Consider the following 144,179-nt stretch of genomic DNA (forward strand, 5'->3'; position numbering starts at 1 on the left):
CAGGTGAAAACCAAAGAATAGCTGCATTCTAATCCACGTATCACATATTAGGCTGAATTTGGACAGTTTGCTTGAAAATGTAGACAAAACATAATCCTAGGGCACCCCTATTTATGATCTCACACTCCACCATTTTATTGTAATATCACAACAATATGTTATATTATTTCCTTAATATGAATGGGAAATCCTGTCTAATTCAGAATTATTCTGAACCACCAGATTTATTGGCATCATCCAGTCCATCAGTTTGTTTGGTTACCAAGGCTGCAAATAACACCTTTTCATTTCCCATGGCTATCTTGGAAACTTGAATTTTTTGTTAAGAGCAATCTAAATAATTGTTAATCTGAATGCTATTGTGGGGGGAATGCAACTCGTGTGAACTGCTTCCATGCAATGTCCCATCTGGTCTGACAGGACATGGAGACATCCACACTGGAAGTAGATTGCATGAGGGCAATTAACTTAAGGAGGTAATAATACATTCACAGCCTCACAATAAAATGCAGCCCAGTAGGAACAAGAGAAGACAAAGGGGGAGGAGGAAGGGTAAAACATAGGGGGGAAACTGTATCTGTACACAGGCATAGGCAAACTCCGGCCCTCCAGATGTTTGGGACTACAATTCCCATCATCGCTAGCTAACAGGACCAGTGGTCAGGGATGATGGGAATTGTAGTCACAAACATCTGGAGGCTTGGAGTTTGCCTATGCCTGTCCTTACATAAAGAAGTAACCTATGATGAAATGGGATAACCAAACCTTCTGAGCAAGGCCCCACCAGAGCATCTTGGAAAATAAGAGACCATCTGGAGAGCTGAGGGTGCTTGGGATGTTAGGCAGCGCAACCTTGAGAGCAATCATTTGAAATCGTGGTATATTTCACAATAAATCTTGCTTTGGCTCTTTGCTGTTTAGCCCTTCTGGCAGCAAAGGAAGAGGCAAAATCTCCAGCTGGTACCGAGTGGGGAAAATCTCTTTATCAAATAACAACAGCCCTAGAGTCTTAATAAACATTTATGTTTCTTCGGCAGGAGGACATTAGTCTTGTGCCCCTGGGGAGGTTTGTCATCAACTGAAACATTCTGGATATTTAATTTTAATTTTAATTAGGACTATTATTATTTGATAAAAATATTTTTTTTTCTAGTACCACTTTGAGGCTTTGCCTTTCCTTTTGCTTCCGGGTGCTGTTACCTTCCCCAGAAAACACAAATTCTCCACTAAATTTTGGCAATCAGTACAATGCAGGGGAGAACAGGCACTGTATTGTAAAGTAGCCTGCATGCTGCAAGCTTTGATGCAAATCTTCTAAGCGCTGTGGGTTCCTATCCTCCTAGGTGTAAAGAAAGGAATGGGTGAACACAGCTACACACAGATCAATGCCAGGCTATCTAAAACCCTCCATATTAGCCTAAAATTCCACAATGCAGCATGCTATCAGAAACATTTCATTCTAAAGGCTCACTGGAGGCTTAGCCTTTGCCTTGAAGCCAAAGAACCGATAGCCTTTGCCATTTATCACAAGTAAAATTACACTGCAAGTGCTTTCTGCTCATTCAGAGCATATTTCATTGCAGCATTTGCCATTTGAGTTGGGAATACCATGGGGGAAAGCGAGTTTCAGTTCAGAGCCATTCAGAATGACTATGTGACATTTTAGACTGGTATAGGAGTTTTCCCACTGGTTGTGGTATGAGTGATCCCAGAACCATGTCAGTCCCCACAAAAGGCAGAGGTTTCACAAGGGACTGAACTCAACTCTCAGTTAACACTCTGACCTCAGCTTTTCCATTACACCTCGACTTTAGATTCAGGAAATATCTCCACTGCTGGCATTTGTGGAAAATGTTAATGTTGATTTCCTTAGATTGCTACACACAATTAAATACTGAACTCACATTGTATGCAGTGAATGAACTTTCCTGTCAGTATTGACTTAGTTTAGCAAGTGGTCACACATAACATTACTGCATTTGGTTGAAAGCATGACCGATTATCGCCTGGGTGCCACCTGTCAAACTGACCCATAAATATTTATTTGCATCATCACCTCTGATACATTTCCTCTTTCATCTCATAATTGATATCTACTGCAGGTGGATTTGAGTCTGAAGATTATCCTGTTTCCCTTTTTCATTTACCCACTGTGCTTCTTTAGGCTCTCTAGGAAGTTTGCAATAAAAGTTAAAACTGTAAAATGGAACAGTACCTTCACTCTAAAGCAGGCTAAAAAACAGTACAAAATAAAAACAGAATAAAATGAGCGACAGAGGACAACAGCTGCTGAAAAGATCTAAGGAATTCTAAAGACCCCCGAGAGACTAAAAAGGTCTTCACAGGGTGCTCCAAAGACTACAGTTTGGCCACCAGGTGAGCATCTCTATGGAAGGCATTGAACTACCAGGGCGCTACCTAGTGGATGTGGGGATTTTTCTCAGTTGAGTCAAGGCTTGAATAAGAAAAGAAACAGAATACAGTCGTACGTTGAAAGTCAAACAGAATCCGTTCCAGAAGTCCATTTGACTTCAAAAACGTTCGGAAGCCAAAACACAGCTTCTGATTGGCTGCAGGAATTTGGGTTCCAAAGAACGTTTGCAAACCAAAACACTTACTTCTGGGTTTGCAGCGTTCAGGAGCCAAAATGTCCGAGTAAAAAGGTGTTCGGGATCCAAGGTACGACTGTACACATTTCTTCCCCTGCCTCTTACCTTACCTACACTTTTGTGCAAATGAAACAAGGTGCTTTCTCTCATAGCCAGGAAGGAAGTCTCTGTGCTTCTCTGCTTCAGGTGGAGGGGAAACAACTGAAAACCTGAGGGTTACATTTTTTGTTTTTTTTCTTCATTTTTCCTTTCTATTGTTCTACTTTGCAGTTCTCACTTATTTCCTCAGATTATATAATGATGCCTGAATAGCATGATGATGATGATTTGTGTTACAATTTAAATGGTTGACATTCCTGAGTGTGTTTTAAGGTTAATCTCCCTTTTTAAAAAATACTTCTAAGTAGCAATTTACAATGATAGCTTTCACTGAGAATGCTCAAGAAATGAGTTATAGACTCATATGTTGCTCAGCTCTGCTGGCACAGAAGCCAGTGTCACTATTGTGTGGATCCTCATACACCAAGCCAAAGGGTTATTAGTGCTGTCCCGCAATTAGCCAACTCAGCATTTCAGGACATACAGAGGCTAAACGCCGATCCAATATTTGAACGAGGAACATTGCTTGGTCTTCCTGCTGAAAAGCTCTGACATTCCTTTCTCCGCAGATCTCGGGAGACCATGTGGTGCCTTTAATTGTGAACAAGCAAACATTAGTCTGGTGGCTCGAGAATTCGGCAGATGAAATGAAACAGAAGCTGTCGCTGCAGGTGGGTTAACAGCTGCTGCCAAGTACCTCTCCATCTTCCAATCTTAGAGAACAAGCTCACACGGAGGAAGAGGATATCTCCCAATGTCAATGGAGGAGCAATGGGCGAGATGTAATCTGCTTCACCCGAGGTGGTGGAGAAGATATTGTGGATGACATGTGTTCCTTAAAGGATCGAAATTGAGAGACAGAGATGAATCCCTCTTCTTAAAAGGGGGCTTTATATAGCATAATTTGCACCACCACCTTTGGAAAAGGTTGAACTGCACCGCCACCTTGAAGCTCATTTCTGAGGTAATTCAGCTATCCAAAGACTCTGGGCTGATATTATATAGAAAAGCAGCAGCAGCAGCAGCAGCACTCCCAGGCAGCCACCTCAGGTGCAAGAAACCCACGGGTGCCCTGCCCACCCCTAGTGCTGCTGGAGTTGCACAGTGGCAGTTTCTTTTGGTGAGATCTCACAAGTAAGTAAGACTTTGGCAGGGGCAGCTTCCCGCCTCAGGTGGTATCAGTGGCGTAGCGTGGGGGGTGCAGGGGGGGCCGGCCGCACCGGGCGCAACATCTGGGGTTAGGGCAAATCCACGGGTTAGGGGGCGCAAATCCACGGGTTAGGGGGCGCAAATCCACGGGTTAGGGGGCGCAAATTACTTGCCTTGCCCCGGGTGCTGACAACCCACGCTACGCCACTGGGTGGTATACAGGACAGGCAACCCCTCACGCCTCTCTCCAGTCTATCTCTGTCTTTGGCTACATTTAAAGCACTATTGTACAATTATTATTTTTTTAATTGGGTTTTATAAACAAGAATAATGTTATACAAAGAAGTATGCCAAGTTTTCTCATGTCATTTGTATATCACATACTAAATGTGGATGTGGAGACTTTTGAGGAAGCTGAATGTCTTTTGCACAAAGGAGCAGTTAACCGTCAACCATTATAAAACTAAAGTGGTGATTTTGGGGAAGAAGAGAAAACCTCACAGATGGAGCTTGGACAATAAACGTATTGAATAACAATGCGATTATAAGTACCTGGGCTTGGGCTTTAATTCAAAACTGTCCCGGAAGCCACACCTCCTCGCAGCTAAATTGAAATTCTCTCACTCTACTCATTCTTTATAATGGGTTTCCAGAGATCGGGGGGGGGGATGAGTTTAGTTGCCCCCACAGTTGAGGTATTTCAAAAGAAGATTGTGTCACAATTATTGTACGGTGCAGAGATTTGGGGATATAGTAATGTCCTCCCCTTAGAAGTGGTGCAGAACTCTTTCCTGAAATCGCTGTTGATTGTCCCCAAAGGTACACACTCCCCCTTTTTAAGAGCTGAAACAGGGCTAATCTCCATACTGTGGGGTATGGAGTAATACTGTGGAGTAATATCTACAACACAGTCATGGTTTCCGCCAAGGAATCCTAGGAACTGTATTTTGTTAAGGGTGCTGAGAGTTATTTGTAGACTCCTACTTTTCTCCGAGTGCTACAATTCTCACAGTGGTTTAATTATCAACCTCTCTTCCCAAAATACTCTGGGAATAAGTTCTATGTAAAAATCAAAGCCACGACAAATACTTTTCTGTATAATTGTGCTTTTTTTATAGATGCTGTAAAATGGGTTTGTTTGTTTTGTAGGGGGCGGAGCATGCCTAATTATTTCTAAATCAAGAGAGGGAATTAGCTGCTTGCAAACCTTAAGAAGATACTATATCCTATGGGGAGTCTGACACCTGATCCTATCCATCAAGGGCTACATGCAGCAAAGCATAGATTTACTTGACAGGTAGAGGTTCCCAGCCTTGTTTTTATAGGCAAATTCTTATTCTTAGGATAGGATGGAATCAAATTGTAAATGAAAAGGAAGGATTAAATATTCCTGAATTATAGATGCAAAAACTTCATTTTAGATCTTTGAATATGTATAACAGCAACCACTGTTTATGGCAGTTTGCTAATTTTAGCTTTATTTGGAGATTTTGGCTACTGTATCATACATTTGCATATTAAGATTGAAAAAGTACAGTTAAAACAGTCACTCTGTATATTTCTTCTTTACAAACCCTCTGCCATTCACCTAAATCCCTTGGACTAGGGAGCTATGGCGATTATTCTTCATGATAAACTGCTCCTGCTTTATCTTCTATAATCTCATTTTCAGCCTCTAATTTTATCTAGCACGTCCTCCCTTATCTAATCTTCTCTTATCCTCAGATCCTGATCATTTATATCTCACTTGACACCCAGACACATGACCACATACATAAATTACAAAAGAGCAGACTTGTTTATATTCTAGGGATACTGAAACAGTTTGCAGGCTTCGCGGTTCAAGGAGAACACAGCAGATTGTAAGCACCTCTCCTATTTGGAAATCTAGGCATGCTAAACCTTAAGAGTGCAAATTTGCAATGTTCACATTGTGTCTTGCTTCTTTCTGATCTCTGCCATGTTGCTATAACTCTTTTGTTTTGATCAATCTATTATTATTATTATTATTATTATTATTATTATTATTATTATTATTACCCCATATTTCCTCCCAACAGGACTCAGTCAATCAAATTTGGTCCAATTGATTAATTAATTGTGCTCCAATTGATTGATTCATGTTGTTTACATAAATTAACCCTGTTGCTGTCTTATATTTGTTCATGGCTTCTCATGAAACACCTCAAAGCAACTTACAAAATTTTTAAATACAGGATTTGTCAAGTGCTTAAAATCCAAAACACAAAGTAAAATGTAAGAATGATGAAGGTTTTCATCCATCAAACAAATAAAAAAGATGACTCCTACCCTACCACTACTAAAAGATGAATACTAAAAACTGCCCATTTTATATAAATCTGTATGAACTTTCTTTTGTGGGGGGGGGGAGGGCAAAACCATTCCTATCATTAGACAGTGAGGCGAATTCTTCAGGCAGCTGATGGGGCTGGGGGCAATTGTACCAGTTCCTAGCTGTTCCTCCAAAGCCATTCACCTCTGTTAAACTACAGAGCTATGTTAGCCCATGGCCTGTCCTTGGCCTTCTAAACTAGTCAGCTGACTCAGGTGTGGTGCAGGAGACTATCTCTTCACCTGGCTTCTGGATGTGGAACAGGGAGGTGTCTTGCCTTGTCCCTCACCTCTGGCAACATAATGTCTCAGTCAAGTGCTCATAGAATGGTGTTCAATTGAGTTTGAGTCAGAGCAGACTGAAATTACTGAACACAGTCTGAACTTAGTCTGAAATTACTGAACTTAGTCATGTTAGGCCCATGTGAGGACCAGGACATTCACAGGGAAACCAAAATGCTTGTTTACAAAGCTATTGTACTACCAACTTTACTGTACACTTGTGAAACATGGACTACTTATAAACGCCATTTCCAGCTCCTTGAAAGATTCCATCAATGGTGTCTTTGAAAAATTTTACACATCACTTGGGAAGATAGGCGAACTAATGCCAGTGTACTGGAAGAAGCAAAGATCACCAGTGTCAACATCAACTTCGTTGGAGTGGTCATGTTGTGCAGATGCCTGATTATCATCTTCCAAAGCAACTACTCTATTCTGAAATTAAAAATGGAAAGTGTAATGGTGGTGGTCAACATAACATGTTTAAAGATTCTCTCAAGACAAATAAAAAAAAATGTAGTACAGTGGTGCCTCGCAAGATGAAAAGAATCCGTTCCGCGATTCTCTTTGTCTAGCGGTTTTTTCATCCTGCGAAGCAAGCCCATTGACGGCTTAGTGGATTAGTGCTATTAGCGGCTTAGCGGCTTAGCAGCTTTTAGCGGCTTTTAGCGGCTTATCGGCTTAGTGGATAAGCAGATAAGCGGCTTAGCGGCTTAGAAAAAGGGGGGGAGGAAAAAAAACTCGAAAAAACTCGCAAGACATTTTCGTCTTGCGAAGCAAGTCCATAGGAAATTCGTTTTGCGAAGCACCTCCAAAACGGAAAACCCTTTCGTCTAGCGGGTTTTTCGTCTTGCGAGGCATTCGTCTTGCGGGGCACCACTGTATAATCACAGACAACTGGGAAACACTGGCCTGCGAGAACTCCAATTGGAGAACAGCCTTTACCAAAGGTGTCATGGGTTTTGAAGACGCCTGAACTCAGGGCCAAAGGAAGAAACACACTAAGAGGGAGGCATGCTTGGCAAGCCCTCACCGTGATCAACTCCCACTCAGAAACCCATGTCCCCACTGTGGAAGGATGTGTGGATCCAGAATTGGCCTCCACAGTCACTTACGGACTCACTGTTAAGACCGTGTTCACAGAAGACCATCTTACTCAGCTACAAGTGATTGCCAAAGAAGTAGAAGATTCATTCCAATAGGTTTCCTCTGTATAAAACTTAGTTTAATACCAGCCATAATTATTTAAATATGACCCTGACACACAGTGTATTTGGTTGATACAGCATCACACATGAAAACCATTAAGAGTGTGTGGGGGGGTTAAAAATAGCCATCACGAATAACAGATAAACTGGAAGCAATGACAAGACCCTCACTGGGATGGTGGAGATTCATTTCAGTGTTGTTGTTTTTTTAACAGGTAATAAATCACAACCCTTTCCTTTCAGCTGCAGACAGCTTGTGGGGAGGGAGAAATGTCTAGTGACAAATGCGGAAAAGCAGCTTTTCTGGGGATGATATTTACTATTTGGTATTTCAAAAACCGAATGGAGAGGGAAAGACCAGTCCCTTAGATGAGTTGCTCTCTAGACAATTGCTGAGAGAGTTCTCTGCAGTTTCCTATTGCTGCAAGAATGCTTTGCCCAGTTCAAATAAAGGCCTATGTTAAAGGAAACCTATTTACCAGGCTTTGTTAAGCCACAGGAACAGACAGACTAATATGTCTATATTATAAAAGGCAGACAATGCCTTTCAGAAAGCAAACAAAGACATTCCTATTAGGAGCCCAGACCTACAAAATCTCAGCTGTTTGCTGGGGAACAGAAGGTGTTAGCCGAGAATTTCTAGCCCTGTAGGGAAACCCATAATATCGTTTGCATTTGAGTTTACACTGCTCCCTCCCACCACATAAAACTAAATACATAGCTGCACCCCTCAACTCGTCCCCCCCTCTCCCAAATCACGTACCGCTGCCTGCATCCATTTTATTTGAGGCTCCTAGCTGCCCATTAGAAACACAGGCATGATAAAACTTACAAAAGAAAACAGTTTTGTGCCTCTGAAGTTCAATCAGCATTTTCTAAAAATAACTCTTGCCAATGGGGAAGGGTTGAAAATTGAATAGATGAGCACAAGCTGGTGTCCTGGCTGTGATTCAGACATAAAAAGCTTTTTAAAAACAGCACAGTCCCCTGAAGGCCACCGCCACACACATTTATAGCTAGTTCGGTGTTTATAATTTCATTTATATCTGGTATATCCACAACTCAAAGTGATAAGAAAACAACAGGACACAGCAGCTGCACAAGGTAAAGCGCCACAGAAATTTGCAGAAATTTGAAGCTAAAACATACTGGTTGCCTGTCCTGAGGGTGGGTTCAAACATTACTATTCCCAGGGTGAACCAAAAGTTCTTCCCCCTGGCATCGCAGTAGTGATGAACATGACCTTTCCTATGGTAGCTCTCCAACTTTGGAAGACCTCCCTAAGAAAGACTGACTGCCATTGACATTATCAACTTTTCTTAAGATTTCCTTGCTTGCCCAATAATCTTGAACATGTTACATTTGGTGTTTAGCTGTTGCCTTGTTTTCATTGTTTCATGGTGGTTTATATTCTGCTTTTATTGCATAGTGGAACCTCGGCTGTCAAACGTAATCCGTTCCAGAAGACCGTTCAACTTCCAAAACATTTGACAACCGAGACGTAATTGCCGATTGGCAAAATCCATTGAAAAAAATGTAAAAATGGGCCTCAGAAGCCGTTCGACTTCCGAGGAGCGTTCGAAAATGGAAGCATTCACTTCTGGGTTGTCGGTGTTCGAAAACTGAAATCTTTGACTTCCGAAGCGTTTGACATCCGAGGTTCCATTGTATTTTATTATTGTTGCTGTTATTGCCCTACAATGCCCTGGGACCCATTTATAGGAAGGGCAATTCTAAATCTAGCATGAATGAATTAAATCTAATAAACACTCCTTACTTCACATGTATGCGCATCAGCATCTAAAGGTCATAAGCAGTTGTGCCCTCATTCCCACCAAAAAATGGCATGCAGGTACCGCATGGGAGAATCAGGGTTCATGTCCATGTTACCTAATCAATATGGAAATGTAGGAGTGCTGTCAGGACTCAGCATTAGGACACAAAGCCTTGGAGCTGCACAGAAGACAGCCAGCAGCATTGCAGGAGCAATACACTAGAAAGTGAAAAATTGTATCAGCTGCCGGCCATATCAGTTCAAATCCATTTCAATGCTAGGGTGAAAGTAGCTGTGATTTCAGCCAATCTTATGCTACCTTTGGGTTTGCAAAGCCAATGAGAAACCTAGAGAATGGAAGGGCTAAGCCAAACCCACTCAGTCGTCCCGCCCCCCTTCTGTACCTCAACACTCACACACTTCTTCCTGTTTCGGAGGATCTCATGGCCAGTCTACGTGGGCAGAATCAGGCTAGATCCTCAAGCGACTTCACTGAAGAGTTGTGAACTTTCAGTCCAGTAGTTCACCACATGGGCCAGTTTGATAATGGAACACAACTGCTTTCCCCATTGACAATGGGATGCCTCTCCCCCCCCCTTCTTAATGCAGCAACTGTTTGGTATTCATGTTTTCATGCTCCTGCAAATATTTAAATTTCGTAGGATACTTGTATTGTGATTGTTTTTTATTTTTAAAAAAAGAACTTTCCAGGATTGGTTGCTTTGTGTTCTCATTACAGCTAGCTATCTTCTTATTAACTCAATTTATCTTCCAGCACACCTAATATTAATTTATTTTTATATATTGTGGTCCCTCCCCCCCACACACAGAAGAGAAAATGCAGAGTAGTCTTTTTATAGGGTTCCCAACCGTCTCCCAGCTGTGAACTGATCAGATTGTCACCCTCTTAGCTTCAACAAAGCTGAAGTCTCAGGTGATCTCAGGCATGTATATACTGTACACACACAGCACATGTCTACCACCTTCTCTTTCAATCCGGCTGATAAAATAGGCTGTTGGCTCACAAAAGCTCAAGCTTCAGCCAATCAGGCAATCTCTGAAGTGCCATGGCACTCCTTTTCGTATGCACACATCAAATCATGCCATATACAACCTCCCAGAGCAGACACTCTTGCCATCAAAGGCTATTGAAGTCGGTTTATTTATTCCCCTTTGTTCACTGTACATTTCCAGGACTTGATGTAATAGCTTTCGAAAGCAAAACGACTTTGCTAAATTCTGCAGGTCGGGGCTAAGGCACACAGCTCCTCTCAGCTGTCACCCTCTTTGTCTCCCAGACAATTTCAAGATACGCGGTCAGCTTTTCATGCTGCTAACGCAAAAAAGAGGAGCTTTCAAGAGCGACTTTCAGAAGCCCGCGGCTAAGATGAGAGAGACCCCAAATCACAACGGCTCACAGACCCACAGCTTGCAGAGTTGTTGCATAGGGGCAGTGGGAGAGAATGAAACGCCAGTATGCCCCTGTTTAAAGCCAAGCAGTTCTGTTGTACGCTCTTTAGTCAACTGGAATCCCACCATGGCACACAATTACAAATGATCCTTCCAGATAAATAAACATTCTAACCACCAGCCTCGAATGAGAGACACCGTTGTCCTGTGCTATTAAAGGGAATTAATCAAAGTCTCAAAGTGGTTTAGAGAAAACAATTCGATAGAGCAGGATTACCAAGCGGCTCCTCAGTTAACACTAAGCATTAAGACACCTGCCAGTGTCCTAAGGAGCGCATTCTGCTGGGAAGCTGTTTCTCTCCGAATCCCCATCTTTCTTGTGCTCATGCTAGAGACATTAGCATGAAAACAGAAGGGCTTAAAAAAGAAAGAAAGAAGGAAAGCAAAGCCCAATTTTGCAGCTCTTTCCCCCAGTATAATCAAACATGCATAGTCGCCACACAACCCATTATTTGGAGCTTTGTTTCCATTTTCCTTTCTGTTTTCTCCAGTGTAACATAAATCTCTTTGAGGCAGGACTGGGCCCCATCTGCAATACACATTTAAAGCAGTGTACCATGGCTACCAATATTTGGCACCGGATTTAAAGTGGTGCAGGTGGTTGCCCCGCATAGGGAACTGAGCAGAGGGGGCACCAAACTAAGAAGATCCATAACTGAGAAGATCCATTTGGGGGGGCACAAAATTTTGCACTCTCACCGGGCGCCATATTACAAAAGGTTACCAAACTCTGCCCCTGCCAATGGTCATGGCTTCCTCTCAAAGAATACTGGGAACCCTATGTATGTAAAGGGTCCCAAGAGTTGCTAGGATTCCCTGCACAGAGCTGCAGTTCCCAGAGTTCCCTGGGAAGAGGGATGAATCCTTAGACTATGCTGGGAATTGTAATTCTTGTGGGATGTAATCCACTGAGAGCAGTCAAGTACAACATTCCTTGTTTTCCTAGAGTGGACATGCAAGGGAATGTTTGGTCCTGCCAGTTGAAACTTCCTGTTCCTCCTGGCCTGGAGCATCCTTGCTTGCATGTGACTAGTGGGTGGTCGTGACCTTTCCAGACCTGGTAAAAGGCCAAGATATGCTGCCACTCTCTCTCTTTTCCATCTTCCTTTCATCCTGTGAACTGCTGGACTGCTAGCCTGCAGTCACTAGGTAAATTTCCCTTATGAGGTAAACCTGTTTGTATATGTTTGAAACTTTAAGCCTAAAGCCTGCCTTCAGGGATCACACTGTGCTCTGCCTGATCATGAGTAAACTTTCTTTTTGTTACTTATGAACAAGACTGTGGTGTCTTTACTCTTTTAGGAGGGATTCAAGGGGTCTTACCAGGAAAATATAAGAACACATTTCAATCTGGACAATCCAGATTGAATTGCGTATTGTCTTAAGAAACTCACACGAGTTTGCAAATAGTTTTCCGCTGTGTAAAGGGGAATGCACTCTGCTAAGTAAAGAAGCTTGCTAATGCAAGTTAGGAAGGATATTAATAAACAATATATCCTCTCCTGCCACCGTGAACATTCCCACAATTTTGTGAGGGGAATAATGGTCTCCTAATAATGCTCAACACCCTTTGACAAACTACAGCTCCCAGGATGCTTTGGGGATGCTGTTTCTGTTTAAAGTGGTACTGCTTTAAATGTATAGTGCAGGTGGGCCCTGAATTGCAGAGCGGAAGCTGGAAGTTTCAAACTATGTGTCATTTCCAAGGGAGCATTTTCACCTCACTAGGTTTCATATCATGGTATTTCTCTCTCTCTCTATATATATATATAAACTGTGGTTAACAATTGTTGCATCTGTGTGGTACTGAGCTGCTGCTTATCACTGCTGTGCTGCATCACTTTGAACAGCTACATTGGTAAAGAAAAAGCACTTTATATGCGTTGTTTATACATTCTAACAACCTAGACAGCATCTTAAAAAGCAGAGACATCACCTTGCCAACAAAGGTCCGTATAGTAAAAGCTATGGTTTTCCCAGTAGTGATGTATGGAAGTGAGAACTGGACCATAAAGATCGCCAAAGAATTGATGCTTTTGAATTATGGTGCTGGAGGAGACTCTTGAGAGTCCCATGGACTGCAAGAAGATCAAACGTATCCATTCTGAAGGTAATCAGCCCTGAGTGCTCACTGGAAGGACAGATCCTGAAGCTGAGGCTCCAATACTTTGGCCACCTCGTGAGAAGAGAAGACTCCCTGGAAAAGACCCTGATGTTGGGAAAGATGGAGGGCACAAGGAGAAGGGGACGACAGAGGACGAGATGGTTGGACAGTGTTGTCGAAGCTACCAGCATGAGTTTGACCAAACTGCGGGAGGCAGTGGACAACAGGAGTGCCTGGCGTGCTCTGGTCCATGGGATCACGAAGAGTCGGACACGACTAAACGACTAAACAACAACATGCATTCTAACACTGTGACACTAGATGGCGCTGTGGAGTTCCAACCCGATTTCTCATACAAAGTTTAAAACTGAAACGTTTCTTTGTTGTGTCTAGATCCAACCTTTGACAGTGCCCCTGTCAGTCCCTGTTGAGATTCTCTTCTATTGCCTTAATGGTGCTAAGGATTGAGGCTTTAAGGCAGTATCCAACAAACTAGTGCCACCAGTTGGCAGTGGTGGACCTTGGGGGTCTCAAATTTCAGTTGCATCCTGTGCAATACCAAAATTTGGTGCCCCCTGCCTCTCACCTTCCATTCTACAACATAGCTGCAGCGCCCCCTGCAGCACCCCCGAGTCTCTATGCCCAATGTGACCAAACCATCCACCTCTGCCCTGGGCTATGTGATGGAATTTCCTTACCTTCTCATCTCCATGCCCAATGCCTCCAAATCCATACTGTACATGGGAAGAGAAGAAGGAGGAGAGGTTGCATTGCATACCCAAAAGTGCTGGCAGTAGCAGAATTATTGAGATGGATCGTGCCTTTAGTCTTATATTACCATCAATGGGGCCCAAGTGCCGTTACGGACAATAATTAATTGTGCAAAGACTTTGCTGGGTTCAAGCTGTTTGTCCAGGGAAGAGGTCTGCAGAAAGGAAACTGCAGAATTACAAACAATGAACTTCTTCCATACTACAGAAAACCATCTTAGCTTTGGCCTCCTGTGCATTTTTTCAATAAAGCCCATTCCCCACCCCCACCCCCACCCCAGATAGTGACAACACTAAATTCTGTAATAAAAATATCTGACAATCTTTAACGTATCAGAATGATTCCAGTATATATACTGTAACCTAATTGGGATTTTTATTGCCTTTGTCCCCACATTTATTTTGGGGAGCCTTTTCCTCATTTCTCTGAAGGTATTCGGTTTATGAACAACAGCATAATTTGGAGCTTAAAATTGTTGTTGTTGTTTTATTTCACTAGCCCAAGATGATGGATGAAGTCAATATTAAATAAATGAATCAATTTCTAGACAGTCTGGGTTTGTTGTGGTGGTTGAGGTTGTTTTTTCTTCTTTCCAGAATGCACATGTATTGAATCCATAATTTCTCTCACTCAGAAAACTATGCATGACCAATAAGCAATAAGCAAATGGCAGAAAGCTGAAAACCTATTAAGGGATTTGCTGTGGCATTGGGGTTTATATAAGTCACTTATAAGTGTAGAATTTATTCATTTTACTTACTATGCTTTATACACCACCTTTCTGCAAGTTTCCAGTGCATATTGTAGTTTAAAACAAAGGCTCATTGTCTAAGGCTGCAGTTCTTAGCATACTTACCTGGAAGTCTCATTGAACTCAGTGAGATTCACTTTGTGCAGACTTACACAGAACTGTAGAGTTGGAACAGACCACAAGGCTTACTGGTACAACCAGTAGATTGTGATCTACCAGGAGATCCTGGTAGATTGTGGGATCCTTATTGTGCACAAAAAACTATGGGGGGGGGAGCTAAAAAACCCTCTGTGCAACCCTCCCCCCAAAAGCTCAACAACTCTGGGCAATCCACCCACCCCACACATGCTCCTTCTCCCTCGAATGACAAATGGGTAGATCACTGCCAGTTTTTTTATACTGGGAGTAGATCACAGTCTCTTGGGAGTTGGACATGCCTGATCTAGTGCAACCACCTGAAACGCAAGAATCTTTTGCCCAACGTGGGGCTCAAACCCACATCCCTGAGATCAAGAGTCCCATGTTCTATCAGCTGAGCTATCCAAAGGGTCATAGGAATGCGCTGTGAAAAGACATGACATGAAAGGGGGGGGGGGCAGAAATGGCAAAATGAGTGGCAAATAGCCAGTTTTAGGTACCAACTCTTTCATCCTTCCAGGTAGGGCTAGGTAAGTCTGGAAGTCCTGGAGAGTTTGACAACACAAAGTTAGATGAACCAGTGGTCTGACTGATAAGGCAGTTTCTTATACTGTGAAAATGAACTTAACACAATGATCTGAATGGTAACTGCAGAAGGCAGTTCTGGGTCAGGAAGAGACCAATGGCAGTTGATCCCAGCCAGGCCCATTGAAAAGGACTTGCTGTCTAACCTCTCCTTCTGATCCAGGGTGGAATGGATGCTGACCAGCTGGGGACAGTTGGCCCTAGTTGAGCACTGATAGAGAGAGCCTTGCTGCCTCATTTCTCCTTCAGATGTAGCATGGAATGGTTGCTAAGGGACACTGATGTGCTTCAAACACACACAAATGGTTCAATGTATGCACCCCCCAAAACTTGGCCTATGCTAAAAGTTATGGATGATGTCCTCTCCATGCAACAGCCATGAAGCAAGCTTTTAAGTAGCTGTCACATGATTCTTAGTAGGAGTGGACAAATCAGACTATGGGCACATCTGCACCTTGCACTAAAAGCATTATATTGTTACTTTAGCCATCATGGCTTCCTCAAAAGGATCCCTGGGAATTCTGGTTTGTTAAGAGTCCTGAGAGTTGTTTAGGAGACCCCTCTTCCCCTCACAGCTATAAGGTGAAAACTGCTGAACCAACCAAACCAGTTATTTTGTTAAGGTATTGGCTGGCAAGTTAAGTCCGAAGAGGTTGCCCTGTTGCTATAGAGACAAATGGGTCCTTGTTCAACCTCACCTGTCATCCTATGAGGAAGAACAGTAGGTCAAAGGGTCTGTATGTGAGAAAGAAAGTTTTGTAAGAAAGAAAGTTTTGACTAATGCTGGAAGCTGGAGGCCTAGCAGCTTGCCTTGCTTTGTGCTGAAGCCAAAGCTATGGCTTGTGGATATTCCTGGGAACTTACTGGAAAGGCGAGACCCCTGTTTATGCCAGGGGTCAGCAAGGTTTCTCTTGCCTGGGTCGGATTGGCCCCTGCAATTTCCAGCACCGCAGAAGCGAGCTCCTGCACTGCACTGTGCCAGTTTAGCACAGTGCGCGAGCGGGCAACTCAGTTCGGGGGCGGCTTGGGGGCCGGTCAAACAGCCTCTGCAGGCCACTTCCAGCGCATGGGCCTTAGGTTGCTGACCCCTGGTTTATGCTGTGCATCCATCCTATGCTCAGGTTGTATACATCTGTAAATAAAGTCATATACCCCAAAGGCAGCACAGTCCACAATGACCTTCATTCCAAGGAACCGAACCCCAGTTAAGAACTGGAACCCTGAAGTTCCTTGTCAGTTGCAGATTGGGATGCATGCAACAATATGTTCATTAGAAACTTTCAGAGCAGGCAGCTTGATAAACTGCTTGATAATATTTATATTTACGCTGTTCGTTTTCACTCTTGTGAAGCAATGCAGCCATAAAAACGGATTTGCTAGAATGAGCAGCCTTGCCACTTGAATGCCACATGTAATTGAAAGTCTCTTATGGTAGCCAGTTTAGATCCAATTCCTTCAGGATGCTGCTTTCCACGCTGCTGAAACCTCACATAGTATTGCGGCAGAATCGTCAAAGGGCACATGGGAGAAGTACACTCATGTGAAAACAGCCCTGTGAACACCAAATAACACCCCTCAGTTAAGCTCTGTCACAACTGTCTGTGACACATTTCACCCACCTACCATTTAAACTGTCAGAAAAGGCTAATCAGTGCTCTCCGAGGAGGCAATTAAATAGGCAGGAAAATATATTTTCCAAATAATCTGGCCTTTTAAAGTTGGTAAATCAAGAAAGCAAGCACTTAATGACTTTAACTGAAATAACATATTTACTAATTGACAGGGCTAGAGCTAGTGCCTCTCATCCTCTGTTGGTTAAATAGATAGGAACGGTACACGTAGCACTGTCTTGCTTTGCACGTAGTGAATTAGATCCCACACTAACACTCTGCAAAAGGCTGCCTTGGTTACAACATCCTTACTGAACCGGATAGAGTAAGTACAGGATTTGTAAGAAAGGAGAAATGGGTCTCTAGAAATGTCTAGCTTGGCCCTGACACGGAGGACACAATAGGAAGTATCTCAAACTGGAAAATGAACCTACATGTATGGATTTATTTTTTGTTATTCTAGCCCACCTTTTCTCCAAGGAGCTCAAGGTGGTGTGCATGATTCTCTGCCTCCACATTTAATTCCAGTAACAACCCTGTGGGGCCATCCTGTGAGCTTCATGGCTGAGTGGGGATTTGAACCCAGGCCCTTGTCCAGCACTCCAACCTCTCCACCAAACTGGATCATTAGTTCCTTTTACAAAGGTCCTGCCCCATCTCTATTTTCTTCTTTCTCGCCTTCTTCCTGAGCATCTTGGGAATGTCCCATTCAAAACTCTAAAGTGAGGAACCTCAGGCTCTGGAGCTGAATGCATCCGTCTGGGCTTCCACAAAGGTGCACATCCATCACTCTGGCCACCTCTGGCTCCTCCCAGTTTTGTCTCAGGCCTCACTCACCCTGGGAAAGTTAGCCAAGAGGGAATGTGGCCCTCGGGCTGATGAAGGTTCCCCACCCCTGCTCTGATTGGACAAACTTCTCAAAGCAAAGTACAGAACAAAGTGCCTCTCTCTATTTTCAAAACAGTGATATGTACATAAGGAGTTGATCACACATAGTGGCTATTATCAGAGCTGACAACAGCAGCCACCTGTTCAGCAACATACTTAAAGTTCCCGGTACAATGTTGTAGAACCCAAAAGTTGTCTGCCCCAAAAGTTAAAGGCAGAGATCCAACTGCAAGAAACCAATGCATAAAATATTTTATGCACAGCTTGAAAATTGCTTCTAGGTCAGTGTGGGGAATTCTAGGAACGTACACACACACCCCAACAAAGGCTGCTGCGCATGCCACTAGAATCTCACTGAAAGAAGGCAAATGTGTTCAGAATCAGGGCATTAACGGCATTAAATGACACAGCTGTTTTTTGAAGTCACATTTTCTCTGCTAAATTGTGAGCAATGTTTCCTATGCTTAATTATGTCTTCCTAATTATGAAGCCATTGTCAAGTGCAGTTTGCTACTTTGGTCTGGTCCTGTTGGTGTTGATACTAAGAACCAATTCACACAACCATTACGCCAGTTTAGATTTTCCGTTTAGGGAGAGTAGGAGACTCCCTTCTCAGTTCAGACAGCATATATTTGTTCCTCAAAATCATCTGAGCCAGGTTCTCAGAAACAGCACATAAAAAGGTAAAGTAAAGCCTGGAATGTACCTCTTAAGACCACAGCTGAGGACTCGCACCACTGAATGCAGTAGGAGAGTTTTTACACATAGAGCTAAATGCAAGGGAAGATAGAACCCTTCACCATAAGGCCTACTTCATTATGTGTAGGGAAATGGTTATTAGTAGTGGTATTATTAGATTATATTATTAGAGGACGCAGATGGTACTGTGGTCTAAACCACTGAGCCTCTTGGGTTTGCTGATCGGAAGGTCAGTGGTTCGAATTCCCATGATGGGGTGAGCTCCCGTTGCTCTATCCCAGCTCCTGCCAACCTAGCAGTTGGAAAGCACACCAGTGCAAGTAGATAAATAGGTACCGCTGCACAACCTCCCGAGAGAGTCCGTTCCCCTGCTAAATGACTCTTACCATCAAAACTATTTTCCTAAAATTCACCACTTATTTTTGCATTTTAATCTCACGTATAACCCCAGATCACAATTTGCTGCAAATGACATCATGCCACACACATCTCTTTTCCTGGCTGGCTTCAATCTGAAGTAGTGTTCCTGCCTTAAGCATATCATTGGCCCTTTATGTTTTAAGGGTTCCATATTACAGCGAGTTATGGTTGGTGCCAGCAATGCAGTGGTGCTAGCTACAAGTGCATTTTAGACCATTACCTTAGACAGAAAGTAAGTGATTAGCTACACACTGTGAAATGCTTTACTGTGTATGATTTTCTGAGTAAAGCTAATGACCCATCTACTTAGAGTTATATGCCAAGAAGTGACAGGGCATTATTTCACTGCCATGCATGCTCATTCAAACAAAAATGTCAACATAAATGTGTTTTTTTGTGTGGGGGCACAATGAGGGATCTTTATGGACAAAGCACCCAGTCACCTTCAAATGTACATGCCAAAAAGCAGAGAAAATTGCAGAAAACATGAAGGCCTATGCACTCTGGTCTTCTTCTTCTTCTCTGGTGAACACTCATAGCTGAGTAAGATTGTCTTCTGCACTCTAGCATTAGTGGGAGGGAAGACACGAGCTCTCTCAATTTAAAGACATACTTTACAAGATGCCACAGTAAAATTTGGCAACCGGTCCTAATCATGAATTCATAATATATCTTAAGAACTCAAAAGAGAGTTACATAAAAGAAAGAGATAATGTGGAGATTATCTACATTAGCTGCTTTCAAACAGGGCTGTAGCATCACATTTACAGCATACTCCCTATTGTATTATTAGGGCCTCATTATATTCTCTTTTCTGGCTTCTATCTTATTTGAAAGAAAAATATATTTCAAGAGAAAGGTTTTGGATAGACTTCATCTTGCACAATAGAGCCATCAAGGGAGCTTTAGATTTCAATTGGACGTTATATAGGGTAGTTGGCAACTAGTCATAGCATATCAAAAAATGCTGAGCCGCAACTTTCAAGCTGTACCATGTTCCACGCTACATATATCACAACAATGAGAAATGTTAGTGTTTAGCCCAGCATTAGCCAACATGGTGCCCCCCAGATGTGGTTAAACTGCAACTCCCAAGAGCTCCAGCCTGCATGGCTAATGGTCAGGGTGATGGGAATAAAATTTTGAAACATATGGAATGTGCCATGTTGAATACCCCTCTATGGCAAGGGATCTGCCAGATGTGGTGGGACTATCAATCCCATCATCCCTGACCATTAACTATGCTTGGTTGAGGCTGATGGAGGCTGGCTTTCAACAACAACATCTGGAGGTCCACAAGATTCCTACTACAAGGCAGTTTTCAAAGGCCTAGGATAACAAGGTAAGAAAAAGGTGGCAATCCTACATGAAGAGAGGAAGAAGGAGTCCTACCCAAGAGAAAGAAAGGTGGGCTGAGATAGACAATTGGGACCACAAGTCATCCAGCCATCCAAAGGCAGCCCACTTCTATGGTACCATTTTATAACGAGCTCAGACAGTTACAGTGCAATTCTGTAGCTTTCACTCAAAATACAAGTCCCATTGGCATCATTGGGGCTTCCTCCCAGGCGCATCGAAAGGAAAACTGGGAGTGATGTTCACGCACACACTCAGCTAGAATGCACCTATGTGGTCAAACTTCTGTACATATTTGTGTAGACCACTTTGGGGTACATTTGTTTTTATTGCCAAGTAAATAATTCAACATCCATTCCATTTAGTGAGCACCATTCTAGTCCTAGATAAAGACAGCCAAAGTTCCATTGTGGGACTTTACAGTTGCCTAGCCAGGTGTGGAGAACCTACAACTCTCAAGATAGTGTCAGCCTCCAGCTCCATTATCTCTAGTCTGCATGGTGAATCATCAGGGCTGATGGGAGTTGGAGTCCAGCTGTGAGAGATGATGGTTTCCTGGTCTATGTGGATCACAGGCCCAAGGTCCTGCTGGTAAGCTCCCAGGGGACAGTCAAGCATCTGTTTTTAGAAGGAGTCTTGTGTCACCCAAGAAATGGGTCCTGAAACTCAGGGCAACTTAGAAGCGGCCTAAAGCATGTATTTCTCTCTCTCTCTCTCTCTCTCTCTCTCTCTCTCTCTCTCTCTCTGTGTGTGTGTGTGTGTGTGTGTGAGAGAGAGAGAGAGAGAGAGAGAGAGAGAGAGAGAGAGAGAGAAATTAAATCTCACACAGATGTCTGGTGGGAAGTGACATCAGACTGACTGCAAACAGTGCTGAAAGCTAACTACATTTTGGACTTTATTTTAGCTAACAAAAAAGAACCCAGGCTCTTTATTAGTTTTCATCTATCTCTCTGTTCTAAACTTTATGGTGCAGTCGCACCTGTCACTCTTGATGATTAAACACTGTCTCCATTAGATCATTTCAACGAGATATTTTTGAAAGGGCAAAAAGTACACTTGATGGAGCTAAGCCTGAAAAGGGCTTTGCAATATTGAGTTCTTCTTTCAATACCAGGTTATTGGCAGACGGAAGATAAATGGCACAGAAAACTCTCCTGAAGCTGGAATCTTCCTGGGGGTTTGGGGGCTTGCTTAAGTATATCGTTAAAAATCTTTCTTTAAAAACTACCCTTTACTGAATAGCTCAATCATAAATTGATAAACTGGGATTCCCCCAAATAGGCAGATATTCAAAGAGGGAAGAGGGACTACATTAAGCTTTGGTGATGTGAACCAGTTTCCCTATTTGCACATTAAGATATCACATGCATTTCCAAAGGACTTCCTTTTCATTCATTCTAAATTTCTTGGGAAGACTGATGCCTGCGATCATTGTAAGCAAAAGAAAATGTGCAGAAGAATCCCAGTGCTTATTAAAAATCAAAATAAAGCTGCAGTCCTCTACCCACTTACCTGGGAGTAAGCATCATTGGACTATTCATGAGTAGTTATTTATAGCATTGCACTGTAAGGAAATTTTCACCCTCAATAATGGATCTTTAAAATCATCTCATATTGTTTTATAACTCTTTTTATTGATTTCCATTTATGAAACAATTTACAAATGCAATTTCAGATAATAGCAAGGGTAAGTGAGAATTGGTTCAATACATAACCAGTTCTCACTTATGCCCAATTCAGATACCTATTCAGTTTTTGATGTACGTTGATTTAGTCCTAATGAGTTCAGCTTAATTGTACTGCCCATTTCTGTGAGTCTCATAGGAGCCCAATACCAATATTTTCAGGTGAAACTTGCTCTCCTTTGACGATCATGATGGGCTTTCTAAATGTAAAAATAAATGCTGAACTTGTTCTCTCTCTCTCTCTCCCCTCCTCCTAGGGGTGGCGTTAATGATCTCTGCTCCTCTCACATTGCTGAAGGAAGGTTTGTGAATTATTACATAATTAAGGCACATTGTTTCAGTTAATTAAGTGGTGTCCTAAACTGCACTGAAAAATACTTGAGATGCTGGCCTATATAGCTGTGATAAAACATACACCTTATAAACCAGGGATGGGCAGTCATGCAGATAAATACAGTTCCAGAGGCTGCTTTTTCAGCAGTTTTAACACTCTGAGTAATAGCCAAAGAAAATATTCTGACATCTATGTGTATGTACTGCAAGAAAGTACAAAGGCAATATAAATTGAACAGTGAACACTGTAGGTATTAATTTGTTTTCCAAGACTTGAAATTGCAGACTTAAAAATCTGTGAATACTCTTGGCTAGTTGAACAGGAGTCTAGACATCACTTAATAAAAATCCACTGAAATCACTGGATAAAACATTTTTACAGCCTCTCTTTCTGTTTCTCTGCATTGGTATAGTGCATAATATTTCATTACCTTGGTATTGCATGGGCATTCCAAATACTCATTCTGGATGACTCTGCACAGCGGAGTCTGACAAATATAACAAATAACTCGTATATTTCTCTTCATATTGATAATCTCAGTATAAGGAAACATGTCTTCCTTATATAGGACTGTTTAGGTTTAATTACCATCATGGGCAAGAGTAATTGTTGATCCCAACAGTGATTCCATGTGGGCCCATCTTGGGTGTAAGACTGCCTTTGGCCCTACTTCTTCCAAAGTGACAGGTGGAAGTTGCCTGGTGTGTCATGTAGAAGTTGCATAGGAACTGCACTGTACAGAAGTAGAGTAGGAAGAAATATGGCATGGAGACTCGGGAAAGAGTCATTCACACACACACACACACACACACACACACACTGCTGCCTAGCAGATAAATTAGCATCACTGCAGACAATTTAGAGCTAGGGCTTCCTTTAAATTTACTTGTAGTGCCACCCCAACCATTAGGCACCTGCCTCAGGTGGTAGATACTGACTGGGTGGAATATTGATCAACAAAGTTATATGTGCTACACTGCCTGCACTGTGTCTGCTAAGCTAGCCTGCTGCCCTTAGGTGTGATCATAGAATCAATCATAGAATCATAGAATCATAGAGTTGGAAGAGACCACAAGGGCCATCGAGTCCAACCCCCTGCCAAGCAGGAAACACCATCAGAGCACTCCTGACATATGGTTGTCAAGCCTCTGCTTAAAGACCTCCAAAGAAGGAGACTCCACCACACTCCTTGGCAGCAAATTCCACTGTCGAACAGCTCTTACTGTCAGGAAGTTCTTCCTAATGTTTAGGTGGAATCTTTTTTCTTGTAGTTTGGAACCATTGCTCCATGTCCGCTTCTCTGGAGCAGCAGAAAACAACCTTTCTCCCTCCTCTATGTGACATCCTTTTATATATTTGAACATGGCTATCATATCACCCCTTAACCTCCTCTTCTCCAGGCTAAACATGCCCAGCTCCCTTAGCCGTTCCTCATAAGGCATCGTTTCCAGGCCTTTGACCATTTTGGTTGCCCTCCTCTGGACACGTTCCAGTTTCTCAGTGTCCTTCTTGAACTGTGGTGCCCAGAACTGGACACAGTACTCCAGGTGAGGTCTGACCAGAGCAGAATACAGTGGCACTATTACTTCCCTTGATCTAGATGCTATACTCCTATTGATGCAGCCCAGAATTGCATTGGCTTTTTTAGCTGCCGCGTCACACTGTTGGCTCATGTCAAGTTTGTGGTCAACCATGACTCCTAGATCCTTTTCACATGTACTGCTCTCAAGCCAGGTGTCACCCATCTTGTATGTGTGCCTCTCATTTTTTTTGCCCAAGTGCAATACTTTACATTTCTCCCTATTAAAATTCATCTTGTTTGTTTTGGCCCAGTTCTCTAATCTGTCAAGGTCGTTTTGAAGTGTGATCCTGTCCTCTGGGGTGTTAGCCATCCCTCCCAGTTTGGTGTCATCTGCAAATTTGATCAGAATGCCCTTGAGTCCATCATCCAAGTCGTTGATAAAGATGTTGAATAAGACAGAACCCTGTGGCACCCCACTAGTCACTCTTCTCCAGGATGAAGAGGAACCATTGATGAGCACCCTTTGTGTTCGGTCAGTCAGCCAGTTACAAATCCACTGAGTGGTAGCATAGTCAAGACCGCATTTTACCAGCTTCTTTACAAGAATATCATGGGGCACCTTGTCAAATGCCTTGCTGAAATCAAGGTAGGCTACATCCACTGCGTTCCCTTCATCTACCAGGCTTGTAATTCTGTCAAAAAACGAGATCAGGTTAGTCTGACATGACTTATTTTTCAGAAATCCATGCTGACTATTGGTGATCACAGCATTCCTTTCTAGGTGCTCACAGACTGTTTGCTTAATGATCTGCTCCAGAATCTTCCCTGGTATTGATGTCAGACTGACTGGGCGGTAATTATTTGGGTCCTCTCTTTTCCCCTTTTTGAAAATAGGGACAACATTTGCCCTCCTCCAGTCTGCCGGGACTTCGCCTGTTCTCCAGGAATTCTCAAAGATGACTGCCAGTGGTTCTGAGATCACATCTGCCAGTTCTTTTAATACTCTTGGATGCAGTTCATCTGGCCCTGGAGACTTGAATACATCTAAACTAGCCAAGTATTCTTGTACTATCTCCTTAGTTATTCTGGGCCATGTTTCTTCTGCTCAATCATTTGCTCCAAATTCTTCAGGTCGGGCATTGTTTTCTTTATCGGAGAAGACTGAGGCAAAGAAGGCATTGAGGAGTTCAGCCCTTTCTGTGTCCCCTGTTTGCATTTCACCATCTTCTCCTCTGAGTGACCCCACTGTTTCTTTGTTCTTCCTTTTGCTACGAACATACCCATAAAAGACTTTTTTGTTGCTTTTAACCTCTCTAGCAAGCCTGAGTTCATTCTCTGCTTTAGCTTTTCTGACTTTGTGTCTACACGTGCTGGCTATTTGTTTGAATTCCTCTTTGGTGGTTTCCCCCCTTTTCCATTTTTTGTACACATCCTTTTTTAATCTTAACTCAGTTAAAAGTTCTTTAGATAGCCACCCTGGCTTCTTTAGGCACCTTCCATGTTTCTGTCTCATTGGTATTGCCTGAAGTTGTGCTTTTACTATCTCCCTCTTAACAAACTCCCAGCCATCATGAACTCCCTTTCCTTTTAATATTACTGTCCATGGGATCTCACCCAGCACTTCCCTAAGTTTTATGAAGTCGGCTTTCTTAAAGTCGAGAAATTGAGTCCTAGTATGCTTGGCTGCTCCTTTCTGCTGTATAGTAAACATCAGAAGAGCATGATCACTTGCACCTAATGATCCTTCCACTTCTACCCCACTAACCAGGTCATCAACATTGGTTAGGACCAGATCTAAAATGGCTGTTCCTCTTGTTGCTTCTCCCACTTTCTGGACAACAAAGTTGTCTGCAAGGCCAGTGAGGAATCTGTTTGACCTTATGCTCTTGGCTGAGTTTGACATCCAGCAAATATCCGGGTAATTGAAGTCCCCCATTACTACTATCTCCCTTCCTTTTGCAAGCTTGGCCATCTGTTCCAGGAAGGCATCATCTATGTCCTCCGTTTGGCTTGGGGATCTATAGTAAACTCCCACAATGAGGTCCCTGTTATTCATCTCTCCCTTAATTTTGACCCAAATGCTCTCACTTTGGCTTTGAGGTTCTAAATCTTGGATCTCTTCACAAGTATACACATCCCTGACATATAACGCCACTCCTCCTCCTTTCTTGTCTGGTCTGTTTCTCTGAAATAGATTGTAACCCTCCATTATTACATTCCAGTCGTGGGACTTATCCCACCATGTTTCAGTGATGCCTATTATGTCATATTTAGTTTGCTGTACCAAGAGCTCAAGCTCATCTTGTTTATTACCCATGCTTTGCGCATTAGTGTACAGACATTGAAGTCCATTAATCATTCCCCCGTGTCTCTTATTTAAGGATTTTTTTCCTCCCACCACTAGGTCTGCGTGCTGTTTGCTCCATTTGGTCTATGACATTTGGATGATCATCTTCATCAATTGAAAGACCCCTACCTTCAGGAGCACTGTCTTCCTCCCCCACATTAGTCAGTTTAAAGCCCTCCTGATGAGGTTTCTGAGATTTTTGGCAAAAACATTCCTCCCAACCGTTGTGAGGTGCAGCCCATCTCTTGCCAGAAGTCCATCTTCTGTGTGATGGAGGCTGCTGTCCCATAGCAGTACAGTGGTACCTCAGATTACAGACGCTTCAGGTTACAGATGCTTCAGGTTACAGACTCAGCTAACCCAGAAATAGTACCTCGGGTTAAGAACTTTGCTTCAGGATCAGAACAGAAATCGTGCGGCAGCAGCGGGAGGCCCCATTACCTAAAGTGGTACTTCAGGTTAAGAACAGTTTCAGGTTAAGAACGGACCTCCAGAATGAATTAAGTTCTTAACCCGAGGTACCACTGTAGATGCAACCCAGTCTGGCTGAGTTTCTGTTTGCTCTTTGCCTTCAGGTAGGAAGAGCTGCATGGATTTATCCCTGTCAGATGTTTGGAATCCCTGTGAGGAGAGGTGACAGAAGAGCCTAGAAAGGTGAGGATAAAAGGGCCAACTGCCCTCTGCTTCTAATTTATTGAGGCAGATGAAAGGAATACGCTGTGCCATTCCCCCCCCCCATCCAGTCTGCATCATTTAATAAGAAAAGAAATTGCATGCAAGATTATCAAAGGGAAAATAAAATTTCAGAGAAATTCTTGTGGATCCCAAGGTATCTGTTGCACTTACCTTAATTTTTCTGATGGAGGTGCTTAGTTTTTGGTGAGTGTTCTGTCTTTCATTCCACAAATCACCTCAAGGGTGATCTGCTTCAGTAAACCTTCCATTCCAAAAAAGGGTGTCTCCAAACTAAGTGAATGGGTGGTAAAATAGCAAATGAATAGTAAACGTGTGTAAAGTGATGCATGACAACAATAATTTCACATATGGTATCTGAACTGATTGTGATTGACCAGGAACAAGACCTTGGGGCTATAGTGGATAGCCCAGTGAAGATGCTTCTATACAAATCTATGATAGGGCAACATCTGTAATGCAGTTCTGGTCCCCTCATCTAAAAAAGGATATTGTAAAAAGTTTAGAAAATGGCAACCAAAATGATCAAGGGGGTGGAGTGACAGCCCTATAAGGAAAGGTTATAGCATTGGGGACTTTTTAGTTTAAAGGAAAGAAAGAGGTGACATGATAGAAGAATATAAAATTATGCACGTCATGGGAAAAGTGGGTAGATTTTTTTTTTTTTTTAGGGTGGTTTAACAATCAACCCTTCTTCATTGGAAACTCTGGGAATTTTGTCTCTGTGAAGGTAATAGGGATCTCTTAACACCCTTCAGCACCCTTAACAAAGTACAGGTCTCAGAATTCTTTGGGAGAAGCCCTGATTGTTTAACATAGTGTTTTAAAGGTATGGCGTGACTATGGCCCTAGCTGAGGTCCAACATCTCTTGCAGGAAGCCTAAGCAGAAAAAAACAACCCACCATGGTAAATGACGCCATCTTTTAAGACATATTTTCTACATGAATACATTTTAACTAATAAAATATGTGGGTTTTGAATGTTCAAAACATGTTCAGAGTTGCTAAGATTGTAATGTGCAATGCATAAACCAAGCATGACATTAGAACAAGGTATGCAGTGATTGTTTCTGCTGTTTTTGTAAATTAGAGTTGTTTGTAATGAAGCAGCGTAATGGAAATATCAAACCTGGTGATGCCTCTATTAACTTTTCTCAAATCAACGGACGAGAAAGTTAATTTGAGCTTTATGTAAGACATTTGCTGGATGAAAAGAAAGCTACTTCAAGAATCAGATAAACAGTCTGGAGCTGGGGGGGGGGGCATCTCTCCTCTCTACCCTGTCCAAAACTCTTGAAGTATAGACCAATTGACAGAAAGTAAAGGAATCCTAGTTTGGTTTGAACGGGTGACTTTATGGCAGAGAATGAGAAGGGTCCATTTCTTGCCCCTGCATGAATCACAGTGATTAAGCTATTTGTACCCAGGAAAGGGCATAGTTGGTGTACCAGCTTAAGCTGCTATTAGGTGCTCCTAGTCAGAGAGGTAACCTGGGCCTCCAGTGACAGAAATGGATCTACCACACACCTTTTCCTTCAGAGGGAGTGCAAGCCTGTCCAGAACTGGTGGACTCTCCAACTCCCTGATCATTTCGAAGCAGTGGTTGCGTATCTGGAAGTGACATAGTGGGAGTGACTGTTGTGCTTATACACTGTAGCATTAGAAGTAGGACAATTTCAACATTATACAGGGATCTGACAGGTTTGCATTTTATTAACGTCTCATAGGAGCCAACTCCTAGGGGCTGTGGGGGCTTTGGCCCTGAGAATAAATATTTGAGGGGGCCTGGCCCCCACAAAGTTGATGGACATTCCCATTCAAATGGCATGTGTGCACTGCGTCATGTGATCAGTTATGAGAGGCGGTGCTTACCTGGGCCGCCACAATATTTTATTCAAGTTGGCACCCATGGTGATGGCTCAGTCAGAGTATGATGAAGACAAGTTACGCTTCACCAAGTCCCCCTTTAACATTGAAGGGCACAGGACAAATTTTGGACTCGAAGGGACCACCTTGTAGCATGAAGTCCATCTGTTGCAAAAACATAAGGACACATGAAGTCTCCTTATACCGGTCTAGCTCAGCATTGGCCCATCTAGCTCAGTATTGTGTACATCAACTTGCAGTGGGTCTCCAGGGTTTCAGATGAGGGACATTCTCAGCCCCACCAAAGATGCCAGGATCGACTCTGGGGCTATCCAAGCACAAAGCAAATGCTGTATCAATAAGCTATGGCTCTTCTCATGGGAAGGCAAACAAGGAAAGACAAAGTGGGCAGAGAAACGTTTTATGTGTGCAAGGATATATGCCATTCACACAACGCTGAACATGGGAGGCTGAGACTTGCTTTTGCACTGTATTACATGTGCAAGTGGCCTAAGCAAACAGCCCCCAAATATCACATTGTTGCTTTCTGTTATATGCATGCAATATGTAGTGTAAATAATTCACTTACTAACTTCTTCTGAATGCAGCTAAAGTTACAGGGATAGCCAAGTATGCAAAAAAAAAAAAAAAACCCCACCATGTATCTGGAAGGGTCAGTTCTGTGTCCAGGTGAAAGAGAAGATAGCATAGCAATCAGGGAACAGGAAAAGTGCAAAAGCATAAATTGAACTTTCCCAGCGCTGAAGGGTAAAAGGGATCAGACACACTTTATGTCAGAGCTGCCACAATGTTACGAGACACTGAAAATGATGCCAGGAGAATACAACAGTGTCAATTTCCAAAAGCTTACAATGATGCCCCTAAGGCACAGAATCAACTTTTGCTAGCAAGATGCTTTGGTACGCTGACTCAGAGGACACCTTTGAAGTTTTAGGATGATCTGCACAGCAAATGCGAGATAACAGAAGGAGTTAATTAAAATGCTTATGCCACCACACATGTTATTACATTATGCTACTAAAAAGACAAAGCATTTGAGGCTAAAATCCTAGGGACACATATCTGTGCACATTGAGTGGAATGGAACTGTTGAGTAATAATAATAATAATAATAATAATAATAATAATAATAATAATTTATTTATTTATTTGTTTGTTTGTTTATTTATACCCTGCCCATCTGGCTGGGTTTCCCTAGCCACTCTGGGCAGCTTCCAACAAAAGATTAAAAATACATTAAAATATCAGTTATTAAAAACTTCCCTAAATAGGGCTGAAAACTTGTAAATGATAGCCGTATAAAGGATAGCACCATAAGACTTTTTTAAAAAACAACAACAGCCCTTTGATAACTGGAATTTGATTAGCAGAAGCATTTATCAGAGGTGCTGTACTCACATTCAGCAAAATACACACTCTTGTGCATCATGTTGGCAGCAGTAATGGGGACATTTCTCCAGGCACAGAGCTTTGTACTATTAGTGTGAAGCAGAAATATTTACGTAACATACGTTCGTGGTGGCTTGGCAAACTGTCAAGTGATGGTGGTAGTTGATCCAATCTCTCCAGCCCCATTTTAAATCAAATCATCATCTTGGTAAAATCCCCATACTGTAACACAGGCATACAACGAAAAGCATGATATAACACACTTTCCCTAAGTATGTCGTCTAGACTGATCATAACTTTCAAAATTTAAACCAAATCTTATTATGTGGCACATAATTGCACATATGCTGCTCCGCGCACATTCTCAGACTAATGTGCCTTATGCTGTGAAAAGGATTATTATGCGGCTTTCAAGAAATCTGATTCAATATGTGGATCAAAATGCTGCCCATTTTCTTCCCTTAATGCAACAGCAAGGTGTCCTCTGTAGAGTTCACACAGGGTCGTTCTTTCCCCCACTGAGAAACCATTATTTAAGTAGCACATTTAAAGATTTATTTTTTATTTTTTTACTTATTTGATATTAGCCTCTGATTTACTTGACTTGCCTTTGTTTAGCATGAAGAACTTGAAACAGCATTCATAAAGAATACGTATTGGTAAAAGAACAATTCACTGTCTTCCATGTTGTAAAGCAATGGGTTTTTTTGAGACATCACAGATGAGAAACCAAATCTTTGGTGGTACAAAAGGGTTTAATTTAGAGGAATTCTATGGCCTGGCAGAAAGGAAAGGCACTTGCAGATATGCTTTGAAGTCTATAGTGTCCTTTTGATAACAATGAAGCTCTTGCGTGCAAAATAAAGACCACCAGTGGGTCGCTTCCCTCCCGTTCAGACACATGTCAATACGAATAGATAAATGTCTCTCCCATTGCCACTGACACATTACACAATTTTCTCATCACAGCAGCCCATGGAACAAGGGAGGATCCTAGTGGCAAATGACTGGACCAATAAATTCCTTTATCTATCAACCCTATGCTACAGAACAACAAACTGGGAGGCAGATGAGATTGATATGCTTCTTAAATGTAGTTGATAATAGGATACAACAGCCTGATTGTTATACTGTATTGGCACTGAGAGGCTGTAGTTACTTTGTAGAATTCTTGGGATGGGGAAGACAGCATCTCACACTTACAGAAAACAATGTGAAACCCACTGTGGGGACCCACCAGAGCACAACAGGGCCAGGAGTGCATTGGGAAGAAGTTGAGATGTTCAAGCATATTCAGTGTGTTCCTCAGTTGTTGCTGCATTCAGTCTTCCAAACTGGCTTCACCTAGCCCTGAAGCCAGGATGGGGCAAATGGAAACACAGTCTCTCCTTGACATGTGCTTCACCACCATCCCCTAGCAATTTATTGGAATATTATCTTATTTTAATTTGTGGTGGGACAGACAATGAGTGCTTACATTTAAAGAATGACAGCTTGTTTTAAGAACAGGAATAGGAACATTGCTTTGCACACTATGGTTAGCTGACTGGCTGGCTACAGAGTCCTAATTTCTTATTTCCCCAATGTGTGAAGCTCAGCATGAGGCCTTTTCAGGGTTTCTGCTCAGAAGAATCAACCCAGCAACCAGTAAAACAAATCCCAATAGGTTTCCATTTGCTTAGCCTTTGATATAGCAACCAGTGGAAACATTTCCCCTTGATTACCCAACAAGGAGGAAAAGCTAAAGGGCCCTTTCCTTGTAGAAGAGGTAGGGGCAAATTTTACTGACTCTCAGATTCCCAGACCATTGGATTGAGAGTTAGGAAAAGGAGAATACACTCAATTCTTGTGTTTTGAGTGGTGACCAAACCATACATGCACTGAAATGAATCTAGCTTTCAAAATTCACACTTCTCTGAATTTTGTGGCACAACTCTGTACCCGAAACCTGTTATTTAAATGTTTTATATTGGGAGTGGCAGGGCAGGTGGAATGTGCATAAAAATGCATATATGTATTAATAAAACAACATAAAAATTTAATACACCAATGATATCCTGATAAAAGGGAATTCATGATAAAAAGAGAATCCATTTTCATTTGTGATGTCAAGGAGGGTTAGCTCCAGGGCCTGCAAAGGATAAACATGAATGGGTACATTGCTGCTTCAGTCTTTCACAGCAGTTATTACTTTCCTGGTATGGCATTTAATCCCAATCCTTGGAAATTTACACCCAAGGTGATGTGCAAATTGGGGGGGGGGGAATCAGGTCATATTGGGATTATACACACACACACACACGGAACATACTGGAAGAAAAACTAAGAAACCATCCATTTTTGTTTTACTGAAATGGACTTTAAACCATTTCTTTTTTAAAAAACAAGCTCATTATTTCTTTGTAAATAATTATTTTATTTACCCGTAAAATATGTAGTCAGTAACAAAACTGATATAAGACAGCATTACCTGGTTGCCAGTCTTATAAACAGTAAACTTTCAGCTGAAATAAAATAGGAGAAGACTTGAGAGAAGGCCATCTCCACTTTAGATTGTAGAGAGTTGTTGTTGTTTGCAATGATTTAACTAAATCTTAGCTGGCAATTTGGCTGGTAGAGCCAGAGATTCAAAAAAGGCCTTTTAATATTCCTTCAGAGAGGAAAGAATGCAGGTGACACGCTAAGGCAAGTAAACACTGTTCGAAAGGCCCAGCTGCAAAACATCTTTTAAGACAGGCCTCCGCCTCACAAGCTTGCAATTCAAACTGAGGACAGGTGCACAAACAAGAGCAGGAAGGTTGCATGAGTGAGCTGCAGAAGGAGACGGGGCAAGGGGATGCTGCTTCATGACCCAAGCTAGGTTTTTTAAAATACTGTTTGCTACAGTTTCCATTTCAATAGAGCCACCCCTGGGGTCCTGGCAAACTTCCCTCCGTCTCAGCAAAGCAGCTTGTAAAGTCCATGACTCTGTATGGCCTACTGCTGAGTCAAATAATGGCAGTGGCGTTTGCCTGCGCAATTGCTGCAGCTTATTGTGTTCTGCGCCACTGATGAAATCTGCTACTGTACATCAACCCCCCGAGAGAACAATTACCTGTTACATCTTCCCCGCTCCTCAACCCAAAGTATTTGGTTGAGTTTATAGTTCGGTCAGCAAGCAGCCATATCCACCCTTTATCTTAAAAATAAAGCATCTCTTGTTTTTGTCTATGCGCTGGAGATGGTGCTGATCGTTAATCGGGAACTTCTGTTCCTCAGAGCCCATGGAAATGAATGGGAGTGAGACAACTGGGCTTTTGGATAACCTCTGTTCATTTCGGAACAATTCAGTACCAACCTCTGATCAACTGTACCCCTTTTGCCGTGATCAAAACCTCCATCAAGTTCTGCTGTGTATGTGTGCAAAGAGGGCACCTTTCTCTGCAGGGACTTTGCTGTTGTATCTGCAAAATGTTCTTTGAGAAGGCAGGAGAGTAGGGCAAACCCAGCGCAGACAGAGGTCTATGGTCTAATTTTCTGCAGCCCTGGGGTACGCTGGGAGCACAGAAGGCTTAGAAAAAAATCACAAGGTGACATGTTTGCCAAACTGCAGGACAAAAGTATATATTTGAAATGAAACTGGAAAAATCTGTGGAACACAAGCTGCAGCAGCAAAACTTTTAGTGATATTAATGTTTGAAAGTAAAAGTCTTTTATGAATTGATGGATAATGGGATTCTAGATTAAGAAACTGTGCTTTAAATGTGCGCTGCTAGAATAATTTAGGAAGGCAGAGAGAGGCCTCTGGCAATGCTTCCTTGCAGCCAAATCCTTAAGCCGATTAGGAGGTGCTGGCCTTTCCCCGTTCTTTATTTTCACTTCTAAAAGAATTCAGTGCCACATGCCACAGACATAAGTGTATGAGATCCCTCTATTGACAGGTTAGCCTTGGATGCATCTCTCGGGCAAACCATTGCTTGTAGCTGGAGGAAGAATATAGATCTTGGCCATCTCTTAATGCAGAGCCAAGTCATCCAGCCTGAGCTTCCACAGCTGCTGCCCACCAGGAAACCAGTTGGCAGAAATGGCAGCAACAGCAGCAGATACCATTCTATGCTAATGATAATATGTTATTCTTTGGCCAATTCTGCTGTTTTAAATGTGCATTTTATATTTGACTTCCTTTAGTAATGCTTTCTTTAGAAATGGTTGAGATGATTTTTAAAAAACAAAAAAACTTCGCTGCGTTAGGTTAAATGTGAATCCCGTAGTTGACCTCCTTTGCAATGTTTTATTTTGAAATCTTTTGAGATATTTTAGTTTCTGGTTTAATTAGGTTGCTGTGAATGTACACTTCACATTTGACTTTCTTTGGTGATTTTTTTGTTTGTTTTAGATTGCATTATTTTATGTTTTGTAGCTTGTAAAGCACAGTACAAAAATGAAATGAATAAATTAATGGTGACGATGATGTCAGCCAAGGTCCTAGGTGAGATCAGTCAGTAGCCCTGTTCAAGAAGCACTTTGTAAATCTATAACTGCAAGATCTCTGGAATATATTTCAGGTTTCTCTTCTGTCTTTTACAATGCCTGATAGCACTTGGATTACAAAAGAATGCTAAAGTTTTCCATGGCAGATAATGATTCAGGTGTAATGAACTCTGGAAAAACAAATTAGGCTGTAAAAGGATAGGTCTGCATTGCAGATTGCCATACTTCAATCTGCCTCTTGGGGTGAGCAGGGCTAGCTAGCAAATTGTACGAACTGGGCCATTTATTATTTTATGCTGTTAGCCCTGCACCTCAGTAGCTCTCACTTAAATGTGGGCATGTATCAAAAATGAAGCTGCTCCGACTTTGTAATGATCATAGGATGCACACCCCACCCTGAAAGCACTCTGATGTCACTTTAATTGCCGGGGCTTCTGGCAAAGAATCCCGGGAACCATGCTTTGTAAAGGATGCTTGGAATTGTCGCTCTGTGATGCTGTGGGACAAGTCAGTGGTCAGGACTGCAGGGCGTGTCAGGAGTTACAGACATACCTGGAGGCAGGGTCAAGGAGGAAGCCAGAGCAGGACTGAAGACTAACCAAGAAATACTTCAGCAGACATGAACACCATGGTGCTCAAGAAACAAGAAGTCGTTTACACTTTGTTCTCTCTGAAAGTATCCAGTGTGCTGGAGACAGTCTAGTCCCTGTAGGTAGTTCACTGAGAAGATGCTCATGTGTGGTTCAGCACGTTGGAAAACTGCACTCAAATCCAGCAGTGGGTGGACCTAAATAAATCAAAGATATACAGTGGTACTTCGGGTTAAGAACTTAATTCATTCTGGAGGTCTGTTCTTAACCTGAAACTGTTCTTAACCTGAAGCACCACTTTAACTAATGGGGCCTCCTGCTGTCACTGTGCCGCCGCTGCACGATTTCTGTTCTCATCCTGAAGCAAAGTTCTTAGTCCAAGGTAATATTTCTGGGTTAGCAGAGTTTGTAACCTGAAGCGTATGTAACTTGACGCGTATGTAACCCGAGGTACCACTGTAAGTGCTTTTGAGGAATAATAGTTGCCTTTGCATAACCCTTGGGATGCGGGTGGCACTGTGGTCTAAACCACAGAGTCTAGGGCTTGCCGATCAGAAGGTCAGCGGTTTGAAACCCCGTGATGGGGTGAGCTATCGTTGCTCGGTTCCAGCTCCTGCCAACCTAACAGTTCAAAAGCACGTCAAAGCGCAAGTAGATAAATAGGTACCACACCGGCAGGAAGGTGAATGGCATTTCCATGCGCAGCTCTGGTTTGCCAGAAGCGGCTTAGTCATGCTGGCCACATGACCCAGAAGCTGTACGCCGGCTCCCTCGGCCAGTAAAGCGAGATGAGCGCCACAATCCCAGAGTCGTCTGTGGCTGGACCTAATGGTCAGGGGTCCCTTTACCCTTTTGCATAACCCTCAATGATGTTCCCACCTTCTAAAATATGGATGGTTGAAGATCCTCCAGAAAGAGGCACCTAATTGTTGGTGTTCATTTGAAGGCATAGTCTATTCTTGTTCATGTCCCTCTGTGTGGCAGCATTATCAGTGCAGCCTTTGTCACTTAGGCTCTTAGTGATATACCTGCATCTTATTTAGCCTGAAATGGGGTGGTAGAGATAAGGAAAGAAAGTGTAGCCTGTGAACAGGTATACTGCAAGTTAAAGTTCAGCAGGATTTCATTTTAAAGTCTGTTTTTCCCCCATTAGACTTACAAACTGCAAGCCAAAAGTTCCACTAAAGCAGAAGCAACTGGAGTGATATTCCACAGTTAAAACCTCCAAATATGTAATTTAACAAAATAGAAACTGGAAGAGTCTCATCAGAAAATCGCTGACTGTGCTCTTTTCAGAGCAAAAATATTGCAAAATTGGGACATAAACGAAGCAAAATCACTGGCGTAGATATGAAAAGATTACCTTATTAGTGTCGTTCAGAAAATAGCATTTCTAATGCAGATTGGCAAATTCTAGGTGACATTTGGCTTTTGAAATCTTTCATATGCTCTTAAAACAAAATCTAACCCCGTTATTTTAAATTTAACGAAGTCCAAAAAAATAATAATCACCCAGCTATGTACTTCAAAGAATCAATTAAGCATTTTATGAACATAGGGAGTAATTTAATCTGATAGGAAGGCTGTCTTTTCTGAAGCTTTGCCTTGGATGGAGTACAAGAAAAAATGTAGCAATTCGAGTAAAAAGCCGATTACACTGCATAAGCCAGGAAATTAGTAGGCTAATGGAGTCATGAAGGAATGAAGCCAGCAGCCACCTTCCTTCACAATGAACAAGTCTGGGCCTTGGATTGTTCCCTGAAAGGATTCTGTGGCCTCCTTCTATTGCTTCTTCCCTGCAAGGCAGGACTTGCAACTCTAATTTCACCTAAACTGCCTATTATTATTATTATTAATGCCAAAATGCAATATGGCTTCTAAGGAGTTTACAACTATAAAATCAATTATCAAACCCATGCATAAAATTCTAAAAATACTGTTAGGAAATCTGCCTTATCAGGAGAAACTGGCCACTCTCCAGGCACCCGGCATAATCTCCTGGTGACCTTCCTGTCTGCATTCCCCGGCAGATGCAGGCTAGGTTGCGATCGGCGATCCTCCTCAGCGTGAGAAGAACACACCGCTCTTCCCCCCCCTCCCAGGTAGGGGGAAAGAGAGGGAGACAGAAATGTATTTACATGCCTTTATTTCTGTCTTTGCAGCATTACAGAGAAACACGTCTGCTCTCATCAGAGTCCATCAGAAGAGAGAGAAACTCCACCTCCTGTACTTCCTGTACAGGTCATATTACACTCTGAGCTAATTCCGGTGCTTTGCACTGAAAATAGACCCTCCCTCTGTTCCCACGGAACAGAACCAACATTCCCATTATGTTTTGCTTCCAAGCCACCTGCTGCTCACGGTCGCATTGCATCCATATCGTAACAAATACAGCTACCTTTAATCAAAATACCCTGTAAAACAATAACCTTAAAATATCCGTAGTTAAAAAATATAATAAGCAAGCCCATTAGAATGGCACAACCCTTAGGAAAAACAGTTAGAACAATTATCAGCAATCAAAGCAAGCGATTCAAGACAGAAGATTGGGGAAATGCTTGTCTAAACAGGTGTGACTTCAGGAGCCGGTGGAACGCCAGTACTGATGGGGCTTCCAGCAAGGAGAGTATTCTGCAACAGTGGTGTTACTCAACTGTAACTTACCCCATATATGCCCACTCGACTGTAGAACAGGTACTGGCACAGGTGCCATATAACATTCATTTCACACTTGTAAGAAATCAGCCATTTAGCATAGCAGCACCTATCCTAGTGACATCAGGCAGGCACTGTGGCTGTACTCTTTTCAGTGCCTGCTAAAAACCATTTTATTCAGGAAATCCTCTGTAGCCATATAGAAGTTAGTGTTTTAATCTGCTTTTAGCTTACTGTTGATTTTAATTATATTTTGATTTTTTTAAAATAAAAAATCTGTTTTTATCTTTGTCTTTCATTGACAATCTTAATGTTTCTTTTATTTTTTTCGTAAACCACTTAAAGGTTCTATTTACAACCAAGTGTTATTTACATTTTGCTAAAGAAATCAATCAATTTCAGTGGGCCTACTTTGTTTATACTTTAGAGGTTTAGCATATACAACTAATACACACAGGCTATATTTTTAGTCAAATTGGAAAAAAACGACAACACTTCTTGACTTCTTGTGTTGTTATTCCCAGTCTTAAGTCGTAACAATGATAAGGATCAGAATGAGGCCTCGTCTCCTGTGTTTGCAGTTTCTTCAGTGACTTGGTGCACAGAGCTCTCCTACACAATACAAGGCTCCCATTCTAAGTGGAGACCTACGCAGATTGTTTGTTAAAACGGAGCTATGGCTTCCGGATAAAAATATGCTTGCTAGACATAAGACAGACATTTTTCATATTTCCAGACAACAATTTAGCATTGTGAAACAGTCGGTTTCTGCAGCTGTCAGGTTGATGTTTTGTTTGATAATTCCGCCCCCCACACCCAATCTCTTTTTCTAAGTCTATTAATTTGTCTCCGGCACTAACAAGAACTTCTCTTCCACAGTTCAAAGCAAATTTCCCTGGAAGTTGCTGATCCTTGAACAATCTTTATTTATTTGTTATTTGTTATTTTTATTTGGGTGACTTGCACTCCTGTCTCTTGGATATATATCTTTCCTCTTGTCAATTTTAAGTATAGTATCAGCAGCATCTTTGTTCCTTTTGTAGCTCTCCTGGGCATCCTTTCTTGGTTTAAATTAAGTGATAAATCTCAGCTTTCTATATCCTGCAGTACACTACTTTTTTCCCCAAAGAGGTGCTGTCCCTTGACCAGTTCAAATCTGCCAGCCAGCTAGACCCCACGCAATGAATAAGCAATCTTGGTTTTCATGCAGAGAATTGCTTGTTTGAAGTGCTCTGCTGGATCAGACCAAAGGTCCGTCTACTTCAGCATCCTGCTTCCCACAGTGACCAAACAGATGCCTCTGGGTAGCCTACAAGCCAAGAATGGAAGCAACAGACCTCTCGGCATAAAATGGTACTCAATAGGCGCACCACATGGATGGTACTGAATATACATGTCAATAATCCTTAAAGGGAAAAACCACAACTTAGAGCACATACCTCACATGTGGAAGGTCCCAGATTTAATCCAGAGTCTCCTAGTAGAGCTTAGAAAGACTCATCTAAAACACTGCAGAGCCACTACTGGGCCATCTGCCCCATTGCTGTGCTCCTCACATGATAACTCTCCCACCTCACTTAACACTGGAACTTGTGGACGTCCAATGAAGCTGAATGTTGGTAGATTCAGGACAGTCCAAAGAAAGTACTTCTTCATGCATAGTTGAAACTATGGAACTCACTCCAATAGGAGGCAGCAATGTTGGTTCTGGTGTATAGAGACCTATAGAGCTTGGGACCAAGATATCTAAATAATCATCATGCCTTATAAACCCAATTTGTGTTGTCGCTCTGCAGGAGAGTGCTTCATGCCATCTAATCAGGAGGTCCATATGATTTGGAGTTTGGCATTTGGTGATGTGGAACATTCCTTTGGAATTCTCTCCTGTTAAATATTAGACAGGCACAAGCTCTCTTGTCTTTTTGGTGCCTGTTGAAGACCTCTTTCAACCAACCTTTTAAATGGAGTTGCTTTCCAACTCTGCATCTGCACTGAATTGTTCTTCAATGTTTTCATTGTTTTGTCACTTGTTTGTCTGCCACCCTGGGGAGAAGGGCAGGATATACATCTAAATACTGATTTAGATGTAGGCAGAGAGATTTAGATGCCAGGGTGGGGTGAGGGACAAAGAGGACAGCTACAAGTCAGGCCAATTCATAACTCTCGGGGCTGGGGGGAGCTTCCACTAAGTCTTCTCTATAATTGCCAATCTGAATCTATTCTTGCCCATTTCAAATTCGAACTCTAACTTAATTATGGTTGTGAGTATGGAATCAGGGGTATAGAATCAAGATAATTATCCTGGGTTACCTAAAGTGGTGTATACAGATATAATCATGTGTTTATTGTGTAAGTATACAGGACAAAGATGGATGGAGAGATTATTTTACATACATTTATGGGTGCTCCTGGGTAGGAGTTTATTATGGGTACAGTGTTTCTAATGCATGAAACTTTCTTGGATCATCCATGTGAGATCGTGGACGTCAAAATGCCAAATTCTACCCCCTCCCACTATTTAATCTGGATTTAAACTTTCCAAGGAAAATCTGATAATTTAAACGGGAGGTACTATTTCCAACAACATTTTCAAATTAAACCTTCTTCTGGAAGCACCCTAAGCCTTCACATAATTGTCACAGGATATTTCATTTTTAGCATTTCACTTCCATGCAGACCTCATTGACTGCATTATCTCCCCTCTCCATGTGTGTATCCATCCCTTCCAACTAAGGGCAACATGTCATTGTTTGCTTTTAAGATTTTACAAGACTCTTCATGGTTTTGCTTCCATCCAGAGAGTAATGCACGAAATTGGCCATGCCTATTATTTTCTGTGTAACACCCCTGGAAGTCCCATGCTAAGCTAACAGACTTCTATCAGTACTGATTTTGCTTTTGAACACAATGCAGGGTTCTTCTCTGATTCAGGTTTAGCTAATGATAAACATATCGAGTTGGATCTGCGATGTCTTCTGCTGGAACTTTGCTCTCTCAATATAGCCTCCCACTTCACACCCCTCTCCTTGGGTAGCTGCATTCTCCTTACCTCAGCTGCTCACTCAGTCCTTGGCTGCTTGTTTCCTCCGCCTGCTTGGAAAGAATTAAAGCAGCCAAGTATCTTTTGAACTTCCCTTGGGCATGGGGCAGTTCTCACTGTCTGCTCGGCTCCCACACAGCGATGTCTGTACACAAAAATCACAGCTCACTTAATGAGGCTTCTTCAACCAGGCTCTCCGAAATGGTAGCAAGCCGTGTTTTTCTCTTTCCTTGCCTTTTCATAAAGGGGTTGCTATGGCCACTTTGATTGGTCCTGGCTTTGATATTAGCTTCACTGGGTTTCTCAGAATTATTCTATCTTGTACATAATATCATTCTTTAAGATGGAAAACCCAGGGTTTCCTCCCCATCCCACTTTAAACCTTTTAAAAACTTGATTGTTGGTAAGCTGAACATTCAGATATAGCGTATTTGCATGTTGTTTCCTACATCGGTCCTCACCTCATATGTTTAAAAATTTCCCATGCCACTTAAATTAGTAATTTGTGCTGTTGTTGCTTCTATAGATCTAAATTTTTCATATTGTGCTCCCAATCTGTTTTTCCTAGTAATTTTCTAGATTTGGGAGTCTATAAGGTCTTGTTCCTGCTCTGCCCAGAATGGAAGGTCTGTTACCTGCCATGACTCTGTTGATACAGTGGTACCTCAGGTTAAGTACTTAAGTACTTAATTCGTTCCAGAGGTCCGTTCTTAATCTGAAACTGTTCTTAACCTGAAGCACTACTTTAGCTAATGGGGCCTCCTGCTGCTGCCGTGCCGCAGGTGCACGATTTCTGTTCTCATCCTGAAGCAAAGTTCTTAACCTGAGGTACTATTTCTGGGTTAGTGGAGTCTGTAACCTGAAGCGTATGTAACCTGAAGCATATGTAACCCAAGGTACCACTGTATTCACTTCCTTCACATACAACAATAGCTAAGCTATTGTTAGTTTATTATTTTGTTTGTTTATTTATCAGATTTCTTGCCTGCCCTTCAGTCAAGGTTCAGTTCATAAGGTCCCAGGGTGGGTTACAACCATGCAAAATAAAAATAAATAAAAGTAGTTTAAATAGTTCACAATCAAAGGAGCAGGGTATGTCCCAAAATATATATACTTCAGGTGTAAAAAACAAAACAAAACCCAGGGCAAAGACGCATATGGCAGAAGCTATAGGTGAGGGTGGCAGACCCAACTCTGTGAGGCAGACAATCAAACAGCTCAGCGATTTAGTGCAAAATGGAACGAAACTGAATAGCAAAGCAATATTAAGCAGACACAGGATGGCAGTGGAAAGCAAAAGAAATTAACCAATTAAATTAAATGCCTGATGGAATGAAAAAGTCTTTAAGAGGCAACGTAGAAAATAATGAGGGAGAGCCTGACATATCTCTCACAACTAGTAAGTCCACAAACTGGGCACAGACACAGAGAATGCCCTTTTGAGCACATTTGCCTCCCTGACAGGCCTGAAAGAAGAGGTAGGTTCATATGGGAAAAAATGTTGTTTGGCCCTAAACTTTGTGAGGTATTTCTGTCCCAAAGCAGAGCCCTGGAATGGATGATCTAGTGGGCTGCTTCCAGACCTATCTTTATAACCTCATACTTGCCTGTGCTTATTGGGACTGTTATGATATCTGAGGTTTCATTTCATTCCCCGACCTTCAAGCTGAAGTACAAGGATTAAACACGGCACAATTCTGAAAGTAGGAAATGTTTAAAAAGACAATCTTTGCAGCTATGAAACGTTAGCTATTTTATTTTATCCCGTTAATGCCTTGAAAGGTCAAATGGATATCAACTTGTTAAATTGACTTAATTAAAAAAAAAGTATCTTATGGGTTGAGATATTGCACACCTGCAGCTAATTTTTACGATCAGAGAATAATGCTTTGGAATACTGGGGTCATAATGGAAATGCTGACAGATTTGCTACAAAAGGTGCTGAGGGGGGGGCACCATGTGTTACAGCTTTGCTATAAATTCCTATTAACACAATGCAACTATCTTAATTAAATTGCTTTTAACAGAATAAATTATGGGAAGAATCAAATTCTTTAAGCCTTTGAGTGTGGTGGCCAAACAACCATGGTATATCGTTCTGTAATAAAGGAAGCAGGCGGGAGCAGAACTGCTGAAATTAGCTGCTGCATATATTCTATTTAACAGGGGAATTCCTTCTGCTTTGCTAGCAACAGCACGACTGTCAAGAACCTTTTACACTGCACTTGACTCCGTGAGAATTTTACTACTTTAAATTAAACTCCAAAGAGTTAGCAGGGAAGCACAGTGGACAAAATGCCTTCCTGTTCATTAATGGGATTACATGTAACTTGGGAAATGATGGCTGGTACTTCATCATGGGAGGGATGGGAGAAAAACATAAAGCTTTCACAGTGGATATCGACTTTGGGTCAACATTCAGTTTCTTCCTCCCCCACCCCCACCCCATTTGTGTAAAGCACAAAGGACCATAGTCAGGTTTTTAAAAGCTGCTAGATCTATGTGGAAAGTGACTTGGGTTCAGCATCTTGGCAGCCTTCCAGGTGACCAGCAAGCCAAGGTTGATTAAAAACACATTCTGGATGACTTCCCATTTTGCTTCTTCTGATCCCCAAGGTGTTAAGTCACAATAATGAACTTTGGAGTGTCTGAGTGGTGGAAAGGCGAGATTAAGTCCTGAATAGAAGAGGGCCCAACCCTGAGCTGTTTTGTTAAGAGGATGCGTGGGTGTCTGCGCCAGCTTTGTAGGGGTAAGGTCAAAATGTTCAGATTGGTTTTATTGCTCAAGAGAATAAGGGACAAGGCCAACGAAAGAAGGCAGCTTGTCTCAATTTTTAAAAGAAAGCAGAAAATATATATACCTGCCTTGGGTCAAGTGTCCAATGAGCAGGCTGCATAGAGTGTGACCCACTTGCCTTCTGTGTTAACAACTGTACAAATCTTACAGCAGCTTCCCAGTGTCTTTAAAAAAGCCAGCTGTTGACCTTGCACTCAAGGATGAAGAAGTATTACTTGTTCATTATCCACAATGTGGTTTGCAGCCCCTATTCCCTTTAGAATGCAAAGAATTAAACTGAGCAGTAGTTTTTTGATCAACTGGAATGGAATTCTCCCTGGAACAACCTCCCCAGAAATGCTTTTTTCAGTACTTTTTATGTGGTAGCTTTTTGTGCTTTTGGTATCTTAGTTTTGCTTATAAGAAGAAACATGGGAGTGGTGAAACTGAGGTATAGCTTAAGAGCACCAATGTCAAATTCCTACTGCACTGACTATATGGTTCTTACAACCTGTCTCAGAAAGTGAGGAGGAATTAAAGAACCTTTTAATGAGGGTGAAAGAGGAGAGTGCAAAATATGGTCTGAAGCTCAACATAAAAAAAAAAAAAAACTCACTGGAAGGACAGATCCTGAAGCTGAGCCTCCAATACTTCGGCCACCTCATGAGAAGAGTAGACTCCCTGGAAAAGACTCTGATGTTGAGAAAGATTGAGGGCACAAGGAGAAGGGGACGACAGAGGACGAGATGGTTGGACAGTGTTCTCAAAGCTACCAGCATGAGTTTGACCAAACTGCGGGAGGCAGTGGAGGACAGGAGTGCCTGGCGTGTTCTGGTCCATGGGGTCACGAAAAGTTGGACACGACTAAACAACAACAACCTGTCTCATAATTAGCCAATCCATTGTATGTGTGCTAGGATACTAGCCTTGACCACAGTAGGTAATTATGGGTAATTTCCAATGTACACAAGCTGACATCTACTCACACAGCGGGACTTCTTTCTTTCCTCTCCCTGGAGTCCCACAAGTTTACCCAAAATCTTCACTGAAGCAGAGTTTGAGGGTGGACATGGGGGGAGATGAGGAAAAGGAAGCACCATTGCATTAGAGGATTTCTGTTATACTCGTTCAATGGCAGCATTGGGTATAACCCTATATATATCCTTAGCAGAATTCAAAACAGCTACTGAACAAGTTTGACAGCATTTTCCCACTGTGGCTATTTTTTGCTGACAGCAACCACCCCCAATAGGAGAACCAGGAGAAATAAACAAGAACCTTTTTAGGTGATATCTTTCCTCCTCTAGCTGCCTAGTGAAGTGATTGCATATGCGCATCTCCATTTGATGTTCTTCATATAGTACATATGAAGCTGATGGCTTCTACTGAATCATCTGATTGGTCTATCTAATCCAATATTTTCTACAGGGCTGTCTTTGGCTACTAGTCATGATGACGACATTATCTTCCATATTAGAGCTGACAAGCAAAGAGTTCTGCTATTCATTTGCCCTGATTGTAGATGGCATCTGGACACTGCATTGGAGAACAAAATGCTAGACTAGATCCTTTGGTCTGATCCAGCAGTGCTCATCTTATGTTCTTCGCTGTCATCAGCTCCACAAAGTCCCAGCCATCCTATTAACCATGATCCAGTGTGGTGTAGTGGTTAAGAGCGGTAGACTCATAATCTGGTGAACCGGGTTCGCGTCTCCGCTCCTCCACATGCAGCTGCTGGGTGACCTTGGGCTAGTCACACTTCTCTGAAGTCTCTCAGCCCACTCACCTCACAGAGTGTTTGTTGTGGGGGAGGAAGGGAAAGGAGAATGTTAGCCACTTTGAGACTGCTTCGGGTAATGATAAAGCAGAATATCAAATCCAAACTCCTCCTCCTCCTCCTCCTTTAACACAGGCATGGGAAATCTCCAGCCCTCAGGCCAAACCCAGCCTCCCATGCCTTCCCATTTGGCCTGTGGGACCATTTCCCCTAAACCAAACCCACCAACCCTGCAGCTGAGATCACATGTGAGGTAGCTACAAAGGACCTACAGAGGACCATTCAGGAGCTTAATGTGAACTCCTGAGTGTTCCTCTGCGGGAACAAAGTTGCACTCCTCCCAGCATCAGCTGATGGACAGGGGGAGTGTGTTATGCTCTGACAAGTGATTTCATTGAAATGGCTGCTGAAGCAGAGGTTCCCCCCTCGCTTCCCAATGCAAATTGCTTTGTACTACAGGAACAGCAAAGCCCATTGTGCTGTGGTTCCAGGTGATTGACACAGGTGGATTGTCCTGTTCACCTGTTGAAACTGGCCCTAAGGCATCAAGGCACATTGGGCCAAAAAGATTATCCACTCCTGCTTTAACAGGGCATGTGGGGAGTGAAGCTCCACACACAATCAGTCAGGTTTCTTTTTCTTATAGCTGAAAAAATATAATCATGTAGTCACAGTAATCACAGAACACTGAGCTCTCTCTGTATCAAAGAGAGCAGCACATAAGCAGAAAGGCATAAAAATAAAATGTTCCGCACACATTTATTAATGATAATAAGAGCACATTTTTTGTTCTAATACAGTTTTGTTTTGACCTTGCAATTATTTCTGATGCAGTATGTAATTTAGGAAAAAGCCATTTTAATTCAAAATATAGCTCAATCATTTAAAATGATGTGATAGATGAACAATGTAATTATCTATTATGACTATGCTACCTATTGAGGAACATAGCATCCAGATTCACCATGCGGGGAGGTGGAGTCGAGTTTTCTATTTTAGAAAATAATGGGTGTGGTATGATTAAGAACGTGAATCTACTTCTTTAGAACACACACACATACACAGATAATATAATCGCAGAGATGTGGAAAATGTAAGAAGTGTTTCAAAAGAGCAAATAGGAGAAGGCTATTGGCCCTTTTGTTCAAATTGCCCTTAAAAGATAGTTGAAAACTGTGTCACAAAGTGAGACCTCTGGTTAAGAACTTAATTCGTTCCGGAGGTCCGTTCTTAACCTGAAACTGTTCTTAACCTGAGGTACCACTTTAGCTAATGGGGCCTCCTGCTGCCCCCGCATAATTTCTGTTCTCATCCTGAAGCAAATTTCTTAACCCGAGGTACTATTTCTGGGTTAGCAGAGTCTGTAACCTGAAGCGTCTGTAACCTGAGGTACCACTGTACTTCTTCAGAAGCTTAACATGGGATTTCAAATGAGAAGATGACAGGTAAGTTCCCCTGATAAGCAAAAAGCCTGATATGAGTAATGAAACTGTGCCACCATTTTGTATTCTCTTTGTTTCTTATAAAATGACTGCTTTTTACTTTTTAGGCTGTCATCCGCAGGAGAGTCACATGACTGGCATAAAAAAAAAGAAGGGTCAAAGTTTCAGCCTAGAAACCTGGCAACTGAGGTAAAAGAGAAACATAATAATAATAATAATAATAATAATAATAATAATAATAATAATAATAATTTATACCCTGCCCATCTGGCTGAGTTTCCCCTGCCACTCTGGGCGGCTTCCAATCAAGTGTTAAAAACAATACAGCATTAAATATTAAAAACTTCCCTAAACAGGGCTGCCTTCAGATGTCTTTAAAAGAGAAGATAGCTGCTTATTTCCTTCACATCTGAAGGGATAATGTTCCACAGGTCTGCTTGTCTTGGCTCCCACTGGATGAAGAACTCATACTCAAGTTGCTGTTTCCAGCAAAATCTTTAATGTTCAAAACTGGAGAGATACACAGGCAAATTGTGGTTCAAAGGCAGAGTGGGTGCTACGCATGGCAAGAATGCAGTTGTTTTAATCCAACAGCAACACGCCCCTTGCAACCCCATTATAAGGGAAAAGGGTGGACACAACATGGCATGGCAATGGTTCTGAGCCTTAGACTGGACAAGCAACCTAGTCTGAACCAGCCCCATCTGTTCATGCCAGCATTGATGCCTCCAAGACCTGGGTAATGGAGGAGGGATTACTACCTCCTCAGAAGCAGGACATCTGTGCAAAAGAAGACTGAAAACTGTGCTGCTGCACTGGGTCAAGAAACCCTTTTCTTGACCCGCAGCCATTTATGATATTTCTTGGCTCCACAGCCATTTATGATATTCTGAATCACTTGGAGTTTTACACTGAATTGTATTGTTTCATGAATTTATTTGTTTGTTTTGCCTTATATGTATGCCATCGTGTTTTGGAAATGATTATATCATTTGTAATGTTTGCTAATTTTTAATGTTACTGTTATTATTGCGAGCTGCTTTGAGCTTAGCATTGTTGTTGGAAAAAACAACCTTGATTTTAAAAAGGTTTTGCCATGTAATCTTGAAAAGCCTTAATTACATAATAGCCAGTATTGTTATAAAGGCATGTTGTGGGGACCATTTTCATTCATATGGGCAATTTTAAAACAGCTATCCCCATTCTGGATTTATTCATCTGTCTTGAATTCCTGCCCCCCAATTGCAATGGGCTACTGTACAGATTCCTTTCATATTGCCCCGGTTCCAATTACTTGTTGTTGTGTTTTGTGCTTTAACAACCAAGCCACAACAAGTCTCTCTGGTCTGTATGTTTATTCTAAAACACATACCCGCAACTATAAATGAAACTTTTGACATCTTTTTTAAAAAAGTTCACATGTATTTTAGTTGTCCAATCCAATTATTGACCATTACTTTTAAATGTTTATCCAGTTGGGTTATATTTTCATCTTCTGTTTGTCTGCACATGAAGTTTCCAAGTACCAGAGTTTGTTAAACTTAGAAAGGTCTCAGGAACCAAATGTAGAATATTTTTTTGTTGCTCAGCTTAAACTTTTTTAACAAGCCATTAATGAAAGAAACTGGCTCTGTCCTTATTAAATCAATAGTGCTTCCTGAGTTCTCATGTTCATGGGAGGAGAATGTTCCTTCTCTTGCTTGGGCTTCTGATTAAGCTGCTCCTGAGCTTCTGAGTTAGGAGGGAGAATCCCACCCCTCTTCAGACTCTCCCCTCCTGTGGTTTCCAAAGCTGGTTTTCAAAAGCATTGCTGCTTCCAACTGCAGAGGCAGAGCAGAGCCATCATGGCTAGTAGCCATTGATAGCCCTCTCCTCCCTGGATTAGTCTCATCTTCTATTAAAACCATCAAAGTTGGTGGCCATCACTGCCTCTTGGGGGAGAAAGTTCTGTAGTTTAACTATGTGCTGCATGAAAAAGTACTTACTTGTATTTGGTCTGAATCTTCCAGCATTCAGCTTACTTGGCTCTCCACAAGTTCAAGCATTTCACGTGAAGTTGACTGAAGTGATGAGTGGTCACATGGATCTTTCCAGAGCTACATGTTATTGCTGGTTACCAAGAGGGGAATGGGCACGGCAGCAGAGATTGACTGAACCATGTCAATAAATGCAGCCCCTCTCACACCACTCTGTCAGCCGCTACTTCATTTAACCCCACTTTTGCATTTTCCCCTTTATAAACACATGCAATAGCCAACTAAAGACAGTGTTTCATGCAACTGATAAAGCTGACAAATCCACAAAACCCTGTTGTTGTTGTTTAGTCGTGACTCAATGGACCAGAGCACGCCAGGCACTCCTGTCTTCCACTGCCTCCTGCAGTTTGGTCAAACTCATGTTGGTAGCTTCAAGAACACTATCAAACCATCTCGTCCTCTGTCATCCCCTTCTCCTTGTGCCCTCAGTCTTTCCCAACATCAGGGGCTTTTCCAGGAAGTCTTCTCTTCTCATGAGGTGACCAAAGTATTGGAGCCTCAGCTTCAGGATCTGTCCTTCCAGTGAGCACTCAGGGCTGATTTCCTTCAGAATGGATAGGTTTGATCTTCTTGCAGTCCATGGGACTCTCAAGAGTCTCCTCCAGCACTGTAATTTAAAAGCATCAATTCTTTGGTGATCGGCCTTCTTTATGGTCCAGCTCTCACTTCCATACATCACTAACAAATTGGCAGACTTTCAGGTGCTACTACAGTGGTACCTCTGGTTAAGTACTTAATTCGTTCTGGAGGTCTGTTCTTAACCTGAAACTGTTCTTAACCTGAAGCACCACTTTAGCTAATGGAGCCTCCTGCTGCTGCCGCACCGCTGGAGCACGATTTCTCTTCTCATCTTGAAGCAAAGTTCTTAACCCAAGGTAATATTTCTGGGTTAGTGGAGTCTGTGACCTGAAGCGTCTGTAACCCGAAGCATCTGTAACCCGAGGTACCGCTGTACTGGCTTTATTTATTTTTTAAAAAATGTTTAGGGGTGCTCCTATTCCGTCTGAGACTCAGGAACACCATGACAGGAAATGAGGCCGCCATCGGGGATAGTAACGGAACTGACGATTCACCATGCTAGCGAATAAACTAATTTTTTTTAAAAAAATTAGTTTCTTCTCCCGTTAGATTCACAAAATGTTTAGGGATATGCATACCCCTGTGTCCTCCCAGAAAAAAGACTCTCTTCTCTCTGTCTCTCTTTCTCTGTGTTGTACATATATATCATACATATATATCATGCACTGTACATATATATATTTGTGACACACACACACGTGTGTGTTTGTGTGTGTACACCCACACACGAACTTTTTCCCCAAGGAGATGAAAGTGGTGTATGTGGTTCTCCTCTTCCACATTTCATCATCGCAACAACCCAGAACCTTCACGGTTGAGTGGGGATTCAAACCCTGGTCTCCCAGGTCATAGTCCCGAACTCTAACCATTACACCACACTGGCTCTTACCATAGTATTTGCAAAACCAGGAATGCAGTTAATAAAAAAAAATCCAGATTAGCTTATCTAAGGAACGGGATCTGAAATCTAGCCTACATTCTGTTCTTGCGTTCCTACATTGCAGGGGATTGGACTAGATGACTGGTAGCGTACCTTTCAAAATAATAATAATAATAATAATAATAATAATAATAATAATAATAATTTATTATTTATACCCCACCCATCTGGCTGGGTTTCCCCAGCCACTCTGGGCGGCTGCCAACAAAATATTAAAATACAATATTCCTTCAGATATTAAAAGCTTCCCTAAACAGGGCTGCCTTCAGATGTCTTCTAAAAGACTGGTAGTTGCTTTTTCCTTTGACATCTTGTGGGAGGGTATTCCACAGGGCGGGCACCACTACCGAGAAGGCTTTCTGCCTGGTTCCCTGTAACTTGGCTTCTCTCAGTGAGGTAACTGCCGGAAGGCCTTCGGTGCTGGACCTCAGTGTCCGGGCAGAACGATGGGGGTGGAGACGCTCCCTCAGGTATACTGGACTGAGGCCATTTAGAGCTATAAAGGTCAGCATCAACACTTTGAATTGTGCTCGGAAACATAATGGGAGCCAGTGTAGGTCTTTCAAGACCGGTGTTATGTGGTCTCACCAGTCACCAGTCTAGCTGCTGCATTCTGGATTAGTTATAACTTCTGGGTCACCTTCAAAGGTAGCCCCATGTAGAGCGCATTGCAGTAGTCCAAGCAAAAGATAACTAGAGCATGCACCACTCTGGCGAGACAGTCGGCGGACAGGTAGGGTCTCAGCCTGCGTACCAGATGGAGCTGATAAACAGCTGCCCTGGACACAGAATTGACTTGCATCTCCATGGACAGCTGTGAGTCCAGAATGACTCCCAGGCTGTGCACCTGGTCCTTCAGGGGCACAGTTACCCCATTCAGGACCAGGGAGTCCTCCACACCTGCCCGCCTCCTGTCCCCCCAAAACAGTACTTCTGTCTTGTCAGGATTCAACCTCAATCTGTTATCCGCCATCCAATTCTGTGATCACTCAGGTGGCAGGGTTGCTACTTTTCCATGATTTCTCACACTGCTGGTGCCCAAAAGAAAAGTGATTGTACGGAAGGGGCTGGTAGTGAGGTTTGTTGTCAAATCAGTGTCTTCCCTGAGGGCTGGTCAGTGCTGGTATGGAAAGTAATCATGGCACTGTTCTCTCCTGCATGCATTTCTCAGGTTCTACAGGGACATGAAGATATGCCCAAAACAACAGCCCAGACAGTGTCTTTATTAAATACTTAAGCTGTCCATTGCTGGGTGGGTGTGGCCCTATAATTACATTCCTTACCTGTCACAGGAAAAGTTATATAAGATAAGCATCAAAGCAGAACACTGTCTGACGCCTTATGTCCATTAATTAGGAGCGATTTGATATTTTAATAAGGACTGAGTAAATGCTTTCAAGTTTTGGCCTTTGATGCAATGCTATGGGAGGACCAAAAATGTGTGTGTGTACACACACAGCTATTATCTTGTCCTTATTCAAATGAATGGCCTAGATGGAACATTTAAGATCTGCTAGGATTTAATTTTACAACAGTTTGTAAAATCAAGATAATCATAGTACTCTAATATATCACCCCCCCCCTTTTTACAGACCTGCATATTTTATCACCAAATACTCCAGAAACTACAGCACCAGCTTATAATTCTTTATAGGGTATATCCTATCATCTGTGACCTTTAGACATGCTAGCTGGGGTGATCGGAATTGGACTCCAAGAATATCTAGAGAGTTATAGGTTCTCTAACCCTTTGCTAAACTGACTATGCCATACCACATGGGTAGGCAAACTAAGGCCCGGGGGCTGGATCCAGCCCAATCGCCTTCTAAATCCGTCCCACAGACGGTCCGGGAATCAGTGTGTTTTTACGTGAGTAGAATGTGTCCTTTTATTTAAAATGCATCTCTGGGTTATTTGTGGGACATAGGAATTCGTTCATTTTTTTTCCTTCCAAAATATAGTCCGGCCCCCCACAAGGTCTGAGGGATAGTGGACCGGCCCCTTGCTGAAAATGTTTGCTGATCCCTGATACCATGCACATAGGAGAATTTTCCTGTGGGGTGTATCTCATAACCCTACAACTGTTGTGTCACACTCCCTTGACACCCTAGAACTGAATGGACTTGGGTCTTGAAAATGTACGCTGACATGTTTCTGGAATGATGTGTATTTTGTAGGTCGTGCTGCAACTCAGGTCTGGCTTTGTAAACTAATGATTGTAAAATACACTAGGGAACTGCAGTAAGTATTAGTTTGGCATGGAAGCAAGAATAGTGCAATAAATTCACTTTGAATTGGTCATTATCTGTTGTTGTCTTTGTATGAAATATTATGTCCTGCTTTTCCACCACCAGATCTACAAAGTGGCTGACAATTATTCTCTAGCAAATGAAATGAAGAAAGTTGCATCTGACTGAGTCATAGAGAGCAATTCAACATAGAGCTATGGCAATCATTCCAACAGTGCAAGCTTTTCGGCTTGCCAGAGGGAACAACCCCATGTGCTGTTATCCAGCCCACCCCAAGTTAATTGGAGTTTTTGTGGGGCACACAGGGGAAGGAAAAAGAGAAAGTGCTGTTGCATTACCGGAGGTCCTTGCACAGGCTTCGTCTAGGGGGATGCATTAGTTGAATCCAGCTGATAGTCAGAATATACCATTGAAATCAATGGGCGTAAGTAAGGCATTACTAATTTAAGTCATTACTAACGTAAGCCCACTGACTTCATTGGGTCTGCTTCTCAGTATGACTCAGATACAACCCAGATTGAATATTTCGAAAGGGAATAATGGCCAAATTCTTGTTCAGATGTTGGTCTTGTCAATCGTTTTGCACGGACATTTCATTCTGAAACAAGCTCACTGTTGTACTTCCTTTCAATCGATAGAAATTATTTTCTTAAAAGAAAATCCATGCTAACTCAATTCCTCAAGCTACAAAAAAGCACAAGTTTGACTCTGTCTTATAAAGGAAGATGAGGGGGTTGGGGGAGACAGAAATTTCATTACTCGAGAATGAACACCTTGGATTTCTATATCAAGTAAAAGTCAGGTGGTTCCTGCCAGTAAATACAGCCATTAAGTGATCAATTTTCAAGGGTAAGCAATAATGAATTGTATGTCATTTTTCATGGGCCTTCTTTTTGAATAAGCAAACTGACATTATGGACATACCAGTAAAGGTGCTGAATAAATACAATATATTGATATTGTGTTGTGACATCTCTTCCCAGCATGAAAACTTTCGGCTCAAAGTAAGCCCAGGCAAATCAGATTCTTTCGAAGACTTTCTACTAGACTGCCTACAGTCAATTTTTTCCTCTAAAGACTGGGCTGTTATCTTAATTACTTTAGCTGGCTCATAAGATGCTGCAATCAGTATTTTCACTGATCCCTTGAGTAAGTAGGAAATTGTAAAAAAGACGAAAAGCAGAATTAGCCCATTGCATAGCTAGCTGCTAGTGCAACCACCCACTATAGTCTTAAGGACTATATTTTGTGTAATGGCTGTTCAATAAACACAATAAATCAAACTGAGCTTAAGGATAAAACACCAAAATGCTTATCTTTCAACATTAAAGACAGCCTGAGCAAAAAATCTCTTAAGATCAGAATACATGAAGAGACTAGTTGGGTCAGAACACTTAGCTCAGCTTCCTGTTTCCCAAAAAGGCCATCCAAATTCCTCCCCAAACCACTTATGTCCCATCTCTGGGGACCCCTCCTTGACCACTCCGCCAAGTCCAGAGGTTACGACTCACCACTGATCACAGGCTCTGCTGCTGGCCTGAATCCAGCCTTAAAAATGAACTGCCAAAGTAGTACTTGAGTCAAGGAAGGACAAAAGGGGTAGATGAGTTGGGAAGATTTTAAATCAAGCTGAGAAACAATTCAACAAGCTACATCTTCATGGCCCTGTGATCTTACTATCAGCAAATTAATGAATAAAGGTAAAAGGTAAAGGTACCCCTGCCCGTACGGGCCATTCTTGCAAGACTCTAGGGTTGTGCGCTCATCTCACTCTATAGGCCGGGAGCCAGCGCTGTCCGCAGACACTTCCGGGTCACGTGGCCAGCATGACAAGCTGCATCTGGTGGGCCAGCACAGCACACGGAACACCGTTTACCTTCCCGCTGGTAAGCGCTCCCTATTTATCTACTTGCACCCAGGGGTGCTTTCGAACTGCTAGGTTGGCAGGCACTGGGACCGAACGACGGGAGCGCACCCCACCGCGGGGATTCGAACTGCCGACCATGCAATCAGCAAGTCCTAGGCGCTGAGGTTTTACCCACAGCGCCACCCGCGTCCCAATGAATAGGATTTCAAGTTTCAAATCTGGTTTTAGATCTTTGGTCAAAAAGCAGGGTATTTTTATTATTATTTCATTTTGGAAACTGCTAGTTTTGCATGTAGTCAGGTAAAGGTAAAGGGACCCCTGACCATTAGGTCCAGTTGTGGCCAACTCTGGGTTGTGGCGCTCATCTCACTTTATTGGCCGAGGAAACAGGTGTACAGCTTCCGGGTCATGTGGCCAGCATGACTAAGCCGCTTCTGGTGAACCAGAGCAGCACACAGAAACGCTGTTTACCTTCCCGCTGGAGCAGTACCTATTTATCTACTTGCACTTTGACGTGCTTTCAAACTGCTAGGTTGGCAGGAGCAGGGACCGAGCAACAGGAGCTCACCCCGTCGCGGGGATTCAAACTGCCGACCTTCTGATTGGCAAGTCCTAGGCTCTGTGGTTTAACCCACAGTGCCACCCACGTCCCTTTTGCATGTAGTACTCTGCACCAATATTGCCATCAGTGTAGGAGGGAAAATTCAACACTTGGTCTTACATGATGATGATGATGATGATGATGATGATGATGATTTTATTATTTATACCCTGCCCATCGGACTGGGTTGCCTCAGCCACTCTGGGTGGCTTTCAACATATATAAAAACATAATGAAACATCAAACATAAAAAACCTCCCTATACAGGGGTGCCTTCAGGTGTCTTCTAAAAGTTGTATGGTTACTTATCTCCTTGACATCTGATGGGAGAGCGTACCACAGGCTCTCTCTGCTTTTCCAGACTGCCACTTTTGCATCCAGCTTCCAGCTTACAAAACTCCCTAATCTTTCTACTCTAAACTCTGACTTTTTCTGTTGAGGGAGAGGTCTCTACCAATTTGTCCTCTTGCATGAGTCCCTTGATCCTTTGTTCTCTTAATGGGCCTTCACCCAGGATGCTAGCCGGGCTTTTAACACTTGCTGGATTCAGGGATTAGAAGTCAGGCACCCAGTTTAACATCCCAGGCCTTGATTAAATTCTAATACAATACCTTTTCAAGTCACACTGGGGGCAAGTGCTTTTCAGAAAATGTTGGCATAACACGAGCATTCCTATTTTGCAACGTTACAGATTATCACCTTTCTGAGCACATTTTTCATGTCTCTTTGAAAACTCTCGACAGTCCCTATTCATCAAGAACACTTACCAGGTTTGGCAACTTTCCTCTTTTGTAGCTATCTCATCACATTGGAAGGCAACCAACAAGGACATGTAGGAGGAGGTGAGCTTGCATGACTCCTGTCCTTGGGTGGAATACAATCCAGCAAAACTTTCATTGGTCGGTCATGTGTAGCAGCAAACCCTCCATAAGACAGTACTTGAAATGATTTAGCAGTCCACAAAAACGGTAAACTCTTGCTATAACCTTGAGTTTCTGGATGAGTTGTACTGCATATGATATGCTAAATTACATGTGGGGATCAGCACATAGTTGAAGAGGAATGCAATACCTTTAACTGCTAGTAGGTCTTTGCGATGGGCCAAAAAGAAAATGAAAAAAAGACTAGTAGCTGATTCTTCCTAAATACAGGAACTGCTTCACAAAAGTTACTTTCAGTGTGACTGAAGATGGTGTCTCACAATGGTATATCTGAATGATCAGCTCTGGGCTAAACCTGGGGAATTATCTTTTAGAGCCACTTTAGAGCTACTAAACTCATTAGACATGCAGTGAAGCCTCCATCATGAGTTCTGCTGATTGCAGCAATACCATTGTCAATCAGGACAACCTTAGAAGCCAGCTGCTGCCACTTTTAAAGCGGCCTGCATTGATGTTTTACTTGTGGTCACCTAGGCTAGCTAAACACTAAGGGACTGTAATCCAGTACATTTTAAAATGCTCTGTTTTGTTTTTAAAAAAATGAACCTTGGAGAATGGTGTGACACAGGACTCATCCATAAGTTGCATCATTTCATCCATTTAAATAAATAACTACAGCTACATGGATGCTATACATTAAAGGGCACGTAACACTCTCTGTCTAAAACAGTTCAAGAATAATGCATCTTGTGATTTAAATTATTATTATTCTTTTGTAGGCCGTAACTATTTGCCTGATAATTTCTGGAAGAGGGGAGACCAGTGAAAAGTGGGAGAAATATTTTCTCAAACAAGAGGCAACAGTGGATGCATTGGCAGCAGTTAATGACTTGAAGTCTTTTTCAAGTCTACCAACTGGAATGGGGAGGTGTTTTGTCACTTTCTAGGGGTGTGCAGATGCACTGTGGGTGGGCTGAATAACAAGGCAAAGTGAGATGATGATTTAGGAACATAGAATTGTAGGTTGGAATGGTCCCCCAAGGGACATATTGTCCAACCCCTTGAAGTGCAGGCATCACAGCTAAATAATCACTGACAGATGGCCATCCAACCTATGTTTAAAAACTTCCAAGAAAGGAGAGTCCATCACTTTTTGAACTGTTCCACTGTTGAATAGCTCTTACAGTTAGCCAGAAAGTTCTTCCTGATGTTTAGTCAGAATATCCTTTCTTGGGATTTGAATTCATTGGTTCAGGTTCTACTCTCAGGAGCAATGGAAAACTCTGTCTTTTCTTCACCAGGCTAAACATACCTAATTCCCTCAATTGTTCCTCATAACCCTTTATCATCTCAGTCACCCTCCTCTACACATGTTCCAGCTTGTCAATATACTTCTTAAACTGTGGTGCCCAGAACTAGACACAGTGCTCACAGTAAGGCCTGACAATAAAGCCCTGAGCCTGATCAGGGTTCCCTGCAAAGCCTTGTATGTCACTCTGTGTTTTCTGACCTTATAGCTCTGTATTCCTATACAGTGGTACCTCAGGTTAAGTACTTAATTTGTTCCAGAGGTCCATTCTTAACCTGAAACTGTTAACCTGAAGCACCACTTTAGCTAATGGGACCTCCTGCTACCGCCGCGTCACCAGAGCACGATTTCTATTCATATCCTGAAGCAAAGTTCTTAACCCAGGGTACTATTTCTGGGTTAGCGGAGTCTGTAACCTGAAGCGTAGGTAACCTGAAGCGTATGTAACCCGAGATACCACTGTATCTATATATTTCTCTAGGTCCAAGAACCAAGGCTGTCCAAAAGTGTTGCCTGCAAAAGCACTGAAAAGCTCTGGATTTTATTTCATTGTTCTTAAGGTACATCACTGGATAAATAATAATAATAATAATAATAATAATAATAATAATAATAATAATACTACAGTGGTACCTTGGTTTAAGAACAGCCTGTTTACAAACTATTCAGTTTACAAACTCCGCAAAACCGGAAGTAGTGTCCCAGTTTGTGAACTTAACCTTGGTCTAAGAACAGAATCTGAATGGTGGAAGGGCACCGGTGGTGGGAGACCTCATTAGCGAAAGAGCACCTCGGTTTAAGAACGGTTTCAGTTTAAGAATGGACTTCCGTAACGGATTAAGTTCGTAAACAGAGGTACCACTGTAAAATTAAAAGCTTTGCTTAATTTTTCACTGACCTAAATTGTTCTGCTTTAATAAGCACAATAAAAATAAAATCCAGAGTTCTTCAGAACTACACAGGTAATAGGACAGCTTCATATTACACTGCCTATCAGAGGTTTGTAATGCCCATCAGAAGATGCTAACAAGCACGGACAATGCTGGTGTGAAGCTGCAAAGTTTTCAAAAATGTACCAGAGTTCACACCACTCAGGTTTTCATTGGGCTAAGAAAGGTACTGGCCTGAGAAAGAGTTTGCCCTAATATGGAGGAAAGTATGTATGTATGTATAAACAAACAAACAAACAATTGTATATCACCCTATACCTGCAGGTCTCAGGGTGGTAAATCTCTTTGACTTCCCCTATGAAAGGTACTTGGACCTGTCTGTCTGCAATTTGGCAGATCTCATCCACTCTTGTTGGGCTCATGTCACTGCAAATTTCATCTTACCATTATAAAGCTTGTTATATTGTGGTAACCAGTCTGCCTCTAATTCTTGAAGCTTCATAATTTATGGAACTAGAATGTATGGTTTTGCAATAGAAATGCCAACATTTCTGTCAAAAACTGATCTGACTGTCATTCACTATTTAACAGCTTGATTTTAAAAGGATTACAAGGTTAAATAAAAGATACAAAATTAGGTAGTGAGTTGGCCAAATTCATTGTCTAAGTGGCCAGAGGCATACCCATAATTTTTTCCATTCTTCTAAATCAGGGTAGGAAAATCTGGACTCCTTCAGATGCTGTTTGACTCCATCTCCCATTAGCCCCAGAAATGCATGAACCTTTTGCCGAATGTGGGGCTCAGACCCACAATCTTGAGATTAAGAGTCTTATGCTCTACTGACTGAACTTGTAAAGCTATAAACAGAGGCAGCAGCATGTGGTCATCCATTCAATTTCTAATCAGGGAGGACCCTGCCTAGCTTCACAAGCAAGCCAGCAGTTTCAGCACTGCACCACCAGAAGCAAACCCAAAACTTAGCTTTGGAAATTAACTCTGGGCGGAATTCAGTAAGGTGAAGGCTAGTTAACACCCCATTGATGTCAAGGCTAGGTGGTGAACTCTACATTTTTATAATAAATCCTTAGCTGTCAATGATGCATCTTCTCCCAGCGAAATGGAGAAGAAGAAACACAACTCCTGGCAACCTTTCCTCCCTCCCACCCCATCACTTCAAAGACAAATATGAAAGCCTTAATTTGAGTCTGCCTCAGACACAGAAACTATTTTGAATGATAGGGTGTAATTGGAAAGCAAGTTTCCACTCCACCCTCCAGAATTGCCCCATCTCTCTCCAAAGACTCTTTTCATCTATAACCCCCAAAGAAAGCAACTATATATGCAGTTTGTGTGAATACTCAAATCCTATCTGGCAAAAAGGAAAAAATCTCCTCAAATTTACATCTCTTCCAGATATTTCCCTCACCTGTTTCATGCCTACACACTGGACTGAGCAAAACTCCAAGATCCCCTCCAATTGGATGCTGATCCCTCTGCACCCCTAGAACTCATCTTTAAGAAGCTTAGTTCAAGATGTAGCTTAGTTCAAGATGTAATTTTCTTCATCAATAGATGCTGTAATAGTCCTAATTAAGAAAATCTCTGTGTTCTCTCTTTACTCACGTGATTCAACTAACGCATACTCATAGTAGACCCTTTTAAAACAATGAAACTCTAAGTTACTCAAATCCATTGATTTCGATGGGTCTGTTCTGTTCTGTTTTGTTCTGAATATGTTGGCTACCAACCTGGATGTTTTTTGGGATTTTTTTGGTATATAATACTTAAAAGCAGAAGCTTGAAGTTGCCAGACTTGGTGTACAGCTAGGTCTCATCTTAACTCACATGTCTAGACAGCTTGGCTCCATCCTACATATTTGAAAGCTGAAGTGTATGAGAATCACAGAGTTGACAATGAGCAATGGCCTGAGTTTTCTTTTTCTACCCATGAGAAATCCCACTGCTCTGAATTCTCTTTGGGTTCAAAGGTAGGGGAAGGTGCTTGTGGTGGCAATTACTGATTAAAATAGGAGCATCTTTTCTGAGCATGTACTCTTCTTCATCACAATGGGACGTGTATAAGAATGAACGCTCACTCCTCCAATTGTGGGCGCCCTTTGCGGGACTGTGTGCAGCACCCCCGAGCCACATGACATTTACCAGCTGGTTGTGCTGGCCTGCCTCCCTGATGTTGCAGTCATTGGGGGTTCCCGCCAAACCCCGGTCCAAATAATCCAATCAGCTGCTTTGGTGGTGGCAGGGCCAGCCGAGCGGACCGTGAGTGAGCAGGCTTCACTCCGGTCCACTTGAGGTGAATAAAAGGGGGCGGAGCCATCAGCAAAGCATGCAGTAATTGTCACAACTTTGGTGGTTGGGTGGAATCCTTTAGTCTATCTTCCCTAAATGGGGGAGGGGGCGTGAAGTGGTGACTCACCCTCCCCCCCTTGGTGGTGATTCCAAGGTTCCCCATTAAAGGGTTTTATAAAGGGAGTCACTGGCCATACACTGAAAGGTTGTCAGTGAACTCCCCCATCTGAAAGGTTGTCAGTGAAATCCCCTCTTCCTACATCTGAAAGGGTGGCAAATTTTAATTCCATAACATGTTGTCATGAGTTATTCATTCCTTCTGGTGGTCTCTCGGGGTCGGGCAGGTGTCTCCACCTGGTGTCTCCACCTGGGCTCTCAAATAAGAAAGAGCATCAAAGAACATGCAAGATACCTCTTGCACTCTACAGAGGTTCTACAGTCAGAATGGTCAGCCTTTGTTGAGGGCTCACAGTCCAGCAGCAGGTCCCCTAACAAGAGCTCTCTGGTCCGGCTTCTCCTCTTCACCTCTTCAATCTGCTTGTCCCGCTGCCTCTTGTCTGCCCCTGACAATAGTGACAGTGATGATGAGCAGTAGATGTCACTGCCTGCTTGCTCGCGGATTCTGTTTGGCAAGCAAGCAGGTGGTAGCAATGATGAAAAAGGGGAGTAGCAGCAGCAGCTGTTGATAATGGTGGAGTGCCCATGAAGGCTGCCTTCTTGCCAAGCACTCACTCCACTCACACCTACACATCTAGAATTAGATAACAGGTCAGTGTGATTCAAACAATGGTCCCTAGAAGCTGTTGGAATTCAACTTCTAGTAGCCCTGTGCCCATTGGCTAAGCTGGCTGGGGATGATGGAGTTTGTAGTGCAGCAACCCAGGGTTGAAGGACAGTGTCCTAGGCCAAGTCAGTGCTTGACTATTTCGCAAATGTTCTGAGTTTGAGAATTGCAGTGAACCTGGGAAGAAGTCACTCTTCTTCTCACCCACAGTATTCACACCTATATTTGAAATGATTTCTACTCCAAGAGAGTACTTTCAAGAGAGCTTTTTCTTCAGCTGTTACACTACTTAACCCACTAGCAGTCTTCAAGCCTTCTGTTGCAGTTCTCCCACCACAACTTCAAATATTCCCCCACACACATGGTGGTCATGGATTGCACAAACTACATTTTTCAAAGTGGACGTTCACAAAATAAACCACAGTTCCCCCTGTGCTCGTTTCTTTAAGAGTTTGAAGTATGGCGTTGCTTTGCTAAAATGTTGCAGCTGACACAAAGGGCTCTGACAACTGTTCAGATTGAAGGTTTTTTCTTCTTCTTTAGGGTTCCAGCATCTATGCCATTCAATCCCCGAGGCTACAGACACATAAATATTCTGACATGTCCAAAAACAACAGGTGTGACCCTGCAGCTTCCCTACTCCTTCAGAGACCCCACAAAACAAAAATAATCCCTCCCTTTAAAATAAATGTACTCTTGAAAAACGTGAAATATCACATGTTCAGGATAAGGGCAACAAAGCCATCACAGTGCCTGTCACACACCCTATCCATATGCCGTCATCAGATACTCTTACAAAGCAAGCTTTCTTTCTGCCTCTTGGACAATACCTATTACTGCCTTTGTGTTTGTTCTTCTCTCTCCTCTGACCTTTCCATATATTAAACAAAACATTCCACCAACAGGTACGTGGAAACCAGGTACAGGCACACCTCCCAGCTTAAAAAAAAAGCAGTGTAGTATAATCAGTCATTGTTCCACCAGTTCACTCCAACCATGGGAAATTCCTCTTTTTTGTTGTTGGCTTTCAAAGGGAAAAATGTAAATAATTTGGCCATGTTCCAAAGTGAAATTGTCTTGTTATATTTCCAGAGGGCAACTGGTCTACTTAAAAACAACAACATAATTGCCTACTCAATGCCCTTTTAACTCATGGAGTCTATTGGATTTCAGAACTTCCTCTGGCATCTGACACCTTATTTTGCTGATGATCTGACTGACTTGCAGAGCAGCAAGATAACCTTGGTCATCAACACAGTTGCGCCACAAAGAATGCTTCCCACTACTTCATCAACAAAGGATAGTTCTTTTATGTTGATTTGACACAACCTAAGACAGTTGGAAGTGGGACACGGGTGGCGCTGTGGGTTAAACCACAGAGCCTAGGACTTGCTGATCAGAAGGTTGGTGATTCAAATCCCTGCAACGGGTGAGCTCCCGTTGCTTAGCCCCTGCTCCTGTCAACCTATCAGTTAAAAAGCATGTCAAAGTGCAAGTAGATAAATAGGTACTGCTCCGGCAGGAAGGTAAACAGTGTTTCTGTGTGCTGCTCTGGTTTGCCAGAAGCGGCTTAGTCCTGCTGGCCACATGACCCGGAAGCTGTATGCTGGCTCCCTTGGCCAATAAAGCAAGATGAGCGCCGCAACCCCAGAGTCGGTCAGGACTGGACCTAATGGTCATGGGCCCCTTTACCTTTACCTTTAAGACAGTTGGAAGGCACCTTGTATGATTCCTTCTGGCAACTCCTGCAGCCAAGCTGGTGCCAAAGTATTGCTCTGCTTTCCTTTGGACCACATCAATGAGGCTGATGTCTTGGCAGCCCAGGATTTTCATATTCCCTGCCCAAGTTTGCATCCTGGGGAGGTCACTTTGGTGCTGCTAACACAGTGGTTTGACTTCACCCCTGGAGGCACACTCCATTGTCTCTCAAGACAGATGAATGTCAACAACAAGATACATTTGATGCAGATTAAGAAGCTAGGAAGATGATTACAGCACGCAGGTTCAGGTGGACTGTGGGACAGATCAGTTTTTGAAAGATTATGCCATGGTAGTGGCAGCTGTGTAGATACAGTGGCGTAGCGTGGGGGGTGCCAGGGGTGCCGGCCGCACCGGGCGCAACTTGGGCAGGGGCGCACTCGCACTAGCAGCTCTCTGCCCCTACTAAAATCCACTGGTTAGGGAGCCCGCGCTCGCTCGGCTTGGCGAGGAGGTCGCAGAAGGGGGAGAGCAAAGCCTTCTGCCGCTGGCAAAAAAAGGAGAGGAAGCCGGGCGGGCGGGCGGGCTGGCTGGCTCGCGGGGGTCTGGCTGCGCCTGCTGCTGCCGTTGCCGCTGCTGCCGGGCTTTGACAGCTTGGCGAAGCGGAGGGAGAGGTAATTGCGTCTCTCTTTCCACTGGCCGCCTGGGTAGTGAGCCGAGCGGAGCAGGGAGTCTGGCGAGGGGGCGGGAAGAGACTTTCCCCCCTTTTTCCCACCTCGCCTGGTCAAAAAGGAGAGCGGAGTCTCCTCAGGGTGCCCTCAGGCAGGGCAGGGCAAGGCAAGCAGAGCGAGGAGGAGAGAGAGGGGAAGGGGGGGGGAGCAGCCAGGAAACGACGCGGTGTGGAGGGGGAATCAATTAAGGAGAGAAGCCTCGCTGCTGCTGCTGCTTGGGAGAGTAAATTACTGTACTTGCCTTGCCCCGGGTTAGGGGGCGCAAATTATTTGCCTTGCCCCGGGTTGGGGGGCGCAAATTACTTGCCTTGCCCCGGGTGCTGATAACCCACGCTACGCCGCTGTGTAGATATTCTTGTCACCTGCCACCAAGTATGGAAATTGTCTTTCAGAAATGCCTTTCTAGGTCATAAAAGGCCTGTGAAAACCAGCATATCTAACTGAGATACCATCTATTGACCTTGCAGACAAAAACCTCTTCTATGAGAACCACACTTTCCACTACATTGTCTCAGTTCAGGGGTTCTGTCATGATATTTTGCTTGGATTCTTTTCTGTTGTATTTACACATCATAATATGGTATTTTCCTGTCCCATGTTAGATTAGATGCTCGTGAACACAAAAAAGGGCCTCCACAGTGGCAGTGCCAATACTGCACAATGCTTTCCCCAAGGTCTTCTGCCATGCTTTCTCTCTCAGGACTGAGACCAGAGCTTGGGAACTACTAGTGCTTTAGCAGAGTGCACCAGTGTCTCTTCTGCCATTATCCATAAATATTGGAGATATAATGCTGAAAATGCCTCATTGAGCCCCATATGAAGTGGGTTTTTCCAATGGGGTGTGTGTGTGTGTGTGTGTGTGTGTGTGTGTGTGTATATATATATAATTTTAAGTTGATGCCCATATTAATTTTGTATTGGCAGAATCCTTGATATTTACAGATGTACATGTAATTTAAAATTACTTGCCCATAGTGTGGGGACTAACAGCTTGGAAACAACAATGGATTCTGTGTGCTCAGCCTCTAAGAGACTTGTTTTTCTAGCCTGGAAGGATAAACACTCACCACCTATCACACAATAGTCTGAGGACCTCACCATCCTGGCTACATTTGATCAGATTCCTGTGGATTCCCATTGCAATATTTGGAGGGTTAATATTAACCTATAGTAACCTATATGTTTAATCTAAGATGGGTGTACTAATGGTTATGGTGTTCTTAATATGAGTTGACGGTGGTATTCCTATTTTTTCTTTCGTGTTTTTGATTTTATTTATAACCCTTTTATTTTTTCTTTCTTTCTACTTCCTCTAACTTAAATATGCAACTAATAATAATTTTTTTTTATTTTTTTTTTAAAAAAGCATTAAAACAAGATCAGGCATACAAGATAGAATAAAACTCAGGGAGACTAAATTGCATGAGCAAACCTCAGGAAGTCCTTACATATTTCTTCCTGCTCAGCAGGAGCCAATGGCCTGCCTGGGTGGGTGGAGTCAGGCCATATCTTGAAGGTTCTTCCTTGAGAAAAGATATGTAGCTCACCACATGGGGCATTTCCCAGTAGTTCCTGACACAGAGCTCTGAAAGTGATATCTGAGCCAGAAGCTTTTATGCGGATTGGAGAATACCACCTGATGTCTTCTGACCTATTGGTGTAAAGAGGCATCTTTGCCAATCTAGCTGGTCTTCATACAGTCTCCTCCTTTAGCTGAGCAATAGTATACAAGTTGTTGATATCTTGGGCAGAAATGCACATCCTGATACTATCCAGTTGCTTTACTTCTCTCTCTCTCTCTCTCTCTCTCTCTCTCTCTCTCTCTCTCTCTCTCACACACACACACACACACACACACACACACACCATTTGCTAGGTTTACACAGTTTTTTTAATTTGAAGGTGGGAGGGGAAGAACTTATAGAAACATAGGACCCTCCTCTATTATCCAAAGATCAGTCACCTGATATACCATATTGTCCAAATGCAACATGACACTGTTTAAATAAATAGCACTCCATTTAACACAAACTTTCGTCCTCAAGCTGCTCAGATAAATGAGGTTGCCCTGTACTTGCAAAGATGGTGTTCCCCTCCCTCCCTCCCTCTTTCAGTAAAAGAACTTTGTACCTTTGGATTTATTTTGCTACTTGATGCTATCACACTTCAGCATTCACAGGTTTGAGGCCAATAAGGTCTGCCTGCATATGTTGGCCTGATTTAAAGCTTCAGGTTTATCCTGAAGAATGTATTCCCCTGAGACTTGAGATCATATATAAATAGTGGTAGCATACCTTGGATGCTTCTAGCATTTCTCCCATGGCAGTAACGGAGACAGGGTTTTTTTAAAGAAAGGCTAGAACAGCTGTTGCAGATATTTCATGTTTCGACTGAACACTTTCCTTTATCAGTAAGGCAGCTTACTCCTTAGCAATCTTTTTCCCCTGGATCTTTTTTCAGATCACCAGGAAACCATCTCAAACCCCTCCGTGTAAAGATGCTGTCACTTAATGCATGCACATAAACAAACTACTTACAAGCCTCACTGCACATGTCAAGGAAACAGTCACTGAAACCATTAAGCAGGATGCAATAAACACGAGGCAACATGCATACATCTGTTTTTCTCCTGTCTCTGTGAATGGATTACACTCCCAACCATTTCTAATTAGTACAGTAAATCACATTTTGGAGATGAACAGGGTAAGAGTAAGCTTACAGGCTCCTGGTATATACCACACAAGATAAAGTTTTTACCCATATCCTCTACATTGCAGGGACCACCTGTGGGTATGGGGACAGGATTAGATTCTCATGGGGTATCCAGTGTCATCGTCTTCTTCTTCTTCTTCTTCTTAAGATTACACCAATTCATGGAATAGTTGGGGCAAAATAAATATATGATGGTATAGAAGAGGCGATGGTTACATTTTAAACATTTAAAATAAAAACTATTTAAAAAGCATTTTAGAGCTCATAATCCCATGTCTGAAAGAATCCTGAGGTCCATACAATCCTCACAGAAGTGTGTTGGGCTGTAAGTTGGACAGCTTCTTCCTCTGCCCTTGGCTTACAGGTTGCAAGAAGAGTGTCAGTGGTGATGTTTTCCACTCCTGTCATCCAGTTTACAGACTGGCTGGCAAACCACAGCAACTGAACTTATGCTGGCAGAATATGCCAGTGTCGCAGCATGGTATAGACCAGCATAGTGATTACCAATAACAGTCAGTGGGGCAGGGCATGTTGGAGCAGCACTGCTTATCTGGCTTCCCAATGCTGGGGTTGTTACCAATAGTGGGAAGGTAGTGGAGGGGTCCCCCTTCATGGATCACTGCCTTGTCATGGCGAAGGGGCTTGAATAACCCCAAGAAGCTATGAGCTATGCTGTGCAGGGCCACCCAAGATGGACAGGTCACAGCTGAGTGTTTAGACTAAATGTGATCCACCTGGAGAAGGAACTGGCAAACCACTCTAGTATTTTGCCAAGAAAACTCCATGGACAAAAAAGGGAGAAGCTCTGAGAAGAAAGTGAGAGTTTCCAAGGCATGCTCTGGTTCATGGGGTCACAGAAAGTCGAACACGACTAAGACGACTAAACAACAACAAAGTGGAGGGGTCAGCATGGTGCAGCTGCAGCAGCAGAGCATTGTTGCAGAAAACTCACTCCGAATCTGACCCCTCAGATTAGAGCTCAACGTCGAGCCTACCAAGTGGCAATAGCGACGGCGAAGAAGACTTTCTTCACCGCCTCTATTGCATCTGCAGAAAATAGTAGCAGGAGACTCTTTCAGGTGGTCCGCAATTTAACGGAACCACCTTTACCACCGGGGCCTTGTAAAGACCCCAAGATCTCCTGCAACGATTTTGCAAAGTTTTTTGCAGATAAAATCACTCATATTCAGAAGGAGCTAGACACCACCGTGGGAGCAGGGCCGGGGCGGGAGAGTGCTAGAGTCCTGTCTGGTCAAGTTGCATGGAATCAATTTCAATCCGTTACCCCTGAGGATGTGGACAGGCTGCTTGGACGCGTGAAACCAACCACCTGTCTCCTTGACCCTTGCCCATCCTGGCTAATAAAAGCAAGCCGGGAAGGGCTGGGCGATGGGCTCTGCGGGGTGGTGAATGCTTCCCTCTGTGAGGGAACATTCCCAGATCTGCTGAAAGAGGCGGTCATTAAACCGCTTCTTAAAAAACCATCTTTAGACCCGGCCAGTATGGCCAACTATCGCCCAGTCTCAAATCTTCCATTCTTGGGCAAGGTGATTGAGCGCGTGGTTGCTGAACAACTCCAGGCACGCCTGGAGGATGCGGACCATTTGGATCCCTTCCAATCAGGATTCAGGCCTCATCATGGGACTGAAAGTGCCTTGGTCACACTGGTTGATGATCTCCGGCGAGCTAGGGACAAAGGTGAGAGTTGTTTACTAGTTCTGCTGGATCTCTCAGCGGCCTTTGATACAATCGACCATAACATCCTTCTGGACTGTCTAGAGGGGCTGGGAGCTGGGGGCACTGTTATACAGTGGTTTCGCTCCTTCCTCCTGGGCCGTGTTCAGAAAGTGGTGGTGGGGGATGAGTGTGGGCCCTCACTTGTGGGGTGCCTCAGGGTTCCGTCCTCTCCCCCATGCTTTTTAACATCTATATGAAGCCGCTGGGAGAGATCATCAGGGGGTTTGGACTGGGTGTCCATCAATATGCAGATGATACCCAGCTCTACCTCTCTTTCAAATCAGAACTAGTGAAGGCGGTGAAGGTCCTGTGTGAGTGCCTGGAGGCGGTTGGAGGATGGATGGCGGCTAATGGATTGAAGCTGAATCCTGACAAGACAGAAGTACTGTTTTTGGGGGACAGGGGGCGGGCTGGTGTGGAGGACTCCCTGGTCCTGAATAGGATAACTGTGCCCCTGAAGGACCAGGTGCGCAGCCTGGGAGTCATTTTGGACTCACAGCTGTCCATGGAGGCACAGGTCAATTCTGTATCCAGGGCAGCTGTCTACCAACTCCACCTGGTATGCAGGCTGAGACCGTACCTGCCCGCGGACTGTCTCGCCAGAGTGGTGCATGCTCTAGTTATCTCCCGCTTGGACTACTGCAATGCGCTCTACGTGGGGCTACCTTTGAAGGTGACTCGGAAACTACAACTAATCCAGAATACGACAGCTAGACTGGTGACTGGGGGCAGCCGCCGAGACCACATAACACCGGTCTTGAAAGACCTACATTGGCTCCCAGTACATTTCTGAGCACAATTCAAAGTGCTGGTGTTGACCTTTAAAGCCCTAAACGGCCTCGGCCCAGTATACCTGAAGGAGCGTCTCCACCCCCATCGTTCTGCCCGGACGCTGAGGTCCAGCGCCAAGGGCCTTCTGGCAGTTCCCTCATTGCGAGAAGCAAAGCTACAGGGAACCAGGCAGAGGGACTTCTCAGTAGTGGCGCCCGCCCTGTGGAACGCCCTCCCATCAGATGTCAAAGCGATAAACAACTACCTGACATTCAGAAGACATCTTAAGGCAGCCCTGTTCAGGGAAGTTTTTAATGTGTGATATTTTAGTGTATTTTTGGTTTCTATGGAAGCCGCCCAGAGTGGCTGGGGAGGCCCAGCCAGATGGGCGGGGTATAAATAAATTATTATTATTATTATTATTATTATTATTATTATTATTATTATCTGAGTGGCTCTGCCGCTGCACCTGCACTGCCTCGCTGCTATGTCACCCCTCGCCCTCCAAGTAACCAGCAGTGACCCTGGCATTGGGAAGCCAGGTAAAGAGCACCACCCTGCCCTGCCTTGCCAACTGCCATTGGTGACAACAGTACATTGAAGGAAGGGTTGACCAGTGAATGCTTTATACTAGCTGAACAACTCCATTTCAGGGAAGGAGGTGCATTGTTAGTGAAGGTAGAAAGAAGGAGCAGACTACATTTATACAAGTTTTTTGCAAGATTGAGGCTCAGAGGGAAAGTAGGAAGTCCAATCTGAATCAAGTCAAAGTACAGAGCAGACAAGAACAGGACCTTGGAGAGCTCCAATGAGACCCTGCTAGCTGTAGCCTTCTTTGGCGATCACGCATAGCTGAGTAAGATTGTCTTCCATAAACACCGTTTTAACAATGAGTCCGTAAGTGACTGTGGAGGCCAATTCTGGACCCACATGTCCTTCCACAGTGGAAACATTGTTTTCCGGGCAGGAGTTGATCATGGTGTGGATTTGCCAAGTGTGCCTTCCTCTTAGCACAAAACAAAACAAATTCCTTCCAGTAGCACCTTAAAGACCAACTAAGTCAGTTCTTGGTATGAGCTTTCGTGTGCATGCACACTTCTTCAGATACACTTAGCACGTTTCTCCCTTGCGTCCTGAGTTTGAGTGTCTTCAAAGCCCATGACACCTTTGGTAAAGGCTGTTCTCCAATTGGCTAGCTGTAGTAATCTCTTCATGATACAGCTACAGTAGATATTATCTCTGCAGAGAGCTAGAGCCAACTGGAGCCTTATATGGACTGACAAGAAACGGAGTACATGTCCTCCACTACTTTGGAGGAGTTTGCTGTCGGGTTAAAGGCCCCTTGCCTTACTTTGTTGTCTTTGGCTTCTACAAGATTGGGGTGAAAGAGCTACTGCAGATGACTTATCATCTGTATCAGAGGATGGTTTTAGGAATGTGTTGCCTAGGCATCAATAAAATCCTGGTTCTCCCACAAAAAGGTAGCCTCAACTTCAGCCTCATCAGAGTCTTTTGCTGCAGGTTGCAGATTTTGGCAATCAGATTCTGTTCCTGAAAGTCATAGTTGGCTATATATTTTGTACCGGAAGAGAGCTGAACCTGGTAAAAATGGAGCACTGAGCCAAACGTTCTTGATGGAACATTTCCAGCAAAAACTTAGAGGGGTGTTGCAACTTTTTCAGGGTCAGAGCTTATTAGTTGCAGCGACAGCAACAGTCATTTTCCTTTAAAAAACCCCCAACAATGTGGGTTTGCTGCTGCCACAAATAGCAACAGTACTCCTATCAGCAGTTCGCTGAACACCATTGTTCCACACAATGCCAACCCTTAGAATGACACTACATATTTGAAGGGTTCAATATGGCAGCTAGCAAGAGCCACTGCTGCCACTACTTTTTCTAGCAAACCCTGGCCTATCACATTACCAGACTCTTTTTCTCGCTGCTCCCAAAACAGCCACCCAATGCCCCCACTTTTGCATCTGCAAAAATGATTACCATCAGAATGCCGCCAACTATGGTCAGTGCCCCTGCAGTCAGATTAGTTGAGCCCCTCTGAATAAGCAGCCAGTCGGAATGAACAAAGGAATCAGATTAACCCCATTCATACCCATTTGCTCCCGATGGCATTCATTTTGTAACGAATAAAAAGTCAACGAAATTGATCTCATTCAGTTCAATTTTTCATTATTTCCAAGGAGAATGCACTCTGTGAGAGTGGACTGCCCATGTGAGTGTCATCATGACTGATGAGTGTCAGCATTGCTTCCAAGGTATCTGTGGGAGTGAGTATCACTATTGCCATGTCAGCTCTTTTTTTATCATAATAATATTTTATTCTTTTTTCCAATTCCTATGTCAGATCTTGTTCCTTTTATTATTGTGCTTTGGGGGTTTGCTGCTGGGGTAGCAGAGGATCTAGAGCACATCAACTTGGCAGTAGTGGTGAACACTAATAGCTATCAGACATTTTTGAGCATCTATTAAAAAGTCATTTCTGCTCCCTTTTTCGATGAGATTCACCCACTCAACTAAGCCAAGCTTTTTTACTTCAAATATCCCCTCAGAAGTTGGAATGTTCATGAACATTCCATAATGGGTGGGAGAGGGTGGCAGGTGAAAAATGACATGTTTCAGTTACTCAAAAAAATCCATTACAATCAATGGGACTTGCTTTTAAGTCAATCTTTTAGGGCCAATTTAGGAAAGTTTTGCCCTCTAATGGCACAATACAAGAAGTGATGACTAGAACTGATGATAGATCGAAAAACGATCTATCCAGTTTTTTAAAAATTAGGTTAAAACCAAAGATTTCATGATTTTCTAACGTAATGTATGTAAGCAAAACATACAAAAATGTGCACATAAAACAAGCTACACTCCTAACTGGGGAAATGTGTCATTCATGGCATAAGTACTATTGAAGGGCTCAAGGGCTGGAAGACGGCCATGAAATACACAGAGTGGGGAGAATATAGCAAGGTGCAGGATAAAAACTATTTCCCCTCATTTTAAATAGAATGAAGTTAATGGCAATGATAATTCAAGAAGACAGTAGACGTTAATTCAAAAGACTCCAACTGTGTTTCGGGAGAACAAGGAGTCTGGCCTGGAAAAAAAAAGAATCAGGAAGGGGATTAAGACAAATCAAAGAAAGTGAAAGCATTCAAAGCCAGCTGGCTTTCTTCGTTCTACAATTTCTTAATTCCAAAGAGAACAGCAGCACACACAACAACAAATTAGGCTAGTACAAAATCCAGACTAATAAGAGAGGGTTTAGATGCTGCAGCAGGCTTTAGTAACACTGAAAACAAGAAGCAAATTAATTTTACATAAAATTTGAGGCCAGTAATTAGATTCTCATATCACTACTATAAACTTCTATGTATCCTTTATGTGAGGCCTGAGTTTTCCGTGCTTCTGTCACAGTCTTTCCAAATTAGCACCATGCTCAGGATTAAACTGAATGTGGCACTGACCACACCTTTGAACCTCTGGGATGTTCTTCTTTTTAAATACAGTAACAAGATGGACACCCATGGGCACCCTCCCATCACAATCAGAGCCATGCAGTGGGTGAAAGAAGTTAAACTATTTTCCCCATGCTGTTTTTCCACTGAAAATCCCCTCCCAACTACTATTTGCTCTAAAGAGCAGTTTCAGAGAAACCATTTCCAGTGGGGAAATGGCAGGAGAGAAACAGACTGCTTCATTGGAGAGTTTCACAATTAATTGAGAGTGGACCCCTGTTGTGAATGTTGACACAGCTTCTTGGCTCCTGGGAAGCCATTCCTGGGAAATGTGAAGCAATCCTTCAAGGCCAAAAGATTAGGAACATAGGAAGCTGCCTCACATGGAATCAAACCGTTTCTCACCTGTCTTGTTTAGTACAGTCTATGCAGACTGACAGTGGTTCTCAAGGGTTTCAGATGATGAGTCTTTCCAACCCTACCTGGAGATACCAAAGTTAGAACCAGGGACCTTCTTCACCTACAAAATGGATATTCTACAACTGAGCTACAGACCTTTTATTCAAGAAGTTACAGAATCAGTCCAAGGCTCCAATCCTGCCCTCGTTTACTTTTTTAAAAATAATAATTTATTTAATCATTTTTTCGATACAAACAACAACCGCAAGAAACACATACAACAAAAACCATAATAACAATAATAACCCAATTTGACAATTCAGATTTGAATACAGTGGTACCTCGGGTTAAGTACTTAATTCATTCCGGAGGTCCGTTCTTAACCTGAAACTGTTCTTAACCTGAAGCACCACTTTAGCTAATGGGGCCTCCTGCTGCCTCCGCACCGCCAGAGCACGATTTCTGTTCTCATCCTGAAGCAAAGTTCTTAACCTGGAGCACTATTTCTGGGTTAGTGGAGTCTGTAACCTGAAGCGTATGTAACCTGAGGTACCACTGTACACTGATAGACCTATGACTACACCTTTTTAAACAATATTTCCCCACCTCTCTCTCCTCCCCATACTTCCCACCACTATCCACTTTATCGCTTAAATATTCGTTCCAGATTTCTTCATATTTATCCATTCTTATTTTGCGTCAACATGCAATTCATTCTTATGTAGCTAATCTGTCCATATTATCAATCCATGTGGAATCTTTTTGCGGCTCTTCCAATTCATCAAAACAAGGTTTTTTTGCTTCTAATATAGCACGATATATCCATTATTATAATTTTTTGACCCCTTTTAATCTCCCATGTTTCCAGAATATAATTTAGAATTAAATTCAATTCCCCTAAATAACAATTTATTTTTATTACTCGTGCAATAAATATCCTCACCTCGCACCAAAATGATCTTATCATCGGGCAGTTAATCAACATATGTACTAAGTTTGCATTTTTACCCCCACATATGCAGCAGTTGTCTGCACTTGTTATTTTCTTCTGATACAGTTTTGCTGGAGTCCAGTGGACTCTGAATATTATTTTCTGTTGAATAAGTCTTAGTCTTAGATCCATAGAGGCTATTTCTGTTGATTTTATACTTGACTCCCACATATCATTTGTTGTCTGTACCTCTAACTCTTCACTCCATTTTTGTCTATCATATTCTAAATTGTATTTCTTCCTGTTGAGTAGGGTTTTATATAGTGCAAGTGTAGAGTTTTTTGTTTTGTTGCAGAGATTAAATCTTGTAGCAGCATGGGTGTTTCCGATGCTGCTATAGCGTCAGGGGCAAACTGCCTTTCCAACATATGTTTCAATTGGATGTATTGTGATTGTGTTTCACTGGTTAATCCATACTTTACTTGCAAAGTCTTGTATTCCACAAATTTGTAATTTTCATCCATTAATTGATTCAATGTCAAAACACCTTTTTTCATCCAATTTTGCCAAATTATTACTTCATTTCCAATTTTTAATTTTGGGTTGGCCTGCAAAATGGGTATTCTACAACTGAGCTACAGACCTTTTCTTCAAGAAGTTACAGAAGCAGTCCAAGGCTCCAGTCCTGCCCACGTTTACTTGAAAGCAGGCTCCAGTGGGATATATCAATAAATATGCTTAGGCTGCTGTTGGTTGGGTTTTGTCATTGACTGTTTCTGATCTTGCTCCATGAGAACAAGTCTATGTCTCCTCAACCACTTTTTGGGTGTCACCTTCTGTCAATGTCCTGTGGCATATTTCTCAGCAAGATGTTTTTACAGAGCGTCTTTTGGACCTGCGCCAATATCCAGCACTCTCAGCAGCCATCCATGATGCAATTTTGTGCAAAACACTTCAGCGCTTAAAAAAACCGCCAACCAAACTAGAGTGGTATTGTTGCCTGCTGAGCCCTCCAGCTTTCGAAAGAGGATTAAGTGCTGCTCTGTTTACTGGCCTGTTCGTTGTATTGTTTTGCTGCATTAAAGAGATCACATCCACTGTGAAGGCTTTTCTTTTGTTTTCTGGGCTTTTGCTCCATTTTAAATAACCTTTTTGTGCTAGTCAAAAGTTTCCCTCCTTGCGGTTCCTGCTGTGCCAGACAAGACTGTGTGCATGAAAATGCACTTAGTGGTGCGACATACATTATAATTACAGCCTTTGTTTCAAATCACTTCCTCAAACGCTTCATGCAAGTGAGTTTTTGACACCTGCTTCTTTTGCATGGGAAGATTTGCTTTTTCCTAAGAATATCGGAGCAAAGGTCTACGTCACCCAGCAGCTTATTTCCAACTGTGGGTAGCCAAATGCTTCTGGGAAGCAGAGCATGAAAACAATAATCCTTAGCACCTTAATATCTTTCAGAGTGTCTCTCCTGATATGAACCTACTTGGACCCTTTGGTCTTCATTCGAGACCCTCCTCTGGGTGCCCCCTTTGAGGGAGGTTTGGAAGATGGTAACAAGGGAGAACAAGGGTTCAGTTGTGGCTCCCCACTTGTGAAATGCTCTTCCCATTGAGATCTGCCTGGTGCCATCATTTACATCCTTTCAGCGGCAGATAAATACTTATCCCTCTCCCAGGCAATTTGCTGAGTATTGAGTATATGCTCCTTGCTGAAGCTTTTGCTGCTTTTTCATTGGGTCCATTTTATGGGGTTTGCAGTGCTTTTATTGTACAGTGGTACCTCGGTTTACAAACTTAATCCATTCCAAAAGTCCTTTCTTAAACCAAAACTGTTCTTAAACCAAGGCGTGCTTTCCCTAATGAGGCCTCCCACCGCCGGTGCCTTCCACCGTTTGGATTCCATTCTTAGACCAAGGTAAAGTTTGCAACCCCTTCATGGATCACTGCCTTGCCATGGCGAAGGGGCTTGAAGAACTCAGAGAAGCTATGAACTATGCCGAGCAGGGCACCCAAGATGAACAGGTCATAGTGAAGAGTTTTGACCAAACGTGATCCACCTGGAGGAGGAACCGGCAAGCCACTCCAGTATCCCTGCCAAGAAAACTCCATGGACAAAGACAACAGGCATATAAAAGTTATGACGCTGGAAGATGAGCCCCTCAGGTCGGAAGGCGTCCAACATGCTACTGAGGAAGAGCGGAGGACAAGTACAAGTAGATCCAGAGCTGATGAAGCGGCTGGGCTAAAGCCGAAAGGACGTTCAGTTGCGGATATGCCTGGAAGCGAAAGGAAAGTCCAATGCTGTAAAGAAAAATATTGCATAGGAACCTGGAATGTAAGAACCATGAACCTGGGTAAGTTGGATGTGGTCAAAAATGAGATGGCAAGAATAAATATTGACATCTCATTTTTGACCACATCCAACTTAATCCAAATGCTAATAGAGTTCTGTCAAGAGAACAAGCTGGTCATCACAAACACACTTTTCCAACAACACAAGAGACGACTCTACACGTGGACATCACCAGATGGGCAGCATCGAAATCAGATTGATTATATTCTCTGCAGCCAAAGATGGAGAAGCTCGATACAGTCAGCAAAAACAAGACCTGGAGCTGACTGTGGCTCAGATCATCAGCTTCTTATAGCAAAATTCAAGCTTAAACTGAAGAAAGTAGGAAAAACCACTGGGCTGGTAAGATACAATCTGAATCAAATCCCTTATGAATACACAGTGGAAGTGAGGAACAGGTTTAAGGATTTAGATTTGCTGGACAAAGTGCCTGAAGAACTATGGATGGAGGCTCGCAACATTATACAGGAGGCAGCAACGAAAACCATCCCAATGAAAAGGAAATGCAAGAAAGCAAAGTGGCTGTCCAACGAGGCCTTACAAATAGCGGGGGAGAGAAGGCAAGCAAAATGCGAGGGAGATAGAGAAAGATACAGGAAATTGAATGCAGATTTCCAAAAAATAGCAAGGAGAGATAAGAAGGCCTTCTTAAATGAGCAATGCAAAGAACTAGAGGAAAACAACAGAATGGGAAGAACCAGAGATCTGTTCAAGAAAATTGGAGATATGAAAGGAACATTTCGTTCAAAGATTACCATAATAAAGGACAAAAGTGGTAAGGACCTAACAGAAGCAAAAGACATCAAGAAGAGGTGGCAAGAATACACAGAGGAATTATACCAGAAAGATATGGATGTCTCGTACACCCCAGGTAGTGGGGTTGCTGACCTTGAGCGAGACATCCTGGAGAGTGAAGTCAAATGGGCCTTAGAAAGCACTGCAAATAACAAGGCCAGTGGAAGTGATGGTATTCCAGCTGAACTATTTAAAATTTTAAAAGATGATGCTGTTAAGGTGCTACACTCAATATGCCAGCAAGTTTGGAAAACTCAGCAGTGTCCAGAGGATTGGAGAAGATCAGTCTACATCTCAATCCCAAAGAAGGGCAGTGCCAAAGAATGCTCCAACTACCGCACAATTTCACTCATTTCACATGCTAGCAAGGTTATGCTTAAAATTCTACAAGGAAGGCTCAAGCAGTATGTGGACCGAGAACTCCCAGAAGTGCAAGCTGGATTTAGAAGAGGCAGAGGAACCAGAGACCAAATTGCAAACATGCGCTGGATTATGGAGAAAGCTAGAGAGTTCCAGAAAGACATCTACTTCTGCTTCATTGACTATGCAAAAGCCTTTGACTGTGTCGACCACAGCAAACTATGGCAAGCTCTTAAAGAAATGGGAGTGCCTGATCACCTCATCTGTCTCCTGAGAAATCTCTATGTGGGACAAGAAGCTACAGTTAGAACTGGATATGGAACAACTGATTGGTTCAAAATTGGGAAAGGAGTACGACAAGGCTGTATATTGTCTCCCTGCTTATTTAACTTATATGCAGAATTCATCATGCGAAAGGCTGGGCTGGATGAATCCGAAGCCGGAATTAAGATTGCCGGAAGAAATATCAACAACCTCAGATATGCAGATGACACAACATTGATGGCAGAAAGTGAGGAGGAATTAAAGAACCTTTTATTGAGGGTGAAAGAGGAGAGCACAAAATATGGTCTGAAGCTCAACATCAAAAAAACGAAGATCATGGCCACTGGGCCCATCACCTCCTGGCAAATAGAAGGAGAAGAAATGGAGACAGTGAGAGATTTTACTTTCTTGGGCTCCATGATCACTGCAGATGGTGACAGCAGCCACGAAATTAAGAGACGCCTGCTTCTTGGGAGGAAAGCAATGACAAACCTAGACAGCATCTTAAAAAGTAGAGACATCACCTTGCCAACAAAGGTCCGTATAGTAAAAGCTATGGTTTTCCCAGTAGTGATGTATGGAAGTGAGAGCTGGACCATAAAGAAGGCAGATCGCCGAAGAATTGATGCTTTTGAATTATGGTGCTGGAGGAGACTCTTGAGAGTCCCATGGACTGCAAGAAGAACAAACCGATCCATTCTTAAGGAAATCAGCCCTGAGTGCTCACTGGAAGGACAGATCGTGAAGCTGAGGCTCCAATACTTTGGCCACCTCATGAGAAGAGAAGACTCCCTGGAAAAGACCCTGATGTTGGGAAAGATGGAGGGCACAAGGAGAAGGGGACGACAGAGGACAAGATGGTTGGATAGTGTCTTCGAAGCTACAAACATGAGTCTGACCAAACTGCGGGAGGCAATGGAAGACAGAAGTGCCTGGCGTGCTCTTGTCCATGGGGTCACGAAGAGTCGGACACGACTAAACGACTAAACAACAACAACAAAGTTTGCAAACCGGGACACTACTTCCGCTTTTGCAGAGTTCATAAACCGAATAGTTCATAAACAGGGCTGTTCTTAAACAGTGGTACCACTTGCATAAAATGTATTGTTGTTTCCTTAGGTAGCAAGTGAGTAATGAATTAATAACAATAAATATCATTTATTCGTTATATTTAAAGCTGAGCCTTCCTTTAAAGAGATCACTGTGACATACATGGTTCTTCTTTCTCTCCATTTTATCCTTGCCACAACACTGTGAGCTAGCTTGGACTGAGAAATGGTGAGGTAGCTTCATGGCTTAACAGGGATTTGAACCTGTGGCCACATCTTCACCATACATTTAAAGCATTATTGGACCACCCAAAAAGTATTGGCTTTCACCTAAGAATCCTGGGAAGTATACTATTGTTAAGGGTGTTGAGAGTTGTTAGAAGACCCCTATTCTCCTCACAGAGGAATAATTCCCAGAGTTCCCTGGGAAGGTGGGTTGATTGCTACACACTTGGAACTGTAGCAGTGTGAGGGGAAGGGGTCTACTAACAACTCTTGACCTTAAACTTCTCTTTGAATTTAACGGGCAATTTTTTCATGCAATAATAAGTTGCTGGGGAGAGGGCTAATAATCATCACTGGGATCACAGCAGGCAAGGAAGAGGACCTGAACACTTTCCTTCTCTGATGTATTCCTGCAAAAATTATTCCTCCAAAGCTGATATTTTTATGGAGAGGAAAGATTCCCTTGGAGCCAAGAGGAACTTTTCTCCCAATGCGTACAGCAACATTGGAGGAGTACAGTGGTACCTCGGGTTACATACGCTTTAGGTTACAGACGCTTCAGGTTACAGACTCCACTAACCCAGAAATAGTACCTCGGGTTAAGAACTTTGCTTCAGGATGAGAACAGAAATCATGCTCCAGTGGTGCAGCGGCAGCAGGAGGCCCCATTAGCTAAAGTGATGCTTCAGGTTAAGAACAGTTTCAGGTTAAGAACGGACCTCCGGAATGAATTAAGTACTTAACCCGAGGTACCACTGTGTGTGTTTTCTCATTAAATGCAAAGATGTATTGGCCAAAGATTCACTGAAACATTGCATCTAGTTTGTCCCTAAATAGTTTAAATGCCATAAATATATAGGGTAACATATATTCTACCAAGCATCTTTCAGAAGAGTTGTGTGGCTACAAAGCTGAAGATTATTTCATGTTTTTGAGACAAAGAAGCCTGAAGTGTATAAAGTATTTGCTCCATAGTACTGAGCTCCATTTACATTCTACCATTTACATACGTAATTGTTTTGGAATATTTATTGTTATTAATTCATTTTGGAATATGGCATCCAGCTCTTTATGATATGTGGCTCTATCCACTTTCGTTTCCATTGGAGAAGTTTAGTATAGCTGTCTAGGGGTGGGGACTTGGTTATTTCTGTACAATGTCTTGGAGCTGTCTCTTGATGACAATCTTATTTGTAACTTTGTTTTGCAACCAAAGTCCACAGTCCAACACAGGCTTTTCAAGAGACAAGATAACAGCCTCTGTGCTGTTTTTGGTTTTTTGGGGTTTTGTTTTGTTTTTTTTTAAATAAACTAGTATAGCTTAGGTGTTAGTGAACGACTTCATGTGTAAATAATGAGTTATACAACTAATAAGGTGCATCTCTCATTGTGAAATCCTCAAACTTGGGGTCAGTAATTTGAGGAACAGGAGCACATAGCCAAGAGTGATTCTTTGTCCTCTAATTAACTGTTGTTCACAAAGGCAGTAAAAACAAATAAAACAAATAAATCCGATACCTGAAACCTCATTCTGAGGTGGTTTGGGTGACCAAGAGATTGTGCCCTTACATGGTAAGTAAAGGGTGTCAAGATACTGGTCTAAATCAATGTACAATGCATTTGCAGAAAAACACACCATAAAATATATTATCTCCCAGGGAAATCCACAACAGTCATCTAATCCAATTTGGTCAATATCTGCAAGAAGGAAAGAAACTCTCAATCAATAGGAAGTGGACCCTGGGAAAGAGGGACGGTCCAAGCCAGGAGTGTCATCAATGTGCAAATAAGGTTTTCTTTTGATTAATGTTAACAGATATTGCATGCCTCATGGATTCTAAACTGCCACTTATCAAATATTCTTGGTTGTAAGCTTTCCTTTGATAGTCCCATTTGGACATGCTGGTTTGAAGGGGGAAGAGGGTGAGGTGAGTGGGTGGGTGTGTTTACAGCAATCTGTAGTTCTCCTTACTCTGTTAATCAAGCCCTCATCCCTGGTGATGCTTGAAGAGACAGCCTGGAATTGTCCAACAGCTGTGTCTTTTGAAGACACATTCCAGCTTGCTGCTTGTAAGACATGGATTTGTTATCCATACGGACTCTTGGACTCCACAGCCAGGGCTTATTGACCAATTCCAAGTGGAAGGACAGAGACTTTGAGCCAGCAGAAGGCAGTTGCCTGGCACAGATGTGTAAAATTTGTAGACACTAAAACTTAATTGGATCTTACAAAGCCACAAAGGCAGCTGGGATGGGTGCAAGGGTCTGCTAGCTCTGAGGTCTAGAGCAGAAGACCCTGTGCAAAAGGGCGCCTTTTTGATATTTAATGTCAAGCACCAAAATGCTTCAGGGTTGACATGTATCTGTGGGAGACTGGGACACATCAGGATTTAGAGATTGCTAATCAACCATGTAGTTGTGATAATGATGAAAATATACTTTATAAAAGCAGTGAACAAAGAATTATAATAATATACAGCTCGGACCATGCAAGGGCTTTACCACCTGTCTCTATGTTACGAGGTTAAAAAAAATAATAGTCAGATAGAAGTAGTTAATGAAAAGCAATAAAAAAAATCTCTGAGGAATCAGAGCTGCCTTCCAGTATAATTATAAACAGTGCTCTGTCAATACTGGCAAAGCCTTGAGCAAAGGAACTTGCACCATGTCTCTGTGTGTTTTTAGGTCGTTTCAAGCCTACCTCACTGAAGAGGCTAAGGGAAAGGAACATGTCTTTCAGCAGAATCTTATGCAAGCCTATTGAGAACTAAGTCCTATTGAATTTACTGAGACTTATTCGCAGGCAAGTATATGTTGCAAAATGGTTGTAAAAGTAATGGGTGGGGAGCCAAATGTGGCTCCTCCAGGCTTCTCTACCTGTTTCTTGGAACCTCATTCAGGAACACACCCTCACCTCAGGTCACACACCCACTAGTCCTGCTTTGTATCCAAAGTGTCTTTACTTCACTGGAATGTATCCTTAAAGTCCAGTACAGACATACCTCAGAAGTCAAATGGAATACGTTCTGGAAGTCTGTTCGACTTCTGAAAAGTTTGGAAACCAAGTCACGGCTTCTGATTTGTTCCCAATTGCACAGGTGTGCTGGAAACTATAGCGGAAGCTGCGCCAGATGTATGGCTTCCAAGAAAAGTTCAAAAACCAGAACACTTCCAGTTTTTGATTGTTCAGGAGCCGGAACGTTTGACTCCCAAGGCGTTCAGGAGCCAAGGTACAACTGTAATGCCTTTTGCTTGTCTAGATGAAGGTTCATGAGGAGTGTGTGGATTTGAGAGAAACTACCCTGCCATACAAGGGTAAAATTTACTTCTGTTGCTCTCCTCACTTTTTGCCTCCCACCAATGGCATGTGGACCTTGGAAAGTTGCTCAGAAGGAAATGTAGCCCTCAGGAAGAAAACGATTCCCCACCCCTGTACCAAAGCTTCACGATAAATATCTATTGCCACTTAGACAGCTACGATGATTCACTTTAGGTTTAAGTGTTAAACAATTCTGTGTAATGTGTAGCTTAGGGGCTACTGTGGGCCAGCAAAAGGAAAGCAGACAGCAAAGACTGGCTTTATGGCACTGATGATAAACAGAGTTTATAGCAAATGCAAAACTACATCGAGAGCACTGGAAGATCTCATAACATTGGCATTGAGTAGTTAACTCCTCTGGAAGGTTGTAGCGTGAGATCTAACTTAGCACTTAACCTTTGGATTAAAAGCAGTGCCAAGCATTACAGATGGTTGTACTACAATGGCAATAGCTGGGGGGAGGCAGCGGCAGTGGCATTTCATAAGACTTTCCTTAATGACATTGCTTGCTTCCCTAGTCATTTTGTCTATTGCCCTTGATTTATGGGCGTGTAGGTGGTTAGAGTGCTTTCTTGCACTCCATATAAGAAGAAAACAGGATCAATTCACATCTTAAACTCATTATGCAGAATTTTTACAAATGCAGATTGCCTAACACTGACAGTGTAGTTAAATGTCAGTATGCGGTTCCTAGATACTTATGAACAATTTGCAAGTGCCAGCTATAATTTAAGTTTGTTTTCTTTATGCCTTCTAAGCCTTGTTTTCTTTCTCTCTTTCGGAACTGTCTCTCTAGAGAAAAAGCAGCACCAATCCCCGCCAAACTGATCAAGTTGCTATGCAGGTCTGCTTTCCTCTTCTGATACTGCCTTATTAATTATTGTAAAATCCCAGAAGTCATTGGAAGGCACTCATTTTACAGCTATTATCATGGCAATGCAACTGTATTCTTTATACTGCAGACAGGAGCTCGCAGCAGCAGCCTTAGGGCAAAGCCTTATGGGTGCTGCTGCTCTGAAAGCCCCCCCCCCATGGTGAGCAGAAAGTTCATCTGCACATGCTCAAAGGCAGGTACAAATAGAGAACCAATCGTTACTTCTTGAAGCTGAGTCATAGCATGGAAAACAGGCTGAGCCTGTTCCTACAACTCAGAGAAGGAAATGTACAGTCAGATTCAGCTAACCAGCAGAAGCCAGTGCAAGGAACCACGCTAGTGCAATTGAGCTTTCCCCACTTTTCTCCCTAGGACACCTCTGAGCCTCCATCAAATCCAGTCTAAGAGAGTCAGGAGAACCCCCAGAACAGCACACAGGAGGAGATCATTCTGTATGACAAGCAGAAATGCTTGTGTTTACGGAACAATTAGCATAGCACAGTGTTGAATTCCACCCATATGAAGCTGCCTTATAGCAGCCAGGTGGGCCAGTATACAACACTGAAAATCTAAAACTACTTAGGAAGCTGCTTAGAAGAATCTAGAACTGCTCAGAACTACTCAGGAACCCTTGTTAACAATATGAGCAGAAAGGACAAGCTTCGAATAGAAATGGCCGTTTATTTACAGTGGTACCTCAGGTTAAGAACTTAATTCGTTCTGGAGGTCTGTTCTTAACCTGAAACTGTTCTCAACCTGAGGTACCGCTTTAGCTAATGGGTCCTCCCACTGCCACCGCACAATTTCTGTTCTCAACCTGAAGCAAAGTTCTTAACCTGAGGTACTATTTCTGGGTTAGCAGAGTATGTAACCTGAAGTGTCTGTAACCTGAAGCGTCTGTAACCCAAGGTACCACTGTATTTGATTTCTAACCCTCCACTCCCACCTTGCCTTTCTCTGAGAAGTTTGCATGGGAGGCATGAGGTTCTGCACCCTACTTCCTCTTTTATTCTCACAAAATACATTTAATCTGAGGAACTTTATTCCTTTTTGTTTGTTTGTTCAACTTCTGACCCATCTTTTTCTCCAAGGAGCTCAAGGTAACATACACAGTCATTTAACCTCCACAACAACCCTGTGAGGTAGGTTAGGCTGAGAGGAGTGACCAGTCAAAAGTCATGGCTGTGTGGGGATTTGAACTTTGGTCTCCCACGTCCTAGTCTGACTGTCTCTAACCCCCACCCCCACCCCCACCCCACTGTTACAAAAATCCATTTGAAATTGTCTGTGTTGTAGATACGATTTAGAACTATTTAGGTGCATTTCAGGGCAGCATGTGTTTTGACTCACACAGAAAGATCCAACTCTCACATGCATGTGGTTTGGGATTAATGTGTAAATCATGTATATGCACATGTTCCTAGAGACATAGGAAACACCTTCGCAAATCTGGTAGTGTCTCTGGGCCCAAGGTCTCTAAGTGAGATTCATGGCAAATTATCCTAGAATTGGGTTATCCCCCCACCCCACCCCTTGGCCAGGTAATAGTGGATCGTGACTTAAATTATAAGCCCATTATAGTTAGAAAAGGGAGAAAATTAAGAAATTCAAAATATGCTTTTGGTCATTTGAGATTTTGTTCAATGCCTATATTTAGTAATGTGGTGGTTTTTTTTAAAAGGGAGAAATGAGAATGCAGTTTTAACTGAATGAAGAATTGAGTAACAACAAAAAGTATAAGTATCATACAACTAACTTAAGTCTGGATTCCCTCCTCCCCCCGCCCGCCACACACAAAATCCACATTTAAATACATTCAACTGAAAAACTCATTACAGACTGCAATTACTCGTTCCTAAATTAAGCCATCATTAATGCCTGTGGTGCCACTCTTGTAATTTGGCCAGGATCTGAAAAAAGGAAGAGAAAATAAACAAGCTGCATATGCCTATAAAAGGAACAGTGTGAGTAAGTAAGCCATTTCACATGGGGCAGTAACCACTGGCTTTGAATGCCTAATCTGATGAATGCTGCTCATATAGATACCAAATTGGCTGACCTGTATACAATGTTACATTGTATACTGATGCATATACAACATTATGAAGGAAGAACATCATGGTAAGGGAGTTTGATTTGCAATACAATTAAGTATCGCAATCTGGGAAAATACCAACACATAGGTTGTTTCAAAGCACCTGGACCGTATTGCAAATAGACCTGCCACAGTTCTTATCAGCTCCCCTATCTGTGACAATCTCCTTAATGGGAATATTAGTTGTGGGCACGTGAGATATAATCCTTCCAGTGGAAAGCAAATTCCTTGTTCCTAGCACTGAGTCACTGACACACCTCCAAGCGCAAACATTATAAGCAAACATATGGCATATGTCAACGAGAGGTGATAAGATAAAAAAAACCCGGTTCTTGAGAAACTAGAGGTTTGAATAGACATCATGATTAAATCACTGCAGTAAGGGTTGTCATCTTGATATATTTCTTGTTTCGACTACATTTAATGGGGTTTCCAATAGCCATATTTATATCGAACTTAGAGACAGCTCAGGTGATTCACTCTGGTTAATATCACTATCTAGAAAATACCCTTCTTGAGAGATATGCCTTCAAAACAAAACAAAACAAGACATTTTAACAGTCTTCCTACCAATAGAAAGTAAATTTTAGTCTTGCTAAACACAAGGAGCACACAGACTCCCTAGAGGAAATTCATCAAGTGCAGCTGATATATAGTCTTCACAGACACAGTGCTCTTCAAACAAGGATCTTCTGTAGGTGGCTTTGATGAGGGCTCCCTTTAGGACAGGAGAAATGCAGATGCCAATAGAAGACCAGATACAGGCACCCCTTGGTGGATACACATAAATGAAGAGATCACTGAACCAGTCCTATAAACCCCAGACGTAAGTAGCTTGTAGGATTCAGTGTAAAGGTCTTAGCTGTGGTATATGGGGGACTTTGGGCAACAGAAAGTCTAATTGCAGTGTGTGAGAGAGGGATGGGGTGGCTTACAGTTTAGAGAAGGTTTGTGGTCCACATATAATGTCAGTGATAGTTTCTCTGATTTACACATGTGTCCACAGGCCCCCAAAAGTTGGCAAATCCCACACGGCATAAGTGTAACCAGTGCTCTTACAGTGTTGCTTCTCCAAGACCTCAGGTATTTTTTACAAAGAGCTGTATCCTGCACCAGACAGTGTGGGGAGCAGCACTCATTTGACCTCTGGCCACCTGCATCACTACTGCATGCTGGAAGGGCCAGAGGGAGAGGCAAGGGGGCAGAGAAGTCAGTGTGGTGCAAACACACACATGCAAGGACAGCAGGTTGGCTCCGCTGATGCATTTGCACCATGTCAACCTTGCCGCCACCTCAACCCTCTGCCTTGCCATCGTGGTGTGCAGCAGAGATCCAAGTGATAGGTGGTCAGGTGAATGATTCTGTCACACTCCACCATCCACTACTGGCTGTCTCTGATATCAAATGAAAAACAATGAAGTAGACAAGGAGTCAGCAAAACCTTTCAGCAGGGGGCTGGTCCACTGTCCCTCAAACCTTGGGGGGGGGGCAGACTATAATTTTTTTGGGGGGAGAAATGAACAAATTCCTATGCCCCACAAATAACCCAGAGATGCATTTTAAATAAAAGCACACATTCTACCCATGTAAAAGCACCAGGCAGGCCCCACAAATAACCCAGAGATGCATTTTAAATAAAAGGGCACATTCTACTCATGTAAAAAGACGCTGATTCCCGGACCGTCCATGGGCTGGATTGAGAAGGTGATTGGGCCGGATCTAACCCCAGGGCCTTAGTTAGCCTACACATGAAGTAGACCATCTAACTTCCACAAGCCTCTTTTTTTAAAAAATGTGATGCCTTCCTCCTTACACTGGCCACAGGCCAAAGTAATATATTTCCTTTGGGACAGAGATGCCGTCAGGGCTGGCCCGAGACATTTTGCCACCTGAGGTCGCAACAATCACAAATTGTTGCCTCCAAGCCAGAGAGGAAGGGGTGGGTGACGATCTATATCAGGAACAAGGAGGGAATAAAGGTTTACATCAGGAACAAGGAGGGCAGCACCTCCAATTTGCCAAGAGGACGCTGTAGAAGTGGCAGTTGGGGAGGGCTGCCGAAAAACGGAAGCAGGCATTGCATTCCTTGGAGGCTGTTTCCACTGTCCCATGGATCCTGCCACCAAGGTGGTCACCTCCCATTGCCTCATGGGTGAACCATCTCTAGATGCAGTCATAAAACTGCTCTCTGGGGCTGGTTCCTAACGACAATAATGTATGGGTGATCCATATCACATTGGTACCCTCATTTATGTTAATACTTCCCACATTTGCATCAGTGGCTCCAAAGGAAGGAGGAAGCTGAGGTCTAGGAAGCATGTATGTTATCTCATCCACCAATGGAGGTTGGGGATGTGACATGAATGTTGACGTCTGCAGGGTAGTGTCACAGGAGCAACCTTGCCAGAAATGTCAAGCAGGAACTTTGCATGTTTTCAGATTTGGGCATTGCCCTAATTGAGAGCAGCTGTCCTTCACAGGAATTGCTTGAGGGGCCAGAATGATTATTCCTCTCCTTTTAGAGATGTTAGGTGTTTTTGGTCTATTATTTTGCAATTAGACACATACGCACCAATCCTGTTTATCTAGTAAGGAATGCTGTATGTTTTTATCAAGACAGTTCTGCTTTATGAGCCTGCTCACTTCCATAGCACAATCCTATCTACACATGTCTACTCGGAAGTAAATCACACTGAGTTCAGTCAGACTTACTCCTTGGTAAATTGGTATAGGATTGCAGTGTTAGTTACAAATGAAGCAGGTGGCTGCAGGATATTAAATGTTTAGCAATAGGGGATGAAAAATGATATGAAGAAATAAGTTTCCCACAGGAAATTAAAGTTTGTACACAGTGGCATATGTTTGATAACACCCTCCAATGTGCCTTCTGTAAAGTGCACATCTTTGCTTCCAAGATCCACCCTTAAATGAAAACTGAACTGACTGCATTCCATGCCAAGGTCTTTTCGTGCTTTTTGTCGTACAATTTTCCACAGATAAATGTGGCTTAAAAGAGCCGCATGAGAAAGAACATCTGATCCAAACCTGCAAAAGCTGGGCTATTTTTTTTTTAAAAAAACCACCTATATTATCAGCCACATATCACCAATGTGCTCACCAGTACCTCAATAAATATTGCCTCAAAAATCCACAGTGCACAAGAGAGGGTTTGGTCTTCCTGCCCATTTCCTGTTTGAACTGCTCAGCCTCTCCTACACTGATTACATCAACCTTTAAGCATCCCCATATTTCACTGGATGTCAGAATTAGATGGCTTCCCTCCCTTCAATTCTGAACAGAGAAGCGGGGCAAAGAGCAGGGGCATGGTGGTGGCTGATGTAGATAATTTTTTCCCTTTGATGAGGGTTGCTGATGGGAGACAGTCCCACAGTATTTTTTGGTCCTGTCTCTTTTTCCAATCTATTAGATGGAACAGCCATTTGTGTTATGTCTCACCCTCATGGCAGCCATTTTGTGTTATGGCAGACGCCCCACAACCACCGTTTTTTACTGGCACCCATAGCACTTTCTCAAAATTCCAAATGTGCCCACTAGTCTAAAAAGGTTGGGAACCCCTGTTATAGACTGAGCTGGTTATGGGACACTCAGGCATGATATGAGAGCTTGAAATAGTCATCTGACAGTAATTGGCTCTAATCAGCCTTTAAATCTCAACTATGGCCATTCAGAGGGGACGTGGGTGGCGCTGTGGGTTAAACCACAGAGCCTCTTGGGCTTGCCGATTAGAAGGTCGGCGGTTCGAATCCCCACGATGGGGTGAGCTCCCGTTGCTCGGTCCCTGCTCCTGCCAACTTAGCAGTTCGAAAGCACGTCAAAGTGCAAGTAGATAAATAGGTACCGCTCCGGCAGGAAGGTAAACAGCATTTCCGTGCACTGCTCTGGTTCGCCAGAAGTGCCTTAGTCATGCTGGCCACATGATCTGGAAGCTGTACGCCGGCTCCCTCAGCCAATAAAGTGAGATGAGTGCCGCAACCCCAGAGTCGGTAACGACTGGACCTAATGGTCAGAGGTCCCTTTACCTTTACTTATGGCCATTCAAGGTTGTGTATTGAGAATACGATTAGGTGGATCTGTCCTTTCCCAGTCGGTGTCAGTTTTGTATGCCTTCATTCATAAGTCTATCCTGTCCCATTTCCACATCAGCCTGTGGTGGTGGTGGTTGTTTGTTTTGCATTATTGCAAAGTGCAGATTTTTATGCATGCTTTAAACTGAAAGACACATCTTTATACAGATTTTGGTTTGGTGAGCTGCTGCTCACCATGAGCTAATGGCAGGACATCAACATAGGTGGGAGGGTGTTTCAAAGGGCCCTCTCAGAGCTAGAGCCAGCTCTAGCACAGGCAGACAAAAACCTGCAGCCACTGTGGGTTTAAAGGGCTGTGTGCAGAAGCTCTGAGTAAATCTACATGAAGGCCAACTACTTACAAGATTAACAAGTTTACAGAACCCAACCCCTAGTACAAGCTAGAAGAGAAAGCCAGATGACTTTATAAGAGGGTTAGAGACTCTTATAGAGGATAATAAGCAGTAGCTTTGGGACATGATAGTTAAGTGGGACTCCTTTCATCAGAAGTTGGATGCTTCTGAAGTCAAGTTCCTGGGAGACAAAAACAATGGGGGATAACAATTCCAATCATGCCCTCCTTGTAGGGTTTCCAGAAGCGTTTTGCAGGCCACTGATGGAAACTGATGCTGAACTAGGTGGCCCATTGTCAAATCCGGTGGTCTTTTCTTACAGTTGTATGACTTGGCAGAGGTAGCACATGGAGGAACTGAACAGCCAGTGCTTTAAACATACCTTTGTGGACAACGTGACTTAGATAATATGCTGTATCCAGTAAAATATATGCACGTCCACTGCTCAGTGCAAGTCTGATGTTTATGTTTCCAATCTGGAAGCCCCACCCAGCAGAGGAACTGGAAAGAGTGCAGAAATGTCCTTTTTGTTCCTTTAGCCTTGGCATTTGCATGTCTCCCAATACAAACAGCTGAATAATAATGTGCCGTGGCCAATATGCTTTAAAAACATTCTTCTCCTCCTCCATCTTTTTTGTGGTATCTGCATGCCCTTGCAAGTAAAACTCTGCAGTGCTGCCTTTTGCAAAGATTTTGACCATACTGACACTGGTACTTGGTGGATGATTTCATTTTCAAATAATACCTGCCAAACAAATTACATTTAACGACAGTCCTTTAGTAAGCAGAAAAAATGCTTGTAGAACAGCCTTTGCCAATGGGAGAATGCTCCCATGTACACCTTCTAATGTACATTGATAGATGTCCTTGCACTGGGAATTAAAATAGTTTGTCTCCTTGAGAACACAAAGATGCTGATTGTCAAATGTTACATTGAAGAATTTTGAATGCTGTATAATGGAGTGCTGAGATTAACCTTGTTATGACTGTTTTCTGTGGCAATAACTGAAATACATTTGGTGCCATTTTTGTCTCTCTGCTGAAGTTGGCCACCCTGGGAATTTCTGTTGAAGGGCATCATAGAAATATCTATAATTAATTAAATAAATATAGGAAAGGGAGGGGAAGCAAGATTATTGATTGTAAACACTGTGAGTTGTATCCAGTTACCTTCCACATAGTGATGTAAGAAGGCATTGGTTTCCATTCTGACCCACGTTCACCACATGCAGAGCTGTTTCCATCCCACTGCAGTTAGGCTTGGAACAAAATCTACATTATTCATCTCACTGTCTGCTGGGGCAGAATTTTACATAATTAATAATGTAATTAAATATTGTCTTTATGATGTTATTCCACACCATTCATTTCAGTGCAAATGTGGTGGGGAAGCCATCAACTATGTATCATTTGCAGATTGAAAAGAACTGCTGCAAATATGAATTGTATTCATTGGGTTGGTTTCCATTCTAGACACAGATCTATTCTGAGTATAACTTGCGTCAGATACAATCTTATATGGTTTGTTATTTATCACAGTATATGCAAAATGCACACTTCGTAGAGATATGAATATTATATTTTCATATCCAAGAGCCACAGAAAATACGGTTTGCTACACTATCCAGAAGGCATGATGTCTGCCATAATAGATGGAGGTTAATTTGAGCTGCTCCACCTACAGCTCTCCTGAATATAACTGGCATTCCCTAACTCCCCAGCACGTTCTTCTTCCACCTGTTTCAGATTTTAAGAACTCCTAATCTTTCTCTTTATGTTTCTTCTTGGTGAAAACATTGCCAGAGATCCCTTCCATTGAATTTCATTCATTCACATTTCTCTTCATTCGTGGTGGTTCCTCTTAGCACAGCAATAGGTGTAGCTGGGTCACATTCAGGCAAATCAAAGTAGAGTCACATTAAGTTGAGGCAAGGCAAGGTCCGAACTCCAGTGAAAGCATTGACTGCAGTGTCGGATTTAGGTCAGTGCAGGCAGTTTCCCTGCACAGGACACTGAGCCAAGGGGGTACAAAATAATAATTTTTAGTACAAAATGTATTTATATGGGTACCTACTGAGAAGATCCATAAAAAAGCAACTGTACCAAAATGAATTATTGTGAAAATAATAAATATTTAGGGGGCACATGGAATTTTATCTTTGCTCAGGATGCCATATTACCTGAGTCCACCCCTGCTAGCTGGAGTGGAGCTATTCCAGCAGGTTGCAAAAGCCTTCTTGAGGCCTGCTGACAGCTAGCTAGCTTAGCCTTGCTCTTGGCTTCACCATCTCTGAGGAACTGTATGTTCTCTTGAAGGATCATAGCCTTGTTCTGCAACCACTGACTCCTCTGGTGTGATGCGGGAGGAGGTTGCCCTGGGACTGACCTGTCTGAATCACAAGAGTCCAGCAACTACTTAAAACTACGTGCATTTGGCCAGGGGACAGTCAAGTAGGGGAAAAAATAATCAAAGGATATGGTTTACACATACCATTGGATCGAGATGGCCTGCAGCACACAAGGCTATTATGCTAGCCTCTCCATCACTCATGGTAGGGGCCTGTACTTCTGTATGGGGGCGGGGAACCCATCAATTTATGATTTATTAATTTGTTTGTTTGTTTATTAATTTGTTTGTTTATTTATGATTTCAGGACAGAATGTTGCAGATTCTTGTGCTTCATTATATTTTTAATTCAGGTAGGTAGCCGTGTTGGCCTGATTCAGTTAAAAAAAAAAATAATAAAATAGAAAATTGTCCAGTACAGTGGTACCTTGGGTTAAGTACTTAATTCGTTCTGGAGGTCCGTTCTTAACCTGAAACTGTTCTTAACCTGAAGCACCACTTTAGCTAATGGGGCCTCCTGCTGCCGCTGCGCCGCCAGAGCATGATTTCTGGTCTCATCCTGAAGCAAAGTTCTTAACTTGAAGCACTATTTTTGGGTTAGCAGAGTGTGTAACCTGAAGCGTATGTAACCCAAGGTACCACTGTAGTACCTTAGAGACCAACTAAGTTTGTTCTGGGTATAGGTTTTCATGCATCTGAAGAAGTGTGCATGCACACAAAAGCTTATACTCCGAACAAACTTAGTTGGTCTCTAAGGTGCTAGGGGACGCGGGTGGCGCTGTGGTTTAAACCACTGTGCCGCTTGGACTTGCCGATCAGAAGATCGGCTGTTTGAGGCCCTGCTACGGGGTGAGCTCCCGTTGTTGGGTCCCAGCTCCTGCTAACCTAGCAGTTCAAAAGCACACCAGTGCAAGTAGATAAATAGGTACCGCTCCGGCAGGAAGGTATGCGGTGTTTCCATGCGCTGCTCTGGCTTTGCCAGAAGCAGCTTAGTCATGCTGGCCACATGACCCGGAAAAACTGTCTGTGGAAGTGGACAAACGCTGGCTCCCTCGGCCTGTAAAGCAAGATGAGCGCCACAACCCCAGAGTCGTTCGTGACTGGACTTAACTGTCAGGGGTCCCTTTACCTTTACCTAAGGTGCCAGTGGACAATTTTCTTTTTTATTTATTTATTATATTTTAAAGTTTACTTTTAATCTCTGTCTACACAAACTATTCCAAGTGGCAATAGATTTATTGCATCTAGGGCTAGTTGCATCAGGCATCCGGTGTTGAAACTGCAAAAATCAATGAGAAATTCAATTTTTAAGAGGGCATGACATACGAACTACACCTGTAAATTGATTCCTATGTTCATTGCTTGCTTGTTACGGTCCCTAAATTAGCTTCTATACATTTTAAAGCACCCCAGACATTAATGTATTCACTGAAAATAAGCAACAGCTATTACAAGGTAGGCAAACAGGCTGCATTAAAGTACCTTCTCACTCCAGTGATGATCAAATCTGGAATAAAATCCTGCCATTTGAACTCGTTTCTAATTTAAACATCCTAAAACATTTAAGAATGGGTCATGGTGTAGATTATAGTTCATGCTGCATTTGAAATATGAATGGCCAATTTCCCTCTTTCAGTGTTCATTAAGCAGCATGATCATTCTTTGTGAGCAGGAAGGATGCATACTGATGAAACCTAATGCTTTTATAGCTTTTTATCAGTAAACCTCTAAAGAGGGCTAGATTGTTTTAACAAAACAAAAACCCATGTATCAAGACTTTTTTTAAATACCCCCAAATTTATCTTATTGTTGGTCTACATTGATGCCTCCAAGAAAGAACATGTACACAACAAGCCAGCTAAAAACTGGTAGGACTCCAACAGCTTTGGAATATGCAAAAATAGGTAGGTGTAGTCAACTTTCTTGAGTTGCATTTTTGTTCTGGTTGATTCCTCTTGTACATCATTTTTTTTATTGCTGCTCTTTGATACAACGTTGTCTCCTGGTGTTTTATTTAATCGCTATTTACTTTATAATATTTTAAAATCTTGCTTCATTTGTTAAGTACCTTGGGCTTTATATTTTGAAAGGCGGCATGTATGTTTTATTAACAAATGATTTACTCTAGGATATGATATTGCATACTAAACAAAGGTGCAGAGAGAGAGAGAGAGAGAAAATTGAATAGAGTAAAAGTATGTATTGCAGAATTATATTTATCAAAAAACCCTAGAATTGGTTATAACACTATTGAAATAATTTGAAATAATTTGAACATACTCGTATTTGTATTTCATTTATTTGAACTTTCTGGTGGAAAGTTCAACAGTAGAATGGACCTCCTTGGAGATTTTTAAGCAGAGGTTAGTTGGCCATCTGACATGGATGTTTTATTTGAAATTTCCACATTGCAGGGGGTCGGACTGAGATGACCCTCAGAGCCCCTTCCAACTCTACAATTCTTTGAGTACATGATTGGGAAGGGGATCATGTTGTTTTTAAAAGAAGTACAGTGGTACCTCAGGTTAAGAACTTAATTCATTCTGTAGGCCCATTCTTAACCTGAAACTGTTCTTAACCTGAGGTACCAGGCCTTCTGCTGCTGCTGTGCCGCCACCGCATGATTTCTGTTCTCATCCTGAAGCAAAGTTCTTAATCTGAGGTATTATTTCTGGGTTTGCGGAGTCTGTAACCTGAAGTGTCTGTAACCTGAGGTACCACTGTATTCAGATCTGTTGGGAGAATATACTATACCAAAGATATGAAACCTTGAACAGAGCATATGCCATTCTTGGAAAGAAACTGGCACGCTGTCTCTAGACTTTAATGTGGTCGGGGAGCACAGGGTGGTGTAATCAAAGGCCAAGCTTCTACAACAGGAGCAGACAAGATTAATGGAGACCGGCTGAAGGGCAACCATAACTGCACACAGAAAAACAGACGGTAGTTGATGTTATGATTGATAGGAAAGAGTTTTTGACCATTGGAACTACAAGACCTGCATTCTAATAAAGGGACTCAAACTATCCTCATGCAGGAATGCTCTAAGAAAGAAAAATCTATTCTAATGTCCCTTAATGTAATTAAGACTACTGACTTTTGATATAAGGAAATGCACATCAAACCTCACTTTTGCACGGAGAACATTTATTTCCAATGCATTCTTGTATGATACAGTAGTAGATTTATCACATCTTGGGAAATTTTTGCTAGGTCTTCAGGAATGTAAATCACAGGTGTCGCATCTAGCAAAGCATTTCACCACTCACTTTTCCTGTGAGAACGTGATGGATGCCTTTGATGCTGAGCTGCCCTCCCTCCACCCGATAGCCCCAGGGATGCAGCCAGTCACGGGGAAATCAAATTGTTGGCAGCTTGTTCATCTAGTGTAAGATAATGGGGAGTAGCTCAAATCTGAACTCAAAGCACTGAATTTCTGGCAGCTTCTGTTCTGCTCCACAAGGGTGCTCTGTTTTCATAGCTCCCTGGCACTATTAGCTCAATGCTTTGATAGCACAATCTGGCCAAGAGAATCAGCCTACTTGAATCCCCAAAGGCCATTCCCTATCCACCATGCACTATAAAGTCTTGGCCTCATAATCTGGCCCTTTCTATCTGGTGGGAGAGCAGTTAATGCTCCTGATCCCTTTCCTTGCTGCCTTAGAGCCTGGCCCCTGTTTGTTTCAGACCACAGACCTGCTTATGGCCCACTTGGGTTAGCAGCCAGGTTTCCCAAGTGTCTTGTCAAGATTTGGCACTCACATCCGTGGGCTGCATGGGTGAAATGGATCTCAAATTCTGGTGATGTTACCACTTCTGAATTAGAATAATGCAAAATGAAGACAAATGGCTTGGTGAACAGTCCCATTATTACCCGGGGAAAGCCTTGAAACCCATTGCCACCTTGCACAAAATTTCCCATTGATCCGAATTCATTGTCTACCTCTATGCATAGATTGTAGCCTCAGGATTTAGTTATAAGAAACGCAAATAGATATAAAGATATAAGATGAAAAGGACTCGCCTGTGGTACAGCACCTCGGGGTGCTGAATCCATGCACAGCCCCCTTCACATGAAGTGTTTTCAAACCACTAGTCTGGTACAGGGAAGAAAGCTGCATTGGCATTCAAACTGGCTTATGCATGGGTTAAAGGTACAGTGGTGCCTCGCAAGATGAAATTAATCCATCCCGCGAGTCTCTTCGTCTAGCGGTTTTTTCGTCTTGCGAAGCAAGCCCATTGACGGCTTAGCGGATTAGTGCTATTAGCGGCTTTTAGCAGCTTTTAGCGGCTTTTAGCGGCTTTTAGTGGCTTTTAGCTGCTTTTAGCGGCTTATCGGCTTAGCGGATAAGCAGATAAGCGGCTTAGCGGCTTAGAAAAAGGGGGGGAGGGAAAAAACCCCGCAGGAACTCGCAAGACATTTTTGTCTTGCGAAGCAAGCCCATAGGAAATTCGTTTTGCGAAGCAACTCCAAAACGGAAAACCCTTTCGTCTAGCGGGTTTTCCATCTTGCGAGGCATTCGTCTTGTGGGGCACCACTGTAAAGGTAAATGTACCCCTGCCCGTACGGGCCAGTCGTGACCGACTCTGGGGTTGCATGCTCATCTCGCTTAAGAAGCCGGGAGCCAGCGCTGTCCGAAGACACTTCCGGGTCACGTGGCCAGCATGACGAAGCTGCTCTGGCGAGCCAGCACCAGCGCAGTGCATGGAAACGCTGTTTACCTTCCCGCTATAAAGCGGTACCTATTTATCTACTTGCACTTAGGGGTGCTTTTGAACTGCTAGGTGGACAGGAGCTGGGACCGGACGACGGGAGCTCACCCTGCTGCAGGGATTCGAACCGCCGACCATACGATCGGCAAGTCCTAGGCACTGAGGTTTTACCCACAGCGCCACCCATTAAATGAGATGGAACTGGCATGAAAGTCTGCATGGGTAAATTATTTTTGTGAATTCTGCATCAGATGCAAATAAGTCCTTACACATTCTCACTGCTATTGTCATATAAGAGTTAGATAAAATAAGATAGACAGAGATACTCATGTTGATCATTTGAAAGAACAGGTGTTTGAAGGAACAGGTCTGTTTCCCTACCTACTTAAAATGCAAACATCCGGGCTGAAGAGATGTTTACCCTTTCCTTCATATCTCTGCTCATGCTCCCTTGAAAGTCAGGGATCTATTGAATGCATTTGCCAACACTTATACTTTTGGTTAAGTGCTAATTAGCAATAGCTTATTAAAACCAATTATGTTGAGTTACCCGTGATTTTAATCACCCAGAAGTTGAGCATTCTATCCAAAACAGCTAGTCCTTATGCCTGAATACACAAAGCTTTCCCTGCAGGAATTTGCTTTTATATATGTTGGCAAATTAACAATGAAAAATTGAGATCAAGCTAACAAATTAGAACCTTTTCCAACAAAGATTACAACCTCCTCTGGCTGAGCCAAAGCGCAGAATCTGAAGAAGGAATGGGTATAAGAGTATCATTACTAGACTTAGTATCAGTGCAACCTCAGCATAGTACTGCAAATTCTGTATGGGGGTGAGGAGATAAAAAAAATTAAAACCAATAATTGCATATTTTATATGTTAGCAACGTATTTTTCCATGCTTCTAGGCAATCCCCTTATGGACTATAGTTTCTTACTGGCAATCTAGTGACCTACTTGCCTCTCAATTTCATTTTCCTTATCACTTCAGTTCTCCACATTTCCATATCAGTTTGCATTTTTAAAGGTCCATATGAAAATTTGTCAGCATTTTAGCGAAAATTTATTGTAATGTGCACATTTTTATATGTACTTTTGCCTTATATACACATTTTTGCAAAAAAAATTCCCCTGATGAAAGGCATTTTTAGCTGTTCAGTTCACTAATGTATTCATCTTTACACACACTTTACACCAAAATACACAATTTTGTCCATGTTACTTGACTGGAAAACTGCATTGCAAAATTCAGAGAAGTGCAGATTTTGGTGGATGGCTTTTTTTCAGTTTCTGTATTGTTTTGCAAACTGTCAGTTTGGTAGGTTTGCTTCTTAAAAGTGATCTGAATTGAATCTCTCCTTTGCCTGTACTAGCAACAATGGGCCACCTAAGAGATACACTAATCTAGAAACTAGGCCCTGCAAGAAACTTGGGTGCTAGCTCTGTTCGCATATTTACTCAGGCAACACTATTACATAAGGGAACACCTGCGATTACAGTGTGGCATTCTCCAAACTGGTGCCATCAAGAGGTTTTTAACAAGTATAATGGGGAATCTAAAAATGGCTATAACTTTTATTTTATTTTAGTTTCACAGAAGTAGCTGATATTTGCAAGCAAATGAGCTCCTCTACAGAGCTCCTCTGTAAGTCTGACAAATTTCAAGCAAATCCTTCCAAGGGTTTTGTGCAAGAAGCTTTTAAAAACATTTTAAAAAGAAGTCTCAAAGTTTCTAAATTTTCTTCCAGAATTTAATCCAAATTGCAGGCATGGTCAAGGACACAATTTAACTCAGGAAGGTGAGATCATGATGCACCTCCTTATTTAAGATGCACACAAAACCAATGCACACCCCTAAGGTTTACAAATGTCTACACGCGTGTCTCTCTCTGCCTCTCATATATAAAATTAGTGTTCTTATCACATAATGGCTGTTAGCCATGATGCCAATATAGCAGTTAGCTGCTGGGAATCACCAGTAGGCAAGAGCTGTAGCAAGCAGGATGATGAACAAGGTGGATATTTGCTATTGTCCATCAGTTCTTACGTAATGGATGAGAATGTGAGTCTAGGATCGTGGGTAACTAATGGGGGAGGGAGTTATTTCTGTTCATGTAGCTTTTAGAATGGGTTGTGCCTTCTCTGTGCTTTTTTATTCTTTTACCCATGCTGCCAATTCTGGTTAATATGCACTGATATTGTGGTTCTCCATAAATTTGGAACCAAGGCTGCAACCATAAATCAAATTGCAAAATTTCAAGCTTGCAAAAATGAAAAGAAAAGAATTCTCTAGTAAACACAATGTCCTTGATTTTAATATGAATAAGATACATTACACTAATCACTGGACTTATTCTTACCCTTTGTTTCCTCCAAAATAGTTACTGAGGTCAGGGCTGCATTTAGCCAGCATAATTATGCCTGCAAAGAAACCAACTATTGTAACGTCCACAATTGCCCTGCAGTTATATCAGCAGAAAACCTTTTATTCTGGTCTAGCTTGAGGTTGAGCAAAATACCTTTGTGAATTTCAGTTTTGACACATGCAGGAAACTGGGATAAAATAGTCTTTTCCCCACCTCTCCCTTTAAACATTTGCATGTAAATTTTATTAAGCAGATGCAAGTAGACCAGATTTACTGGGGACATTGGCACTGCTGTGTCTTTGTTTAAAAAAAGAAAGGAAGGGAAACAGCAGGTATTGGGGGCAGGGATTTCAATTAGGACTATGGTGCATGGGAACATAGGAAGCAAAAAAGGTAAAGGATCCCTGGATGGTTAAGTGCAATCAAATGTGACTATGGGGTTGCGGCGCTCATCTCGCTTTCAGGTCAAGGGAGCCGGCATTTGTCCACAGTCAGCTTTCTGGGTCATGTGGCCAGCATGACTAAACCTCTTCTGGTGCAACAGAACACCGTGATGGAAGTCAGAGCACACAGAAACACCATTTGCCTTCCCGCTGCAGCGTTACCTATTTATCTACTTGCACTGGTGTGCTTTCGAACTTCTAGGTCGGAAGGAGCTGGGACAGAGCAAGAGGAGCTCACTCTGTCACGGGGATTTGAACCGCTAACCTTCTGATCGGTAAGCCGAAGAGGCTCAGTGAAGAAGAAGAAGAGAAGAGTTTGGATTTGATATCCCGCTTTATCATAACCCAAAGGAGTCTCAAAGCGGCTAACATTCTCCTTTCCCTTCCTCCCCCACAACAAGCACTCTGTGAGGTGAGTGGGGCTGAGAGACTTCAAAGAAGTGTGACTAGCCCAAGGTCACCCAGCAGCTGCATGGGGAGGAGCAGAGACCCGAACCCGGTTCACCAGATTATGAGTCTACCGCTATTAACCACTACCACCACACTGGCTCTCGCTACCCACGTCCCTTGGGAACATAGGGTAGAGTACTCCAAAAGTAGAGTATTGAGACTACTTTCCTCCTGCATCATAGCCTCCACCCTGCCACAGTATGGTGGTGTTCCTACCTTAGCTTCTAGAAGCCAGGAGACAACAGTTGTTGGAAAATGTTCAGCTCCCCACCATATTGCATTCCCAAGAAAAATCACCTAGTACTAGAATCGGAGGCTAAGTGCTCTCATCAAAACAATGGAAATATTACAGTCTCACAGCTTTCCACCAGGAATCTTGCTGCCTGTCGCTGGAAATGGTAGGCTAGTGAGCCTCCACAGACTCTATCTATTCAGGTCTCATAGTTGCCTTCAAGTGCTGAAGAGAACAGGTTGTTCAAAGTGATCCCTTGCAATTAATGATGGTATCTGGTTCTAGATTTGCCATGCCTGACAAAAGTATGGGCTGTCTACTTTTCTTTGGTCAGCAGGACAGCACTTTCCATTGGCTACACTTCAACCTCCAGATTCAATCTCAGGGTGTTGACTATGGTGACTCTGAGATGAAGTGCATATCCTCCAGATGTTGGATATACTCTGGGTACAACCCAACATGTCTATCGCCTGGTTCTGACAGGTAGGTAAGTTAACCTATGTTCCTTGGACCCTTCTCTCAAACACAGTTCATTGCCTTCACCAAGGCTACCTAGTAATAAGTGTTTTGAAGACAGCAAGCTAAGCATTCCTCAAATTATTATTTCTTTTGAATTTTTGTGTCTGAGCTCCAACCTGGTCTTAGAATTACTTACACTTCAGAACAACAGCATGATCCACCCCATTGATTTCCATTAGAAATGGTAAGTAACAAGCTTAACTCACCCACCTCACTGAAATGAATGGATTTAAGAGTGTGTGGCTGGATTATGCCCTTAATTATATATTATTTTCATATCACTTTTTGCTACACAAATGGTTTTACAATTTTCTCAACTATGTGAGGTAGTGATATGCCCAAGACAATGATTTCCATGCCATTGAGACAGATAATAATTTATTGTAAGGAATACGTCATGCTGAAGTCAATTCACCGGCAAAAAATGTGGGTGGCTGCCCATTTTGATAAAAATATGACCAACCGTTTGGATTAGCATAAAGTAACTTGGGAAATTTCTTGTGTTGCTTACTTTCTGATGAGTAACAGCATGCAGCATTGCTAAGCTTGATTAAGCAAATTTAATTGGTTGTCCTTAATGCATTATTGCAAATGTGAAATAGTCCATTTAAGTATGGCTGTTAATCTTTCAATAATTTGTAAGAAATAAAATAACGAATAATAATGAAGTATTAATCTAATGGTTCGCTTGAGGGACTGGCATTTTCTGTTGCTAAGAGTCATGTGTTTATAATGCTTATTCATTATGAACTGGGAAGTCCCATCTCGTGCATTTTACCTGTAAATAAATCCCATTGATTCCAATAGGATTTTCCTCCAAGTAATATGTATATATACTATTGCAACTTTACATCATGATTCATATCTGTTCAGGTACAGATGCAGCCACCTGCATGTAGAGGGATTGGCACAGGGTTCAATAGAGCTCTGTTCTCCTCTTCCCTTCACCTGCCCTGATAAGTATATGTCCTGATATGTGCATGCACTGGTTCATTAATGGAAACAGGAGAATCATACGCCTCCCACAATCATATCTGAACCTTAATACAGTCTTTGGAGGCCCTGCTCCAGATGTCTTTGTCAAGTGAAGTAGGTAGCTACCAAGAAGAGCAGTGACACAGGTGCTGCCAGCTTTTATGGTTCACTGAGGGGGCAGCCAGCCAATGCCCTTTCATCCAGCAAGGTAACACCAGCCGCCCGCAAGTGTAGGCCTCTCATTGGCCAATTTAAAGGGCAGGAGCTGGCGGGACCTCCAGTCAGCTACCCAGGCGATCAGAGGAATTCCCCAATGACCACCTGGCCATGTTTGTTCTGGATATCTAAGGATGGCAACGGAGCGGAAGGATCCACAACAACTGCCCACCTGGAGGAAGGAAGGGGTAAGCATCCAAAGCACCATATAATTGGAGTACTGTGAATTTTGAAGGATAGCTGTGCTGCAGTTTGTGTTCTGGTTTTGGAAGTCATGAGAATTAGAGAGTTCACATTCAACTGTGAACTGAACAAATCCCCTTGCCCCCCCCCCACCTAAATATGCTGGAACTTTTACACCTAGGAGTTTGTTGGGCTGACAGGTACTGCCATTACTGTATTATTTGCTGTGAGGAAAGGGTATAGCTATGCTTGGACTATTTGTGGCCAGGGATTACAATTGACCAACTCTTCACATGGTTACAGATGCCATGGTGATATATTTGTTTACAGATTTCTGTGAATAAATTCTAGCATTTCTGTTTAAAAATGGCTGGGCAAACTGGACGATATTTGCCTTCCAATATGTGCCTTTGCATAGAAGGCAGTGAGAGCACTTCTCACACACCAATCTTCCCTGCAGGCTCCCACTGGGATGTCATGTAGGGTTGCCATATGTCCGGATTTTCCCAGACATGTCTGGGAACGGAATTACTGTCTGGGGTGATGGGAATTACTTTCACGAAGAAAGCTCAATATACGGCAACCCTAATCATGTTCAGATGTAGGCTTCATGTCCAGAAACTTATGCATGTAGCCCCAAAGGGCACATCTCATTATTTGGGGAAATAATCAAGTAATCAACCATGCAAAATTGCCCTACATATGTAGGCTGTGATAAGGTAAAAAGGTAAAGGACCCCTGGACGGTTAAGTCTAGTCAAAGGCGATGATGGGGTTGCGGCACTCATCTTGCTTTCAGGCCGAGGGAGCCGGCGTTTGTCCACAGAGAGTTTTCTGGGTGGCCAGCATAATTATGTGGCCAGCATAATTAAACCACTACTGGTGCACGGGGGACCGTGACGAGTGCCATTTACCTTCCCGCCGCAGCAGTACCCATTTATCTACTTGCACTGGTGTGCTTTCGAGCTGCTAGGTTGTCAGGAGCTGGGACAGAGCAATGGGAGCTCACCCCGTAGAGGGAATTCAAATCGCCGACCTTCCAATCAGCAAGCCCAAGAGGCTCAGTGGTTTAGCAAAGGTGAGGCAAATAACCTGGGTAGGTTTTTGTGCGTGCGTGCGTGCACGCGCACACACACACACACTCACTCCCCTCTCTGCAATGGACTAGGCTGAGAAGAAAGTATCATCCAATCCAGCTGTGCAGTGCACTGAGGGTGGATTGGTTCATTCTTCATCTGGCATTATGTACATTCCCTAATTGTGGATGGCCTTGATACAGAGAAAATGCTGAGTTTGTGTGTTAGATACAAAGATGCTTTGGGGGGCCTCCTCAGCAGGGAAAACTAGTGCTGGTTTAACTACTAGGACCACAAACAATGTGCTAATTGCCAGGAGGCAGATCTGAAAGTTTCTTCTAATTAGAATGAATGGGTTTCCTTTTCAGCTTACTGTCAGGGTTTTCTTTGTTTTTAAATAAAGGCCTGAAAAGCTGTGGAAACCTTGTATGCACTGAATAATATGAGGTCCTCCAGCAGCAAAGCAACTCCAGCCAAGCCCAGGTAATGTCCTATTACCAAAACTAATTGTCAAGCTCTTTTTACTTTTAGTCTGTGAGCATGCCACGTACACAGCTTTGTTGAAGAGGGAGCATGAGAAGTCACATTAGTAGCAGGAAATCACATTTTATCTTACTGTGGATGTAAAGTCCCATCTCTAGCTGGCAATAAAACATGAAAGTGTCCTTAAATGCTACAATCAGTCCTGTGTGTATGTATAATGTTCCAAATAAAAGGATGGAACTGAAATTGCCATATTGAAAGCAGTTCTCCAAGTTGCAATGGAACCGCCTGGGTTTGCTTCTCTAATTACTTCCTGATGCAATGAACTTGGACAGGTTGTCCTGCTTCTGCTGCCCTATTTTAATCCAGCCAAATTGTCCACAAGTCTCCTATTGTTTGTGAAAACCTTGTTAACAAACACACACACACATTTTGGGGCTCCCATACCAGAGTCTTCAGCACTTTCCATTGGGAAAGATTCCACTGGAGATAAGTAAATTTGGTCACCTAGGGTGCTTTCACAAATCAGATTTAAACTGGCTTTTGCGTCAACTGGTTTACAATACAAATGTATCCATCTGTTTATAGAGAAATTTAATTAACTGCTTAATTAATAATAATAATAATAATAATAATAATAATAAATCTCCAAGTGGCATACAAATAAAAATATTTGTAAAATATGACTAAAATCAACAAACCAAATAAAAATACATAAACCTGTTATTAGAAATAAAGATAAGATCAATACAACTTTTAAAACATAACTAAATTGTGTATCCAGAGAGACTTGCTGAAACAAAAAGGTCTTAATCAGGCATCTTAACAACAACAACAACAACAATTTATTATTTATACCCCACCCATCTGTCTGGGTTTTCCCCACCACTCTGGGTGGCTCCCAACAGAATATTAAAAACACAATAAAACATCAAACTTTAAAAACTTCCCTAAACAAGGCTGCCTTCAGATGTCTTCTAAAAGTCAGATAGTTGTTCATTTCCTTAACACCTGACGGGAGGGTGTTCCACAAGGTGGACGCCACCACCGAGAAGGCCTTCTGCCTCGTTCCCTGCAATCTCACTTCTCGCAGTGAGGGAACTGTCAGAAGGCCCTCAGAGCTGGACCTCAGTGTCCAGGCTGAACAATGGGGGTGGAGATGCTCCTTCAAGTATTATAGTGAGGGCGCCTGCCTATTGTCCATAGACAGGGAGTTTCAGAGCACAGGAATGACTTCTCACAAATGCAGAATAGACATTATGTTGCACTCGTAATAGTGCAAGTTCTGCAGGTCAAAGTTCTGCAGGTCAAATAGTATGGGGCAAGGCCTTATGAAAGCTGGTCCCAAGCATTATGGGCTTGATATACCTGAACTTGGCCTGGTAATGAATTGGCAGCCCGTGCAGAGATCTCTGAGCACAGGTGGAATATGCTGGCAAACTCTCACTCAGCAATTCTGCTGCGGCATTCTGCACTTTCTGTAGCTTCCATATCAACTGCAAGGAAAGTCCTGCATAGAGTGGGCTGCAGCAACCCTGCCTGGGCTAGCATGATCAAGCTATCTTTGTTCAGGAATAGTCACAAGTGTCGTACCAGCAGGAGCTGGTGAGAAGTGCTCCATTGGCGGGAGCCAAAATGGGATATCCCAAGATACAATCAGAAGCTGGGATGGCTTCCATAATTCTGGAATGTCCCGCTCAGGTCGGGACACCTACTCTGGAGTAAGCTGGTTGAGTGCCCAAGCAAAATGTTCCAGCTTGTGAGCTTTGGAGCACTTTCTAGAAGATTTTCAGGGATTGCGTCCCTCAAACGTCTGAGGAGTATCCCTTGAATAGCCCTTTGAGTTCAAAGATAATTCTGGAACCTGTAATGTATGTGATGTAAACAACCAAAGGTGCTTTCATTACTGTAAAATGACATATGCTAAAACAGTACTAAGAAATTTATTTTTGGCCTTTTGTGAGTTTCCTTTTAGAAGTGGCGTTCTTCAGAATGTAAACTGCTGTAGTTATGCTTGTGGGAAGGGCAAAAAAACAAGATTTGTGCATGTGGTGAGGCTTTTCTTATCCTTTCCCGTAGAGCAAACTTACTCCTGCCTTCCATACACTATTGCATCACAGGCTCCATTTAAATCTCAGGAGAGCTTTATAACAACCTTGAAATGCAGCACAGGAGGGAAAGAAAGGAGAGGAAATCTCTGCGTAGTTCATTGCACATACATAAAAGAGACTGCTGGATCATGGCTAATATCTTCATTAAGCAACAAAGCTCCCTTTACATTTCAAATCTACACTGAAATGCGCCCATTTACAGAAGGAAACATTTGGCCAATCTGTGCAGGGAAATCAATAACGCTATAGCAAATGATCCCAAACACACCACAGCCCTCTATTTCCTTCAAAATGTTTGACATTTGCATTTGCAGTGTATTTTTTTACAGTGCCCTTGAGCCACATATGTCTTACCACAAGCACATTAAGGGTCAATCTACCTTGTCAAAGGTCAGCTCATGGCAATCTTTCTTTTCTGCTATTTTGGATGGGCAAGCATCATCATATTAATATTTGGTCAATGTTGTTTTTAAGCGCAGCACTCACCAGAGTTCAAACGCTGAGTGGCACTAATGTTAATCTGTCCAGATATTTGCACCTCCCAACCTCCCTTTGGCCAGGCAGAGGGAACACTTCCAAGCTTTTCATTATAACTATTCCATTTGTATTTTCTCAGTCTGGTATGAGTACAAGTGAGATAATTGCTCAGCTCAGCAAGTTTCCTACCTTTGTGTTCTTAGACTTCAATAAAGCAGTATATTTTCAACTGTGGGTTTAGCACTCTTGCCTCAGGCCACTGTCCCAGAGGGGCAACTGGCGCATCGTAAAATGTTCTACTTCTAAATATTTTTTTCTCCTTGTACGTAGAATCTATGCATGTGTGTTTTTGCTGCAAGGAGGTGAAATGCTTGAACACGTTGCAATTTTTTGACACCTCCAAAAGCTCTTTGATTTTTAAGTAAGCCTTTGTGCAACAGTGCCACATTAATTGTAGTTGTTCAAAGAAAAGATCTAGATCAGAGATCTGACATTAATGTAGCAACTTGTGAAGTTAAAGATAGATTATCAGGGGTGGATTTTGATGGCTTTGTGGGGAAGGAAACACAGTGAGCTTTTGATGGAGAATTGCAGCCTTAATTACAAATAATAAGTAAAAACATTATGGCATATTTTTTAAAAGTCAGGTTTGGCACTGATATGATAAAGAAATTACCCATTAAAGTAATACAATCTACTATTTTGCATCCCATACAACAATGAGTCTTATAGCACCTGAAAGACAAGCTCTGCTGGATCAGATCCAAGCCCCATCTAGTACAGCATTTTTGTAGTGGGAATGTATCTGGGAAGCCCACGAGCAGATTAAGTTAAGAATACTCTCCCACTCATGTTCTCCAGCAACTTACACTCAAATATATGCCACCTCCAAAACTGGAGGAAGGACACAGCCATTGTGACACATAGCCAATGATAGCCTACTTTGGGTTGTCTAATCTCCCTTTAAAATCATCTAAGAAAGTAACTGTCACCATATCTTGTGGCAGCAAATTCCATAGTTTAAGCACAATGTGAAGAAATGCTTCTTCTTTTCTCTCCTGAATCTCCTACCATTCAGATTCATTGGATGACCTTGGGTTCTAGCAGGGCCGACCCACTCATGAGACGAGGTGAGGAGACTGCTTCAGGCAGCAGGATCCACCAGGGCAGCAGATACCAATGTTAATCCTTCTTCCCCCTTGTTCCTGATGCAGATCTTCCCTCATCCCTTCTTCCCCGGTATGGAGGGGGTGTCATGTTGGGGTTTGCCTCAAGTGCCAAAATGTTTGGGGCTGGCCCTGGGTTACAGAATAATGAGATGGATCAAAATGTCACTCTTTTTTTTTATGGCATAAGCTTTCATCGACCATACTCTGCTAAATCCACAGACCCTCACAGCATTCCATCCTTCCATGCGTAACTTCCCAGATTTCCTCAGAAATTCAGCCTGAACAACCTGTGAATTCAACATAGTTTCAACTAACTGGAAAGTATGTGTTACACCATTCCGGCTTCCAGTTTCTTGATTCTGAACAACATTTATGTCAAATCATTGCAACACACTAAACCACTGTGTGCCTGACAATATCATAAGTATCCCTTCATACTTTCTGTTACCATTGCTGTAGTCACTGATGTGCACACCACTGAGCAATCTCTCGTGCTGAAGGGCCAGCGAAATGAAACAATTTTTTCCTTACACAGGAATGGTGCTCAAAGGGCTGGAGGTGGATTCAAGACCGGCTCACCCACAGCCCCAGTGATGGGGACTGGGAGCAAAGTCTGAGCTTGTGTACCCTCTCCCGCCATGTGCCAAGCCTTAGTATGAAGTCCAGCTTACACCTGGGAATGCTGACACACATGTACCATGTGATTACCCCTCCTTGTGGCAGTCACATTATGCCAGTAGGGTCAACACTCAAAGAAATTTGACTCTGGTCTGACATGTGCTTGAGGAAGGCACTTTGACACAAGAAAATAATAATAATAATAATAATAATAATAATAATAATAATAATAATAATAAATTTATACCCCCACCCATCTGGCTAGGTTTCCCAAATCACTCTAGGAGGCTCTCAACAGAATATTAAAAACATGATAAAACATCAAACATTAAAAACTTCCCTAAACAGGGCTGCCTTCAGATGTCTTCTAAATGTCAGATAGTTGTTTATTTCCTTGACATCTGATGTGAGGGCATTCCACATGCCGGGTGCCACTACTGAAAAGGCCTGTAACTTCACTTCTCGCAGTGAGGAAACCACCAGAAGGCCCTCAGAGCTGGACCTCAGTGTCTGGGCTGAATGATGGAGGTGGAGATGCTCCTTCAAATATTATACTGAGCCGAGGCTGTTTAGGGCTTTAAAGACTGAATACAATGTTCTTACATATACAGATATTTAAATTTCTTCCCATAGAAATTAGCATGTCCACTGAGCTCAGGTGGTGAGGCGCTTCTGTGACTCCTGCCATTTTGTGAGGTATGGCTGGTGAGGATGTCTAATGGGGCCTTTTCTATTGTGTTATCAATAATATAAAACTCCCTGACCCATGAGTTTTGTTTAGCCCTTTCTCTACCAGTTTTCTACCATCAACTGAAGATTTCACAGTTCTGTTCTTTTGGTCTATTTGCAGTCTCTATCTATTTATTTGCCCCCTGGTTGTTTTACCTGCACACACTCTCTGTGTGTGCTTCTGTTTACATTGTTTTAAAGGGAGATTGTTTAGATAGCTCCCCTCCCCCGCCCCTTAATATTGTTTATTTGGAGATGGAAGAGCAGGAAAGAAAGGAAAATAAATAGACCCTCCCTCATTGGTGTTCAACAGATGGGTCAGGATCAACCTGAAGTGGATTATATGAGAAGCCCAGAGCAGTGGCATAGCGTGGGGGTGCAGGCGGGCCCGGCCGCACCGGGCGCAACATCTGGGGGTTAGGGTTAGGGGCGCAAATCCATGGGTTAGGGGGCGCAAATTACTTGCCTTGCCCCGGGTGCTGACAACCCACGCTACGCCACTGGCCCAGAGATCATTTTCTGCTGCCTTTTAAATTTATTTTAAAAGGGAAAGTGAGAATCAAGTAGAAAGGTGCACAGAGAGTGAGAAGCAGAAAAGAAGGGAAACTGAATCCTCTGGAGCAGGATGGGTTTAAAGACGACTCCCAGGTTTGAAAAGGTTGAAGACTACAGTTCCAAGATACAGCTCTCCAAAACAACATTATTCCAGTATTTGCTTTTATCATGTGATAGCCTGCCCTCTTGGAACTTTTATCAAATGGTGACTAACTCCTGTATTTTCCTCAGAGAAATACCTTTCAATGTGTAATAAGGTCATCACAACCTGAATGAGTTGCCTGTAATCATTGTCCAGTATAGTGAAAAGAGGTACCATTGTGGAGTTGATTATAGTCTACCCTAAAGCAAGCAAGAAAGTCTGGCCAAGATCTAAACATTCTAGTTAGACTAGCCTCTGATGCACTCATCTAATCTGGGAAGGAAAGGAAAAACGACAGCCAGGCATACTCCCAATTCATCCTGCAATATTTCTACTTTATTTTGAGTGCTGCTGCAAGACTTTATGCCACCTGAGGGAAGGTGGGCCAACCACTGTTGCCTCTAACCAGATCATCCTGCTCCCACCACTGGCACTACTTCCTCTTCCACCCTCCTTTGGTTTTTAGAATGGTCCTCTGTGGCTATCCAGTCAATGTTTCATTCTGAGGAACATAATATTGTGAGCAAGGTGGCCCTACTACACCTGTGCTACTCCCACTTTTGCAGCAGCAAATCCTGTGGAACCATAAGAATCTGCATTCTTCAGGGCCAGCTCACTCCCAGTGCCTCACTCTGATGAAGGGCCCTTTAGAAATGCCACACCACAGCCACTTTCCTGTGATGACAAGGACCTCATAGAGTTATTGGCAGCAGCTGCCAGGTCAGGAGTGGTGACTGGGTGACTGACAGCAGAGACACTGCTACCCTAGCAGTAGCAGCAACCACCAATCCTGCCAGTGAAATGCTGACAGGTAGCCAATCACATCTCTGCAGGCAGATGGAGAGCAGGGAGGTCCCTGATGGGCCATCTCTCCAAATCCACCTCCTTGGCTAATAGGGTGCCTGGACCTAAGTGAATTCCCCACCTTCTGGTCTGAATCATCCCCAAGGCAGCTTTCTATGGATTGTAACAATGCAAGGCAATTAACATGGTGAGGTGGATAAGAGACCTAATGTGAAAACTTCTCCCTGGCTCTCTGTTGTTCCTACCACTGCAGCTGCAGAAAATCCAAGGGAAAATAATTTACACTTCCAAATGTAACTCTCCCTAGGATGTGAGGCTTCTCACTCAGGCCTGATGGAATCACAGAGATAAGAAAATCACAGTGTGAGCCATCTAATCCTTTGGACAGGAAACTTCCAGGTTTATTTCTCAAGCCATATTTATATCTCTCTTAGGACAGAAATGAGAGTTGGCCACAGAAATCAATGGAGAGAAATTAATGTTTCACATGAAATAAGACCTGACTTAGAAAGAGCACAAAATCCTGCCTTTGGTACTACCTTTTTCTCCCAGGGGGTGGGACAGAAATGCTGCTGTCCAATCACAGGTTTCTATAGGCACCTGTCACTTTTGCTCCAGGTGAGTAAAAAAGAATGATAAAAGAAGCATGAGTTCAGATGGGGATGTCAGCTTAGCCAGAACCCATAAATTGGGATTCCTCTTCCTGAGCGCTGCCTGTACCTTTACTTGCCTGAATAAATATCTCTCTCTTACTCACAAGTGCGATCCTCTGCTTGAATGTTTTTGGCTGGGAACCAGGATATGAGCAGAAGGAGGTGGGATGTCTTACACATTCCAGATGAAATAAAAGGAATATATATATATGCTACAGAAGTGGCTGTAAGGATGCAAGACACTAACTCCAGATTATTACAGACAATGGTCTTGTACACAGAGAAATGCACATCAGCCCCATTAATTCCAATGGAATGTGTAGAAGGTATATTGAAATAAGTCCTTTGCAAAAGAGATTACCAGTGGAGCATATCTCTGGTACATAATGTTCTCAATAGCATTGGATAAAAGTATATTTCTGCAGGCACAATTCTTAATGCAAGATAGCTGCTTCTGCTTTTGGTGGCAACATCCTGTCTAGGACTGTTCGTCGAGGAGCTTGTTCCGAAGTAAAACAACAGTTTAGGAACATTCATCAGCTCCCCCGTTCCTCAAAATAAAATGTCAGAAAAGATTCTCTTCATGATAACAGCTCTTGTGCCTTGAGTAAATGCTGTTTTATTTAAGCGTTATCACTTCATCTCATGTACTCTGCATAATGGATTTCACATGAAAAGGACCTCATTAGCGAGCTGCTTTTTATGTCTACACCGAAAGTTCGGAAACTGTAAGAAGGAGAACAGTCTATAAGGAACTGAGAAACATCAAGGTGCAATGAAAATCATAAAGCTACTAAGTGACTGTCTTGTTTTTCAAGGGAGAAAATGGAGCAGCAAAGGATTTCCTTTCAAGTAAAACAAGAACCTGTCTCCATATCCTGTGCAGGGAGTTAATGCAAACCTGAGAGGTCAATTTGAAAATTTCTGATGTGGATCGCTGTTTCAGCCTTGAAAGAAATAGGTGCAGAGTGCAAGCCCCCTGACTCTTTGTCAGAAAATAGATCATGCAAAGACTGTGAACATCACTGTGATCTTCCAAAGTTCAAGGCTGCTTGAAGGTCATTGTCTCAAGGCATAATATCTTTTTGTTCTCAGTAATATTGTGAAGTTCTTATAGTTCTTACAAGATGGCGATTTAGATGATCTTCCCACAGGTTGATAAATATAAGGTTGGCATAAGTCACTGTTATGATTCTCCAGTTACTGCCAGTGAATATGAAGAGTCCTCTGTTTCACAGATGCCCTTTAGTGACTCTAAGAATAGCCAAATCAATCTATTTCCAGTCAATGTCACTTTTACATGTGTTTGCTCAACAATCTGGTTTGCTACATTTCCCCCCTTATATATTGCTTGAAAAATTGCATTTAAATATACATTCCTAATAAGGTTTCTGCCCCATGGATAGTCCTAGCAATGTCTATTAGAATTAAGTCCTATTGAATTAAATGGGGCTATTTCTGGGTTTATGGGGCTAGGATCGCAGCCTAAGCTCTGAATGAACACTGTCAAAGAGGTGCAGTTGAGTTCAGTTTACCTTAGAATTCACAAATTCCTCAAGTGCCCCTAACTAGCTCAATGTGAGATCCTTGGCTCCTTGCTGTCCATTTATGCGGCCAGTATGATTTCTAAAAGTAGCCCTTTTAATGGGAATTTTAAAAATTCATTTAAAATGCAAGCCCTCATTTGACAGCACTCTGTAATTAAATTTATTCTACTTAATGCTATTTTCATGTGGTGCTGAATTAGCTTACCGCCAGAATATTCCAATGCTTCTGAATTGACTTTTGGTTTCAAATTTTAACAATGTTGATAATGTTAAAACCTACTTTAATTTGGAAGCGGTGACCTGCGACTGGAATGTTAGAAATTGGAGATAGTGTGCAATGGTGGCAGAGACCATTGGCCTTGGGTGGGAGAGATCCTGTCTCAATTATCAACTTGGCCATGAAAGTCACTGGGTGACTTTTAGCCAGCCACCATTTCTCAGCCTAACTTCCCTTACAAGCTTGGTGTGATGCTAAAATGGACTAACCCCAAGTATACCTCCCTGAACCGTCATTATTGGTTTCAAGTATCAACATGGTTAGGCATCTGCAAAGCACACCCTGTGAGCAACCCATACTGAATACAGCTCATTGGGCATGTTACACTGGAGTTTGGGGGCATATCAAAGTGCCAAGACTTCTCCCAGGCTCAGGAGAAGGCCAACAGCTTGCACCCGACATGCATGGCTCCAGAGGTACTCTAATGTAGCAAGACTTCTCACTGAGCCCTTTGGATTTGAATGCTGGATTAACCACCAGAAGTGGTATGGTGCTGTAGTCAGATATTGGACTGGGAGTTAAACTCTTAAATCATGCAGGATAGTTGTAAGGGGGAAAAAATAGGGCAGGGGGTACTGTGCAGAGTAAAACTGTAATAAAACTATTTTATAACACACTGATTTTTATTTAATGCATGTAATTTCCACACACAAAAGGGGACGCGGGTGGTGCTGTGGGTTAGACCACAGAGCCTAGGACTTGCCAATCAGAAGGTCGGCGGTTCAAATCCCCGCAACGGGGTGAGAACCCGTTGCTCAGTCCCTGCTCCTGCCCACCTAGCATTTCGAAAGCACATCAAAGTGCAAGTAGATAAATAGGTACTGCTCCATCGGGAAGGTAAACAGCGTTTCCGTGCGCTGCTCTGGTTCGCCAGAAGAGGCTTAGTCATGCTGGCCACATGACCCGGAAGCTGTACGCTAGCTTCCTCGGCCAATAAAGCGAGATGAGTGCTGCAACCCCAGAGTCGGTCACGACTGGACCTAATGGCCAGGGGTCCCTTTACCTTTACTCTTTAATTTCCACAATTAGGGCCAATGCAAGATGCTGACAGTCACTGGTCTTGTAGAATAATCAAAATAAAACTATCAAAAAATATTTCTAGAATGTACCCAATCAGCAGTGTCAGTCAGGTAGAGGGTCCAGGAATCAATTATAGCATAGAAACCCCTGCATAGAAAGAAAGAAAGAAATGTGGAGGGGGGGGGAGAGGAACTGGAATAGGGAGTGGGTGAGAAATTGTATTATAAAGCCACATTTTAATTATGAGCCTGCATGTTCAGTGGCTCTGTTTTAATAATCTAGGAATTAATTAGTTCATGAAGGATAGTCAGGCAGACAAGGAAGCGCAGCTGGGGGAATGGGGAGAGGGTTGTGTGAAGGGTCTTTCTTACAATAAAGACACATTTTAATTATAGTCCTGGGTGTTCAGTGGCTCAGTTTCAATATCAAGTCTGACAGATTCATTCTATCCATTTTGGGATAGCATATTTTTTATGCCCTGTGGAAGGATACAAGTCAGTGTCCCCTTGGAGCATGAACAATGGGTCACTGTCCTTATAGAGGAATAATAATTTAATGCTTTTTAAAAATGTGTGTTATGGCCTATTCGCTATGCTCCGAAACTGTCTGGCTGAAGCTCAGCCTTCCATCTGTGAAATGGCTGTTTGGCTGACTGCAGAGGATGTGGCATGCTGCTTCATGGTTCTTTATTACTGCTAAATAGATGTGTTATAGTATACATTGCCATATTTAGCTCAAGCTTTGGAATGCTTGCATGCTAGCAGTCTTCATAGGAGGCATCTTCGGTTTGCATCACTACACTGCCTCTGGCAAATGTGCTGCGGGGGGGGAAGCAAGAGGTACCATTTATAATGCTTAGATCAACAAATTATACCATGTCGTGAATGGCATGCCATTCATTGGCATAGGGCAGGCTGCCTAACCTACCTCAGAGGGCTACTATGGGGATTAAATGAGTGGGAAGATTTGAAGAACTGTGAAAACTGAAGGATACTTACATTCTGATCAGGCAAGTCTGCATCAGAATTCACAGAAAATGAATTCCCCAAGTATCCTGCGTGTCCCTTCAATGCTATCCTAGGGGGAAACTGATTCTGATACCCCTACTACCTATAGCAGGCTTCCCTCAGGAGAGAGGTGACATGGGAATTCAGAGCTGTTGCCAAATCTGGGAACCTCCGTACAGGACCACAGTTCATTTTGCCCTGAACAAGTCTTAGAAAATCACTTTTGTTCTCCGGCCAAATAGTTGGTGCAGTGTTTTGTAGTTGTAACCTTGTCATGAACCCTGAATCCCAGCTGGAATCTATTCTGTCTATATGAGCTATGAGCATGATGCAGGCATTTGCTTCAGGTTAAACCTGCAAGCAACATGAGACTCACTGTGCATCTGTTTTTCAGGAAACCAGGCGTGACCTCCCTCGCTGCTTGTCCTGGTGGGGAGATGTCAACGGCAACTGTCAGAAATCGAAGACTTGGCCATGATTAAGGCTGAAATGAATGCAAAAGGCTTGCTGAAAACAATACCTGTTGGGTGTTTGGGACTAAGTATCTCTCATAAAGTGTTAATTCAATATATGGGGTAACTCTTGAAATCGGTACAGTTCTGCCCTGTGTGAAACATGAGGGAACCTACATGTTTAATGTATTCAGGGATGGAAGAAGGGGGGGTGCGGTGGAGGTGGGCCACCCCGGGTGTCACCCCTGAGGGGGTGACAAAATGCCGGGTGGCACTTACCGTGGGGCCTGCAGCACACCCGAGCCACACATCTCTCCTGGGAGATGCGGTGGCTTGGGTACCCACAGGCTCCACGCTGCCCCAAACACTCCACCTGCTGCCTCTCCTTCAGCTGTAGGGCGGCTGAGTGGGAGGAGGCAGGCAGACTTCTTGTAGGCCCCATGGACAGTCCTGACTCAACTCACCCCACAGGCAGCTGGCATGCGCGCCGCCCAGGTGCATGATCAGCTTGCTCCACCACTGAATGTATTGTGTACATCTCAGGGGTGTGGACCTCACTCCCTTGTCAGGAGTCTTCCAGAGGCTGCCCATCTGCCAGCAGGCAGGGCCAGAGGCAAATGTGGGTGGAGAAATTGATGCACATCTTGCCTTTCCACAGTTGGCTACCTTCCAATCATGCAAAAACCAGCAGTTCCTGCACACACACGTCCCTCTATCTAGGCAAACAAGTGGCAGAATGCTGCAGCCAAATGCTTAAGGAAGCTTCTGCTTGAGAAGATGTGACATCATTGTTGAAACAGATGTACTGCTAATCCAGCTTCAAGGTTCTTTTTGAGGAGATTTCACCCCTCCCATACCCAAGAATCTCCTGAGAATCTCCTGAGGTCTCTGCTGACTCTACAGAGAGGAGGAGCAATGTACTGCTCTCTACTTAATTAGTCAAGTGAGTGAATCTGTGTGAGAGAGAGTCAGTCAGTGTGTCGGGGAGAGAGTGCAAGAGATCGTGTTTATAGATAAGATTGCTGCTAAGAGCAGCTGCAGGCACTCAGAGTATAGCGTTGATTTATGCTCAGAATATTTAGCTCTGTATATAGTTTTGTATTATAGCTGTAGTTATAGAATAAAGGAAGATATTCTACAGAGCTGCTCTCCGAGTGGTTTATACTCTGCAAGACTCTGCAAAACGCTGCTGCGCAACGACTGTATAATTGAGACAGTGAATCCGGTGCTCTCAGCTCCAAGCTGTGAGTCCACAGCACTGTGACCTGTTCCTGTGGGAAAGGAGGTCTCTGGCAGTGCTACCCAGCTCGTCTAGCCCAGTCGGGGCTGTAGTGCATGAGTCCAGTTGGTACACTGGCTCAAGGGCGATGCTGACACTTTTATCAATTTACATAAGCCTGAACAACTTGTGTCCGGGATATTTCAGGAATTGTCTGAACCCTTATATCAAGATATTTTTCTCTGAAACGCCAACAAATGTGAAAAGCTGGGGAGCCCTCCCCTTAAAACATCCATGACAGTCTTGAAAACTTGCAAACCTTTGGAGATTGTTAATCAAATTTCAGCAGCAGACGGAAACCTCAAAGCAACCATCTCTTTCCCCCGCCACCAAATAAAGCAAGTCCAAATTTTGTTTATATTGTAAAAGTGTTTTAAAATTCTGCTATAATTTAACTTAGTTTGATTGGAAGCTGCCCTATATGTGACAGAAAGGTGAGGAGCACATTGTTTATTTACTTATTTATCTACCTAAAAACATTTGCGAACCACTTAATGTTTTTAAACAATCTGTATTAAGTTCTACTAAATAAAATTGGTTTCACCTTCTGGAAGAGGCAGAGAGGGAGAGCTAGGCAAACGTCTCTCATATGTGCTCCTGTTCATTCCCTTAACTCCTTGCTTAATCTAAGGAATAGAAGAGGAAAATTCTGACAGCTCCCTTCAAGCTCCAATTTTAGTGGCCCACCTCTGAGTCAGGGTTAGCAAATTTGACAGATGACCACAAGCCCTGTCATATTATACTGCTTTATACATTCCCTCATTCTGCAAATGAGAACATCCAAGCTCTGATGAATGCCTTTGTATGAATCCTCAGATTTTAATGGCTGTCTGTGAACCACGTCCAGAACTGATCTTTGAAGACTTTGTCAGATTTAGCTACCCCAACATCTTTTCTTATTATGCAGCTATCCCATTTTAAGGAATATTTTACAAGCGATGCCTCCATATTCTTGCATTGCTGTCTGCAGCAGTTGCTTCTTAAAATCAGCCTCATATTCATCCATGGATCCCAAACTTCCATTTTCAAGTCATCTGAATGTGGATCCAGACAGGAAGGGACCTTGAGGTCTCAAATTTCAGCGGCACCTTGTGCAACGCCACAATTCAGCAAACCCCACCACCACCACCTCTCACACTCCATTCTAAATCATAGTTGCAGTGTCCCCTGAGGTTCACCCCAAGGCTCCATGCCCAGTGCGACCAAATGGGTCATGCTCCCAGAAATCCACCTCTGATCCAGAAAGCCCTTCTGTGAGAATTGCTTCTAAACCACATTACATGTTATTCCAGAAGGAATCCTGACACTCAGGTGTGACTCCTGAGAGGGCATAGAAGCTGCAGGGGGAAGAGATGGAGAGAAAACCCCACTGTGGAAGTAGAACTTTACCCCACAGTTCTTATGACCAATGCTGTTATAAGCCTTCCATTTCTTAAGTCCTCTTCAGGCATTCAGTTTGAACATACAAAGGAGCACACAGGAAAGTACAGAGTAAATCCCAGGTTCAAACTCATGGATCATCAGGAAAGCTAGGAAGGCTGAAATCCTGCAGAGCTACTGCCAGTCAATATTGAGCTAGATCAGGTGTGGGGTACCTTTAGCCCTCCAGGTGTTGCTGAACTACAACTCCCATAATCCCTGACCATTGGCCATGCTTGCTGAGGCTGATGGGAGTTGTAGTTCATCCACATCTGGAGGGTCAAATATTCCCCACACCTGAGCTAGATTGGAGCAATTGCTTGACTATTGGTCCCTGTGTTCCCCTTGGTGCTGATGTGCATGTCAGGTGCATTCCCCGAATTAATGCATCATGTCCAGTGCACACATTGTCACTGAGGGGAAGAGACTTGCCTTTCACATTCCCAGTTGCCCCTGTCATACATTCAAACTGAACATCTGAGGAGTTGGGAGACCTCAGAGAACTATATTCAGTGCTGTGTGTGTGTGTGTGTGTGTGTGTGTGTGTGTGTGTGTGCCTGCACTCCAGTGGGAATGCTACAAGAGATCAGACCACCACGATCTGGGCTGAGACCTGGGAATCTCAGTTTTCATTTGGCATTAGACTTTCTTCTAGTCCTGATGGAGGAAGAGTGTGTGTGTGTGTGTGTGTGTGTGTGTGTGTGTGTGTGTAGGCAGAAATGTATCAATATTCTAAGATTTGGGGTTCCTAGGCACAAACTTCTGGTTATCTTACTACAAAGTGTAGGTGTTATGGAAGGAAGGTGGTTAGCATTGAATATATTCATTTATGATTATGGGTTTGATTTTTTTTTAAAGTTATATCAGTAGAGCACCGATAAGCAATTCCTAGTCTGCCTTTTTCATTAGCATGCAAATTAAAACTATGAAAGAAAACGGTCTTTTTAATGTTTCCCCTTTCTATAGCAGGATCACTTTTTGTCCTTCCTTTTGTCCAAAGCACATGCTCATATATTAAAGACAACTGCAGAGTTCTGCCTTAGTACCTCATCAAAGAGTTGCAGCATTAAATCAAAATTCCTGGACAGAACCTCATTGGAAACTCTTCTGTGAAAAAAGAAGAAGACTGGAAGGAAGGAAGGAAGGAAATGAAGGAAGGAAGGGGCCACAAAAACGAGTTGATACTTTCAATTATTCCAGGAATGTTGCAGTACACTACAATTTTCAGCTCTAGTTGGTTAATAGTAGTGATAGATGGATTACTCTCCCTTTGATATATAAATGGCTTCTGTGAACTGGCTTATCCAGAGCCAGAATGGGAGGACAATGAGCTCTGAGCCCTCTTCCAACTCTGTCCTTCCCTTTTCTGCCTTGCTGCTAGAAAGCCTCCAAGCCTTTTCTGCCGGCCTTTCAACCACTTCCCCATCTGCTTCCCTCTGCCATCATTATCATCAACAACAATGGCAAGAGAGAGAGAGTAAGGCTGTTCTCGTTCCACTCTTTTCAGTTCCCCAACCTCGGTGATGCTTTGGCTGCAAGCCAAGTACCCGTAATCAGAGTAAATCACATTTACCAGTGCTCCTGATGACTGGATCAGAAGTATAGCATAAGGGTTAAGCACAGGAGACACAAGGAAAGAATCTGCTCCTTCCTGATGCTGCTGCCAGAGGAATAGGAAGGGTGAAGGGTTCAGGATAGAAGGATGGGTGAGAGAGAGGGAAGTCACGAGGGGCCACTAGGGGCGCATCAGAAGATGGCTGACAATAACATCTCTCCGACCCACACAAGGTAATTAGGAGGCTGTGATGGGAGTAAACAGCCTCCCTGCCCCCCCCCCCCAGCATGTGGGGGGGGCTGCCCTTGCCTGCTGTGCCCTATACCACCCCCGAATTTGTGGGGGTGGGGCACTAGGCAGAAAGCCCTCCTGTGGATCTAGGCGCTCCTGGACGCTGTCTCTGGTCCGCGCCTCCTAGCTGCAGCAACTTCAAAAGAAACAATTAGGAGGAAGCGAATGCACATATTTCAAGGAAGAAGGGGGAGTAAAGACTGCTAACTGAAGAGATCTCTGATAAACAAGACGGGTCGGAAGAACAAGAATAAACCATGAAAAGACACACCAAGGCTTGGTATGTTTGGCAATGGGACTGGATGGGGGAGTGGAGAAAACTTTCCTTTCTTTTCTCTATGTGATTAACTAAGAATCCCCCCCCCCACAAGTCACAAGTCAGAAATGCCGTTTAAATGACTTAAGCTGTGGATTTAAGGCTGTGTGGAGATAATTTTCTAACCAAAGCATATTTCAAGAAGATCGTGGAAAGTATAAGAGCTTTGGAATGACGCAGTAAAAAATACCGTCGCCATTTTGGCAAGTTCTGTCAGAAGACTTAAGTCTGGGAGGAGGAACAGAGCTGTTTTTATATTGTGGGTGAGCCTCCTCAATGGGACTAAAGAGTGACAGATTTGCGAGATTAATGATGGAAAGAGTGCTGTTATTTATGAAAGTGATGATATATGGAAACCATCTGGATATGATGATTGGACGAATGGAGAAATTCACACAGGATTACAATTGGTGTTTACCAGCTTAAGGAGATTATCAGAAGAGATCCAAAAGAAAAAAAAAAGAAAAATATACGAACAAGATGAGATGTGGAAACAGCAAGATAAGACTGGATAGAATTATGAACATTATTTGGACAGATTTGTGGATATTAACGCAGCAGCAAGATGATGATCGGAATCCCCCTTCGGAACTTGAAATATGGGTCCCCTCAACAAAAATTTAAAATTCGGCTTTGTAATTCGGAATTTATGTGATTTGATTTGATTTGATTTGATTTGATTTGATTTGATTGGTCGGTTAATAAAAAATATTTTAAAAAGAGAGAGAGAGGGAAGTCACATGGATTCATCACATGGATTCGAACTGCCAATCTTCCGATCGGCAAGCCCAAGAGGCTTGGTGGTTTAGACGTCAGCGCTACTACTATATCAGGCCCCTTGCTGCTAGAGCTGAAAAGCATAGCAGTGTCATTCCTCACCGCCAATAAAAAGCAGACCACAAGCAAGATAACCTACACAAATGATAGTCCAGTGGCAGCAACAATCAGTGAGAGGCCAGCACTTCCCAGTTGGGATAACCAGCATTTTGATCTCCCATGGCTCCTTTGCTTTTCAAGATTGTAGGCTAGGCAGCAATGAAACAGGTGCAGTAGTTGCTCCCAACAAGAAGGCTCAGTAAAAAGAAGAAAAGTGTTTTGCCTTTTACTTGCTTGTCTCACACACAGCTTTCAAATCCACAGGGCTACGACATGAACAGGGAAATTTTGCAAACAAGGGAATTCTATCTAATATATCATTGAGGTTTGAATAGGGAGCTGCAGTTATTCCAGCCCACCCACAATTTTCAATACCCAGACATTAGGTCGTGCAAATATAGTCACTCTAGTGTAAATATACCATATATAATTCCTCCTTCTCTCTGGCTCATTGTCTGAGCAGGTCATTAAAGAACCTGACAGTCAGACAGCCTAAGCTAGACATTCTCCTACTCGGCTTTTTAGTTGACTCTACTCTTGGTCAACTGCCCCTGCTTCTCTTGTTCCTATGCTGTCTGCAAAGGATCATTTGCTTTCACCCTTGTGACAGAGTTATAACAAAATGCCCATTCCCCTTCAAATAAGCACAGCCCACTCTATCTGCTACTATCAATGGATAAATTTTGCACTCCTTGCACAAAGAGTTCTCTTTGCAATCATTTTGCTGTTCACAGAGGAGTTTTTACACTAGATAAGGAGGTATTTTAAATGCATTAGGAGTAAGATATATTATAAGGTATTGTGACTTTTGTTGTATTCACAGACATTTGTGTCAGCAAAATAGTCATGACTATGACTATGAATGCTATTTAACTGTTCAGATTTCCCCCTGCCTTCAAATTATAAAGACTAGGGCATAGAATTCATCATGTCTTGTGTGCACCCAACGACACTGATTTTTTTTAAAGCAAGGGAATAAAAAGTGTCCTCTTCAGAGACCTAAGTAGCATACTGAGTACTGTTAGAATGGGTACAAACAAAATAATAATAATGAATACTAGCATTTTATCTTTTGAGGTTATGGTTTTCAAACTCTGTTCTGGTACCATGGCAAGCAATTATCTATACACTGGCAAAGAGAGAGAGAAGAGCAAACTAGGTTAGGAGGTCCAATAATGCAGAAAGTAGGAGTGCTCGATTTGTGCCTCAGCTTTGATCCAAAGGCCAAAAGCTAAGAGTTGTTAGAATCAGAGACCCACAGAAACTGCAACTCTAAGCCTAGACTCCACCAAGGGGCTGGCTTCATTACCCCCTGGGGGTAACCCTATTTACTATCTCAGGAGGTCAACCCAAAAAGTGATAGCAGAAAGGCAACAGGTTCCAGGCCAGAAAAATTGCTCTCTTTACTGCTCTCAACTTCTCATCAAGAACGTAGCACTTGGAAGAGGTAGTCTGCTCCAAGGTTATGCAAAAGTTCAATCGAAACAAAGTGCTTGCCAATTCTCTGTCCAAGGTTCTGAACAAACCTGTATTTTTGTGATTTTGGTCCAGAATTTTGACTGTACCGACTAGTAGCAGCTCTCTGGGGGTTTCAAACAAGGATCTTTCCCAGTTCTACCTGAAGATGTTGAGAACTGAATCTGGGACATTTTGCACACAAAGAAGATGGTCTACCACAGAGCTCCCCAGCTCACCAAGGATAGTGAGGGACAATAGCCTTTTCAGACCACACTAGGGTGAAAGTGTGGAGTTGGAATTGCACCCACAGACCTCATCTCAAACCCTGCGTGTTCATTTGAACCTGTGTGCACACCATTTGTGCACAGGCTCCATGCACAGGTTTGGGTGAATGCACAAATGTTAAGATACAGGACCATTGGGTGTCACTGAGATTCCCATGCTGTCACATATTTATTTTGCCTGAAAAGAGGGAATATGTATCAGATGTTCTTTGCTGGGAAGATCATTAATGTCGTGTAAGCTTCCTTACCACTGTCTGCTTTTTAAGTTTAAAAGAAAGGGGATAAATGTTTAAAGAGCATTACCACTACCACTGCCAAAGAATAATACCCAAAGAAATTTTGCAGAGTATAACACCACTCTGAAATGGCCCTTCTTTATTTCTAAATTTCAAAGTCCAGTAAAGTAAGCTTTCAGTTCAGACCTAGTTTCTATTTGATTTATCTAAAGAGAGGAATACTGAGCCAGAAAAGATAGCACCAAGTACGGGGCATATCTCATACATGTAATTTTGAAGGCAGATATGAAACTTGTTGTTCCAGGCAATGTAACTTGGTTTTATGGTTTTGCATTGCTGACTTTCCTCTTGAAAGAAAAATTGATTTACATGATAAGAGAATGCCTGACGTGATAAGGGAATAAGGATAATAGCAATGGTTCTCCTACACAAAGAGTAGTGCTATTATAATTATTGTAAAAACTACCCAGAAAAAATGACTGTTCCAACAGATTTTCACATTCACAAGCAAATCACTAGCCACCAGATCAGTTTGAACACGGTAGTTACTACTCTAGGTCACCAGTTGAATTTTTAGCATAAAATTAAACAAAAACTGCACAGGGGTGAAGGTAAAGTACAATGTTGCATTGGCATTGTTTTCACATTGGCAAATACAGGAAGATATGTTAGGGATTCGAATGCCAGTCTTCCTTTGATTTTTATACCCATTCATAAAACAAGGATGCTGATACAACTCTGACTCTGATTAATGTGTTATATGCATGAAGACTGATCCATGCACAGAAGAGGAAACATGGTCACGTTGCTGCCCCCATCCCCAATGTTGCAACCATCCCTGGCCCCTCATCCCAGAATCCATGCATTGATCATGGATGTGTGACAAGGAAAGCCCACATGTGTAGAGCTCAATGTTTACGGGCTTCCTTTTTTCAGACATCCACACTCGGTGCCCAGATTTCAGGGGCAGGGAAGATTATGACATTGGGTATGGAGGTGCCATCCTCCATGAAATGAAGCCTTCTTCACCTGTATATAATGCAAAGTGGGCCAGTAGAATGTGGAAATCTGGACTCATTATGTGGCAGTGTGATAACTCTCAAGAGCTATGCATAAACCAGCTCTTTCAGGGGTATAACATCATCCCTTGCATTTTTTTTTTTAAAAAAGGTTTCTTTGTTTTGTTTTCCCACTTCCCATTTTAGATTCTAAGCTTTTTGGGGCAGCAACCCATCTATGCTGTATATGTAACTTTGTAAAGCATCATGATGGTGACAGGCTTGCTACCATATGTAGAGAAAAGTGTGAGCCCACAAAATAAAGAAGTCTCTCTTCCCAAGACTTGCTGAAATCTGACCAACAGGAAGAACATATGAACAAAGAATGTTGCCTTAGACTGTTGGTCTACCTAACTTAGCATTCTATACTGATGAGCAATAGCTTTCCCACTTTTTAGACAGGAGTCTTCCCCAGCCCTACCTGAAGACGCCAAGGATTGAACCTGCAACTTCTGACAACATGTGCTTTACCACTGAGCAACGGTAAGAACTTTTCGCTTAACCTGGTTTGGGGCAGAGTTAATGCAACAAGGGAATGGGGCTTTAGCCTTTTCCGTTTCCACTGTAACACTTTGGTTTAAGTGGGTATTTAGCATTTTTTTTTATTAATCCATATTTCCTAACCTCAAGCTGAGTTTTAAACAGCTAATAGGGATTGTTTCAGCCCAAAGCTGAAAGAAACCGAGCAGATGGACAAAGGCAGTTTCAAATATGGCAAAATTCCCTAGCAGGGATGTTAACTAAACACTTAATCTTCTTAGAGGTAATCACATTGCCATTGTTTAGAGTTTTAAATTAAGATTAGGTTTCAATTCAAACATGACACATAGATGCCCCATGCATGCAAGAGGTCAGATCGCATCATCATAATGGAACCTTTTCACCTCTTGCCCCATGAAACAATGATAAACTGTTTCTTAATTAAGGAGCACATTTCTGAGAGCCACCTCTGCTTGACTTCCAAAAGGCAATGTGCTGCTTTCTGCATACACAACAGGCTTCTCCAGCTTCCCATCACACTGCAGCACTTTCTGCCCCTGTCCAGAGAGTATCAGTGAAGACTGAAAACTATCCAAAGTGAGTTTCAACACAGCATGAAGAATTGCATTTAGGAAGAAAACTCAGAGACAAATGGAGGGCAACCAAAATGATTGAGGGAATGGGGAAACTCCTCTATGAGGCAAGGTTACAGTATTTGAGGTGTTTTAGAGAAAAGGCAAGTAACAGGAGATTGGATAAAGGTTCTCTTTAGAGGTTTATGAGTGGAACCCATAACAAAATGTTGCAGTGTATTCCCATACCCTCAAGGAGCCAAGTCCTTGCCCCCCAACTCTAGACTGTCCTCTCAGATTCTTGCTATAAATTTCAGGAGATTGAACAGGCCAAATTCCTCTTCCCTCATATCCCTTTCCAGTTTCCTTTCCCCTGCTTCAACAGGCACCTTATTATTTCATAAACTGCGGACATTCACAGGGCCATTTGTTAGCCTTTTTAAAAATAAAACTTCTGAATTTACAAGCTTCTTTACTTTCGCATACCTAAGAAATTCTCCAAGTATGTAGAAAGCACTATCCTATTTTGGGGGGCAACCATGTTTTTCACTTTTCTGCTAATAGGCAGTCAAATACGTAAGTTCTCTATTAGTAGGAATGGTCATTTTGACCATGGTATACATGTATGGAGAGCTGGTATTTTTAAACTCTCATACCACAGCCACAATGCTTATGGGGTTTGATGACATGACTGATGTGGTCTCTTGATGTAAACCCATAGCTGATTGAGCTGGGTAGACAGTACCACACTACTTTTAAATTTCCAGCATTCTGTATGTTGGGATAGCTTCACATTGGTGTATGTTTTGTTTTTTATCTGTACATGAACCATTTTAGTACAACCTGCAAAATTCCTTCAGATTTATATGAATGACACTTCTATAAAATGCCATATAATTGTCCTTCCCAAGCACAGATAAAAGAAATTGCAAGCCTTGTATTGACCCAGTAAGTGCAAAATACAAATCTAAAACCTGTTTGTGGTGATGATCTTGTAAGTAGTGTCAAATTTGATTCTCTAGTCAAGCTAACATGTAAAATGTATTTGCCAGAGTGTATTGGCAAATGGAAATCACACGTAACTGGATATCTCTGTTTTGGCTCAACATCACTTTGTTCTAATTACAACTGATTTATCAGTTCACTTCAGGGAAGTCTCCAGCACACTCTAGTACAGTACAGTCATTTTCATCTTACAACATAAAAAATATGTCCTGTACAACAAAATCTCGAAGGCGGGAGAAAAATGCCTATTGTATATCAACAACGAACCATCTGTTACATGCCCTTAGAGATTAGCCAATCAAAGCAATAAACTTTTGAAATTGGGGAAATGTTATTTATTACAGCCTGCTCAGCTAATACATTGGGTGAAATCCAGTGCTGCCATTCTAGTTGCCAAATGGCTTTTGATCCAGTGGAGGTGTTCGTAAATTTAAAAGAAGGAGGGCAATTTTATTAAATTCCCTCTTCCCTCTACTCCCCATACCCTAAATCTGTTTCAGTCTCAGGCCCTTCATAACAGCATGGAAGGTGGTGCAGGGTTCTTTATAGGAAGGGGGAAATCAAAGAAAATGATCTTCCCTTCTCTTACATTAACAAATACAGAAGCCATTCTGGAACTGTAGCACTGAAACTTGCACAATCTCTCTCTCTCTTTCTCTTTCTCTTTCTCTCTCTCTCTCTCTCTCTCCATAAGTTGAGGAAAACATACTAGGAAACCCAATGTTATGCTTTATGAGTATGACTCATTTGAATTCTCCTGTACAGTATTGCCACTTGTCTTATAGTAGCCGCCTACATTTGATGCCGATACTTGAGCTATATTCCTCTCAGTATTTTGCCAGGATGGGCTGCTTCAGAGAGAGGAACAATTCCAAAAGTCTGTGACCTCATGCTTTCCTAGACCCTCTGATCCTGCTGCATAGGAAACATGGTACTTCCACAGAGCAGTTTATTCTGGACTTGGAACTGATCATGCATGGAAGGGGTTTTTGTTTGCTTTTGCAGTGCCCATACGACAACCTCATCCAAATGCCACTCCATTTCCCACTACCAAAATTTAATTCAGGTTTATTGTTCCCATGGGTGTTTTTAACTTATCATGTTTTCTGCAGCAATGGTAAATCCAGATTCAACAAGGAAAATACTAAAGGATGGCATCTGGATGAAGACATCCTCAAGTGGACAAAAGTGCCTGAATAGCACTGAGTCCACCACAAACTGCAATGTCAAAGTACACACAATGCTAAAATTCACCACATATTTGGTGCTTTTTCTTCAAAGGCAAATGTTTTGAGGAAAGTTTGCAACTGAAGTCAGAATACTTCAGAGTTGTGTGGCATACAGAACATGGGATTCCCAGTGAGTGCCACATAAACAGCAACTTAAATCCCTCTTGGGTCAGCAGGAGGGACCATGAGTTAATACAGAGTACAAACTTTGTACAGAGTACAAACTTTCTGTTTCTAGTCAAAGGGACCTCAGGTAGCAGGAAATAACTTTGTCTAAGACAGCAGGGAGCCACTGCCAGTTAAGCTAGTGGCCTACATCAGGGGAGGGGAACCTCTAGCCCTCAGTTGCTGGACTCCAACTCCCATCAGCCCCATGACCATTGGCCAAGAATGATGGGACCCTTATTTTGGCAACATTTGGAGGACCATAGATTCTCAACCCTTGAGCTGGATGGACCAAAGATCTGATTCAGTATAAGGAAGCATTGCATATTCATGTACAATAAACTCTGGAACTGGTTCCAAAGCAAAGTGTTGTCCACCTGATGTTAAATCATGTGCAAAGGCATCAAAACTACCCTGCCATATTTTGTATTAATATCGCCACATCTGACAAGGGGAGTTTGGCGTGGCAGTTGTTTAAACACTGTCTTTTCTGCCTATCATGGTGGTGAAATTAGGAATAATAGGCATGCTTTATTCCTTAAACCGTAGCATTACTGAGGGTTTATGAACAAAATGATGAATTTAGAATAAACCCCATTTATGGTATTCCGCATTACCACTAGTACATAATCCTTTCCACAGGCTAAAAGACTGTCAATAGGCTGCTTCATAAAATAATGAATGTTTGCATTAAGAATTTCATGGGTTGGCTGCAAGTTAATAGCCTTTATTTCCAGTGTAACTTCCTTAGAGGTAGCCTAGTAAACAGTTTTTATATTTATAATATATTATGTTAACAGTGCTACTTATTTTCTAGTTTGATAAAGACATTATATTTTAGTATGACTGGCTGCAACAATGACAAGGTGGAATATTTAGAGCACACTATATTTTGACAGCCATTTAGAATAATCATAGCAAACGGGAAATTCTGTTCACTTTGGTCTCTTATTGGTCTGTTTGATTTCTATCCCCACTCATCCTTCAGACTGTTAAGGACTTTGTACACAGAGTTGAATCCAGAGAGTGCTAGTTAGTTTAGAGGATGGATTCAGGGGGTTTAGTCACAGTGGAAACAATGGCATTTTAAGTTTTCCATCACATATTTCTCCTATTGATTCCAGTGAGGCTAAAGGAGCAATCCTGTACATGTCTACTCAGAAACACAGGATAGCAGTTTCAGTTCCTCAGGATCATAGGCGCCAACTCCATGGGGCCTGAGGGGGCCCGAGCCCCCTCAAAAATTCGTTTGGGGGGGCTCTGCCCCCCCCCAATAATTTAAGAAAATTATTAGTTATATTATGCTTTGTAAAATCACAAAATTATGTTGGTATTTTTTATTTTCCTTGTTTGACGATAGTTACCTTTTAAAATATATTCAGTAATGAGTTAAAACAAAGCCACTCCCGATCTAGAGAGGGGGTGGGGTTGCGGGCTCTCGACCCATCAACAATCACGCGGGGCTGGCGTCAGCCCCGCGAGAAGCGGGGATTCCCCCTAGCTCATTAATATTCACCGCCCACGGCGGCAGCCAATCGGCTGCCGCAAAGGGCGGGCCCTCACAGGTTCACTTAAGGTCGGGGCAGCCCGGGGCTCGCCCCTTTCGTTCCCCCAGCAGCAGCGGTTTGGAGGTCTTGGGCCCCCCCCCCAATATTTTTTATAAGTCGGTATGGGCCCCCGCCCCCCCCCCAATATTTTTTATAAGTCGGCGCCCCTGCTCAGGATCCAACCCACAGTATTTTGTTTTTCTAATTTATGTCATGCTGAGAAACAGTGATTGCACGATCACCAGGGAGTTTTAATGATTTAGGAGATTTTATAGCCTGCTTTCTTACTGGAATTCCTAAAACAGATTACAAGAAGGATTGGTAGATCTTTGGGTGATCTGCTGCAGGTCAACAAAGGCTTCTGACTCTCGCCTGTTTAAAACTAGCAATAGCAGCTTATCCCAGCTAATTTTTTTTCCACAAGAATTTCATGATGAGGCTACAGAGTGCCGGATAAATGCTTAACAGAAAGAAATATATATCGCCCATTACCACCTTGTAACAATCAAATATGCTCAAGCCTGTACTAACCAACATTCTGAAAGAATTAAAAAGTGTTCTGAGGAAAAGGGAGAAAAATAGAAGCTTCTTTTGTGGGGGAATTTTTGAGAATTTGGCTCATAGGCTTCATCACAGCACTCACTAATGAGGATAACGCCAGAATGATCAACTCTGAGAGAGGCACTTTTGATTTTTTTTACTGGCCGTCATATAGTCCCAGCCTATAGTTTGCTTCCTCTGTCTTGCTTCCTTTGTTTCTCGGTGTGTATTGATTTTGCAGGGGTGTGTGCAGGCACACTGACACATGCACGTGTGGGAGACAGAAATGAATGGTGGCAAAGCTGTCAAATCCAAAGCCCCACAAATTAATCATCCCTATACATTCACAGATCAGGCACAGCGCGTATAACAACAGATCAATTTTCTCTCATACCACCTACTGCTGTGTCTGAATCATGACCTGTAAAGGCTATTTTCAAGGGAGGTGGTATAATTCATTTTCCCATGTTTAGTTCATTGTTAGGCTCTCTGACAAAAAGACAGAAAATTGGTGTGAAGCGTTTATTTAATTAATATTTCTCCACTGTTGCCACCCACCTCTTCCCTTATCCTGAGAGCTCAGAATTGGTGACAAGGCTAAAAAGACTCTGATAAAAAACAACTAACAAAATAAAATACTTCTTTAAAACATTATAGTACTCTGTGGATATTCTTTATTTCTTTTTAATACCATTTGTTTGCTTAACCTTGCTAATTAAAGTGAGTGTAATGTTTAGGCCCTAAACCAAAATGCCTTATATGACATTTGGAAAGTGCTTGGCAAAAGGAACTCAATAGTTCTCAAGGGGAGCCCATATATCCTGCAAAATGAGTAGAAGACACCACAAACTGTGGGTTCAATGCATATCCTACTGAAATCAATAGGGACACTGCCATGCTACTGAATGGAATAGGCTATCGCCATGCACAGGTCTGTGCTTGTGAATGTAACCCCTGAGCCTAGCATAGCTAATTGCTCTTATGGCCTAGTGATGCTGTGAAATGGGTCCAGGAGACACCATATCCTGCCATCTGTCAGGAGCTGTTGAGCCTGGGGCCAGGAAGCTACTGCTCTGTACACAGCTGCTCCAGGAGGAGGGATGTGAGGAGGCAACAATTCCCTTCATGTCCTATGTCCATCACAATCAACAAATCTAAAAAAATGTAGTATAAACACTGACAACTGGGAAACACTGGCCTGCAAGTGCTCCAGTTGGAGAACAGCCTTTACCAAAGGTGTCGTGGGTTTTGAAGATGCTCAAACTCAGGACGAAAGGAAGAAACACACTAAGAGGAAGGCGTGCTTGGCAAACCCTCACCATGATCAACTCCCGTCCCGCATGGAAACCTATGTCCCCACTGTGGAAGGATGTGTGGATCCAGAATTGGACTCCACAGTCACTTACGGACTCACTTTTAAAATTGTGTTCATGGAAGACAATCTTACTCGGCTACAAGTGATCGCCAAAGAAGAAAAAGAAGGAGGAGGAGGAGGAGGAAATCAACACTCATTCTGCTACAGTTTGCCTTCCTCTAAAACCCACTCTGATTTGATTATCTGCTATGGCAGAAATGAACAAAATTAATTAATTTTAATGCATTTCAGTAGAAGAGAAATGTCAAACACAATGCAGAAAGTCACCTCAATATAACCTAGAACTGCACATACTATTTAAATACAAATAATAAAGTGCAATATTTCTGTAACATCGATTCTACACTGTTCATGACAGCTGGGTAAAGAAAGAAGAAGTAAAACAGAGAGGCTTAATATTTTGAAGTGCATACTTTTCTACAGCTTTAAATCTTGTGTAGGCTGTTACTAAAAGTGAAGTGCAGAGGAAGCGAAATGCAGGAAGTTTGCTATTCTGCCTTTGCTTTCTTCTCTTGTACATGAAAAAGTACTATTTCGAACTTGCTATATTACATTTTCCAAAAGTGTATTTGCAAAGAAGTATAACGGCTACCTCAAATTGTTGGGAATATATTTTAATGGTAGTTTTATCCCACGGTGACAAGCCAAGTGTAAATATTATTTCCTCCCAGAAAATCTTTGCTATATTTATGGAAAACTCTTATATGCATTCTATACTCAGAGAGCTAGCTCTGTTTAATGGCGTCTCTCCCCCACTATTCCACATACACAAGCGGCCTGGACCAGCAGTCAAACCTGACATCAACACTAGCAACAGGGCAGCATCCACTCATCTGAGGGCAGCAGGATTAAGGGACACAGGGCACAGTGGGTGGCACATGCAGCTGTGCCCTTCAACACATCACTCCACCACCTGCATCTGCTACCTGGGGCAGCCACATATAAGTTTGTCCACAAACATTTGGTTGGCAAATATATTTTAAGCTAGACTGCTTCCTCAAATTGGCTTATTAGTGGAGATTTTCTAACTTTTTAAACAAGTGAAACTGGCTTTCTGTCCCTGAGAAGAAATGAAATTGGTTCTCTGTAAATTAAAATACAGCCAGGCAAAAAATAGCTAGCAACTCATCTGCACATATTTATGCAATCATATGTATATTTAAAGCCTTTGATAATAGATATGAACCATCTTTCCCACAATGTCTTCTCCCAATCACACACATACACACCATGAAATGGTCCTCCCATTATCATTCTTTTCCACTGCTCAGGTCAGAGGCAGCTACTGCTTGTTAGATTAAAGATCGTTGTTGTTTTTACACTGGGGGGAAAAACCACACCAATTTCTTCCACATTACAAGAGAAACCATGTTAGTTTTCATTAAAAAGATGAACAATCATTTTATACGATTCCATGCAGTAGCTATCACCCACAACACATCAAAAGTTCTATAATGAACAGTGAAACCCTGAATTGAATTTTGTCTACACCAAACCACCAGATTAAGACATTTGGAACATTCAAGCATTCCTAAATCTGAGATACAGTCCTAAAACAAGAGTGTAACACCAAGACTCACACCAAAAGGGCAACCATTACAGCACAAATAACATAAGAGAAACAGTAAGACAACCCCAAAATCACCTACTGTACCTCTCTCTACACAAATAAACACAGTGCATCATAATAGACTCACAGCCAATGTTAGAATGAGTCTACTCTCGCAGAGACAGAGAAGCTAGACAAATGATGGCACACAGACAACCCCTCCAAATTAAAACTACTACTTAAAAGCAGTAAGAAGATCATAGCAGCATCACACCAATATGTCCAACCACAAATTGTGCCCCTTAATCAAAACCAGTAATATAGTCAGAAAACCTAACAACACCACCCGGAGGGGTGCAGAGTTCTTTTTAACATGTTTTAAAATGTTCCTTTCCCTTTAGATTTTTTATATATGGGGGTGGGATGAATGTTTGGGTGGGCTTGGGAATTTGTTAGATTTTGATGAATTTGTAATTTTTGCAGTTTTTATTTGTATTTTTTTTGTTTTTGGGTTGTTTTGTTTTTTTGTTTTTCTTGTTTTAAGGTTTTATTGTTTTAGGCTGTGAAAGAATAACATTAATTGCCATCAATGGAGGCTACTATGAGGCTTGGGATTGCTACCGTGGAGGGGCGAGGGAGGTATGGCGGTGGGGGCAGATGTTATAGGCAAAGGGGATCGAGATATGGATATGCTCGTACCCCTTCCAATCTGTGCCTCATCCCGAGGGATGAGGGTAGGGTGAGCAAGGATTACTCACCTCCGTCACTGGTGCTGTGCAATGCCAGGTCTATATGCAACAAAACCGCCACCCTGCGAGATTTCTTTATCTCGCAGGGGGTTGACCTGGCTTGTGTGACGGAGACCTGGGTGCGCGAAGGGGCAACAGTTACCTTACGAGAGATGGCACCCCCGGGTTTCTCCATCCTCCACCAGTCCCGGACTGTGGGCCGGGGGGGAGGGGTGGCATTATTAATCCGAGAAGATTGTCCTTTCAGGGCTCTACCATCGCCATCAATCCCCGGCATTGAATGTGTTGGCCTAGTGTGGGGCTCGGAGGAGAGCTTGGCTGTCTGGCTGGTGTACCGGCCACCTAGTGCACCAGCAGCCACCCTGTCAGGCCTATTGGAGGCGGTGGCCGGCTGGGCCTTGGAGTTCCCTAACCTATTGCTATTGGGGGACTTAAACATCCATGCTGATGCCACTCCCTCCTCACAGGCTCTGGACCTGGTGTCTTCCATGGCGACACTAGGGCTCTCCCAGTTTGTTTCGGGCCCCACACATCAAGCAGGCCACATGCTGGATTTGATCTTTGGCGTAGGTATAGATGTGATCATGTCTCCTTCGATGAAGGTGCCATGGTCTGATCACTACGCTCTGAGAGCCAGGATTGACTTTCCACCCCCACCCTGCTTTGTGAGGAGAATCAGAACTTACAGGGTTAAACAGTTCTGTGTTACGTCTCACATTCTGAGGCGTGGTTATGTTCACATACGGGAATTCTTCTTTGTGTGTGTTCTCTCTTTCGCTTTTGACTGAGAGGTGAAAGATGCCGGCTCTGTCGCCGGGCTGATTTACGATGTTTTTCTACACATTAAAAGACTGTTGGAGATAAGAGAAAAGCCTGCATTCAGTCTGATTTATTATCCACACACGGCAACAGCTTTTCCCCACTGCGAAACTCTGCTGAACTCTGCTAGGACTATGCTATGAGAGCCAAGGGAGCTGAAGTTGTTTTTTGATCGGCACGGACGGCCAGTGGCGCAGCAGAAGTGTACTGGGCGCCATCTTTACTCACATGCTTAGGCGGCGAGCCGATTTGGGCTCGCCCGCAGAGGCTGATGGACCCTGATAGATTCCGCCAAGCCTTGCGGGACCTTGCTCCCCCTGGCGACTCATTGACTGAGCTTGTTGAGGGCTGGAATATCCAGCTCCTGGCAGCCATCGATGAGATCGCACCAAAGCGCCCTCTGCGACCCCGCAGAAACCGGGCTCCCTGGTTTACCAAGGAGCTCCAGAAAATGAAGCGGGACCTCAGATGGCTAGAGCGAGTATGGCGGGGAGGACTTCCAGGTTGGCGCCTCCGGCAATGGTGGAGTTCCTCCGATCGGGAGGAATTTGCTCCGTGGAAATCAGGGTCTGACCGCCACAGCGAAGGCGGAGACCCACTAAAATCACAGGCGGGAGAAGCCTGTGAACGTGGGATTCGGCTGGCACCCTTTGCGCCTCCCCTACTCACGGGGAGACCCGGTTTCGGGGATCTGGAGCGATGTGGGGTGAGTGGCACGGTGCTTCGAATTCACTGCTTTTTTCACGGAGTGAAGCCGCATTGCTGTTGCCGGAGAGCGCTGACTTTTTCCTGTGGACAATTTGACTTTAAACAACTACCCGTGAGTAGAACGGAAAATTGGATTTACAAAAGTCTTAATTTGGTACTGAAATGGGAAGGTTTCAAACAGGAAGTCCGCTTTCCCCTTCTGTAAATAGATTGAAGCAAAGAAGCTGCAAGCTAAGGTCTTGGAAAGTCTTATGTAAAGGATTAAACTTCCATTGATTAAAATCATCACCCCCCCCCCCTTGGAAGCAGGACAAGAGGGGGGAAGTTTTGGATCGTGTAAGCCTGCAGGAGAGAGTGATAAAAATTAAATTACCACTGCTCTGAACCTGGAAACGGGCTGCCAGTAGATTGACGTTTTGGGAGAGTTCATTGACTGTGAATAAAACATGTTGACAGTTAGTTAAATAAGAGAAATATATTGTTTCCATTGCCCTCTTCTGCGTTTAAAAAGGAGGAAAAGTAACTGAAAATTGAAACTAACTTTACTTTTGGAACTGTGCTTGAAAGGATTGATACAAGTGGAGACTGTTTCCCTCTAGAGGAAGCTTTTGAAACTGTTACAAGAGTGGAGCTGGGGAATCTCCAGCTGCAGGATAAGAACTGTGAGAATCAAGGATTGACCTTGGACCATTTAAGAATGTTGACAGGAGAAGCCTTAGTGACTGCATTATGCAAGATAAGCTATTCGCTGGAACAGCTTCACAAAAAGACGGATGTTATGGCTACTAAAATTGATAACTTGGGACAAAAAGTGATTAATTTGGGACAAAAAGTGAGCACCAATACAGAAATTATTCAGGATTTGCTACAGGAATTTACTTTAGCAGAACAAAATGTGGAGGAGAAGGAGAAAGTTGTTGTTGTCGAACCTAAAGTAATACAAGTGGGAGCCTCAGGCTTACAGAGGCAAAATGAGGACTATAAGTTGAGGCCTTTTATGATTGAATCTAGAAAAAGTCAGATTTTGAGGATCGGAGCCTGGCCTGGACTGGAGAAGGAAAGCTGGAAAGATCCCTCCATGCAGGGATTAACTGACTTTTGGGACATGGACTTGGGCCAGGAGGAGACTGGAGTTCTGGGGGCCTTTGGATTTGGAGGAATCTTGAAACATGTCCTGAAATACTTCATGGATTTTAGCTTTAACTATGGAAATTTAGCTGACCTGTCGAGAAGGAACAAAAGTATTGTTAGGTCAGGGTTTTCCCGAGATCTGCTCTATAGCATTAAAGAATATGAAGAAGACCTGCAGAAAGGACTTGGAAAAGAGTTAAGAGCCTCGGACATAAGATCTCCAGGTTGATGGACTGTATGGAGTTGACGGAAGTGACTGGCAGAGTCCGAGACCAGGGAGAGGAGATGGTGGAAGAAGATTGGAAAATTTAAAGTCTATATATATAAATATTGTAAAATTAATGAGTGATAGAAAAATGTTGGAATGAAATTTTATGGCCTTAGTAGAAATGTTATAAGGAGTTAAGTTTAAATAAGTATACTAGTTTTAATGGAAATAAGATTAAAAATATGTTAAGACATTTATATGATAGAAAATAGAGAAAGATGGAAAGGAATTGCTGAAACAATTAATGGAAGTGGAATACAAAGAGGGAGGTGAGAGGAGGTCGATGAAACAAGGGAATGAAAGATAGAGTATGGAAAAGGTATGATGTATGCTTTTAATTTGTTTTTGTTTTGTTTTGCTTTGTTTTGTTTATTGTGTTTAGTTTAATGTGTTAAGGTTGTGTTTTGTATTGTTTATATATTGTATTGTGTTGTTTTTTCTCTTTTTTGTTTTCTTTCTCTTCTTTCTTTTTTGTAAGCTTTAAAAGTAATAAATATTATTTTACTAGAGTGAGTATGGCGGGGTGCCCGTGACGGAGCCTCAAGAACATCTTATAGGGCTTTTATGAAAACCTACGAGATGGCGGTGAAGGCTGCTAAGAAGTCTTACTTCTCGGCCTCCATTGCATCCGCTAGCTCTCGCCCGGCGCAATTATTTAGTATAATCAGGTCTTTAACGTCCCTTGAGGGACAGCCAAATTTAAATAACAATTTGACACACAGCTGTGAGGCATTTGCGAGCTTTTTTGCGGAGAAGGTCTTGTTGCTCCGCCATGACCTCCCTGCCAATTTGGATACAATAAAGGAACTGGAGGCCCCTCGACTGTCCTCGGGTCCAGTATTGGACCACCGGATATCCCCAGCCGATGTGGACTGACTCCTCCGAGCTGGAAAGCCCACCACCTGTCCTCTCGACCCGTGCCCATCTTGGCTGATTAGAGCGTATCCAGATGAGGTGCGGGCCCTCCTGGGGGATATCATCAATTTGTCCCTTGGCACGGGGACATTCCCAGGGGAACTGAAGGAGGCAGTGGTGCGCCCGCTCTTAAAGAAAACATCATTAGATCCTTTAGATCTATCCAATTACCGCCCGGTTTCGAATCTTCCGTTCCTGGGTAAGGTGATTGAGAGAGCGGTTGCTGAACAGCTTGGAGGGTTTCTGGATGAAACATCGGCTCTGGATCCATTCCAGTCCGGCTTTCACGCTGGTCATGGGACTGAGACGGCTCTGGTTGCCCTAACAGATGATCTTCGTAGACAGCTGGATCGAGGCAGGTCGAGGCTGCTGATTCTTCTAGATCTGTCAGCAGCTTTCGACATGCTCGATCACGAACTTCTGGACCACCACCTTGCCGACGTGGGGATCCAGGGCACAGTCCTTCGATGGCTGCGCTCGTTTCTCTCTGGTCGGGGACAGAGGGTGGCACTTGGGGGGGAATTGTCATCGCGCCACTCCTTGGTGTGTGGAGTACCTCAGGGTGCGATACTCTCCCCGATGCTTTTCAACATCTTTATGCGCCCCCTTGCCCAGCATGTCCGGAGTTTTGGGCTGGGTTGCCATCAGTATGCTGATGACACCCAACTCTATCTGTTGATGGATGGCCATCCTGACTCGGCCCCAGACACACTGACCAGATGTTTGGAAGCTGTGGCTGGATGGTTACGTGGGAGCAGGTTGAAGCTAAATCCTTCGAAGACAGAGGTTCTGTGGCTGGGATGGGACGATATAGGATTGGGGGGGCAACTCCCATCTCTTGCGGGGGCGCAATTAGTGCCAGCACCATTCGTTAAGAGTTTGGGTATAATCTTCGACACCTCCCTTTCCATGGAGGTGTAGATTGCAGCTATAACAAAGGCGGGATTTTTCCATCTCCGCCAAGCTAAGCAGCTGGCTCCTTACCTCTCTCGCCCTGACCTAGCCACTGTGATCCACGCGACGGTCACCTCCAGACTGGATTATTGTAACTCGCTCTACGTGGGGCTGCCCTTGAGACTGACCCAGAAACTCCAGCGGGTGCAGAATGCTGCAGCGAGACTCCTTACAGGGTCTTCGCTGTGAGATCACATTCACCCGGTGCTATACCAGCTGCACTGGCTCCCGGTGGAGTACAGGATCAGGTTTAAGGTGCTGATTTTAACCTTTAAAGCCCTATACGGCCTAGGACCCCCATACCTATGGGACTGCCTCTCCTGGTATGCCCCACAGAGAAACTTACGGTCTTCAAATAAAAACATCTTGAAGGTCCCAGGCCACAGAGAAGTTAGTCTGGCCTCAACTAGAGCCAGGACTTTTTTGGCTGTGGCTCCGACCCGGTGGAACACTCTGTATCAAGAGACTAGGGCCCTGCGGGACTTGATATCTTTCCGCAGGGCCTGCAAGACAGAACTGTTCCACCAGGCCTTTGGCCAGGGCACAGCCTGACTCCCTCCCTTGGCAATCTTCGCGGAGCTCTGGCCCAATGGTGGCCAGTGGCTTGAATTTAATTAATTTTATAATGAATGATTTTAGAGTGTTGTTTGTGCTGTACTTTTGTACTGTTTTATTGTTGTTAGCCGCCCTGAGCCTGGCTTCGGCTGGGGAGGGCGGGATATAAATAAAAAAATTTTATTATTATTATTATTACTACTGAGATGTACCTGGTACCCTAACTCTTCTATATAAAATGTGCACCAGCAGTAAACACTGAGCAAAGAGGACTGTATCAAAGAATGACTGCAAATAATCTGATATTTTATAAAATCAAATGTGTTTTTACTTGGGTTTGCCCGTATAAGCAAAGAAAACTAAAACAACAAACACAACAAGGGGGCTGGGGTATCAACCAAATATTCTATCCCATAGGAACATGGTCAGAAGTAATCTATATTGCATTTTTATTCATGCATTCCAAATTCCAAGGGTACTACAAGCAGCCATTGAAGAAGATCTGCCCTGCTAGCATATACAGTGTAATAAATATAACGGTAGTGTAGAAAACATCCAGAGTTTCAATTCCTCGTAGAGAAAGCAAATTATGAGTGATTTCTCTCTCTCTCATATGCTAATATTCCACACATTACTGTACCAAATTGCAGTGTTCAAACTATGTAGTGGCTTCCATATTTGGGCATTAGCCTGTCTCTCAGAAACTAGTAAAAATATTATAAGGTCCCTGGATTTCACTGTTCTGTTTTCACATTCAAATATAGATAATTAAAAAGTTGTGGAGGACATTGTCAAGGTTCTTGGATAATATCACAGATTTCCATGAAACCTCTCCCCAGAACTGCTTACCTCGAGGGCGCTCCCACCAGAGGCAGCATTTAGTGCCTCCAGCACATCCTGCCAATATGCTGGTGTTATGTTAGCTGTCACACGCAATAATTGTCCAGGAGTTCTTGTGCCCATCTATGGCTAATCTTTAAAATGCTAGAACATTAGCAGTGGCAAAGTTTTTATTGGTAGTTGCAAGAACCAGTGATCCCTATATTCTGAACAAAATGCTTGTTTAACCTGGAGGTAGGGTGTATGAATTGTGTATTGCTTTGTAACGATTTGTTGGGTCTCTGGACCGTAATAAAGATTGTTGTTGTTGTTAAAGTGTTTCCCGTCATGTAGTCTGACACTGACCTCACTGGTCTGGAACATCACAGATTTGTCCATTTCACTTGTATCTGTCTCCCAGACGACTTCAAACCCTGCAGTTTCTATAAAGATCTTAGAAATGCTTGAGACTAATCCCTTGCTTTTTCAGCCAGCGTTAATAAGAGCCTGGCTGCCTGTTTCTGAATGCCTAGATCCTTAAGAAATGTTGCAATTTACATAACTGGAGCCAGTGGCAGAGAGCAGGTGGGGGCGGGGCTGGCGTGCATCCCGGGGGCGTGGCATGCTGCCCGTAGGGGCGTGGTGTGCATCCTGGGGGTGTGGCACACCGCCCATGGGGGCGTAGCATGTGTCCTGGGGGTGTGGTGTGCCACCCATAGGGGTGTGGTGCCCAGCGCAGGCGGGGGGGGAGCCACAATGGCACCCCACTGGGATCACACTACCACCGGCGGTGCACTCCCCCCGCATGCCTCTTCCTCCACCAGTGACTGAAGCCATTGCATATTTAAGTTTCCAATCACTCTCTCTTTCTCTCTCTCTCTCTGCTTCTGAATGAACATTTTAGCTTCCCTGGACACTCCATCAAACCCCCTTGGAGTTTCAATTCTGAAGGATTTAAGGAGTGCGAGGTGGCAGAATAGAAATTTATTCAACAATAGGACTGTATCTGTCAGGGGCTAAACAGTGAGTTTGGTTTCTTCTCATATCATAAACATAAAGAGGATTCCTGATGTTATACCCTGAATTTTTCAATATACAGTTCATAGTATCGGTGACTGTCCCTTTAAAGACCAAGGACATCTCATTTCTCTGATTTGCAATCTGCAGTTGCTCAGCTCTAGTATCTGATGAAGCAGTCATCTGCAAAAGCTGGTGCTCTTTCAGTGAAACCATTCTGTTCAGTCTTAAAAGTGCAAATGGACTCTTAATTTCTCTTTCTACGTTGCAATGAGCAGCTGCATTTTTCAAACCGCTGCTGTTCCTGCTGAATTCTCCATTATGCCCAGTATATTACAGGACAAGGGCAGACACTGTTTGGGAGCTCTGCTCAAGTGTACTTGTCCCCTGGTCCTTTTGTATGCAGGACATTTGTAAAGAGGTGTGGCTGGAACTGTCAGGCACTCGATAACTCTGCCTCTAGGCCATGTCCTATAGAAGCTGTTGAAGCATGACATGTCAGGTTATTCTGCCCTGTACCTTGGGCCTAAAAGGCTCCCAGGTCTCAGAGCTCCTGAATAAGGAGCAGAAGTCAATCATACATGACGGAAACTGACATTTTCAGAGAAGCTGGGACTAGCGTGCATAATCAGACGGTTTCCCTGTGAGTTTTCAGAATTCCTACTGGGGGGAAATTTATTTGTCCCCTAAACACAGTTAAAGTTTCCTAGCAACTCTGTTGCAACTAGTATTTCTGCCTCAAAAGGTTTGTACTCTGCAGAGTGAAATTGACAGAAATCTTATTTGGTGGGTGTGAGAAGACATGAACTTCTCGCAGTGAGGGGAACACCAGAAGGCCCAATAAGACAGTCTTTGGAACAAGAAAGAATCTGAAGTGGCCACAGACTCAACAATGGTAGGCAATACAAGGAGGGCGAAAGCACAAATATTAGGTGAAGTAAGTCGTGATGAGATGGTACCTTCATAACTCATGCATTAACTGCAGTTCAGAGGAAAGAAAAATATTATCTTGGCTAAGTACTTTTAGAGGGCTATAAAGGAGAAAAGGTGCTCTTTGACTAGACCATGAAAAATTGGAGAAGAGACTGATTAGCCCAAGATGCATAGATTCTGGTTCAAGGTCCCAAAGCAAAGATATCATAAAAGTATGTCATATGTTGCTGTAATGTAGTGTAAGCAATGAATACACAAGAAGGGCAGAGAAGAAAGAAGTGGAACTACAACACTATGATGCAACAGAAAAAGGTAAGATAAGCCAGAAGAGGAAGCAGTGCTATTTTCCAAGTTGTTTAAGGTGCATGATTCAACATTTTATCTAAAACCTTTGAACTGTATGAGAAGTTAAATGATTGTTGGACAATGCATCTGGGCTTATAAATAACCCTTATGCTATTTGGCATGTGTTCCTTACAGGTCATTTTAATTGCTTTCAAGAAGAATAAAATCACCACAGAGCGTCACTTCCAGAAACCAACTTTATACTTGGCCATGACCAATCCACGTTGAAACTTTTGTTGACATTCAGCTCTCTGGATGCTTAAACTCATGGCATGATTATGGGACTATGTAAGCGGGGTTTGCAAATCAGCTGTTACATTCAGAAAGATAAATTCAAAGAAGTGAAAACAGGAAAATGAATGAGCCTAATAAAATATAACTACACTCCTTTCGGAGGAGCCCAGATATTTCTGCAAGTAGCAAAATTTTGCCCATTCATTTAAAAATTAGAGGAAACTTTGAAACACGGTTCTGCAGAACAGGTCACTTAAATTCCAGATTCTCTCTTGCCCCAATATTTTATTATTAATAATTAATATTAATTAAATTAATAATGGAGCACAAAGAGGCTGTAGGCAGGTCTTTCAGTGTGGATGAGACTTGGCAATATGGTGAGAAAAAGGGCAAGCTACTCAAACTTCTTGTTGCTTCTCTGAGAGATATGGAGCAACTCTTTTTCCCATATATGAAATTCCTAGCATTCACTTGTTGTATTCCACTGCTGCTGATACACACCAAAGCAGATTTCAAGATTGCACATAAAGGCATAACTGGGAACCCATAGAATGCCCCTTTGTGAAAGCTGTTTGCCATGCAGGGTTAAAAATAAACATTTTTATGAGATTTTCAAAGTACAGTTTCGCCTGTGATACCAAAGTTTATGTGAGATCAGAGTCCAGGCCCATCGAGATGCAGCTGTCATTTGAAACTACACCCACAGTGCACAACCATTCAAGGTTGCCTCCACACAGATTGTGCTGTAGGCTGAACCTGAATTTCATTACCTTTGAACCATGATCAAACTGCTATTCTTGCAGGCTGTAGTCCTGCCTAATTATACATAAACTAATCCCAGTGATTACAGGCAGAATTATACATATGAAAGTGTGTGTGAGAGGTTGTAACCATGGTAGCGTAATAGGTAATCTCTGTGTAAATTACAATGCTCTTTGGCTAAAGAGTATTACTTTTTCCCATGGCTCTTGATACATAAAAAGAGCAAAGGACATGTTCATCATTGCATTTCTGACAGGTTGACAGCTCCTTCGCATCATCTGCACCTCTATTCCCAATTGACTTCTCCAGACAAGACTCTCTGTGTTGATTGATAACCCTATTCAAAGTTTGTGCTCTGTTTACTTTTAGCTGTGAGATTTAAAACGCTCTCATTTATAGAATTGTAGAGTTAGACAGGACCTTCAGGATCATCTAGTCCAACCCCCTGCAATGCATCTATTTCTTAACTAAAGCATCTATGACAGGTGGCCATCCAACCTCTGCATAAAAAAACCTCTAAGAAAGGAGAGTTCACCACCTACCGAGGGGATCCATTCCATTGTCAACCAGCTCTTACTGTCAGAAAGGTCTTCCATATGTTTAGTCACAGTCTTCTTTCTTGTAACTTGAAGCCATTGGTTCAGGTTCTACCCTCCGCAGCAGAAGAAGACATCCTCCATGTGACAGCTTGCTCCGTCCTCCATGTGACAGCCCTTTACATATTTGAAGATGGCTATTATATCTCCTCTCAGTCTCCTCTTTTCCAGGCTAAACATACCCAGCTTCCCCAACTGTTCCTCATAAGGCTTGGTTTCCAGACCCTTAATCATCCTAGTCGCCCTCATCAGCAAACATTTGTTTTCTCCTGCCCCGGAGGGTAGGAACTGAACCAATGGCTTAGATGTCATGGATGCCTGAGTTGAAATTCTTGCATAGCAAGGGGTTGGACTAGATGACCCTCAGGATGCCTTCCAACTCTACAATTCTATGATTTCATGATTCTATTATTTCCCTTAGTTCCATTTCTTATAAATGCCCTTCTTAAATTTTAGCTCATCTGTAAGCTCCTTACACAGCCTCACAAGTTTCTTTAGATGCCTCCCACTTTTCTTTCTTGTTGGAATTTTCTGCATCTGTGCCTTCAATATTTCACCTTTAAGAAACTCCCATCCATCTTGGACTCCCTTCTCTTTGAGTAATTCTGACCATGGGATCTCACTCAGTAGCTCCTTGAGATTTATGAAATCTGCCTCCTTAAAGCCCAGCGTACATATCTGACTGCATTCAGCTTTCCCTTGCCTCTTTATAATGAAACTCAAGTGGACATGATCACTTCCTCCCAAGACTCCCAGGACTTCCACTTAATCGATCAGTTCCTCCTCGTTGATGAAGACCAGGTCCAACATAGAGGTCTGTGTCTTTTTGCTTAGTACTTTTTTATTTATTTTGGGACTTCCTGTGAAGTTCTTGCATTCGTCCTTGAATCAGAGTCTCTGTTGCCTCACCAGTGCTCCTAAAGCAGGGAAGGTCCACCTCTGAACTTCTCAGATATCTCTACCAAGGTCTATTTCCCTCCCTCCCACACTTCAGTGCCGCCTGCCTCTCACACTCTGTTCTATAGCATTGCTGTGG

The sequence above is a fragment of the Podarcis erhardii genome, assembly GCF_964252035.2.
Source record: "Podarcis erhardii genome assembly, chromosome: 4".
Taxonomy (NCBI): Eukaryota; Metazoa; Chordata; class Lepidosauria; order Squamata; family Lacertidae; genus Podarcis; species Podarcis erhardii.